Here is a 144,179-nt window from a genome sequence, read left to right on the forward strand (position 1 = left end):
CACTAAGTGAATATGTGCCATAGCGTGCACAGGGCCCCGAGATGTAGTGGTGCTATTTCCCTTTTAGTTTTCTGCACCGCTGCCTACTCTTCTACTATTCTTTGTATCTATCAAAACAACTCTTCGACTATCAATCTACCTAGAGAGTCAGTAAAGAATAACCAGATATGACTATTTTATCGAAAAGTGATTTCGAAATCTACCGTTTGGACTTACTATATCTTCTGCAGCATTCATTCGTAGTTTGAAGGAAAATTTACCTGTTTATCTTTGTAACAATATTACTTCATATCTTGACGATAGTCTTATTGCTAAACGTTCTTGGAGTGAACACAACAAAATTTTGGATTCATTATTACGTATTTTTGCAAGAGTTGGCGTCACAGTGAACTAGGAAAAATCAGAATTAGGTCATTCTCAGGTAAAATTTCTCGGTCACATTATTTCTACAGAAGGTAGTCTTCCTGATCCAGAGAAACTAGACGCTATTCGTAATTATGCTGTTCCTACCACAAAACGTGATGTTCGTAGTTTCCTTGGTGTCTGTAATTTTCTTAGACGCTTTCTTACATTGGACGATTTGGCCACACCTCGTTTATGTGAACTATCTGGAAAGAAATCTAATTGGTGTTGGGATGAGGAAGCTCAGTCAGAATTTGAACAACTTCGTGATGTTTTAGTTGCTGCTCCACTTCTTTCACATCCGGATTTATCTAAAGATTTTTGTTTGGCGACGGACTCATCATACAAAGGCCTAGGTGCACGCTTATTTCAAGAGACAGAAGATAACGGCATTGTAGTGCAGAAAACTATTGCCGACCTGTTCTTGCCAAGTGCAAATTATGTCAAAATGCTATGCCGCCAACTATTTCTCACAGAGCACCATTGTTTCCTAGTTTCCTATCATTCCAGCGAAATTAAAGGAGATGGCTGCAGTCGATTTGTTCGGTCCAGTGGTTCGTTCTACTAATGGTTTTGCGTACATTTTGGTAGCAGTGGAATTGACATCAGAATATGTGTGTTTTACACCTTTACGCAAAGCAACAGCTCGTTCAGTATCTAATGTTTTCATCAAACATTTTCTTAAAGAAGTGGGTCATGTTGATAAGGTTATATCAGATAATGGATCACAGTTTCGCTCTAAAATTTGGCTTCGTACTCTACGGCGTTGTAAGATTAAACCAATTTTCATATCACTTTTTCACCCTCAATCTAATGCTTCAGAGAGATGGATGAAGGAAATCAGTAAATTGCGTCGACTTTACTGTCATCAGAATCGTAGAACGTGGGATCAGTATCTTCATATTTTTCAAAACATTCTGAAAGAACTCCCTAATGATTCAACATCTTTACCGTCTATATTGATATTAAAAAATAAAGCACCGACAAATCGCATTTCTGAAATCGTTCCTTTTCCGCCTTCACGGAAACTGCGGCATTCTGAAGTTGTGAACCGGGCTCTGCAAAATATTGCATCTGTGGCTGCTAGAAGAGATATGTCAGCTAAACGTCCTGGTCGTTTAAAAACCTTGTCAGTTGGTCAAAAGGTATTAATTAAGTCTCACCGTTTGTCTCACAAAGGAAAAGGCTTGTGTCGCAAATTTTTTCTGCTTTATAACTGTCCATATAGAGTTCGCAAAATTATTCATGATAACACTGTCGAAGTAGAAACTCTTCAATCTCGGCGCTCTAAGGGAATACATCATATATCTAACGTTAAAATTTTTGTGGAGTGACATACTTTGAGAGACTAACAGTTACACGTAAACACGCAGAGAGTACAAGGATACCGCGCCGTATTCTGGCGGCGGCACATACTCAAAGCAACAGTCAAGTCTGCGCGCCGCGCAAGGGAGTCGTTGGCCGCAAACAATTACTTCCTACGTCACGCGCCTACAGCTGATCGAGCGCTCAGTGCGAATGCACTGACAACCGTAAACAAATACACAGTCTAATTTCTCTGATTAAATTCGGTATAAAGCTATAGTGACTTGACAAATTATGTTACTAACGTTCAGTGTTTTTCAGGATACGGTTGTATAAAATATTTAAGACCTTCAGGTAAATTCTGCGTGTGTCCGACGTTAAGAGGACTTGCAATCAAGAAAATTTGAGGAAAAATGTAAATTTGAAGAAGAAACTAATAAACTAAAAAGGTAACTATTAATTGAGTTCATTTTTCAGGTAACATATTTCCACTTAGGTACGTACTTTAGACGTAATTTGTTGCTCGCGATTACGTGATTTATACTTTGTGCTAAATTTTATGTTCTATGAATTTACTTGTGAAGCGACGTGCTTGTGCACATTTACTGATTTTGACAATGATTGATTAATGAACAGGGTTGTTACTTATGTATATTATGCATCGTTTGGCTGCACTGCTTTTTCACTGATGTCACTTTATTTTTATTATGTGTCTGCTGTGCTTATTTATTTAAATTATAATTGTCACCTGATTAGTTGTGCTGATATGGTTATGTATGTAGGTTTCACTTCGTGATTTATCTGCTTGCGACTTCATGTTTACTTATTAAGATTACATATGAACATTTATTTTCTTATGCTGATATGATGCTAATGACCTGTTAATTATGTAAGATACATATTTGCTGCTTTGCGTATGGATTGCATATTTATACATTTCTGTTTGTTGTCATAACTACTCTATAATTTGGTATATAGAAATGCTGACATACTGTGTACGAACATGGAGTTTAGGTCACACTACGGTATTACTTATAGATTGTTCGCTTGGCAGAGCCTTGTTGTAGGGATTGTGCTACATCCACTTGTTGACATTCTGTTCTCCACTGGTATATTTACTCGCTATTGCATGTTTTGCTTACGCTCACTGCTTTATATTTTAAGATAAGAAAATGAACTACTATAATGCTACGAACAACATTAGTACAAGAAACTTCACTGAAGTCACATGAGCTGGAGGTTTTATGGAAGCTGTATAATTTTATGCTAATAGGAATGAAGCTAACGACATGAATTACCAACACTAGGTTTAGACCATTGACAGCTATTACACTGCATTCTTCGTGAGCAATTGAAATAGCAAGTGACACTTGACACATAAAATACTCCACATGTTTGCTTCTGTTTTGCCATGATTCTTGAAGTGGTGTACACACTGTGAATTATTACTATCATTTATACTCCGTACTCGTGCTTACTTACTGAAAGTTCTTCAAACTAAAGGCTGTTAGAGGTCATGTATGCATTTATTTTATTTAATGATGGACAACGTAACCAAAATGGATTTTATGATTCATAATGAGTAGAAGATTTGGGTCAGATTGATTACACAGAGGCTGTGTGTGGACATTGTGTCTTTGGATTGCATGGGATGATGAAGTTTGCACTAGGATTTTATCTGTACTTGTTCGAGGAGACTGACTAGAGGAAAGAGTTGTTATGGAAGTGAAATGATATTGGTGATAAGGTTTATATGTATCAACGTATTGAAGAGGTATTATTGAGATATTGAGATTGTGTGAAGTTGATGATTATTGGAGTTTTGATGAACAAGAGGTAAGGTAAATGATATTGATGATAAGATTTACGTGTATCGACGTAAGAGGTATTATTGAAGCATTAAGATTATGTGATGCTGATGATTATTGGAGTGTTGGTGGATAAGAGGTAAAGTAAGTGAGGAGCATACTTTTTTGTTCGTTTATATGGAACAAGGAGGATGAAGATGGGAGACTAGAACACTCAACTGGAGGGAAGATTGTCTACACACACACTTTGTTAAATCACTAAGCAGTATATATATAATTTTTTTTTTTTTTGAGAGAGGAAGTATTTGCATATCTTGGCACACTGACAGATGTCCAGCAACTGTACATTTGATTTGGTTTGGCAAACATTGGTTTTGACATGATGACTATGACGTAGACTAACTATTAATGACTGTTATACATTGCTGCCACTACTACTTGATATACATGTCGAACATCAAATCTTTGACAGAATTACATTTACACTGTTAACACTATTCAATTACACAGTAGTACTTAATGTGGATGAAAGATGAGTGAGTGTGTTTTGTGTGTTTTCCTTTCCTAATCCCAAATAATTGGTACCGACCTATCTCCAAAATATTCTTCTTCTTGTTTGTTGTGGCTTGCACTGACACCCATAAATATTATAGTTTTACTGATATTTGTGTATTTGTAATATTTAATATGACAACTAATTGATATCATTTGTGTGTTTACTACAATTTGTATGTTCAGTGTAAGAGCATTGATAATAATTTTGTAAAAGCAATTGTGTGCGACTTCAAACTGTTGTTCGTGCTTGCACCTGCTCAACATTACTGGGTGCCACTGTTGGAACTGCTTCTACTGAAATGATGTCACTTGTTCCTGTCTGCACCTGCTCAACATTGCTGGGTGCCACTGTTGGAACTGCTTCTACTGAGATAATGTCACTTGTTGGTGTCTGCACCTGCTCAACATTACTGGGTGCCATGTTGGAATTGCTTCTACTGAGATAATGTCACTAGTTGGTGTCTGCACCTGCTCAACATTACTGGGTGCCACTTTTGGAACTGCTTCTACTGATATGATGTCACTTGTTGGTGTCTGCACCTGCTCAACATTACTGGGTGCCACTGATGGACTGCTTCTACTGAAATGATGTCATTTGTTGGTGTCTGCACCTGTCAACATTATTGGGTGCCACTGATGGGCTGCTTCTACTGAAATAATGTCACTTGTTGGTGTCTGCACCTGTTGAACATTACTGGGTGCCACTGATGGAACTGCTTCTAATGAAGTAATGTCACTTGTTGGTGTCTGCACCTGCTCAACATTGCTGGGTGCCACTGATGGAACTCCTCCTACTGAAATGTCACTTGTTAGTGTCTGCACTTGTTCAACATTGCTGGGTGCCACTGATGGAACTGCTTCTACTGACATAATGTCATTTGTTGGTTTCTGCACCTCTTCAACATTGCTGGGTGCCACTGATGGACTGCTTCTACTGAAATGATGTCACTTGTTGGTGTCTGCACCTGTTCAACATTACTGGGTGGCACTGATGGAACAGCTTCTAATGAAGTAATGTCACTTGTTGGAGTCTGCATCTGCTCAACATTGCTGGGTGCCACTGATGGAACTCCTTTTACTGAAATGTCACTTGTTGGTGTCTGCACCTGTTCAACATTGCTGGGTGCCACTGATGGAACTACTTCTACTGAAATGTCACTTGTTGGTGTCTGCACCTGCTCAACATTGCTGGGTGCCACTGGTGGACTGCTTCTACTGAGATAATGTCACTTGTTGGTGTCTGCACCAGCTCAACATTACTGGGTGCCATTGATTAAATAATACTTATGAAAACTATTATGTAAAATCATATGTATGAAAGTATTTGTATTCGTTACTGTATTTTATATATTAGGTTATTGAAGGGTCAGTGCAAAGCCAAAATTTATTTAGGGAAGTGATATCTACCTATTAATATTATCGTTTATTTTTGTCTGTATTTTTTTGGACGAATTTGGTGGTATTTTCACCACCAAAGCTGGCAAAAATACCATCAAATTCTAGCCCGTGGAGGAGGGGCATATGAAAGGTGGCTACACTGAGCCACAGCGCCAGAGATTGCGCCAAAAAGTATTATTCCGCCGCCTCCACTGGCAGTTCTTGTCCAGAAGTCGTGGTGGAGAGTGCTTGTTGAGATGTAGCAGTGGTGAGACGTTGTTGAGAGGTTCCCATGGAGAGTGCTTGTTCAGATGTTGTCATTTTGTTTTGATGGGCTAGACACCAGATGTTGTTGGATTAGGGATGCTGTAATGTGCTTTTAGTCAATATATATGAAGGTAAAAAAATACCTTATTTTATATTATTTCAATGTCTTGAACAATAATGCCTATTGGTTACAGGTTCAGTCAACAAATCATCTGGCTCGTGTTCTTGTATTAGACTGTATTTCTGCTTTCAATGTGCAATTATAGTATTTCTGGTTTTTTTTATTACTACAGTATAAATGATGTTTAAAATATTTGGTCTTATTGAGGAAGAACCGTGCCAGACGTGTACGTTGAATCACACGTCCACACACAGAACAGCTACACTTGTGATTTGTTGTTTCGTAGGTTTTATAGTTGTTAGGGACTTAATTAATTAATTGTGTTAACCGAAATTTCGTTTCATTCTTTAATGTTGTCCTATGCAGTCAGATTGCGTACAAATACTAATCAGGGCCAACCGTTTACGAGACTTTGTAGCCAAACAGACAGCTACTAAAAAAAATTAAAAATATTTACGTAGTAATTAATTAAGCCGCCATTCAAGTACCAATGTGATCCAAAATGTAAATACGTACGAAATCAGTGTGGCTACGCCCTGTAGCCAGTTCTTGTGTGGTGTCACCGCCAGACACCACACTGGCTAGGTGGTAGCCTCTAAATCGGCCGCCGTCCGTTAGTATACGTCGGACCCGCGTGTCGCCACTATCAGTGATTGCAGACCGAGCGCCGCCACACGGCAGGTCTAGACAGACTTCCTAGTACTGGCCCCAGTTGTACAGCCGACTTTGCTAGAGATGGTTCACTGACAAATTACGCTCTCATTTGCCGAGACGATAGTTAGCATAGCCTTCAGCTACGTCATTTGCTACGACCTAGCAAGGCGCCATTACCAGTCACTATTGATGCTGTAAAACATGTACCGTCACGAGCGATGTTGACCAATTATGAATAAAAGTTAAGTATTCCAGTAGTTACGTACGTTCTTTGCTAGTATAATTACTTTACCTGTTCCAGACCTCACGCCAGCCTGCGTGAGCTTAAACGCGTGCCTTTCGGCTTCCTCATAGTGGTTTGGCTGTCTTGCCAAGCCACAACATATTGTATTCACCCAACAGGAAGTTCGAACGTACAGTAAGTGGCATATTTTATGCTCTTAGTAAGTAGTACAACCGATTTTTGATGTAGTTCCGTTGTGGATCAATTTATGTACATCACTGTTTCTGTTGCGCTCGAGTGTCACAACCACCTCGGAAGATATAACTGCATGGTTTCGAAGAAGTTCATGTGAATTAAATGCCACCCGTAAAAAAAATTGAACAATATTAATGAAATACTTATGAAAGATCCCAAGGTTTTGCTCATGAAGATAAACGGAACTAAAATTTATGATTTAAAATTATGTTGTCGTTTACGTCTGGCTATTATATCGATCACCATGAGCACGTCAGGTCTGAATCACTTCAGGTAATAAAACCATTTACTTCTATCGAATTATTTCAAATATACGCTGCTGGGGAGGCTTCTCAGTCATCAGTCTCTTCACTCGTTCGGTTCTGTTCTCCATCAACTCCAATCATGCGTTAATCAATTCACATCTAAATTGCTACTGCACCTAACGTCTTTTACAATCTCTTATACAAATTCTGGTCTACATCTGTGGCCTCATATTTGTACACTAACTGCTGTTTGCAGTGCCAAGGAAACAATTCCTACCTACCGTAGCAGGTGACACATTAATCAGTATCTGCTTCTAGGCCGTAAATTTCATACACTACGTTCTTCAAAAGACGAGGGCTAGTAGAAATCCTTGGGTAACAGAAGAAATATTGAATTTAATTGATGAAAGGAGAAAATATAAAAATGCAGTAAGTGAAACAGGCAAAAAGGAATACAAACGTCTCAAAAATGTGATCGACAGGAAGTGCAAAATGGCTAAGCAGGGATGGCTAGAGGACAAATGTAAGGATGTAGAGGCCTATCTCACTAGGGGTAAGATAGATACCGCCTACAGGAAAATTAAAGAGACCTTTGGAGATAAGAGAACGACTTGTATGAATATCAAGAGCTCAGGTGGAAACCCAGTTCTAAGCAAAGAAGGGAAAGCAGAAAGGTGGAAGGAGTATATAGAGGGTCTATACAAGGGCGATGTACTTGAGGACAATATTATGGAAATGGAAGAGGATGTAGATGAAGATGAAATGGGAGATATGATACTGCGTGAAGAGTTTGACAGAGTACTGAAAGACCTGAGTCGAAACAAGGCCCCTGGAGTAGACAATATTCCATTGGAACTACTGACGGCAGTGGGAGAGCCAGTCCTGACAAAACTCTACCATCTGGTGAGCAAGATGTATGAAACAGGCGAAATACCCTCAGACTTCAAGAAGAATATAATAATTCCAATCCGAAAGAAAGCAGGTGTTGACAGATGTGAAAATTACCGAACTATCAGCTTAATATGTCACAGCTGCAAAATACTAACACGAATTCTTTACAGACGAATGGAAAAACTAGTAGAAGCAAACCTCGGGGAAGATCAGTTTGGATTCCGTAGAAACACTGGAACACGTGAGGCAATACTGACCTTACGACTTATCTTAGAAGAAAGATTAAGGAAAGGCAAACCTACGTTTCTAGCATTGGTAGACTTAGAGAAAGCTTTTGACAATGTTGACTGGAATACTCTCTTTCAAATTCTAAAGGTGGCAGGGATAAAATACAGGGAGCGAAAGGCTATTTACAATTTGTACAGAAACCAGATGGCAGTTATAAGAGTTGAGGGACATGAAAGGGAAGCAGTGGTTGGGAAGGGAGTAAGACAGGGTTGTAGCCTCTCCCCAATGTTGTTCAATCTGTATATTGAGCAAGCAGTAAAGGAAACAAAAGAAAAATTCGGAGTAGGTATTAAAATTCATGGAGAAGAAATAAAAACTTTGAGGTTCGCCGATGACATTGTAATTCTGTCAGAGACAGCAAAGGACTTGGAAGAGCAGTTGAATGGAATGGACAGTGTCTTGAAAGGAGGATATAAGATGAACATCAACAAAAGCAAATCAAGGATAATGGAATGTAGTAGAATTAAATCGGGTGATGTTGAGGGTATTAGATTAGGAAATGAGACACTTAAAGTAGTAAAGGAGTTTTGCTATTTGGGGAGCAAAATAACTGATGATGGTCGAAGTAGAGAGGATATAAAATGTAGGCTGGCAATGGCAAGGAAAGCGTTTCTGAAGAAGAGGAATTTGTTAACATCCAGTATTGATTTAAGTGTCAGGAAGTCATTTCTGAAAGTATTCGTATGGAGTGTAGCCATGTATGGAAGTGAAACATGGACGATAAATAGTTTGGACAAGAAGAGAATAGAAGCTTTCGAAATGTGGTGCTACAGAAGAATGCTGAAGATTAGATGGGTAGATCACATAACTAATGAGGAAGTGTTGAATAGGATTGGGGAGAAGAGAAGTTTGTGGCACAACTTGACCAGAAGAAGGGATCGGTTGGTAGGACATGTTCTGAGGCATCAAGGGATCACCAATTTAGTATTGGAGGGCAGCGTGGAGGGTAAAAGTCGTAGAGGGAGACCAAGAGATGAATACACTAAGCAGATTCAGAAGGATGTAGGTTGCAGTAGGTACTGGGAGATGAAAAAGCTTGCACAGGATAGAGTAGCATGGAGAGCTGCATCAAACCAGTCTCAGGACTGAAGACCACAACAACAACAACAACGTTCTTCAAATACTCTTTTAAGTACACTGCCTGAAATAAAAACTAAAGCTCTGAGAAGGCCAGGAGGAAAGAAAATGATACTTCACGGATTGACACAGTATGGGATGTTATTTCAGTGATTACAACACTGAGTCAGATTTACAAAGAACTTGACAGAATAAGCCTACGTATCAGTACGGTATTGCACCCACTCTGGACTGGATACACGCACTGTTTTCGGTGGGATGGATATCTTAAGGACGGTGTATCATCTCCTGAGACCAGCTGGCCTACATATTCCATAATTGTCCCTTGATACTGGCACAGGGATTGATTTGACGTCCGACATTGCCACACATATGATGAATAGACCACAGAACCGCAAATCTAGCTGGGTACCGCAGCACCTCAACATTTTGCAGACATTACATATTTATGTAAGAAATTTGTTTGCTATGAATGCTATTTTTATTTCAAGTATAGGTCTATTTCGCATTAAGAGACAGCAGATGAGCTCAAAGCAAAACTGTAAGCACAAAGTACTAAAAACGCCCCTACGTCACATGCCATGAGCGTTCATCACAGTTTTGGCTTGTTTTTACATTATCTCACGAGGACAAAGTCGGCTATCAATTTTATTTACTGAGTTTAAGGAAACAAATCATTATGATTATGTCCATAACGGTACAAACGGTTATTGAAACACCAAAAAAAAATCCTTTAGTTGGCATAGTTGCAGTTTGTCTTCTTCTCGTCCTGATTGGCTCGACTCGTTTCACAGTCGTTGCCTGTGTGCTAGTGGCAGCAGCGGCGGTCATCGATATGTAGTACTGTTTCCCTATCTTTGGGGCGAAGTCGTCGTTTTTTCCGTGTCCTGTGAGTGTGGTAGGTAGGTTGGGGACTCAGGACAAGGCAGGTCCACGCAGTGCGCGAACATGCCGGGACCGCTGGCGGCGCGCATGGACTGCCGGATGGAGGGGCTGTGGTCACGTAGGTGCCAGACCTCCTCGTAAACCAGATCCACCAGGCTTTAAGATAAGTGCATTTCAATTCGACTAGAGAAACCTCCACCATTGTGACATCTCGTTCTCCAGTGACTTGGGTTCGTGTTGCTACTCGTAGTGTCGCTGAGGCAAAGAGCAGTGAGTGTAGTGCTGCGTTCACCTTGTTACAGTTTGTTTGTATTTTTCGTGCCTAGCAGCTACTACGCCCCAGTTATCTGCCCTGGGGGGTAGTATAAGTAACGATAGTGTACGTTTCCTCTCTTTGCCGCTGCTGTCCGGTAAAGCGTGTAGTTCTGACAGCTCTCTTGATAGTAGGCCGTTTGTGATTCTTCTACTCTGGTGGTAGAGATTCCTTTCTCGTTCCGGGCACTCTAAGCACAGTATTCTGGGGGCGCAGTCCAGTCTGCCGGCTCCGGCTCTGGCTTGTTGTCCCATTCTTGCATTTGGTTTATTGAACATCAGGCGGCTTCAGCAAGATTATCATAAGTCATTCGTTTGACTGCCACTAGTCTGAATTTGCCTATTTCATCTCTCACGAGAGTGTTTGTTGCCGGACCTTCTCAGAGGTCGATTCGTGGAACATCGTCTGTGACTGGTCCTTGTTTTATTATCGTATTATTTATTACCATACCTTGTAATGCCTAAATTAAAGCTTATGTATGTCTAGTTAATAGTTCCTGTGGCCTTCTGGAATGAATCAAGCAGTCTAAGTGGTTTGTTACACAGATACCATCATCTTATTTCACCTATTTGGTGGTCAGTTTTTTGTTTCTTTTAATTAACCTTAGCTTATGTTTGCTGTTTTACAGCAGGTTTCTAATTTTTTATGTAATTGGCGTTCCTGGCGCATAAGGCCTTCAGCTGTGATCACAGTCACTTGTTTTTTTTTTATTTGTATCTGTATTTTGTGGTGATTTGCTAAATTGTAATGCACTGAAAAAACTATTATTTACACCGTTCTTTATTCGTTCATTAATAACATGTTGTATTTTTTATTTGTTGTTCAGTCTGGATTGACTGTTTTAAAAATAAATGTGTGTATCCGTAAAAGGCAATTAATAGTAACTGACTACGACCCCTTCCACAGTCGTAACCCAATCCTGCCTTCTCTTGACTACCACCAGGTTTCGTAAAGCTTGCAGTCGAAGACTGTTGGGTTCCTCGCACAACTGCAAGTTTTCAAACCCGCAGATGGTGTGTACCTGTGATATCGACATCGAACCATGTGTTTTGGGTGCTTCAATTTCTTGACAAGCATTATGTTTCGTTAATTGATACTTCTATCACCCAACTTAATTTTTAACATTCTACCAGAGCACTACATTTCAAAGGGTTCCACTTTTTTGCTTGTTTGGAACTTGGATCGTCCAACTTTCATTCCCTTTCAAATGTTGCGCTGTATAGGCGGAGTGTGACGAATTCCTACTGCAGTTCACAATCACCGTTTGGTACGAGTGGGAGTATTTACTAAGGAAAGCTTAGTTTTCTGATTTCAAATTTTTTCTGGTGGCCCACTTGCTTCGGCCACTCTCCGAAATTTTGCTTTCAAATAGCACAATTCCTTTATTAATAGATCTCTCCAATGTTTAATGGTAAGTTAACAGCTCTTAGGAGTCGACTTCGAGTATCACCTAGGTCATCGCTTTATTCGACACTAAACTGTATCCTAAATGTGCTGTTTATGACCTTCTGTGGACCTAAATGTTCTGAGTGTCCATTACAGACGGCTTGAGGTCCTCTATCGTCAGCAGACTTTTGTGTTGGAGTGTTAGAATTTTATTCCTTTTTTTTTAATTTTTATGCCATAGCCTTCAATGCATCTTAGATGTTTAGGCTGAACAACAGTGGTTGTTAACAATCATTTCTATCACGAACATGTCTGTTTCGTCTTTGTACTCCTATTTCTCTCACTTGGATTTTGTGGATGTTCTAAGTTATTCGTCTGTCTCCACACTTTCGCGGTATTTCTATACGGATGTTTTAGTTTACATTGTTGAAGGTTTTCCTTGTTGTTGATGGAATACGTATGCTAAGGATTCTTCCAATGAGTCTGAGTCTGACATCTGCCTTACTCGCGATTTGTCGTTCCACTTCCAATTACTCCCCATGCTTACTCCTAAATATTTTATGGAAGTAATTACTGCCAGTAACTGTTATCAAATCGCGTGAATGTACATTAATGGGTCTTTCTATTTTTGTATTTTCCATACATTTGTTTACGTTGAGGGTCAACTGCCATTCCCGGTACCAAATGTCGATATTCTGCAGGTGTTCCAGCAATAAATTTCTCGCATTGCAACTTCCCTGTATACAACAGCATTATTCGCGAAAAGACTAGTGGAACATGTGTCGTTATCCGCTAGATCGTTTATGTACGGGGTGATTTAGCTGCCCCTAGCCATGGGTTTCCTGCAACCCTCAATGCCTTCAAATACCACATGCTAGGTTCTCATATTGTCTTGCTCACTATGTGCATATTATTTGTCCTACAGAAAAAAAATGAACAGGACTTTTTTGTAGAATCTTTGATGTACTTACATTTTGTACTCTAGCGAAAACGTATCCCTGTACAAAATTTAAGTACGTTAAATTTACGACAAAATGAAATTGTCGATTTTCGCTGTAAGACTATTAGTTATAACGTATACAGCGAGAGAATGTTAAAATTTCTTGCGTAGTTTTTAAGGTGTTGCTGGTAGCATAAAACCCACAGGTAGGGGCAGCTGAATTACCCTGTATATTGTGTAAAATAAAGGTCCTGAAACACTCCCTTGCGGTACGCCTAAAGTTACTGTTACGTCAGAAGACTCCTCTTCATGGAGAACGACATGTTGTGTTGTGAGTCCTAAGAACTCATCAGTCCAATCACACAATTGCTGCCTGCTCACGACTGCTCCCCAATCTCGAAAGGGGCAGTATCCGTCTGCATGGTAAAATGGAAACCCGTAGGTTGCTCAAACTTGATCGAATGGAACCTGATTTTAGCGACTTACATTATCTTTTCAATCAGGCGTGCTGTAGATTCAGAGTTATCCTCCACTCCCAAATTATGAAAGACTTATTACATTGCTTAAAGTCGCGTACTAAAAAACTAATATTTCAGGCATCCATTTACAGTATCAATTTTATATCTGTTGGTTTGAGAGTCTGTATTACCTTGTAAATCAATTGCTTTCATTTGGTGACAATATATGTGTTTATTAACGAACTTCTCTCAGAATTATTTCCATCCAAACCAAGTGATATCTTTGTCAATTTCTCTGATAATGTATCAACGTTGCATGGCAATCGCCTTGTTGTGACTCGCGGATTCGATTCGCCTCTCATGTTCAATGTGACGTTACATAAGTCAGATATTGCATTTTAACTTGATATGAGTTTACCAATGGAAGCAAGGTAGGACAACGGGTACAGTTTCGAGGATCGCTAGTTGCTGAGAGAGTTGTAGAGTGATCTCGCATACGGATTGGTGGAAGCGATTTTCGTAATTTAAACTGTGGTTTTGAAGGGCTAGTTCCTATTTTGTATTTAAAGTCATTGATTACAAATGTAAGCAGACATCGGCATTGTCTCTGTTGGACGATATAATAAGAAAGCAAACAGTTACTTAATCCCTGATCACTTTGATGAATTACTATTCACTGATCGATTTTCCAGCGGTAGCTATGCCTCCCCAATTTCAGTTGCGCTATTTCATCTAAGTGTGTGTGTGTGTGTGTGTGTGTGTGTGTGTGTGTGTGTGTGTGTGTGTGTGTGTGTTCGGTTGTTTGTGCCTATCTCCATTAAACAGCACGGGACCGACAGCGTTTGACAACCCTTTTCTGTGGCGTAATATTTATACCAGATGCCTTCAGTAAGCAAACAAACCCGTTTATTTTTCACCAAATTCGGGTTGAAAAAATGCAGAATTTCTGGTGAAACAGCGTGGATTATTCTCGCTTCATCTCCTATAGTTTCATGTGGTTCAGACAGGTGGCGGCGCTACACATACTCTATGTGATCAAAAGTATCCGGACACCCCGAGAAACCTACGTTTATCATATTAAGTGCATTGTGCTGACACCTGCTGCCAGGTACTCCATATCAGCGATCTCAGTAGTCATTAGACATCGTGAGAGAGCAGAATAGGCCGCTACGCGAGACTCACAGACTTCTAACGTGGTCAGGTATTTAGGTATCATCTGTGTCATACATCTATAAGCGATATTTACACACTCCTAAACATCCCTAGTCCACTGTTTCCTATGTGATAATGAAGTGGAAACGTGAAGGGACACGTACAACACAGAAACGTACAGGCCAAACTCATCTGTTCCCTGACAGAGACTGGCGACTGTTGAAGAGGGTCGTAATGTGTAATAGGCAGACATCAGTCTAGACCACCACACACAGGAATTCCAAACTGCATCAGGATCCACGGCCGGTACTATGACTGTTAGGCGGGAGATGAGAAAACTAGGATTTAATGGGCGAGTGGCTGCTCATAAGCCACAAATCACGCCAGTACATGCCAAACGACGACTCTCTGGGTATAACAAGCGCAGACAGTGAACGATTGAACAGTGGAAATACGTTGTGTTGAGTGAAAATCACGGTACACGTTATATCGGTCCGAAGGCAGGGTGTGCGTTTGGCGAACTTCGGGTGAACGTCATCTGTCAGCGTATGTAGTGCCAACAGTAAAATTCGGAGGCGGTGGTTTTGTGGTGTGGTCGTGTTTTTCATGGAGGGGGCTTGCACCCCTTGTTCTTTTGCGTGACACTAACACAGCACACGTGTACATTGTTGTTTTAAGCACCTTCTTGCTTCGCAGTGTTGAAGGACAACTCGGCGATGGCGATTGCATCTTTCAACACGATCGAGCACCTGGTTATTATGCACGGCCTGTGACGGTGTAGTTAGACAGACTGCTGACCTGTATCCTACAGAACACTTTTGGGATGTTTTGGAACGCCGACTTCGTGCCAGGTCTCACCGACCAACATCAATACCTCTACCCAGTGCAGCTATCCGTGAAGAATAGGATGCCAATCTCCAAGAAACCATCCAGCTACTGACTGAACGTATGCCTGCGAGAACAGCCATCACCAAGGCTAGGGGTACGCCAACACCATATTGAATTCCAGCATTACTGATGGAGGGCGCCACGAAATTGTAAGTCATTTGTGACTGTATAACGAGCTATTTATGGTGATAAGATGGTATGACTGCATCATACGCGTATTAGAAAATGTCTGCGGTGCTATTGCCCACCACGCAACGCCGACGTCGTATTCTGCAGTAGCCGCCGTTATGGCTCACTTAGTAACACTACCACTTTCTTTAACACCTATTACATTGTAGGGGGGCCTCTTCAATAGCATTTTTCTGCACAAATCATTTGGAGCCAACTGACCTACCCCACAGACATTGTGTGCCTTTCTTTGAGCTTTTACTCATTTGTCTCATATTAATAAAATAAACCTCCTGCATACTTGAATAGCTGCTTATATGCCTCTAATGAGTTGGACCTATGTTCAATATCTGGTGGCAGCACCACTTTATAGTGACATGGTCATCAATGAAACGGCGTCATATGGTGTGTTTCACAAACTGTGAGCCACACGGGATTTATTATTTATCTTCTAATAACCATTGTACTAAAATATTTAGTATTATATTTGCAGTGAGGGTTACAACTAATAGCGAAGGCAAGCCTTGTGAACATACGGGACGCAGATGCAAGCTCATCCCAGTAAAATAGTGTGAAGGAACAACGCGTTTTCGAGATAACTGCGAATGTGTTGTTTCGAGGCGCTACTGACTTTAGTGTGAAATATTGTCCTGTATAGCGCAAAAGTATCTGAAATGTACACCCTTTTTATGAGGTCCCCATATAAGTGGGCTCAAATATCATTTATTGCCTACCTTATCTCGCGAAACGATGAGATATGTAGTGCACCTACATTCTGGACAGGGCACAAGCTCGACTTCATGCTGGTATAAGACGATGCATAACATGCCAAAGTGGTCGAAGACGGATGTGAAGAGGGCAGCTTGCTCCTTGAAAATTTCCCAGACTCACGAGAACTCAGCCCTCAGGCTGGGGTCATCTTAGAAGAGTGAAGTGTACAGCAATAGGAATACAGTGGGCATTCTGGATGTGATAACGGTCTGATCTCAAATCATTGTCAAATCAATGGACATCCTGTGTCAGGTTACACACTTGCACTCCTTGCTTCCCCCATTCCCTCTGCCCCAGGAATTCACGAGGAGTGGACCAGGGTCACCCAGGCTATAGTGTCACGTGAGATAAAAATGATAGGAACCCCTTTCCTTCACCTCCTTCCATTTGTCAACTTTCATAGGTATCTCAGCTGTGCGTCGACCTCTTCATTCGAGATCGAACTTTATACAGGTAGAGCTACGTAGTTTGATCATCAGCAAATAGAAGACCTATTTTTGTATTTTTTGGCATGGTAATGAGAATATGAAAACAAATGTCCTGGTACAAAACTTTTATCGGCTTCTACATATACATTTACACACAAAAAACAACTCTTTCTTTATTTTTGACTTTTGTGATTTTAACAACATCCATCTTAATTTCTATGTTATAATTTAAATCTGCATTATAATGTTTTAATTGTATCTCCAGACAATAATTTCACAGATACAAAGACATTATGTTCCCAAATTCCAAAACTTAACTACGTTTTTTTCTGTGAACTGTTTCTTTTTTGGCTATATCAATCACCTCTGCTCCTTCCAAAAGTTCTTCTAGATGAGGGCATTTGGCGATTTTAATGTTACCTCTTATATCTTGCATAACACTATTGATAGAGTGTCATGCAAGAAATAAGTGGTAACATTAAAATTTTGTACAAGAATATTTGATTTCAAACTCTCTATCCTGCCAAAAAATACGAGAAAAAAAACCGACTCCCATTTACGAAAACCTGCGTGTATTGGAGGTTGTTAGTTGAATGACCTTGAAAAGTCGTTGAAAATAGGTAGTTGAAGGCAAGGCAACCCTTGTTTCTTACCTTTATGGAGTCCAGACCTCGAATGAAGAGTCCCACACACAGCGAGTTAGTTATAAAACATGATAAGAGGAAGAAGGAAAAGGAGAGGGTGTTCCCGCCATTTTTATCTCACGTGACACAATCACCTAGTTGACCTTCATCAATTCCCAGTGGTCCCCCAGGGGTGAGGCAGCGGGGGAAGCAAGGAGCCCAAGTGTGTAACCCGACACTTATCAATAACTTTGAGATAATATTGTAATTTCAGTCAGAACGCCGACTGTGTTTCTACTTACGGCACTCCTGTTGTTACGATTATAGAACTGGAACAGCGAATTGTATGGCTTGTTGCAATTTACAGAATGATTCGGGTGTGTTGGGAAGAATGCGTAGATCGCTGCAGAAACGGGTGCAACATTGCTTCAAAATGTGAAAACAGCTCGTGGAAAACCTTGTTTATCAGTGCAGTGTAACATGAAACTTGCTGAAGTGGTATTGTCTTTCTGGTTAAGATAGGCCTTTGGTGATGATGTTGCAGTCAGCGAAGTGGCTTCTTAATAGGAAAGTTTACATTCAAATGGACTTGTATTAACTAGCACAATATATCTTGTTGAGGTCACAATTATTTTGTGAAAGGCTTCGTTTTCTGATCTATTTTTACTGGAACTTTGGCTTTTGTTATTTTATACGTTTACCAGCATCAGTTATCGCTAATAATCACTACCAATTCTATGCACATATTGTTGTGACAGCCAAACCTCTAGGAGATAGCCGAAAGGCACGCGTTTAAACTCACGCAGGCTGGCGTGAGGTCTGGAACAGTAAAGGAGTTGAGTCTAGTAAAAAAAAGTACGTAGCTTCAGGAATACTTAACTTTAATCCATAATTGGTGAACATCGGTCTGACGGTACATGCATCACAAGATAAATAGCAAACGATAATGGCGCCTTGCTAGGACGTAGCAAATTACGTAGCTGAAGGCTATGCTAACTATCGTCTCGGCAAATGAGAGCGTAATTTGTCAGTGAACCATCGCTAGCAAAGTCGGCTGTACAACTGGGGCGAGTGCTAGGACGTTTCTCTAGACCTGCCGTGTGGCGGCGCTCGGTCTGCAATCACTGATAGTGGGGACACACGAGTCCGACGTATACTAACAGACCGCGGCCGATTTAAAGGCTACCATCTAGCAAGTGTGGTGTCTGGCAGTGACACCACACATATTATGCAATTGAACACCTCTGGCACCCTATGTGGTTGGAGCACGGGTAACCTATTGAGTCTCTTCGGTTTACACTGAGGTGACAGAAGACATGCGATATCCCTTAATATCGTATTGGATGTCTTTCTTCCCAGCTTAGCGCAGCAGTTCGGCGTGGCATGGACTTAACAAATCGTTCGAAGTCCCCTGCAGAAATATTTAGCCATGTTGCCTCTAAAGCCGTCCATAACTGGGAACGTATAGCTGGAGCCCGAGTTTTTGCACGAACCGACCTCTCGATTATGTCCCATAAATGTAAATGTTCGATGGCGTTCATGTCCAGCGATATGGGTGGCGAAAGCAATCGCTCGAACTGGCCAGAATGCTCTGCAAACCAGTAACGAACAAATATAGTCCAATATCATAGTGCATTGTCATGCATAAAAATTCCATCGATGTTTGGGTACTTGAAGTCCTCGAATGGCTACAAATGAGTTCCAAATAGCCGAACATTATCATTTCCATCCAATGATTGGTTCAGTTTGCCAGAGAAATCAGAGAAACACAGACCTTAGCATCATGGCCTCTACCAACTTACACAGTGTCTTGATCACGATTTGGGTCCACGGCATTCTAAGGTCCGCGCCGCACCAGAACCCTACCATCAGCTCTTACCAACAGAAATCGGGACTCATCGCGTAAGACCACGGTTTTCTAGTCGTCTACGGTCCAACTGAGATGGTCATCAGGCCAGGGGAGGCGCTGCAGGCCATGTCCCGCTTTTAGTAAACGCACTCGTGTAGGTCGTCTGCTGCCATTGACGATTAACGCCAAATTTCGTCGCACTGTCGTAACGGATACGTACGTCAATCGTCCCACAGCGGTTTCTGTGGTTATATCACGCAGTGCTGGCTTTCTGATAGCATTGACAAAAAAATGTTCATTTGTGTGTGAAATCTTATGGGACTTAACTGCTAAGGTCATCAGTCCCTAAGCTTACACACTACTTAACCTACATTATCCTAAGGACAAACACACACAACCATGCCCAAGGGAGGACTCGAACCTCCGCCGGGACCAGCCGCACAGTCCATGACTTAGCACTGTCAACTCCACAGAAATGCCGCTCCTGTTCGTGGTTAAGTGAAGACTGTCGGCCATCTGTAACGTCCGTGATGAGTGGTAATGCCAAAAATTTCGTGTCCTAGGCATTCTCTTGACAATGAGCATCTCAAAATAATGAATTCCGTAACGATTTCTCTCAATGGAATGTCCCATGCGTCTTTATCCAACGACCAGTCCGCGTTCAAAGTCTGTTAATTCTAGTGGTGAGGACATAACCACGTCGGAAATCTTTGCACATGAATCACCTGAGTACAAATGACGGTTCCGCCAATGCTCTGCCATTTTATACCTTGCTGACGCGATACTATCGCCTTCTGTATATGTACATACCGCTGCCTCATTACATTTGTCACCTCAGTTTAATTAGGCACAAAATATCGTAATTTACCTTGTGAAACGTTTCGGAATATGTTAGGCCAACACTCGTGACGGGCCACAGGGTGGTTTCGCCGCTGATATAAGTTAGGGTCGAAGGCAGTTGGGTTGAGCAGAGGTTGTAACTTGAAAACCACCCAGGTTTAGCAGTCCTCAGCCCTTCTGATTCGTCTGTTTGGCGTCATGTAACGAGAGTGATGGTTACAGCTTTCCTGTTGGTACGACTGTAGATCTGAAACAGCCAACTGAAATAGGTTGTCAGGATTTACTAAATGAGTTTAGGGTGTTAGAAAGAGTCCGTAGTTCGCTGCAGAAGTGAGTACTACCCGAAAGCCTGAAGATATCACTTAGAACACTTCGTTTAATAGCGTATTTTATTCAAGCTCTTCACGGGTATGAAGCCGGATTTCATCTTTACGATAATATTTCGAGGGTCCATCTGTCTGCATTTTTCTCGTTAGACTGAAATTGCACAATCACACCGAAACTACGTAAACTATAGCTACGGCGGTCCTTTATACTCCACGAACAGGCTACTGCGATTGCGCGAGAAGCGAAAGGGCTGTCCTCTGCGAAGCGAAGAGTTGCAGTGCGACTGACAGTTGGAAATAACATAGGCGATGATTCGTATACTGTGTCCTTCAATGAGACAATATTCAGCGATGGCAGATTTTTTAGGTTGGAGCAAACATGTGTGACGTCGATGTTCCACAATCGGTCACGATTCGTTCGAATTGTCTGTCCTTTCCGTAATGACAGGGAATTTTACATACTGTTGGCTTGTTTAGCCCAAAATTATCCTTAACAAGTACAAGGAGAGCTCTAGTTTTCCCCAAAGGCGAAAGGATGATTTTCATATATTTTCTGAGGGTTCTTGAAATTTTATAAACTATACTCCCGGCTATGGATAAGAAAGCTACTGATTACAAGCATACATTTTCGGTTTGCTTGGTGATCCAAACTGAAAAGCACGAACTATCTGATAATCAGTATATCCATTTTGCCTGAGTACAACCTTAAAATGATCCAGTTCCGGCTTCAGATTATCAGAATTCGAAATAGCATGAGCTCTTTTGGCCAGCGTACGTAAATCTTCCATGCTTTTGTGTGATCGATAACTACAAGCATGGAGGTAGTGGTCCATATGCGTAGGTTTACAGGGCACAGTGTGATAAGGACTCCTCCAGTGGTACCTGAGTAAAAAGTGAAACAATATTAAAGCTACCGGGAAGGTCAGATGTCCCAAATCACAGAGACTTGTCGTCAGGACGATTAAATCCGTCTGCATATCCGGCCATCCAGAATCATGATTTATTACGCTCGGAGTCTGACGTTATATGCCGACGTTCTGTGATATATCTCAGAGAGAAATCTTTTGACGACGCAACCTCATCCGTGCTTGGGAAGGGTTTAAGTTTAGCACCCACACCGAAGGGTTTGTGGGTGATTGATGTTATTAGTTCCATTGAACTAGCAATTTGTAAACTACCTCCTGACGCTGCTGAGGAGGTTAGGAGGGTGCCATGCCGCCACCCAGGAGTAACGTAACAGCAGCGGAAAGGTCTGCTTTACGCTCTCTCAAAATTGATCTTGATATTGTTATTTTACCTGCGGAAAGGGCAATGCCACCGTTGTTTTAAGAAACGAGATTATGTACAAAATATACAACGTTTACTATCGGACTCAGCGTATCGCAGAATCGATGCTGACCCCACAAAAAGTGTTGAGAGAAAGACCAACAGCCTCCTGCCGAAAATTGGTTTGTCGCTGGACACTATAAAGAGTCTTAACATGTATAGTGCTGTTCCCCTAAATTATATGGCCTTCCGAAGGTAGACGAGGAAGGGGTTCCTTTCCGTCCCATCGTGTGGAATATCGGCGCTCCGACATATCGTGTAGCCAAGCATCTTCCTTCTCTGTTGAGTCCACAAGTTGGTCGATGTGAACATCATATCAGGAACTTAGCTGATTTTTTTACGTCGTTTGGAGACACTGCGGTTGAATGACTCTGATATTTTAGTAAGTTTCGATGTGGTCTCATTCTTCACTCGTGTTCCATTGTCTGATTCGTTGCGGTTAATTGAGGTTAGGTTTAGTGCTGAATTAACTAATCTCTTTCGGCATGTGTTGACATCTACGTACTTTTTATTCGGTGATGAGTATTACGAGCAGACAGATGGAATTGCAATGGGTAGTCCTTGTCTCCTGTGATCGCAAATTTGTTTGTGGAAGACTTGGAGGAGCGTGCATTGGAGTCGGTGCCTTTGAAACCACATTGTTCTTTCAGATATGTTGCTGTTTGGCCTCATGGTACGGAGAATTCTAATGCCTTTTTAGAACATCTGAACTCGATCCATAAGAACTTGAGTTTTAAGATGGTCGCCTTCCCTTCCTTGATGTTTTGGTAAGGAGTTAGGATGATGGATCATTGGGACATGCACTTTACAGGAAGAAGTACTCACACCGACTTGTATTTACACGCTAATAGTTGTCACCATCCGGCTCAGCGTGAAGGGGTACCTCGTACGTTGGTACATATCGTTTCCGACGCTGAGACTTTGCCAGCTGAGCTGTCCCATCTTGAAGTTACGTTTGGTCAAAGTGGTTATAGCGATAGACAGATTGACCGTGCGCTGCTCTATCCACCAACCGTGCATCGGGTGACTGATGATAATTCTGAGTCGACAGCTAAGTCTACTGCCTTTTTTCCTTACATAGGACGCACTTCCAAAACGACCGGTCGTATTTTATGGAAATACTATGTGAAATGTGTTTTCCGACCGCCATCTAAAATTAAAGGGTTTTTGGATTCTGTCAAGTACGATCTTGGTTGGCGTAAGGTGGGTGTATATCACATTCCTTGCAGCTGTGGCATGGCATATTTTGGTCAAACTATCAGGACTGTTGAGGAAAGATGTACTGAGCATTAACGGTACACACGATTACAGCAGTCAAGTAGATCTGCTTTTACAGAACATTGTTTGGATACTGGTACCCCATGCTAAATAACAACACCTAGATATTGGCATGCACGCCCAGGTATTGTGACAGTGTTATTAACGATGCAGTTGAGATTAAACTAGAGAGCTACCTTGTAAACAGGGGTGGAGGTTTTTGTTTAAACTCTGTTTGGGATCCTGCTCTCTCCCATGTCAAAAAGGGATAGAGTCAATGTCACCTCTCCTACTAGTTCGAAGTCTCACTATAGATCTCTGACTTTGGTCATCTTTAGCGGCACTAGTGTTCAGTGTGTGTTATCTTTCCCGCATCAGTCTGAGAACCGAGATTTTAAATTTGGCTGAAATCGCTCGTCCGTTGCAGTTTGCCTTGAAAATGGTGGGGTGTACTCCAGCCGAAATATCGGCGGTCGCTAAAAATATTACCTGTCTGAGTGCCCGTAAGTTATGTGAACAAAGCTTAAACATTATTCGTATCTTCATTGGAACGACTGATTTCTTGCTTATTAGTACTGATATAAGAAAATACTTTTGACCGATAGGATTCTCCTAGTGCCTGTGGTGGAAAATTTTGCTTTTATTAATCAATATTTATTAAAACAAAATCACTTGCTTCGCGTCGGAATGGCTGTGGCTTCCCTGTATAACTTGCACTGATGTGCCAGTCTTTCTCACGGCTAGCCACTGTGCCTCACCCCACCGTCTATTGGCAACGCCAGATGGTGCAGCGACTACTCCAGCTAAAGTCAGAACCGAAGTATTACGATCTGCTAATGCATTCTGCAGTACTGCTTGAGCGCACTGAATGCTACTGATATCTCCAGACACGACGTAAAATGTAAATTTGAAAAAAAAGGTAAATAAATTGTGGTTTGCAAATAAAGGATAACTTAGATATTCCACTCGGTAGTTTCCTTTTTAATTTAGGCTTTTATTTAATCAAAACCCATAGCTCCTTCAGTGCCTCATGGACGCCATAATGCCCTTCACTAATGGCTCTCGCGGGACACGTTAAACACTCGTTCTTAATGTGCACAGACGAGTAACTGAAAACAATTTGTCTCAAAATACTTAAAAGTGTTCTTTCTCTCTAATAATCTTACACTCGTACTCTGTTTAGTCAATTATGCAGGATATCTGGGTGTATTAGGTACACCTCGTATGTTTCTTTACTATAGATATTTTCTTGTCGTAGCTCGTATTCCGATTTTTCGGAGCCAGCAGGCTTCTCCTTAACTGGGACGGCATACCCTAACAGCAGCTACACTGCATATACCTGCTATTGCTCTGCAGTCAGGATGTTGCACTTCTACTGCGTTTGTGTGTGGTAATCTGATCCCACAAATGGCCCTTCAAACATTTCGTTATTTTCTTGTCTCAGTATCTATCCAAGATAATTTTGTATGAGCCCTGGTTATTACAGTACAGTATGTGATCAAAAGTATCCGGACACCTGGCTGAAAATGACTTACAAGTTCGTGGTGCCCTCCATCGGTAAAGCTGGAATTCAGCGTGGTGTTGGCCCACCCTTAGCGATGATGATAGCTTCCACTCTCGCAGGCATACGTTCAATCAGGTGCTGGAAGGTTTCTTGGAAATGGCAGCCCATTCTTCACGGAGTGCTGCACTTTTAAGAGGTATCGATGTCGGTCGGTCAAGCCTGGCACGAGGTCGGCGTTCCGAAACACCACAAAGGTGTGCCATAGGATTCAGGTCAGGACTCTGTGCAGGCTAGTCCATGACAGGGTTATTATTGTCGTGTAGCCCCCCCTCCCCCCCAGGGGAGGTTTACGTGCCTCAGCGATACAGATAGCCGTACCGTAGTGGCAACCACAACAGCGGGATATCTGTTGAGAGGTCAGAAAGGCGAGAGGTTCCTGATGAGAAGCAGCAGCCTTTTCGGTAGCTGCAGGTGCAACAGTCTGGATGATTGGACTGATCTGGCCATGTAACACCAACTAAAACGGCCTTTCTGTGCTGGTACTGCGAATGGCTGAACACAAGGTGAAGCTACAGCCGTAAGTTTTGCCGAGGGCATGCAGCTTTATTGTATGGCTAAAGGATGATGACGTCCTCTTGGGTAAAATATTCTGGAGGTAAAATAGTCCCCCATTCAGATCTCCGGGCGGAGACTACACGGGAGTACGTCGTTATCAGGAGAAAGAAAACTGGTATGCTACGGATCGGAGCGTGTAATGTCAGATTCATTAATCGGGCAGGTAGGTTAGGAAATTTAAAAAGGGAAGTGGATAGGTTAAAGATAGATATAGAGCTAATTAGTGAAGTTCGGTGGCCGAAGGAACAAGACTTCTCGTCAGTGAATACACGGTTATAATTACATAATAAGATAGGGATAATGCAGGAGTAGGATTAATAATGAATAAAAAAGAGGAGTGTGGGTAATCTACTAAAAACAGCGTAGTGAACGCATTATTGTGGCCAAGATAAACACAAAGCCTACGCCTACCACAGTAGTAGAAGTTTATATGTTCTTTAGCTCAACAGATGTCGAAGAGATTGATAAAATATGTGATGAGATAAAAGAAATTATTGACATAGTGAAGGGAGACGAAATATTAATAGTCATAGCTGACTGGAATTCGAGAGCACGAAAAGCAAGAGAAGGAAACGTAGTAGGCGAATATGGAATGTGGGTATGAAATGAAAGAAGAAACCGCCTTGTAGAATTTTGCTCAGAGCATAAGTTAATCATGAAAGGAGGATGTATACATAGAAGAGTCCTGGAGATACTGGAAGGTTTCAAATAGATTATATAACTGTAAGACACAAATTTAGGAACCAGGTTTTAAACTGTAAGACATTTCCAGAGGCAGATGTGGACCCTGACCACAATCTATTGGTTATCAACTGTAGATTAAAACTAAAGAAACTGCAAAAACGTTGGAATTTAAGGAGATGGGACCTATATAAACTAACAGAACCAGAGGTTGTAGAATGTTTTAGGGAGAGCATTAGGGAATGATTGAAACGTCTGGGGGAAAGGAATACAGTAGAAGAAATATAGGTAGTTTGGAGTGATGAAATAGTGAAGGCAGCAGAGGATCATGCACGTAAAAAGACAAGGGCTAGTAGAAATACTTGGGTAACGGAAGATACATTGAATATGATTGATGAAAGGCGAAAATATAAAAAGGCAATAAATGAAGCAGGCAAAAATGAATAAAAAGTCTCAAAAATGAGATCGACAGAAAGTGTACAATGGCTAAGCAGGGTTGGCTATAGGAGAAATGTAAGGATGTAGAGGCATATATCACTAAGGGTAAGATAGATACTGCCTACAGGAAAATCAGAGAGTCCTTTGGAGAAAAAAGAACCACTTGTGTGAACATGAAGAGTTAAGATGGAAGCACAGTTCTAAGCAAAGAAGGGAAAGCAGAAAGGTAGAAGGAGAATGCGGAGGGGCTAAACAAGGGTGATGTACTTGAGGACAATATTATGGAAATGGAAGAGGATGTAGATGAAGATGAAATGGGAAATTGATCCTATGTGAAGAGTTTGACAGAGCACTGTAAGACCTAGTTCGAAACAGGGCTCCGGTAGTAGACAACATTCCGTTAGAACTACTAAGAGTCTTGGGAGAGCCAGCCCTGACACAACTCAACCATCAGATGAGCAAGATGTATGAGACAGGCGAAATACCCTCTGATTTCAAGAAGAATATAATAATTCCAGTCTCCAAGAGAGCAGGTGCTGACAGATGTAGAAATTACCGAACTATCAGTTTAATAAGTCATGGCTGCAAAACACTGATTCGAATTCTTTACAGACTAATGGAAAATCTTCTAGAAGCCAACCTCGAGGAAGATAAGTTTGGATTGCGTAGAAATGTTGGAACACGTGAGGCAATACTGACCCTACGCCTCATCTTAGAAGCCTGATTAAGGAAAGGCAAACCTACGTTTTCTCATATTTGTAGACTTAGAGAAAACTTTTGGAATACTCTCTTTCAAATTATGAAGGTGGCAGGGTTAAAATACAGGGAGCGAAAGGTTATTTAGAATTTGTACAGAAACCAGATGGCAGTTATAAGAGTTGAGGGGCATGAAAAGGAAGCAGTGGTTCGGAAGAGACTGAGACAGGAATGTAGCCTATCCCCGATGTTATTCAATCTGTATATTCACCAAGCAGTAAATGAAACGAAAGAAGAATTCAGAGTAGGAATTATATCCTTTGGAGAAGAAATTAGAACTTTGAGGCTCGCCGATGACATTGTAATTCTGTCAGAGCAAGCAAAGGACGTGGAAGAGAAGCTGAACGGAATGAACAGTGTTTTGAAAGGAGGACATAAGATGAACATCAACAAAAGGAAAACGAGGATAATGGAATGTAGTTGTATTAAGTCGGGGGATGCTGAGGGAATTAGATTTGGAAATGAGAAACTTATAGTAGTACATGTGTTTTGCTATTTGGGGAGCAAAATTACTGATGATGGTCGAAGTAGAGAGGATATAAAATGTAGACTGGCAATGGCAAGGAAAGCGTTACTGTTGAAGAGAAATTTGTTAATATGGAGTGTAGATTTAAGTGTCAGGAAGTCGTTTCTGAAAGTATTTTATGGAGTGTAGCCATGTATGGAAGTGAAACATGGACGATTAATAGTTTCGGCAAGAAAAGAATAGGAGATTTCGAAATGTGGTGCTCCAGAAGAATGCTGAAGATCAGATGGTTAGATCACATAACTAATGAGGCGGTATTGAACAGAATTGAAGAGAAAATAAATTTGTCGCACAACATGACTATAAGAAGGATTGGTTGGTAGGCCATTTGCTGAGGCATCAAGGAATCACCAATTTAGTATTGGAGGGCAGCGTGGAGAGTAAAAATCGTAGAGGGAATCCAAGAGATGAATACACTAAGCAGATGCATAAGGATTTGGGTTGCAGTAGGCACTGGGAGATGAGGAAGCTTGCACGGAATAGAGTAGCCTGGAGAGCTGCATCAAACCTGTCTCTAGACTGAAGACCACAAAAACAACAACAACCACTCCGACACAGGGCGTACATTACGAGCAGGTGTTCGACCGTGTTGAAAGATGCAACCGCCAACGCCGGCTTGTTCTGCAAGAGTGGGAAGCAAGAAGCTGCTTAAAACATCAATGTAGTCGTGTGCTATGATAGTGGCACGCAAATCAACAAGGGATGCAAGCCCCCTCCATGAAAAACACGACCACACCATAACACCACCGCCTCCGAATTTTACTGTTGGCACTACACACGCTGGCAGATGACGTTCACCGGGCATTCGCCATACGCACACCCTGCCATCGGATAACTACGTTGTGTACGGTGATTCGTCACTCCACACAACATTTTTCCACTGCTCAATCGTCCAATGCTTATGCCCCTTAAACCAAACGAGACAAACGAGACATCGTTTGGCATTTACTGGCGTGATGTGTGGCTTATGAGCAGCCTCTCGACCATGGAATCCCAGTTTTCTCACGTCTCGCCTAACTGCCATAGTACTTGACGTGGACCTTGGTGCAGTTTGGAATTCCTGTGTGGCGACCTAGATTGATGTCTGCTTATTACACATTCCAACCACTTTCAACTGTCGGTGGTCTCTGTCAGTCAATAGACGATGTCGGCCTCTACGCTTTTGTGCTGTACGTGTCCCTTCACGTTCCCACTTCACTGTCACATCGGAAACAGTGGACCTAGGGATGTTTAGGAGTGTAGAAATCTCGAGTACAGACGTATGTTACAAGTGAGACCCAATCATCTGACCACTTACGAAGTCTGTGAGTTCCGTGAAGCGGCCTGTTCTGCTCTCTCATGATGTTTAATGACTACTGAGGTCGCTGATATGGATTACCTGGCAGTAGGTTGCAGCACATTGCCCCTAATATCAAAAACATTTGTTTTTGGCGGTGTCCGGATACTTTTGATCACAAGTGTAGCTCCCAATACATAGTGCTTTGGCTCCTCTCTCCTGTGATGTCACGCCTTTCGTAACTCTTCTTTCCCATCTTGATACATGATATCAATATATTTTATTTTATCTCTTATCTCATTTGCTATTTATGCTGCAACTTTTATTGTAACTATGATTCAATGTTCTTTGCAAAATATATTGCTCTGTATCAGCTTCCCATTGGAAGCACTCACATATTATTTTCAAACAGTGTTTATCCAGTGTCTTCTCTTGAGGAGTAACTGTATTACCACATTTATTGTGACTTTGAGTATAGTTTATCATCAGTGTCATGCTACCTGCCCCTAAATCCTGAACAGCCTCCTTGCCTACCAATAAATTAGCCCCTCTTAAAGCCCAGCGCAAAGGTCGGAGAGCACCGTGGAACTAACCTCCAACATTACTCCTTGTATTCTTCCTGCCAGTAATGCTAGATTCATTATTATTTCACACTTTCCACTCGATGCGTCGATAAATTTAACTGTTTACCACACTCTTCCTTTTATTTACTGTTTAGTCATAGCTTCCCTCTCCTACAACACACAATTCGCTACCGGTAGCAATAACTGCAAGTTGCATAATACTATTAATTCTTACATTTACTGTTAGATGGTATTCCTCTTTAGTTGTACCTTGTCTTCCTTAAAGAGAACTTTCCTATTATCCTCAGAATCTCCTTTTGTCAACTGTGCCTTTGCCACTGGTCTGAGTTCGTGCTTAGACCCCATACAAATGACTTTTGAAGTTTCTCTTCGTTGTCATCTCTTCTGTGACCTCTCCCTACACTGTCTCCATGATTTCCCACATTAGGTTCCTTATGTCATCTGTTACAGTAGTCATTCATAACTTTACAGTTCTAACCTCATCTTCCACGCCTGTTAGAACCATTAATGTCCCTCTCCTTGTGCCTTGTGTCTATTACAATCCCACCAGTTACATTGACTATCAGGTCACATCTCTTCAACAGTTATTGCTTATCTCATCTCCTGATAAAGCATCTAACTGGTCTAGCGCTTGTAAAATATTCTTAATCTTCTGTAACTCATCGGCAGTTTGACCAATACTACGGCAATGAAGTCTTCCTCGCCTAGTGGGTTGTCTAGACATAAATTCTTTTCACAGATACCTCCGAACTAATGTATGTAAAAATTACACCTACTGCTCAAGAAATTTCTTCCCTGAAAAAGACTATAAGACTGTTTCTTGAGTTACATTGTGTACTACTAGACCAATATTTGTTTGAGAACGTTTTAATAAAGTACCCACATGATCTGAAACTTCCTGGCAGATTAAAACTATGTGTCGGACCAGACTTGAATGCAACGGTCCCAAGTTCAATTCTTAGTTGGTCACAAAGTTATAAACAGCCGTGAATTTTCACATCAACGTACACTCCGCTGCAGACACAAAATTTCATTCTGGAATCATTCCCGAAGTTGTGTTTAAGCCATGCCATCCCAATATCCTTTCTTGCAGGAGCGCTATTTCTGCTAGTGTCGCAGAAGGGCCTTTTTGTAGTTTGGAGGGTGGGAGACGAGGTACTGGCGGAAGCAATGCTGTGAGGACGGGCCGCGAGTCGTGCTTGGATAGCTCAGTTGGTGGAGCACTTGCCCACGAAAGGCAAAGGTCCCGAATTCGAGTCACGAACCGGTACATAATTTTGATTTGTCTAGAAGTTTCATATCAGTTCACACTGTAATCTGTACCCATATGACTGACAAGATTCCACTGCTCTCATTCTCTATGAGGGAGAACTTCCTTCCATTCCACAGGTGACACGTTCTACCTTGCGCTTGTCGTACCACTTCTCTGGTAAGTAATGCATTCTGAAACTGTTTCACATACGCCTTGTTCTGTTATCACCGTCTTGCTGCAAAATAATGGAACGTACAAAACTGTAGTGGTTCTCATTGATACTGTTTCCAATACGATTATTTACTGCAATAAGGTTTCTTACTTCCGAATGTACACTACTGGCCATTAAAATTGCTACACCGCGAAGTTGACGTGCTACAGACGCGAAATTTAACCAACAGGAAGAAGCTGCTTTTCTGAGCATTCACACAAGTTTGGCACCGGTGGCGACACATACAACGTGCTGACATGAGAAAAGTTTCCAACCGATTTCTCATACACAAACAGCAGTTGACCAGCGTTGCCTGGTGAAACGTTGCTGTGATGGCTCATGTAAGGAGGAGAAATGCTTCCATCACGTTTCCGACTTTGATAAAGGTCAGATAGCAGCCTAATGCGATGGCCTGTTAGCTGAATAAGGAATCTGTGGGTTCAGAAGGGTCATACGGAATGTCGTGCTGGATCCCAACGGCCTCGTATCACTAGCAGTCCAGATGACTAATCCGCATGGCTGTAACGGATTTGCAGCAAAGTCTCGATCCATGCGTCAACAGATGGGGACGACTGCAAGACAACAACCACCTGCACAAACAGTTCGAGGACGTTTGAAGCAGCATGGACTATCAGCTCGGAGACCATGGCTGCGGTTACCCTTGACGCTGCATCACAGGCAGGAGCGCCTGCGATGGTGTACCCAACGACGAACCTGGGTGCACGAATGGCAAAACGTCATTTTTTTCGTATGAATTCAGGTTCTGTTTACAGCATCATGATAGTGGCATCCGTGTTTGCCGACATCGCGGTAAACGCACATTGGAAGCGTGTATTCGTCATCGTTATACTGGCGTATCACCTAGCGTGATGGCATGGGGTGCCATTAGTTACACGTCTCGGTCATCTATTGTTCGCATTGACGACACTTTCAACTGTGGACGTTACATTTCAGATGTGTTACGACCCACGGCTCTACCATTCATTCGATCCCAGCGAAACACTACATTTTAGCAGGATAATGCACTACTGCATGTTGCAGGTCCTATACGGGCCTCTAGATACAGAAAATCTTCGACTGCTACCCTGGTCAGCACATTCTCCAGATCACTCACCAATTGAAAACGTCTTGTCTGTGGTGGCAGAGAAACTGGCTGGTCACAACACGCTAGTCACTACTCTTGATGAACTGTGGTATCGTTTTGAGGCTGCAAAGTGACGAAGTCAAATAAGCGTGCCTACAAGAGAACAAATAAGTGTATAATGAGCCTAAATTGTTGTGTGGCCATTGTGTAAGGATGTCTGAATTTCAGCGCGCAAGTTATTTCGTTAACTAATAAATGTGCTGGGGATCTTATACAACTGTCCGAAATATTAAATATCGCGAAAACTCTCACTTACACAGAAATGCGAAGCGGAGACTAACGAAAGCTTAAACATCATTTCGTTCTTGCCCTAAAATGTACATGATTAGGAACAAACAAAATAAAAATTCCCCAATAACTATTATCTCTTTTTCCAGACAAGTTATGTATATTATTACGAGCATGAGTAAAATGAAAACCTTAATTTTTTAAATATTATTTATTGTGCAGAAATGGTACGAGGCTGTATCACTTTCCAACATAATCTCCCCTACGCTCAATGCAAGTCCTCCAGCGCTTGGAAAGTGCATAAATTCCTTTAGGAAACATTTCTTTTCGTCGTCCGCGCAACCACTCATGCACCGGGTGGCGAACCCCTTCATCAGAACTTGTTTTCTTCCCTTTCGTCTATGAGAAGTCCAAACACATGGATATCACTTGCTGATGGGGAATGGTGGCATTCCTTGCTCGCTCTCCTCGTTTCAGGTTGCTGGAAGTAAACCCCGGTTTCGTTCCCAGTAACGATTCTTGCAAGGAAGCCATAACCTTCTCGTTCAAAGCTCCGAAGAAGTTCTTCACAAGCATGAACACGTCGTTCTCTCATTTCAGGAATCAGCTTCCGTGGCACCCATCTTGCAGACACTTTGTGAAACTGGAGCACATCATGCACAATGTGGTGTGCTGACCCTCATCTAATCTGTAAACGTGCTGCAATGTCATTCATTGTCACTCGGCGGTTTTCCTTCATTATGGCTTCAACAGCTGCAATGTTCTGTGTAGTCACAAATCATCTTCAACTGAAGTCTCATCATTTGCGAACTTCCTACTACATTCGTAGAGTCGCTGCTGTGACAAGCATGCCTCACCGTACTCAACCTTCATTCGTCGATGAATTTCAGTAGGTTTCACACCTTCACTACGAAAGAAACCTAGTGACAGAACGCTGTTCTTCCCTGCTGCACTATGCTGCCACCTACAGGCCATTCTGCACGCTGTTTGTAGCACGCTTAACAACTTACAGGATAACGGCGCGAAATTTCGATTTGTTATTACAAATTTAAGGTTTTCATTTGACTGACCCTCGTACTATTATTATTACTGTTGTCATTATTATTGACAGTGGCTGTAGTTCTATAAATATGTTGTTAGCATTATTGTTATACAGCAGATGCTATTAATTTCACACTCAAATATCTATGTGAATGTAAAATTTTTTGAACACCCAAAATGTATACCCAAGAGCCGCCACTGGTTTTAATGTTGCTACCTCCATATCACAAATTTCAGTTACTTTTTTAAATTTATTCTTCACGTCTTGCTTCTTTCTCTGTCGCACTTGCTCTGGACCTGCACTTCCTATTTTTAATACAAATGTGCGAGAAATTGTTTCTTCCGCCGCAAGTTATCAAAATGGGATTCGATTTGTCCATGCAAAGGTTGCAAAATGCAAGACGTCTCGTTTTGCTAAACTTCCTGAACTGTCTCAGACTGGCTAGCGAGTCCGCAGATGGTACTATAACAGGTCTATAGTATGACAGACCTGCGTTTTCACTCGATATTTGCAGAGAGTAGGATAATCCGAGCTGTAGCTACTGCTGGCTATATTGTCTTCGTCTCTTACCATCTTATCCTTGTTTCACTCCACAGGATGATCATAGGAGTTATGTAAAGGAACTTTAATATCTGTATACTGATATTTTACATGTTTTGTTAATACCATTATAGCCTGATGACGTACCACCTCGAAACATATGGTTAAATAAATAATTTAGTTGTCAACCAATTTTGTGACTGGCCGCTGTATTTGAAAATCTTTTCATAGTTCTGAAACAGTCATGGTCTATTAATGGCTTCATAATAATTTTCATTAGGACAATCATTCTGCACTGATCGTAAGAGTAACTTGATGTTTTAATGGTGCTTATACAAATTATCTTTGCCAATGTTCTTGCAAGTAAGAATTGACGGAATTTATGTTATTAAACAGCTGAAGTGTTCGCCTGATTCTAATTGCAGTTTGCCTGTCTAATGGTTTCCACGGCAACAAAACATTAGTTTCATTACGTAATAGAATTGTTGACCAAATTTAAAAATTTAAAATGCAGTCATAATTTAGTCATTACGGGATATATACCTTTGTTTAAAGTTTAACACAATGAGTTAAGTATTAATTTTAGCAACATTGTGTGTGCCCTGAGGCTTCGTAAGTCATGGCACGCCCATTACACTGCCTATATTAATCCAGTATTTGAAACCGGGAACACTTAGCGACTTATGACAAATATCGCACATAATTTTAAAAGTTTTCGAAACGTTTCCTCGCCGGCCGGTGTGGCCGAGAGGCTCTAGGCGCTTCAGTCTGCAACGGCGCTGCTGCTACGGTCGCAGGTTGGAATCCTGCCTCGGGCATGGATATGTGTGATGTCCTTTGGTTAGTTAGGTTTAAGTAGTTCTAAGTTCTAGGGGACTGATGACCATCGATGTTAAGTCCCATAGTGCTCAGAGTCATTTTGAATCGTTTCCTAGCTGAGAACACCTAAAGAATAATGATTGAAATAATAACTCCTGGATTATACTTTCGCTGTGGATGCAGCAAAACTTCATATTCAGGCGTGATCCTCTAATTTTCAATTTCTTAACTACTAACTCCATTCGCATCACATTTTTAACACTGTATCCACATACATGCAAAGTTATATCATTTCACGATACATAGTTCAGGAGGTATGGTATAGTAAACATTGAAGTGATTAACAGCAAATATTTAACACATTGCAGTGTAATAAGACATCTGATGCTGCTTTGTAAATGTGGAGTCGATTCGTTATAGAATAGGGGTTTTAGGTGGCGCTAGTTGTGGAAACTAGGTCTGTAGCAAGCATCATGTTACAATAAGAGCAAAACCTCTGTAGAAGCAACAACCAATTTTATTTGGAATGAACCCCATTACAACGTAAGTGTTAACACCTACTTACACTGGGGTCCAAAATTAAAGCCACAGACCACGCTTCCCCGTCCTGTGTCTAATTCAAGATATAATCGTACAATCTGTCAACAGATGTCCGTACAATCGTGTTCTGCACGAAAGATATCATTTCGGTCAACGGAAAACCGCGTCAGTAATGACGTCGGGGCACGTATCAAATTCTGTAGGTATTGTTGGGTAGTCCCACATCCACAGTCGCTTTGTACACAGTCACAGACAGTGCAGTAGGGCACAGAGAAGAAGCCTACCAGACTCTATGCGGTGGAGGGCCACAGGAGTAATGGAAGCAGGACAGTCGAAAACTGATGTGGCTCGATGACTTAACGTGAGTCGTTCTCTTGTTTCTCGGATGGGTGACACTTTATAGATACCGAAACCGTATCCCGAAGACCAGGGCAGGGCCAGCCACGTGTGACATTAGAGAGAGAGACCGTTATGTGGCTGTAATGGCACGAAGGTACCGCCTTAGTCCTGCGCAGCAGTTGGCATCTGTCCTCGCAGTATCCACCGGACCTGTTAACATAGAGGCTTCAACAGAGTGGCCTTAATTATCGGAGACCTGCTGTGTGTGTGACTCTGACACGTTTCCGCAAAAGGGAACGTCTAGAGTGGAGTCGTCAACATACGACCTGGACAGTCGAACAGTGAGCCAGTGTTCTTTTCACAGATGAGTCCAGATTTGGTCTGGGTAGTCGTTTTCGCGGATTCGCATGTGAAGGGAACGTGGAACATGATTTCTAGACCGTAACATTGTGGGAAGAGACCGATACCGAGGGGGATCCCTAGTGATGTGGGCAGGGATAAGTCGATCACCTGAACATCCCTTCATGAAATTCTATGGGTGAATCGGAAAGGTTTAAGAGGTGACACGTATCGTGATGAGGTCTTGGGCCTCATGTACGGTTTTGTGAGGTGCTGTACGCTCAGACTCCGTATTGATGGGCGATAATGCTCGACCTCACACAGCACGAGTTGTTGATGTTTTGTTGTAAGCGGAAGACACCGAAAGCATGGAGTAGCCTGCTCGCTCTCCCAATTTGAATCCCATAGATCCTGTCTGGGGTGCACCATGGAGACGGGTTGCATCACGTCAGCATCCACCCATCATTCTCGATTACTTGCGAGCAGCTGAGCTGGAAGAGTAGGCGTTATTGCCTCAACATGACATTGATGACGTTATTCACAGAATACTCCGTCAATGTCAGGCTGGTAGCACCCCGTAGTGAGCTCATTAACCAGTTGTCGGAATATGTGTGCAAATCTGTTCAGTTGGAAGAAATGAAGAACATTTTCGTCTACTGTTACGCGTGTTGCAGCTGTTTACATTATGTATTCTTTATGTTGTTTATACTTTGCTAACACCTGTTTATTCTGTTTTGTGGCAAAATAAACACCACGTTGCTAAATTTCCGTCTGTTGCTTCAATTTAGGACACCAGTGTATTTACCATCTTTCGATCACTCAGGAATTCTCTCAGGCCATCGAAATGTGGGTGATGCTCTCACTGAATATATCTCAGAGAACCTTGCTGGAAAGAGCGCCTCATGTCCTTTGTTTAGATTTGTCTCTGTGCAACTAAACTCTCCAGTCACATTAATATGATGACCCGTCAAAAGCATAAATAACCACCTTTTGCAGCGTCGACTGGTGCGAGACCTGCAGGAAGAGCGTCGCCTAAGTTCTGGCAGCTACTGACAGGAATGTGGAGTCACGTCGACACCCGTATCGTGGCCAGGTGCGCTAGTTTTCTCGGTTGACGGTCCATGGTGCGAGCAGTCCGATCGAGGTGGTCCAACAGGTTCCCCGTTTCGGTTTATAGGCCCTATATGGGGAGTGTGGTGACCAGGGGAGTCCGGTAAACGTATCCTGGTGCTTTTCGAACCACGCACATACGTTGCAAGTTGTGTGACACTTTCTACCGTCCTGCTGGTAGATGCCATCGTGGCAAGGAAAAAACAAACTGCGTCTAGGGATGGACATCCTGCAAGGATGTGTGTATAGTTTTATTGATCCACTGCGCCTTCCCGATTGACAAGAGCGCTCAGGGAATGGACTAAAACGCTTCCCTGACCATAACGCTCCGCCGACCTTTGTGGCCGAGTGGTTCTAGGCACTTCAGTCCGGAACCGCGCTGCTGATACGGTTGCAGATTCGAATCCTGCCTCGGGCATGCATATGTGTGATGTCCTTTGGTTAGTTAGGATTAAGTAGTTCTTAGTCCAGGGGACTGATGACCTCAGATTTCAAGTCCCATAGTACTCAGAGATATGACGCTCCCTCCTCCGGTGTAGACCATTCCCAAGATTATGCTAGGACGTTTTCTTTCTGTCCGATGGAGCACGAGACGTGATTCATCTGGAAAGAACACCTGGCGCCACTCGGTGGACGTCCAGTTACGATATTGACGTGCAAATTCCATCCTTCGTCACCGATGAACAGTAGCCAGCATACGTGCATGAACCAGGTGGCTGCCGCGGAGTCCCGTATGCATCAACATTCGTTGAACGGTCGTTGAAGAGACACTCTTGGAAGCGCTTTTGTTCGTCTGGGCGGTTACTCGCTCAACAATTGCACGTCTATCATATCTGTTCGGCCGTATACAACTTCGCTACCGCCGTTGGCCGCTGTTAGTTACGGCGTATGGTTCCGCTCAGCTCCTCTTCGCTGGTTTTGGATAGCACCATTTTGCCATACACAGTACACTTTAGTCATGGAGCCGCGAGAGCAGTTTACAGACATATTCGTTTCAGAAATGCTTCAACCCTTGCACCGAAAGCTGATTATCATGCACTTTCAGATGTAAGATAAACCGCTCCATCTCCGCGTTACGACAGTAATTGCTCTGTTCTTAGCGTCTCCCCGACACGCTTTATATACACCCTCCGCTGCTACTCTTGCCACTGGATTCCTGTAAGTCGTTATTTCACTTTGACGTCTAACATAGGCTGTGATCACATTTGTAAGTAGGCTGTTTGGGTTGTTATGTTGGTTACGCCACGTAGAGCTCTGTATGATAATCGCTGACTGTGCTGTGTGTAGTCTGTGGCTGGTTGGACTCATTGTCGGAATATTCGCTTGTGCAGTGTTTGGCAGATGGATGTGAACATCACGTAGCGTTGGGCAGTTGGAGGTGAGCCGCCAGCAGTGGCGGATGTGGGAGAGAGATCCCTGAGTTTTGAAAAGGTTGCTGTAACCGGACGATCTGGACGTTTGTCCGCCAGTAAAATGAAATTTGTAAACACGGATGTCATGAATTGATAGATATATATATGATGACTTTTGAACACTATTAAGGTAAATACATTGTTTGTTCTCTATCATTTGCTAACTATGCCGTACTTCGACTAACGAAGATGTTTGTGAGGTAAGTGATTCATTAAAGGTATAGGTTATTGTTAGTCAGGTCCATTCTTTTGTTGGGGCTATTGAAGGTCAGATTGCGTTGAGCTAAAAAAATATCGTTTGCCAGTATAGTGATGGTCAGAATAAGTAAAGAGAGAAATGTCTGAGTACGTTCAGTTTTACTCAGCTGTTAGAAAATCAATTAACGTAAGAGGTTTTCCAGCGTTGTCATTTATAATTTTCCTAATGGGACGTCACACGTTAACCACACCTCGTCGTCTCTCAGTGGTATTAAATCATGCATTCGACACAAGTAGACGGATGGATCTGAATCTAACAATACAGGGCGAGTGAGTACAAATGGCCCCGAAAGTGTTCCGTACACCTTAAGATAAGGTACCCAAGTTACTTCATCTGTTTTTTTTTTTTTTTTTTTTTTTTTTGGGGGGGGCAACCAGTTTATACATGGTCACGGAGGCTGACTTTTTGGGGGTACCTTTCCTCGTAACACCTACAGTACTATTAGATGACCAGCACTTGCGATTATTAATATTGCGAAGGACTTTGGGAAAGGGAAAAATTTGCCTTGCATTCCTCAGTTCACGAACTTTTAACTGTCGAAGCTGGGCATGAATGGTCATAACATAAATACATGGTCAGTATATTAAATGCAGCATATTAAATGAATTCATCCACAGCATTACGAGTGAAACTTTCCGACGGAGCGAAACAGTGAGCCAGACTGGCAGTAGAAACCGGAAAAATTCATTTCGCTAGTGACTCTCTTACTAACTGATCTACTGAAGCACATCTCGCGACGTTCGCGGTTTGTGTCAGACGGTACCTGTATCCTGAATTTCACACGTGCTGTCTTTCTTACCGTACGGGACTAGCGTTCCTGAAAGTAAGGATTGTTTGAGAAATGGGCTAAGAACAGCGCACAGGATTACTTCTAAAATGTTACACACTCTACAGCAGAGTGTGCGCTGTTGTGAAACCGTGGCAGGTTACAACCGCCTACCGGACCTGATCTCGAAGCTAAGACCACACCTGTCGCTAGAAATTCAGTTAACGACTGAGCCCTCCAAACTACTGAGCTCTCCAGGGACTGCTCATGATAATCACTCTCAGACTTACTCCAAACAACTTAACTTGAAATTTGCCTGTACTCAGCTACTGTGTTAAAAACACTGCCCATAGACGAAGTGAAGCACGCAGAAGGGGAGAAGAAAGGGAAACTTTACTGGTTGAAAGCGATTGTGACGTCAATTAGGACCAAATCTACGTGGAACTTGGCAGTAAGAACCCAGTGATCAGTATGACGCTGTGATCTTGCTGGCGTGGACGTACGCAACGATTCGATTGGGTATGGCGTGATAAAGCCGCCTTTTTCTCTCCTGTGACAAGATGGTGCAGAGCTGATGGAACTGGTCCACTGTATCATGGCAACTAGCACTAGGACAGAGTTGCCATCCGAGCTTGTTCCATACTTGTTCTTTCGGGGTAATATCTGTTCTTGCTGGCTGCGGGAGAACCTCAACAAACGCAGACGTATGGTAAACATACGTGCAGTGCAAGGACGAGTGTTGTACTGTTGAAAAGTGATATCACGATACGATGGCATGAGGGGACACAGGGTGAACGTGACTTGCGTTTGTGCCTTCAGAGGTCACTGAGTCACTACCGACGATGAGGTGAAGTTATACCCGGGGTTTCCCAGGAGTAACACAGCCGTGCTGCCCAGAACATTGGAAGAATGGGATACCTCACCAGGTGGCCTCCACAAACACTAACGATGTGCATCCTGTGTAGTATAGAACCGTAACCAACCGCTGCATACAGTGAGACGCCATTCATCAGCAGTCCATGTTTCCTGGTCACAGCATCACTTCATAAGCAATCATTTGTGTCGCGGAATTAACAGCACGCTACGTGTGGGAAGGTAATTCCAGAAACCTGCGTATGCTAGTCGCCAACCAATGGCTAACGGTAACAGAGTATGATGCAGGGATTTCTCGAAAGGCAGGCGTAAATGTGAAGGGGTTACGATGCGCTTGATTCACTATAGGCGATTCTCCTCTCTGGCGATCAGACGTGGTAGACCGGCAACTTGTCGATGAGCATGTTTCTTCTCATGTTTCCATGTAGTTCCACTTTGGGCCAGTGCCACACTCGAATGCCCCATCAGTCAGGGTACTGCACGATCCGAGCAGCTGGACAAATAGAGAGCCACAAAGAGGCCCCTCGCAATTTCTGTCAGGCGCTAATAACACTGTCTCACGCGAGTACGCGGCATCTCATGTCACTCACGGTGATCAGTCAACATCTGACGCTGTTCACGCCGCCTGTGTACCCCACTAGGCCCAGTAACAACACTGCACTCGAAGAAGATAAATGCACTGAAGTGCTTCAAGTTGGGCAGTAAGGTACTCGTAGTTTGTTATACTTCAAGTCATGCACATAACAATAAGTTGCCACCTGAACACTCATTTTATATACAATCAATGTCGCTTACTGAATATTCGGTTGCCGTTAAGTATTAATAATCATGGTCCAGCTATTCTGTGCCCTGAATCCAACTTCGCTCAAACTTCTCCTCCTTACAGGTTTCAGATGAAGCTGCTGAAAATAACTTCTCGTTCTCATTCACTCCATCACATAAATAGCAAGTGATATTCAATTCCCCTTCTTATATTATCTTAAAAATTACAACACGTTACATGATAAATGAGTACAGATACCAACTCGTATACTGCGTCTGTATTAAGAACATAACAGATCTGATATTAAAATTGATAATAAGTAACTGCAATACATATACTATCTACCACATTTCGGGTTCTTAGATTTCATAGAGCTCTTTCTTCCGCACCGCCCGCTCCATGGAACCCCTTCGTCCACCTCAGCAGCTAGGGTCGCATAACTGTTACTCACTTCCGTACAGTTACTGGGTCGTCAGCTGTGGTATCTGCACCTACGACTCAAAATACTACCTAAGAGTGGGGTGCTCACCACTTATCGACTACTCTCAGGGACGAAAGAATTTAGTCTGAGATATGTGTTTAAGGACGTGATACCTCTCATTCAAGGAATGCGATGTACCACTACAGCACTTTGATGGCCGCTCTACCTTTCATACGACACTGAAATTACAATACCCACCCGCCGGTGAAGTGTAGGTGTAAGTAGTTAAAATGACAGGCGATCATGTCTGCTGGGTGCTTTAGGTTTTTCGTGAAGCAGTGTAATCATTGCAGAAACAGTCTCAAAGGCCCTGGGTGAGCTATTTCTCTGCTATATACTTACTACAGGAAGTGCTAATACCGAAAGCTCTGCAGGAGAGATTCCGCATAGTTTCGGAAGCAGAAAAGTGGGTAATGACGGATGTAAAGCTGTGAGGATGGCGGTCTTGACTTGCTAAGTTCGTGCCAGATAGCTAAGTAGGAAAAAACATTATCCGTAAGACGCGAAGTTTCGTTTCGAATCCTGCTCCGTTACTCTGATTTGATCTATCAGGAAGTTTCATAATAGGCCTCATTACGTCTCTGCGTCAGAGTTTCGTACCGGGATTTGGTTCCATCCTTTGTTCCTATATTGTATTACATTTAGTTTTTTTTTTTTCCATATCGTTTCCTCTAGTGTCTATCAATGATTGGCGGTTAGTAATCATAAAATATTTTATTACCACTCTGAAACTACAGTCTTATAAATGTTGACGGAATGTAATGCTATGGACTGTAATATAAAGAATTATTCAGCTGCCCTAGTAAAATAATAGGTCATATAGTCATATTTCCTAAATCTGACAATCTCTTAAATACGCTGTACTGTTGAGAACAGAGACCCCCTTACATGTCCTCATCTTGAGAAAGCTTGTAAACTCTTATAATGACACAAACTGAACCATATTTCACCAACACAAAACGGTACTAAATTAACTTTAAGTGAAAATACTATCTTCTTTATGGAATGAACGTGGTATGAACATTTAAAACAAAACTTGTTGCGGCGCGGGATAGCCGCGCGGTCTCAGGGTGCCTTGCCACGGTTCACCCAGCTTCCCCCGTCAGAGGTTCATGTTTCGAGTCCTCCCTCGGGCATGGGTGTGTGCGTTGTTCCTAGCGTAAGTTAGTTTAAGTCAGATTAAGTAGAGTGTAAGCCTAGGGACCGACGACCTCAGCAGTTTGGTCCCATAGAAACTTACCACCACCCCAATCCCCACCACCAAAAAACTTGTTGATCCGTTGATAAAAGCTGCCATGTCATGATCATAAATGCCGCTCGGAGTGGCCGCGCAGTTTAGGACGTCATGTCACGGATGGCGCGGCTCCTCCAGCCGTAGGTTCGAGTCCTCTCACGGGCATGGGTGTGTGTTGTTCTTAGCGAAGTTAGTTTAAGTTAGCTTAAGTAATGTGTAAGTCTAGGTACCAATGACCTCAGTAGTTTGGTCCTTTAGGAATTTACATACATTTCAACGATCTTAAGCCTATCAACCATAAATTCAATGTCAGTCACATATTCGCGTGTACAAAATGGCAATATTTTTTCATTTACCTCAGTCCAATCACCAAGAGTACACGCTCGCCTTCATTCTCTAGTGGCATTCCGCCTACAGATATGTGAAGTTCATTGTGACGCCATGATCATGATGCTTAGTAACTATCTATAGGAATAAAAATACGGTACGTTGGTTCGTTGTTATGGGAACCTGTCATTATTGTCTGGAACACTCATTACCCTCTTTAGTTAGCTATTTCCTCTCGATAATTTCTAACGTACTCTTCTGTTTTCACGGAGTGGAAGGACCCGTCTCTGAAGCGAGACTTCGGTGACCTGCGTTAATGGACCCCATAAACGCAAAGAAATACACAAAAAATTTAAAAGAACACAGAAGAAAACAACACTCAGTGCAACGATAGCGATCAAAAATTGCCCACTTCCAGACTTCATACACAACGAACTATACCAGGTTGTTGTCTTCCCCAAAGCATGCCTTAGTTGTCCACCATTGATCGATGTCCTGGAATGTATAACTCGGCTGCAGTATCGTTAGGAAATGCAATATATGTAAAGAAGTAGAGCCATGGGAAAAAAAATACATTTACATATTTATATGCAAAAATTGCGGGTACGTATAGCATAGTTCTGCCTTTATACCGTTCACAGGTTCTGACGCACTTTCATCCTCACTCTCCGGTTTTAAAACTGCGTTGACGGTGTCAGAGATATATATAGAGTTATTGTTCCAGCATGACGACGCTATTTATCCTAGATAGCTGTTTCATGTTAACAAGTTTACCATTAGAAATAAATGTTTACACTGAAAAGAGAAAGACGTTCGTGTCAGGACAGGATGCTCACCGAGGGGGCATTAGCAACAAGGGATGTCGGCATCAAATCTTTGAATGGGTGTAGAGAGGACTGAAACAGATGCTAGGAGCAGAAGCAAAAGTCAGTCTCGGATTAAGATGGTACTGTTTTTGTACTGTTGCTATATTTGATCTTAAACTTTATAAACAGTCACTAAACATACTAAACAAATTCCAACCTTTAACGTAAGGCATAAGCAAGAAATTAGGTGTAGTTCTGTGCAGCCACGTGTTAAGATGAAGTCGTAATCCCTATTAGGTGAAAAAGGGAAACACAGGGCATGGTAGACTAGAAGATATCGAGAGGCACGTGAATTTTGTGCTGATAACTGCTGGGAAAGCTACATGTCCGGTTATGGATAAAAGGTCAGTTTTTCATGCAGCGTAGTGAAATTCAACTGTCCGCGTAGAATTCAATACAGCAGCCATTAGTTTTAACTCATGGCTTTATCCTCATTGTTTTACTCTTTTGTAACAGTGGGATTGTCGTAACTGTTACTTTTTGCTGTTACGTAAATCGATTTGTGGAATGTCGAGCAAGTACTGTTAAACTATCTGATTTATTCGGTGATAGTGCCGATGTTGCACAATCTCTTTGTGTGTTATAGTCTTATGCTGCTACTTATTCATCACTTGACATCGTTTCTCATAGTGGTAGCGTTTGCACTGACTGGACTGCTGTTTTTAAGTTCGAATTGCTTAGAGCATTAAAATGTACCAAGGCATACTAGGATGAATCCCACTGTAAAACGTAGCTCTTACTTCCTCTTTGATTGTAATTTAACGAAAACACATACAATGTACTTGCACAGCAAACTGTATAACGTTAATGCAATGAGCCGTACCGATGCTTATCTGAAACTCGAAACTTTTATTCTTTACTTGCAGTGTACTATATAATACATGCTGAAAACAACAAATCATTCACGAGAGCTGTTGTGACTTGGCGAGACAGCCAAGCCACTACGAGGTAGCCGAAAGGCACGCGTTTAAGCCCACGCAGGCTGGCGTGAGGTCTGGAACAGGTAAAGTAATTGAGACTAGCAAATAAAGTACGTAGCTGCTGGAATACTTAACTTTAATCCGTAATTGGTGAGTATCGGTCTGACGGTACATGCATCACAAGATAAATGGCAAATGGTAGTGGCGCCTTGCTAGGTCGTAGCAAATGACGTAGCTGAAGGCTATGCTAACTATCGTCTCGGCAAATGAGAGCGTAATTTGTCAGTGAACCATCGCTAGCAAAGTCGGCTGTACAACTGGGGCGAGTGCTAGGACGTCTCTCTAGACCTGCCGTGTGGCGGCGCTCGGTCTGCAATCACTGATAGTGGCGACACGCGGGTCCGACGTATACTAACGGACCGCGGCCGATTTAAAGGCTACCACCTAGCAAGTGCGGTGTCTGGCGGTGACACCACAAGAGCCGTATCATTTTCCTTCACCAGAAAGGAATTTCTGCGAGCTGTCTACATTACAGCAAATATCTCCTTAACTGAAATTTATCGTCCCGTAATTGAAATGAGACTGTCGTAAAGATGTAAGGTGATAAACCTTACACAAACCGTCGGTGAGCCCTAAAAAAATCACTCAATCGACTTACATTTGTTGATCGTGAGAAAGTATTTCGTTGTTCACAGCGTATTCGACAAGTAGCAGGTAAGACTGTGTCCAGTGGTCAGCTTGCACACAATAAGCGTAAGCACTTTCCACATTTAGCACTCTGCTACGTTCAAAACTTTGAAGTGGATTACAATGTTTGTAAATGTCGTAAGAGCTGGTGTCGAAATAAAATTACTCTCTTATACTTTTTATTCTGTAAAAATGAAAGCTATCTTACTTTATGGTTTCCCAACGACAACAGAGAAACGAAAATGAATAAATAAGAAACGTGTGTGGTATGCAGAGGCAAAACATATCATTTATCTGCTTACTTAACACATTATTGGCATAAGCTCTTCACTCAGGGTGCTTGGAGGTATCAGGTATCAGACAGCTCTGCTACGAGGGAGCTGTCTGTCCTCATGCAGCGTCTGATTCTGACTCCTCGTAATGCGGCTATCCGTTACTGTAACTGTATACTAATTATTCACGTAATCAGTAGCAAGGCGACGTAAGATCGGGTGATAGGCAGATTGAGTTGAATTTGGTGGAATGTCTCTAATCAAACGATATTATTTCACCGATATACCTCACCTTAGTTGAGTATCATATAACATGATCTTCTCGATAGCGTGTGAACTGAAGGGGTTGGCGAAGAGAGTGCTAACTCGCAATTTCCAAGGACCGAATTGATCAATTTGTCTTCTAAGTTTCCGAACGCATTATCCGCTCGAAATAACTATTTTTCTTTCCACCCTTAGAAAAACTGTACACTAAATACTTCTTTTTTACATATATGTAACTGCTTTTGAATTTAACCGAACACACAGCACATACTAACAGAAAATAGGCTCTTATGTGTTGGCACTTCCTTCTTCAATTGTACACATGTCAATGTGAGATACTAGTTCAATGGATATTTCAAACACTGAACAGTAATTCATAGTTCAAAAAGTAAATATGAAAGGTAATCTCCCACACTTACCTTCGTCATCATCATAAACAGGAGCAGCCATTTGACACACATTATCAGCTAAAGAATTTCTCAAAAATAATGTGTTCATCAACAGTCTTCATATACCAGCAAATAATCTCGCCAGTAGTATATATATTGGCAAGCTGGCTCATACTTAACTTCAACTGTCTGCTAATGGTCACAAAGGGCATACAGAGGCCCATCACCTGACCCACAAACATACCGTCACAAGCCACGTGCATGGGAAGCCACGCCTATTTTCAGTGATGTTATCATGCCTCGCCACACATCCCTCCCCCTTCCCCCCCCCCCACCCCCTCCTCACCCTCTTAACTCCACTTCCCTGTCGTTAATCAAGGGCCCTACATTTCACCCATCTTTAAAACGCAACAGAATATCACATATCAGTAATCTACAAGCCATTAAAAATTAACAGCCAGTCACAATGTGGCATGAGAAAATCCATCTTGGCTGTGCTCAGAAGCACCCTCATGATTAAATTTTTGTGTCATTATCAAAAGCATTTATCCAAAAATTGCGTGAAGAGTGTAACATGCAGTATTTGCACATCTAAAATATGTCGCAAATCCACCCCCCCCCCCATTCCCCTACGCACGGACACCGGTATTTCATGTGTCTCTCTCCCTGTTTTCATATGCCGAATACAGTACACCTCACTTATGTAATACCTGACTTACATACTAATACGGGAACGTTTTTTATAAAAGCGTTATTTCGTCATATGCAGATACACATATGCACATGTAAATGCAAAGCAAATGCATTTTCACCTGAATAGTGTAAATTACCGATATTCACAACACCTGAAGCGCCGTGTTAAAAAAATTATCTATCTGAGGTTTTTTCTCCACGCTCCGAGAAAAATCTAAAAGAGATACCAAGAGAGCTATGTAGATCGACAGATAGGTAGATTGATAGCTATATAGATAGATAGATAGATAGATAGATATAGAAAGAGGCGTCATAGTGTCAGTTAGAGTATACATTTTTGCGCACATAAATGTTTTTACGATATTAAAAGTAAAGGTCAATAGTCATTTTCAAGCGGTCGTGTCCCCAGGGAACTGTATTCAGCTTCCAAATAAGTATACAACAATTATCATCCCTATCAGATAATCTTTTTTGTGTTATTAACACTAGAAACTATATGGTGCTTTGATCGAATTACCGAATTGCATCGTGTATAGCTCTTTTAACTTGCGAATCCAGCACACGTTGCCTATAACTCTCGATGTTCACCGCATTCACAGACGACTTATATGCCGTTTGCCCTGTGAATTATGAGTGCCGTGCATACAGTTTTGCTCACAGACAATTCGATATTGGATTTGCGCTTCAATTTGTCTATTATTAATACGACCTAGATTTCGAATGCTAGCGGGATACTGTATCTGTGAACTGCAGGAAACATGAAGTGTCCAATCTCATACAGACATCATCACTAATTTCTGCGAAAATATTTGAAGTGCTAATGCGGCAAATTAAGCCAACTTCGTCTGTGTAGTACACCTTTATATGATTTTCTTGGAACTTGTTAGTACCTATCGGTACATTCCAGCCCACTTACTTAACATAACAACTCTCTGGCGCCCTATGTGTACAACACTTGATTGACTGACATAATCAGACTTGTCAGTGACATCATTAGCGATGTCAGCAATCTAATCAGTGATGACATCATGCTTCTGGGAAACCGCTCATCCAGCGGAGGTTCGAGTCCTCCCTCGGGCATGGATGTGTTTGTTGTCCTTAGGATAATTTAGGTTAAGTATTGCGTAAGCTTAGGGACTGATGACCTTAGCAGTTAAGTCCCATAAGATTTCACAGACATTTTTGAAACCACTCACCATTTATGGAAAGTATGTTTTGTATTGCTTATGAAGTTTATCTGCCTTTATAGCAAGACACATGTGTTTACGCATGAAAATACCGTCCGGTATAGTTTGCAATCATATTATCGACTACAATATGACGTAAAAATCAAACATTTTTTGCATTTTTTATGAATTCTGTAGAATTGAAAAGTATGCTGTGGCATTTGAAAAGCATCATGGTCGTGGAAAATAATAAGTCTCTGTTGTGTCACATACCAAGCGTGGCCATAGCTCGACCATTTAACATTTTTACCACGGAATCCATCTGATGGTTACACCAATCACTAGGTCATAAATTTGTAGTTGACTTTGTTCCGCGTTTCTCAGTGTTTTCAGACAAGTATTTAAAGTAAAACTCATGCCTGACACTTAATGCAGCTAATTTCTGAACTACATTAGAAAGGCAAATGCTGATTGTAACTATATGTAGAGCGTATGTTACAGACTCGTTCCAGTATTTCATAGCAAGTGAAATATAGCTACTGATGAAATTTACCGATATGACTGGTGCCCTGGTCTATAAACTATTTTGAAAGTCAGTAATGGAACATAGTGGACAACATTTTCCTCGTTTCTCACAATTCTGATACTTTTTTAAGCATGAAACGTATTTTAAACGAATACTTTTAGTACAACTAAGATGGGCTATACTCTAATTGGCACTTTCATTTTAATGACACTTGAAATACTATACACTGTTTGGAGGGGGACGGAGGCAGTTGGAACATTATGCAGTGTGTGTTTATGCTCATTAACTTAAACGCCATGGAAATAATGCAACTTGGTGTCATTTTTACGGATCATTTTGTTATAGCACGCTGATGGGCTTTAAGGAAGAGTGAGATGGCACGTGGTGCGATATAAAGCACAATTGAGCTAGTTCCTCCATCTCGTATTTCCGACTGGCTATTTCATTTTTGATAGGGAGACTATGTTGCGACACAAAGCAGAACTTAACTAATTGCCTCATCTTCGAATTTTTTTGATTTGGTGGAGAAAGGGGCATGGGAGAGGGTTTTCATATTTCCCACTAACATAACTGGATTAGTTCCACAATCTTGTACCACTATGTTGTGATTGATTGGATGTAATGAGAGGAGGAAGGGCGAGGAAAGGGGCGTGGCTTGCATCTGATTACCTTATCACTGACAGAGTGATTATGTCACTAATTAGGCTGATGTCACCGCTAAGTCAATGACCTCAGTCAGGTGATGTGCACAAAGGGTATGTATGTAAGAAGTGTGGGTTGAAACCGGCGTGCAACTAGTACTTATCGTATACAGCTTCTGATGAAATTTACTGATCCTACTGATGAGCCAGTCTATAAAAGATTTTTTAACATCAGTAATGAAAACATAGTTGACAACATACGGTTCTGATACTTTTTCAGTGTGAAACGTTTTTTTTATCACAACCATGTTTGGGCTACACTCTAGTTGGTTGTTTCATTTTAATGGTAGTTAAAATATTGGGGTTTGACTGGAGGGGGATGAAGGGATGTAGTACATTATGTAGTGTGTGTTGATGCTTGTTTACCTAAAAATCACGAAAATAATGCAGCTTGGTGTCATTTTTACAGAGTATTTTATTACAATACTCTCATTGGTCGGAAAGAGGAGTAAGAGAGGGTATAGAGTGTTGTAAAGCACAATTGAGCTAGTTCTGCCATCTCGCATTTCTGATTAACTGTTTCATTTTTAATACATCACCTTGATTCTTTGTACATAGGGGAACTATGGTGGGGAATACAGCTCAACTTTACTAATTCCCCATCTCTCGATTTTTTGATCGGTTGGTAACAGGGCGAGGCATTGGTTTTCAGCTTCCCACTAACGTAATTGATGAATTCCACAAACATGAATCTTCCTTGATTGGCTGTATTGTTTTCAATATGATATTGTGATTTCTTGGAGGTAATCAGGGAAGGGAAGTGGATGAAAGGGGCATGATTTGCAACTAATAGAGATGATACCATCACTGAGAAGGGTGATTACGTCACCGACAAGACTAATAGGATCACTAGGTCACTCACCTCAGTCACATACTGTAAACAAAGTGTGTCAATCAATTTTTATGTAAAGAAAATGAGATGAATTCGCCATACCATTACTGCTCATATACATAATGCAAGTTTATGAGAAAGATTTTCGAAATAACCAAATTAGCCATTCCTACTGCAATTGGTTTAACAAAGAGCACATGAAGCCTGCTAAATTCATTTACAACTAAATTTCCGTTAAAAGTAGCATTACTTTGAAAATTTAGTTCGGCAGCTAATGCAGTCACTATACATCCGCCTGTCCAGGACGTCGTTTTTCTTACGACACACTTCTTTCACAAATTTTTCACTGTTTTTCCAAACACATTATTATTAATCAGTTAGAAATGTTTCTCAAAGTACTTTATTGCACTCATGCGTTTTTGTGCATTTAACGCAGTATATGGTTTCAGCGAGGAATTTACCTAAAAGATAAAATTCTTAAGACCCTTTTATTAAGCAAAATTGCTTCAGATTTCTGTATTGAATAGCAGCTATTCATACAAGTTCCAAATCAATTACTTTGTTATCTTACAGTGAGATGGTGGACATAATGGCAAATCTGAATGAATATCGTGAATACTGTTATGGTATTCGAGATTTACTTCTACTACAGACTCTGAGGCAAATCACAATCGAAGTCATTAATACCTTCGGGATATTCGAGACACATTTCTGAAACGTACCCTACATCCGAATCAATTTGTACCTCTCTATCTACATTATTCCGTGATATATTCAGTTTTCAAATTTATACTGACTTTTTTATCACCCAGTACTCATGTGGAAAAATTTAGTTATCATTATCTTGGGTTCATCTGCTTTCGTGTACGATGCTCGATTTGCGCATGAGTATATAGAAAAATTTAGCGGATACATATTCCACTGCTTATATTGTTGAAATACATCTGAGTTTTTAGCAAATGGTTTTTACTTCTCTGTCCTAGATTATTGATACTAGACATAGTTGTGGTGTTGGGAGGTAGAACTCTATAGGATGAAATAAAAGTATTAATGTGTATTGCATAATTTCAGTAAGAATCAATGCAACCCGTGTTTAAATTATTGGCAGTAGGCTACAGTGGAATGGAATAAATAAAATAAAATGAAATGAAGTAAAACAAAATAAGCTCTAGTCCTGAGTAGGAAGTTATTTACTTGGAGAACATCTAATTAACTATTTCGACATTCCGAATTATTTTGGCGAGCTGTGAGAAGTACTGCGTCGCAAAAAGCAATTATTGCATATCCCCACTCTACGTTAGCTGTTTTGGCATTCGTAAAACAAAAATTATTACGTGAATTTAGTTTCGTGCGTGATCTTTGTACTACTGGTATAGACACACTCGCATTTGAGGCATCTCTGTGAAATCTAATTAAGTTCCACTTTTGATTTTTTTATCTACTTACGAATGTACTACGTCTCGTTCTGAGGATACTGTGTCTCGTACAGACAGCTGCACTGGTGGTAACATCAGATAAGTTTGACAGGTGGATGAAGTGCACCTGAACTGCAAATACACATTACTGGCGGGTAGGTCAGTATCAATATGATGCCCGGAACTCCTGCAAATGTCATCTCCTATATGGAGCGTTATGTCGACAGTACCTTGTTGGTCAGGGATAGTCATTCTATACTCTATCAAAGTCGGTTGATGTATTTTTGCTGTCCTCAGTACCAACACAATTGCCAGATTAATAGTAGAATTTAATCTGACGACAATACGATATTACAAATCTTTTAGATTTATGTAGATGTATCTCACTGGAATATGAAGGAGAGTCGCTGCTAAGTACTACATGTCGCAACTGGTTCTAACACACATTCAATATCAGTTAGCTGAACTTGGTGAATTTTATAAACTCTCTCTTACCACCAGACAATCTACTTTTGTTTGGTTTAAACTGCGTGTGCAGTCAGCTCAATCTGCATTACCTTTTCTTTGGAATGAAAATAGCTCAAACAACGCGCTGATACTGCAATGTACTTAGGATAAGGAGTATTACTACTCCCTGTTAGGCGTGTACGGTTTTTGTGTAATGGAAATGGTATGTATCCGTGTTAAAATCTTCAACATCAACAGATCTAGGTATCTTTTATAGGTGGATATTGTTATATGTAGCGGTATTATTCGAAATTTTTTCTTACCCCTTTTGTCTTCCATAGAAATCCGTTCATAATCTGAATATTGCATAGCGCAGACATTTACAGAGACATCTTAGTACATTTACTTGAAAGAAATACGTGAACATATTGCATCACTGCGGGGAACGGTTTGTTAAGAAAGTTTAATTTCTTTGAATGTGACTAACATTGTGTATCATTATTTATAGTATATGAATCTGTCAGAATTCAATCAGGCGTCGTGCTTTTACTGGACATTTGTTACTGATATTTTATTTAACATCAATTTGGACTGAGTGTTGAGTATAGTCCTGCATAAAATCCTTTACTGTAATTTACATTAACACACATTGAACTGTTTATTTCAAGTCTTAGTCGGTATCTGTATCCTCAAAAGTCTCAAGTTTCTTCAACAGCTTACCAGCAACATTAGCTGACTACCAGCAATCACTAATTTTGGATGGATTTAAAATATAATTTTTTGTATTGACACAGTTTTTTTTTTTTACCTGACGTGGCCAAGAAGAAGTTGCACACTAGCAAATAATTTTATAATGTTAATTACACAGACAAACTCGAGAAAGCGGTAATATTCATTTTGGTGTGTTACCCCCTAAACATTAACTTTGGTGTAGACTTTTAACTCTACGCGCTAGGAGAACTGTTTGTTGCTTCACTTGAAGAGGTGGTAGCCAGGTCAGGTGGGTATGTGAAGGGAAGCGGGCTACCTAACGTTGCCCTTGTTTGGTGTAACCCAACCACATTCATGTTATCTGTTTAGCAGATCATCTATGCGAGGTGACTCACTAACTCCTGCCACCTACAATAACTCCAAAAGTATGATAGTATGTGAAACGTTTGTCGGGAAAATGTTACAAGGGACAACGAGAGCCGTAATATGACGTTGGTTTTTTGCTGCTAGGTGGGGTCGTGTCAGAGATATCGAGGTCAACTTTGTTTTTTCGAATGGGATGCTATAGTTCGGCACTTATTTTCTGATAGCGGCTATCGAGACGAATCCAATCATGTACAACAGTAAGGTCTTTGAAAGTCAACGAAGGTCAGAAAGGTGGCTTCAACGTCCATTTACAGAAGATGTTTGAAGTGATGACCATTGGTACCACTTGAAGATATGCGACAGAGAATTGTCAGAGCATGTGATTCGATAAGTGCTGATGTGATAAGGAATACCACTCAATCCATGATAAGAACTGATCCATGTTAAGCACTGCATTGATATCAGTGGTCATCACTTCCAACATCTTATGTAAATGGACGTTCATGCCGCCTTTGTGACCCTCGTTTACCTTCAAAGACCTTAGTGTTACACATCATTGGATTCGTCTCGATAGCCACTGTCAGAAGATATGTACCAAACTATAGCATCCCATTTAGAAAAACAAGGCTGACCATCATATCTCTGAAGCGACCCCATCTAGCAACAAAAGGCAAGGTCATATTATGGCCCGCATTGTAGCATGTAACTTTTGTCCCACAAATTTGCAGCTCCTATCATACTTTCGGAGTTATTCTTGGTGGCAGTAGTTAGTGACTCACGCTGTAGAATAGCAGCCGCAATCGAACAGAAATGATTTCCTTTAGAATTTCTTTCACAGTGAAGGCAGTCATCTATTTGTATGAGTGCTTGTTTTGCTCCTTTCTATAAGAGAGTGAGTTCAACTTGCAGATATTGGCGGCAATTTTTAAGAGTAGTCTTGTATTTAAAATTTTAACATCTTCTTCGCACGAAAATTCATAAGTACTGAACGGTTTCCCACATAAAGCTCGAGGGTTGATACTAATTCTTATTGCACGTGTCATTATAATGAATACTTTGTGTCTGTGATTGGAACAGGCCAACAACGTTATTGCATGTGACGCTACAGAACGTGCAGTGTAAATTAATTTTGGACTGCCTTCATTACTAAAATCAGCAATTATATGCAGAGAAAATAACGCCACCCTCAAGAATTTCAGAACATCCGTGATATGCTACTTCCAATTGAACTTTTCATGAGAAGATTCACTCACGAGTTTTGAACACTATGTTTTACGTACATCTGCTCCGTCATTCAGTATTGTTATTGATGAAGATATAGTCGTACCTTGCACTGTAGACAATGTAATTGAATGTGTACTGTGTAAGTTAAGTGTTAGAGGACTTACAGCAAACTAGTCGATAATAGTTTTGAATTTACAGTCATTTCTAGTTTTGTTGTAGTACATCTGTTGCACTTATGATTTTTATTTCATAAAAAATTGTGTGTTATCAGTTTAAATTCATCATTCAGGAGCAGCAAGGACAAAACTGAGGACGTAGTGTGTAGACAATGGTATGCATTAGGTTGGCTGTTGTGAGAAATTGTGCAGTGCAATTTCAATAAAATTCCACAATTTTTTTCAAATAAGTCATGGTTTTCAGATATTTCAAGAGTGAGGACGCAGTTTTGAAATCGTAAATTATGCCTCTGACTCTGAGCACTATGGGGCTTAACTGCTGTGGTCATCAGTCCCCTAGAACTTAGAACTTCTTAAACCTAACTAACCTAAGGACGTCACACACATCCAAGTCCGAGGCAGGATTCGAACCTGTGACCGTAGCGGTCGCGCGGTTTCAGACTATAGCGCCTAGAACCGCTCGGCCGCTACGGCTGGCCGTAAACTATGTCCAGAATTTTATCCTAAAAATACGTCAGTGAGGATTAGCGTTGTTTACTTGCAAAATGAATGCACATAACATCGGTTAGCAATCCCTTATCACTGTTTACTGTCAGGGCGAGTGTACGAAACATTACTGTGAAACCTGTCCAAAATATAGATTTAAAAGGTTCAAATTGTTTTAGATAATAATATTTAGAACTGCATTACAATTTTTTTCTGTAAAAGGCATAACAACCAAAAGCACAAGATATGTGCATATTACTACAATACGTAAACAGATTTCAGGGTGAGGTTTAACATACCTACCATCACATTGTCACATAAATGGACGTAGACTTTGGTAAGGAACACAACGGTTCTAGGAGCTACAGTTTGGAGCCGCGCGACCGCTACGGTCGCAGGTTCGAATGCTGCCTCGGGCATGGATGTGTGTGATGTCCTTAGGTTAGTTAGGTTTAAGAAGTTCTAAGTTCTAGGGGACTGATGACCTTAAAAGTTAAGTCCCATAGTGCTCAGAGCCATTTGAACCATTTGAACCACAACGTTGTTTACATGCTTAAATCATTAATCAAATTTGACCAAATTAGCAAACAGTTTTAAAATCGCATTAGCGTTCTGAGTCCCAACTATCCACATTATCCCCATACTCGGCAAATCATCCCTGAAAAGAATTTTCCTGGCACGAAAAGCACACAAGTCCCTACTACTGCCAGTTGCAGTTTTGGCACGTACCACTGTTAACATTCACACATCCTGGCGAAGCTGCCATTTCTCTGTTTATGTGGAAAGTACGAACTTATATGTATAAAGCGCACAGGGAAAAAATTGCAACAACAAAACTAATTAATGTATAGTGAAGAAGAGTTTGCGTGAGTACATTAGTCTAGGCACCGTATTTAAGTGATTGATATTGAGAGGTCACAGGTTAATACGCCAATACACTTGGAATTTCGTGCCTGTTGCACTTGATCGGTCAGTACAGGTACGATTAATGCTGTCTGTGGCTGACGCTGTAGTTGTAGTCCGATGTTGTCCAGTATGTAATCGATCTGGTGATCGATTAGGCCAAGAGAACATGTTAATACTCTGAATCTTCCTGGCAGATTAAAACTGTTTTCCGGAACGACATTCAAACTCGGGACCTTTGCCTATCACGAGCAAGTGCTCTACCATCTGAGCTACCCAAGCACGAATCACGCCCGGTCTTCACAGCTTTAGTTCTGCCAGTACCTCGTCTCCTACCTTCTAAACTTAAAAGGAGCTCTCCTGCAAACCTTGCAGAACTAGCACTCCAGAAACAAAGGATACTGCGGAGACATGGCTTAGCGACAGTCTTGGGGGTGTTTCCAGAATGAGATATCCACTGTGCAGCGCAGTGTGCGCTGATATGAAACTTTCTGACAGATTAAAACTGTGTGCCGGATCGAGACTCGAACTCGGGACCTATGCCTTTCGCGGGCAAGTCCTCTACCATCTGAGCTATCCAAGCACGACTCACGCCCCGTCCTCACAGCTTGGCGCTCTGTAGAGCATGTCGGGTTACAACAACTGCATATGGATACCGTTATGACTGACATACAAACTTGCGGGCAGTGTCGATGGTATAACTACAGGAGAGCTCCTGCTGTCATACAAAATCCCCCCCCCCCCCCCCCCCAAGACCATAACTCCAGGTGTTGGTCATGTCTCAGTAGTACGCATACAGGTTGGTTACAGGCACACAAGTGTCCTCCATTTCAACCAAGCAACGGCAGTCACTAGTCCCGAGGCAGAACAAGCTTCCATCAGAAGAAACAACTCACCTCCATTCTGCTCTCAAATGAGCTCCTCCTTGACACACTAAAGTCGCAAATGATGGTGGTTTGCGGTCAGTGGAATGCACAACACAGGGCGTCTGGTTCGGGGCGGCCCTTGAAGTAAACGATTTATAATAGTCTGTTCTGTCACTGTGGTACCAAATGCTGCTCAAATTACTGCTGCAGATGGAGTACGATGCATCAAGGCCGTACACTAATAATGATGGTCTTCCCTCTCATTAAGAGGTCTTCTTGCGACCGGATATTCTCTTAACCATCTTTGCCACCAATCATGTACTGTGACTACATTCCGGCCACGCAATTTACGTGCACAGATCCTGAGAAATCGGTACCCAGAACAACCACTTCTGGCCATAATAACGGCCTTGGTACGCCTGGGCATTGGGTCAAACTGATCTTGGATGGCGTGTACAGGTACAGCTGCCCATGCAGCTTCGACACGATACCACAGTTAATCAAGATTAGTGACTGGCGTATGGTGACGAGCCAGTTGCTCGTCCATCGTAGAGCAGACGTTTTCAATTGGAGAGCGATCTGGAGAATGTGATGGCCAGGACAGCAGTCGAACATTTTCTATATCCAGAAAGGCCCGTACGGGACCTGCAACATGCGATCGCGCATTTTGCTGCTAACGTGTAGATTTTCGCAGGGATCGAATGAAAGGTAGAGCCTCGGGTCGTAACACATCTGAAACGTAACGTCCACTGTTCAAAGTGCCGTCAATGCCAACAAGAGGTGAGCGAGACGTGTAACCAACGCCACCCCATATCGTCACGCCGGGTGATACGCCAGTATGACGATGACGAATACACCGATGACGAATACACGCTTCCAATGTGCGTTCAGCGAAGTGTCGCCAAACACGGATGCGACCATCATGATGCTGTAAACAGAACCTGGATTCATCCGAAAAAATGAAGTTTTCTCATTCGACCACCCAGGTTCGTCGTAAAGTACACCATCGCAGGCGCTAGTGTCTGTGATGCAACGTCAAGGGTAACAGCAGTCATGGTTTCCGAGCTGATAGTCCATGCTGCTGCAAACGTCGTCGAACTGTTCGTGCAGATGGTTGTTGTCTTGCAAACGTCCCGATCTGTTGACTCAGGGATCGAGACATGGCTGCACGATCCGTTACAGCCATGCGGATAAGATGCCTGTCATCTCTAATGCTAGTGATACGCGGCCGTTGGGATCCAGCACGGCGTGCCGTATTACCCTCCTGAACCCACCGAATCATTGGATCTCGACCAACGCGAGCAGCAATGTCGCGATACGATAAACCGCAATCACGATAGGCCACAGCCCGACCTTTATCAGAGTGGGAAACGTGGTGGTACGCATTTCTTCTCCTTACACAAGGCATCACAACAACGTTTCACCAGGCAACGCCGGTGAACTGCTGTTTGTGTATGAGAAACCGGTTGGAAATGTTTCTCACGTCAGCACGTTGTAGGTGTCGCCACCGGCTCCAACCTTGTGTGAATGCTCTGAAAAGCTAGTCATTTGCATATCACGGCATCTTCTTCCTGTCGGTTATATTTCGCGTCTGTAGCACGTTAACTTCGCGGTGTAGCAATTTTAATGGCCAGTAGTGTAATTCACCATGTCAAACCTCAAGGATAGCTGACGCCAGTCAGCTAAGGCGTGTATGTAAATCAGACATGATTAGCATTTCTACAGTGGCGATACTGCCGCCACTGTTAGGCGGCTGGTGCGGAATCTGAGCAGACAGCATCTTTCGGATATAGAAACATGCCTACGAACTTTGGTTAATGCCGCACAAGTCCTTGCTGTTAATGCATTTTTTTTTTTACCGTCACTGTATCTCGTCACTCTGATGATTCGTAGTCACAACTGGATGAACTGTCTAAAATCACCCTTAGCCAATACCCCAGTAGTGGGATATCAGATGCAGAGTTCCCCTCTCAATGGAGTCCTGGTGGCGTTTCGCCCCCGTTCTGTTACCAGCAGCCTATTGCCTTTGCTTGCGTTGCCTTGCCGTCTAGACGTCAGCCACGGTCGCGGGACTGCATCTCGGTGCGACCCTTCCGGCAGCGGACTACGAGAGCCGCCCAGAAAATGGAGCGTCTGCGGGATTTGCATCCCATCTGCATAAAATGTCAGCGGCGCCGCCCGCGCGCCTGTTTAGAACGCGGATCTGCCGCCCGCCACACAGGCGCAGCGCAGCCACTGTGCTGCGGGTCTTGGCTGCGTGCCGCGCCTCCAGCCGTGTCCTCGCGTCTTCCTCCGATTTAGATGGGATCCCGCGTGTCTCCGCTGATTTACACGGTGCTCTTTTCTGTGCCCCCAGTCTCCTGTCTCTCCAAGACACCGCTGTTCGTCGTGACTGATTGAAGGTTTGAAGTTCTCCGGTGGCCTCAAACGGAGCACAATTGTCTCCGAACCTTCAGCACTCTATAGATAAACAAAGGTTGCTAGGATTACATCTTCGTACTGAGTACACATTTACTGTTTGCCCTATAAAATATACAGTATACAACGGACACTTAAAAATTATTTAGAAAAAAAAAAAGATAACAGTGTGTCAGGTCATTTTGTACATATAGTTTTCCTGCGTCTTACAAATATTAGCTTTTCCAATTTATACAATTTCACGTGCGTTCTAACCAAAAATGGAATTTTTATCGCAATCTAGCGCTGATACCCCAAAATCGGGGTTTTGGATGAATAAAACAGTTGATTGACATGAGAAAAATGGCTAAGCATGCCTATTTTCTTTGTCATGAGAAACAAATAGATGCGAACTCTTTGTAAGTTTTTACTGATATCATAAACGACTAGCAGTAAACAAATTGTTGTACACCAGTTCCAACTTCACAGGTACACTTCCGTTTATTTTGACACATCTTGAAGTACACAAACAGTTTCTTGCTGTTTAGATTCCAGCTCATACAAATATATCTACGTCTACATCCACATCTATAGTCCGCAAGCATACCTGACGGTGTGTGGCGGAAGCTACCTTGAGTACCTCCATCGGTTCTCCCTTCTGTTATGGTCTCGTATTGTTCGTAGAAAGAAAGATCGTCGGTATGCCTCTGTGTGGGCTCTAATCTCTCTGATTTTATCCTCATGGTCTCTTCGCGAGATATACGTAGGAGGGAGCTATATACTGCTTGACTCCTCGGTGAAGGTATGTTCTCGAAACTTCAACAAAAGCCCGTAAAGAGCTACTGAGCATCTCTCTTGCAGAGTCTTCCACTGGAGTCTATCTATCCTCTCCGTAACGCTTTCGTGATTACTAAATGATCCTGTAATGAAGCGCGCTGCTCTCCGTTGGATCTTCTCTATCTCTTCTATCAATCCTATCTGGTACAGATCCCACGCCTGTGAGCAGTATTCAAGCAGTGGGCGAACAAGTGTACTGTAACTTACTTCCTTTCTTTTTGGACTGCATTTCCTTAGATTCTTCCAATGAATCTCAAACTGTCATCCGCTTTACCGACGATTAATTTCATATGATCATTCCAATACCTACTCACAGATAATTTATGGAATTAACTGCTTCCAGGTGCTGACCTGCTATATTCTAGCTAAATGATAAAGGATCTTTCTTCCTATGTAGTCGCAGCACATTACACTTGTCTACATTGAGATTCAATTGTTATTCCCTGCACCATTCGTCAATTCGATGCAGATCGTCCTGCATTTCAGTACAATTTTCCGTTGTTACAACCTCTCTATATACTATAGCATCATACGCAAAAAGCCTCAGTGAACTCCTGATGTTATCCACAAGGTAATGTATATATATTCTGAGTAGCATCGGTCCTACGACACTCGCCTGCGGCACACCTTAAAATCACTCTTACTTCAGAAGACTTCTCTTCATTGAGAATGACAATATCGGATTTGGTTCTCCTGCAACGATATGTATACCCACACTTACGGAAAAAAGTCGCAAAACTCAAAAATAATTAATGTAGAGGAATGAAATTTCGCCAATACGTTTCTCTACGTAATATGTTTAAGCGATTGACATTGCAAGATCGCAGATTAATGTAATCGCGAGATAAACCATAGCAAATATGAGATGCTGGCACACAGATAACAGGTATAGCCTTCAGATTGTTGAATGCAAACATGCAAAAGTGTATGAATTGTGTTGCATAGGTGTCGTATGTTAGTTTGTAGCATGGTGTTTGATGCCTATGGCACTTGTTCGGTCAGTATATTGACTGTTAAGGTTGTTTGTCGATGAGGCTGGAGATGTCGTGCGATGACGTCCCATATGTCCTGGATTGGGGACAGATCTGGTGGTCGAGCAGGTCAAGGCAACATGTCGACACTCTTAGAGCATGTTGAGTTGCAGAAACCGTAAGTGGGCGAGCAGTATGCTGTTAGAAAACACCTCCAGGAATGCTGTTCATGACATGTAGCACAACTGGTTGAATCACAAGATTGTCGTACAAATTTGTAGTCACTGTACGTGGGATAGCCACGAGAGATCACCTGCTGTCACACGAAATAGCACCCCTTGACAAGCCAGGTCTTGGTCCAGTGTGAATAGCATCACAACCATAGGTGGAAGCATAAGCGGCCAAAGACACTACTAGCTGGGACTTAACCATCTATGCCGAGCTAACATACACCCACAAGCGACAAAATCGGCAAGTCCCTGAAAATCAGCAACGCTGATTCGATATGCCTGCTGCTATTAAAGCCGAGCCACAGGCTACAGCGGGGAGGCCTACAAGCTCGCACACTAACGCACAAACAAACCGCCAGAACTATCCTAAACTGTGAATCCGATACACGACCTATCGGACACTAAACGAAGATGAACACAACTGTTACAGGTATGCTGATACTGCTCGAGAAGCCAGCACTGGTACCCAGGTGCAGCTGCCGAGTAACACCTCTCCATAACGTCAAAGTTATCCGTCAGCCCTGACACTAATAGCAAAGCCTACCCTTGCGTGGCCTGTCGCAGGCAGCAAGAAAACCGCTACTGCTCTTGAAACCCGACCAACTATCGCAGAGGTTTTATTTTTTCCCTTGACTCCTGCCTTGGGATTTCTCCTATGCTCTTCAGACCACTCCCTTCGATCATCTTTCGACCCCATCTATCTCCAGACGAGGGTGTATTAATGGTTAATCACAATCAGACCTACGCAAACATCGCAGTACCCACATCCTGCGAGACCTCACTTAGTGACAACTAACCAATATGCAGAGATGGAAGTAGAACTTCCGTGTTGGCCATCATGTCGTTGGGGACGTGGAGGGCCTTTACAGTATTAAAAAAAGTACGTGTGACTAGTACGCACACATGTAGGTTAGAGACCCTCAACTGGGCTCCTAAACAACACGCGGCCATGACTGGCGCAGCGGTAGAACCAGCTTACATCAGGAAACACAACAAATTCCATCCTGCCTCCACTGAGCTCTCGCCTGTTATCGCTGAAAAGGTAAAAGCTGGTGGTCTAGGATCCGTGGAGTACATAGGAGCTGTTCTTGAACTAACATATTTGTAAGAGTTCGTCGTATCGCTGTGCTGAAAATGTTTCTCAGATTGCTGCTGCAGATGCAGTACGACGCACCAAACACGATGGTCCTCCCTGGTGGTAGCATCACGTGACCGCCACGAGCATAGTGCTCTTGCGATCGTACATTCTCCTGACCACCGCCGCCAGCAATCACGTATAGCGGCAACATTCTTGCCAAGCTTTCTGCAAAGTCGCAAATTGGACACCCAGCATCTCGTTGCCCTATTACTCGACCTCGTTCGAGATCAGTGAGGTGTTGATATGTCCCGTTTGTTACCTTAAAGACACTGTTGACTAACATCAACTCACGGGTTCCAGTCTCAAAGGAAGCGAACGCGCACGGCCGTTACAGCGTCAAAACCGATTTGCACGCTCATAGTTTCCCTACTAGTGCCACTCTTACGCTGCTGGCACGAAGCAAAACATTTAATAGAGATCATGTTTCAGATCGACAAACATGTCTACCAGCTTTCGTTTATACCTTGGTGTTGCGATTGTTTTTTCGTCAGCGGAATTGTCATTTCTTCGGTCTACTCTCTCTCATCCTTTTTTTTTTTTTGGCTTAGTCAGATTGTCCGGAATCTGTAGGTGACAGATCAGTGTACAGCTCTCTTCATCATCAATATGCCTATCAAATAAATCTCTTCTGCGGATAATACGACACAAGCCTGTCTGTTTCAAACTAGGGCAAAGAAACAAATGTTTTTTTTGTTTTTAGAATAACAATAATTTTTGTTGATATTCATGAAATTCAGGACGAACAATCTCTACATACCAATCGCGAATATACTGCCTGACAAAGTAAGCGAAGTACCAAGAGGGAGAGATCAAATTAAATGAAACTACAATTGTTGGGACGTTATGTGGCATTTGCTGCAGTGATTAAAAAATCTGGTCAAAATTACAAACAACGACACAGGACACGGCAACTTACCGCTAGGACATTCAACACCCTCTGGCCTGGACGCATGCACTGATTCGGTTGTCATGGGTGTCATAAAGCCGACGCATCCTCTCTTGAGGTTTGTTGTTGCAGGACTGTTATCCTTGGTCCATGATGTGCTCCATACTGGCTCTGGGACTTCCGACATCAGAGTTAGTCCCACACAATTTGTATCGGAGAGGGATACTGGGATCTTGCTTAGCACACGAGTAGCACAACACCACGCATAGTGCTGGGTTGGGTTGTTTTTGGGGAAGGAGGCCAGACAGCGAGGTGTTCGGTCTCATCGGATTAGGGAAGGACGGGAAAGGAAGTCGGCCGTGCCCTTTCAAAGGAACCATCACGACATTTGCCTGGAGCGATTTAGGGAAATCACGGAAAACGTAAATCATTATGGCCGAACGCGCGATTGAACCGTTGTCCTCCCGAATGACGCATAGTGTTCATAGAGACACTCGTCATACGTGGTCGAACACTCTGATGTTGAAAAATGGCACCTCCATATCCTCCTATGGGAGCTAGGTGCCACGTAAAAACACTGGATATCAAATGGTTCACATGGGTCTGAGCACTATGGGACTTCACATCTGAGGTCATCAGTCCCCTTGAACTTAGAACTTTTTATGTCTGCCTGGAGTGGCGAATGTAAGTTGGAATTGGTAGCAGAACGTGACCGGGATGTGACGCAAGATCCGACGGCCGAGAAAAGATCAGTCTCAAGGCGCCAGCAATCAGGAAGATTACTTATCTTTACTCTCCACACTGAAGCAGGCACCGTCTATTGCTCTCATAAGAAGTAGCTAAGTAATTACGTTCACAATACAATTCATAAATCTACAGTGCAATCCAAATCGGAACTAAGTTCTAAGCCCAAGGTTGTAATATAAGATCTATAAAATAACACTTCGATATTAACACAGCTAGCGGGCTAGAGCGAGTGGCCGTGGCGTCATGTCTGTGCTCCCGTTACATCTTGTGACCGTAGAGGGAGCTACAGGCAAGAACTTTAGAATGGCGCAGCGTCTTCAGCCGGAGATAACGCCATGAACCTCCGGCGGGCGCGACATGAGGATAAGGCCGACCACCGCGCATGTGCGGCCGGGCTGAGCGACGGCAGGGCGCGCGTGATTCGGTTAGGTCCGCGGACATAGCAGAACTACTTAAACCTATCTAAGATAAAGAAATCACACACATCCATTCCCGAGGCAGTATCTGAACCTGCGACCGTAGCGGTCGCGCTACTGGACATCCGTGATGTACAATTACGACAGGAATAACACCTCTGTGACACTCGAAACTTTCCGACGTCGGTAATCAAGTGTAGTGAACAATGGAAATTCATAGTCTAGCACTATTCAGCACTGTCTGACAGCAGCCGATGCTTCCTCGTCACGCAGCCCTTGGTTTTGGGACGACATAGAATGTTGCAGGGAGCTTATTACTTTTTCTTGCGGCGACAGGCGCAGATGTGAAGGCGTTACAAAGTGCACAGTACTTCGTTCTTCCGTTCTTGTGGTCAGACGTGTCGACCAGGACCTTGACGACGGGTAGGCCCAACCTCACGTTGCCACACAGTCAAAAATGTTGCCCTATTCTCCCCTGAATGCCTCACAATTGTGGCCACTGCACCATTCGACCAGCAGGCACAGTGAGGCCACATTCAAAACACTGCATTACCATCTCTGTACCCTTTGCAGTAAACACTCATCATCTGAAGCAGTTCGTGCCGGCCGGGGTGGCCGAGTGGTTCTAGGCGCAGCAGTCGGGAACCGCGAGACCGCTACAGTCGCAGGTTCGAATCCTGCCTCGGACATGGATGTGTGTTATGTTTAAGTAGTTCTAAGTTATAGGGGACTGTTGACCTCAAAAGTTAAGTCCCATAGTGCTCAGAGCCATTTCAACCAGTTTGAAGCGGTTCCCGCCCTTATATACCTTACCAGGTATTGTGTACATAGTTCCGCGTAGTCAGCGCGTACACAACTTTCCCACTAGAGCGCGCCGCGCTAGGCACAACAGCGCAGGCGCAGCGATCGTCCGTCTCCACACTACGAGATGGCGCTGCCATAGAGACGGACCAAATTCTGCTTCCGCCGATCCGCGTATTAATATGTAACGCAGCCAATGAGATTGCTGCTAACGTAGAACCTTCCCTCCTCGCATATCACACTCTTGCAGTGATACATATTATGCATATTATAACGAGTGTACAGACGATTAGTCGGTCTGCATTTGTCTGCATTAGTCTGTACCAGTCTGTGCGAGTTGTGCATTTGTCTGTACCAGTCTAAAGTCAAGTTTCAGTCTGTGCCTAATAAGATTACCATACTCCTGTACATAGCCATGAACATAAATCTATACACACTTCTGTCAAGTATCAGATATATATGTGAGAATAAGATTAACGTACCAATACCAAAGGAACTTCAGATTGTCAATTGTAAGTAGCATCCATAACCAAGTTAAGTAATTTTTATGCTTGTTATTACACTCCTGGAAATGGAAAAAAGAACACATTGACACCGGTGTGTCAGACCCACCATACTTGCTCCGGACACTGCGAGAGGGCTGTAAAAGCAATGATCACACGCACGGCACAGCGGACACACCAGGAACCGCGGTGTTGGCCGTCGAATGGCGCTAGCTGCGCAGCATTTGTGCACCGCCGCCGTCAGTGTCAGCCAGTTTGCCGTGGCATACGGAGCTCCATCGCAGTCTTTAACACTGGTAGCATGCCGCGACAGCGTGGACGTGAACCGTATGTGCAGTTGACGGACTTTGGGCGAGGGCGTATAGTGGGCATGCCGGAGGCCGGGTGGACGTACCGCCGAATTGCTCAACACGTGGGGCGTGAGGTCTCCACAGTACATCGATGTTGTCGCCAGTGGTCGGCGGAAGGTGCACGTGCCCGTCGACCTGGGACCGGACCGCAGCGACGCACGGATGCACGCCAAGACCGTAGGATCCTACGCAGTGCCGTAGGGGACCGCACCGCCACTTCCCAGCAAATTAGGGACACTGTTGCTCCTGGGGTATCGGCGAGGACCATTCGCAACCGTCTCCATGAAGCTGGGCTACGGTCCCGCACACCGTTAGGCCGTCTTCCGCTCACGCCCCAACATCGTGCAGCCCGCCTCCAGTGGTGTCGCGACAGGCGTGAATGGAGGGACGAATGGAGTCGTGTCGTCTTCAGCGATGAGATTCGCTTCTGCCTTGGTGCCAATGATGGTCGTATGCGTGTTTGGCGCCGTGCAGGTGAGCGTCACAATCAGGACTGCATACGAGCGAGGCACACAGGGCCAACACCCGGCATCATGGTGTGGGGAGCGATCTCCTACACTGGCCGTACACCACTGGTGATCGTCGAGGGGACACTGAATAGTGCACGGTACATCCAAACCGTCATCGAACCCATCGTTCTACCATTCCTAGACCGGCAAGGGAACTTTCTGTTCCAACAGGACAATGCACGTCCGCATGTATCCCGTGCCACCCAACGTGCTCTAGAAGGTGTAAGTCAACTACCCTGGCCAGCAAGATCTCCGGATCTGCCCCCATTGAGCATGTTTGGGACTGGATGAAGCGTCGTCTCACGCGGTCTGCACGTCCAGCACGAACGCTAGTCCAACTGAGGCGCCAGGTGGAAATGGCATGGCAAGCCGTTCCACAGGACTACATCCAGCATCTCTACGATCGTCTCCATGGGAGAATAGCAGCCTGCATTGCTGCGAAAGGTGGATATACACTGTACTAGTGCCGACATTGTGCATGCTCTGTTGCCTGTGTCTATGTGCCTGTGGTTCTGTCAGTGTGATCATGTGATGTATCTGACCCCAGGAATGTGTCAATAAAGTTTCCTCTTCCTGGGACAATGAATTCACGGTGTTCTTATTTCAATATCCAGGAGTGTATTTTAATAAATGTGTGTGGAAATTAATCAAGTTATGTTTAAAGTTGGTCACCGTCAATCTGCTACTCTAAGCGTGCAAGGTGCATTTCTGTCGTCTGACCTAACGGCAGTAGATAAACACGCCACGATAAGACCACGAGACATATTGCTGACACTCGCCTACTTCGTTAGAGCGACAAGTCAGATAATCTGATGGTGTGTGTACCGAAGGTCTTACAGTACGCACACCACACGTGGAATGGCAGCAACACTCATTTTTGTGGCGGTGTTCGTAGCGACAAACACTTGGCTGTAGAAATGGCTTACTAAGTCAACGCCACACTTTTAATAGCGGGCCGACCGGTCCGCTGGAACAGTGAACAGGAAGATGAAAGCCCAAACACTCAGATTAAATAAAAGTCGGTACTTATCTTTATTCACGAAGATACAGAAACACAATAGTGAACTCGGTGTCTACAGAAATCTGTCTAGGTCGAGTCGAAGCGGCTAGGTCAGCGTCGGCTGACGACAAACAACAACTCTGCTGCGATGAACACACAACTGACTAGCAAGTACACAATTCGGTGGCGAGTATACAACTGAGCGGCGAATACAGAACTGTCCTAGCGGTCGCGACTCCAGCGCTTAAGAAGCCAGAAGCCAGCGGTGGCGCGCGCAGACTTGCGGCGATTTGCTGTCTCGCTGGCGCTGCTTATGCGGACGGCGTCCGGACTTCGATGCTGCCAACCTTTTGGCAGCGGGCTCGGGTGGCATTACTGGCTAGGACATAACACTCCTCCCCCCCAAATAGCCGCACCGTCGTTGAATAATGACGTGGCGAGCGTCGACGGCGGGGGAGGGGTCTGGCCGCAGGCGTAGCAGAAAAGACCGCGGCGGAGACTGTTGTCGGTGGCAGTCCCCGGTCCGCACCCCAGCATTGGCTGCGCGGGTCCTCGGGAAACACCGACTGAAAACCGAGGTCAGGGTGCACGCCTGTGACCACGGGCGCAGCTTCTGGTACTGGACGCGACGGGTCGTCCGGACCCAAGAAGAGAGGCAGCGTCTCCTGACGCTGCGTCGACGGCTGCTGAGTGGGCGCCGGACAAGGCGCTGCGGTGTAAGACTCCTTGGGGGTGCCCAAGGAAAGCGGCTGCAGGACAGGCTGCACAGCCACCGCTTGGGAAGGCGGCCCGGCTGAGGGGTCGACGTCCATCAGCTCCGAAGGCGGTGGCGACTGAAGAGGGACCGCTGGCGCCGGAGCGACCAGCTGGGGCGCTCCCGGAGGAAGCTGCGCGGGAGGCATCAACGGGACGGGCTGTCGGCGTGGTAGCGGCGACGGCTGCTGCTGCTGCCCCGGGGGCGGCAGCGAAGTCGGAAGGCGCGGCTGGAACCCGCCGCGGACCAAATCTGTGGACAAAGAACGAGCGGCAGAATCCGGGCGGCCTGCGTGGCGCAACTGGTTCTGATGCCTCCTGTGCACCCCAGTAGCACCTTGAACAGTATAAAAACCGCGACCCTGGACACTTATCACGGTACCACGTTCCCAACGACGGCGACCGTGATAAACTCTGAAAAAAACCGCGTCGCTGCGCTGAAAACGCGTGCGATGCTCAGAAGCGGCGGGTCGATCCGGGGGGTGCAACAACCGTAGTAGGGTGCGATGACGACGGCCGTGGAGAAGCTCCGCAGGCGAAGGGCCGTCGCGTGGCGTGGTCCGGTACGACGACAGGAACGTGATGAGGGCCTGCTGACGAGAGTGCGTAGCACGAAGGCGGTCCATATGATCCTTGAATGTGCGTACAAAACGTTCCGCTGCACCATTCGATTGAGGGTGGAACGGCGGAGTAAGAACATGGCGAATGCCATTGGCAGAACAAAAACGTTCAAATTCAGCAGAGGTAAATTGTGGACCATTGTCAGACACTAAAACTTCTGGAAGACCCTCAATACAAAAATTGAAGTCAACGTCTGTATAGTTTGTGCAGACGTTGTAGACTGCATGGGCACAACAAACGGAAAATTACTAAATGCATCTATCACGATGAGCCAACGAGAATTCCAATATGGACCAGCGAAATCAATATGTACTCGCTGCCAGGGACCGGCAGGGCGTGCCCACTCAAAATAGCGTTGAGGCGGAGCAGCTTGGTGTTCGGCACACTTCGAACAATCTGTAGACATCTGCATAATCTGCTTATCAATGCCGATCCATGTACAATGACGGCGGGCAAGCTGCTTGGTGCGGACCACTCCCCAATGACCTTGATGCAACAAGTCGAGGACCTTGGATTGGAGCACTTGGGGAACCACTACACGAAGCTGGTCATTCTCGGTGCGTAACAGCAAAACTCCGTGCGAAACAGACAACAGATGACGTTGCGGATAATAGCGACGAACCACAGGATCCGATATGTCCGTTGCCTTGGACGGCCAACCACGTTGAACAAAACTTAACAGTAAACTCAGATGAGGATCCGTAGCTGTCTCACGTGCCACCTGACGATAATCAATCGGAAAATCCTGGAGGAATTTATGCTCATCGGCGTCAATCTGATGGCAAGAGTCGTCAGAGGAATCGAAGACATCATCCGCAGCAATCGGCAATCTAGAAAGCGCGTCAGCGTTTGCATGCTGAGCTGTAGGGCGATACAGTATCTCATACTGGTATTGTGATAACAAAAGAGCCCAACGTTGTAGTCTCTGAGCTGTCCTCTGAGGAACTGGTTTAGACGGATGAAACAGTGACGTCAGGGGCTTGTGATCTGTTACTAAATAGAATGGTCTACCATAGAGGTAGTGATGGAATTTTGTGACACCGAACACAATAGCCAACGCTTCCTTGTCCAATTGGCTATAATTACACTGAGCTTTGTTTAGCAATTTAGATGCGAACGCAATAGGACATTCGGTGTTACCGACTCGGTGAGACAACACAGCACCGAGGCCGAAAGAAGAGGCATCGCAAGCTAACACCAGAGGCTTGTTAGGGTCGTAATGGACCAGACAACGATCATTCAATAAAGCCTCTTTAAGCTGCTGAAAGGCTGATTGGCAATCAGCTGACCACACAAACGGAACATTCTTACGGCGGAGACGATGCTACGGTGCAGCAATCTGTGATGCATTAGGTGTAAACCTAATATAATACGTCAATTTGCCAAGAACTGCTTGCAATTCATGCAGATTGCGAGGGGCGGGCAAATCACGAATAGCTGCTAAATGTGACTGGGAGGGATGAATGCCTTGAGCATTAATAACATGTCCCAGATACTCCAGCTCCGTAAGGAAAAATGAACATTTATCGATGTTGCAACGTAGGCCTGCCTGAGACAACACTTTAAACAAACACTCCAAATTACGGAAATGTTCAGCAGGCGTCCGACCGGACACAACAATATCGTCTAAATAGTTGCAACACGATGGCACATTAGCCAGAAGTTGTGACAAAAAGCGCTGAAAAACAGCTGGAGCTGACGCACAACCAAAAGGCAAACGCAGAAAACGGAACAACCCCAACGACGTGTTTATGACAAAATACTGTTGTGATTGCTCGTCGAGGGGCAATTGCAAATATGCTTCACGGAGATCAATTTTGGAAAAGAAACGAGCTTCCCCTAACTTATCCATCAGCTCGTCCGGTCTAGGCAAAGGAAAAGAATCAATGACAGTCTGAGGATTAACTGTCGACTTAAAATCAGCACACAAACGTAACTTGCCAGACGGTTTCTTTATAATAACTAAGGGAGAAGCCCACTGGCTCGCTGAAACGGGTTGAATAACACCGTTGGTTTGCCAACGACAAAGTTCATCTTCTACAGGAGCCCGGAGGGCGTGAGGCACTGGACGAGCACGACAAAATCGAGGCTGAGCATTATCTTTTAACGTAATATGAGCGGCAAAGTTCGCAGCACAACCCAGTTCGTCTTTAAAAATGTCACTGTATCGGTTACACAAATCGGTTATGCTGTCTTGAGGAACAACAACAGAATTAATTTGCAACACATTGTCTTGGATAGACAGGCCAAACAAGTCAAAACAGTCCAATCCGAAAATGTTTACACTGTCGGTAGCGCGGAGCACTGTGAATGAAACTGTTTTTGTATTGCCACGGAATGTGGCTGGCACGCTACATACACCTAACACAGGAATTTGTTCGCCACTATAAGTAGCCAAAGAATGTTTTGCCGCTGAAAGTTTAGGGTGGCCGATAGCCGCATAAGTAGCACTATTTATGAGAGTCACAGACGCACCAGTGTCTAATTGAAAATTGAAGGTCTTATCCTGGATGCTTAGCTTCACAAATAGTTTATTACACTGTCTCTGGATCGGTGCAGTGGAGGCGGGAGACACAAAATCAGCGCGTTTAGCGCGCGTTCGCTGCTTACGACAACTCGTGGGTTGGGCGGGTGGAACAACAACTCCCGCTTCACTTGCAGTCTGTACATTACTTTTTACAGCGTTTGAATTACGCTGGGGTCGCATAGCAGAGGGCTGGGTGGGTGGCTTATTGCGAACAAGTTTATTACCCACACGAACCGTGGAAGAGTCTTTAAACGCGACCTTCTGGGCGGGCTGGCTTTGAAGAACATGAATATCCATGGGCTGGGCAGCACTAGAATTGTTCTTGCGTTTACGCAAACAAACAGTCTGGATGTGTTCTCTCCTTTGACAAAAGTGACAAACCGCGTTTCTCAACGGGCAACGTTCACGAGGATGAGCAAGAACACACTTAGGGCAAGACTTAACTCTATCATTTTGCACACGCGGCTGACGAATGTGTTTAACATGACGCGGCCGGCTAGTGTTTACAGTCTGACTCTGCCGGTGGGGCCGCGGGCGTGACCTAACTTGCTTAGCACAGGCAATTTGAGAAATATATGGCTGATCTAACTCACACTCAGCATAGTCAAAAGTATCTTGGGCTTCAATGATGTTCATCACAGTCTCTAATGACGGGTCAGGCAACTTTAAGATAGCAGCACGAATACGAGAATCTGCAATGTTTTGCGTAATAGCGTCTCGTAGCATGACATCACTGTAGGAAGCTCCACACACACAATTAAATCGGCACTGACGGGTGAGGCCCCGTAAATCTGTTAACCACTGTTTATTAGATTGATGTGGCAGTTTCTTTAATCTGAAGAACTTGAATCTGGCTGCTGCCACATGAACTCGCGACTCGAAATACTCAGCAAGCTTGTTAACAACAACGTCATAGTCTAAAGCTTCTGGCTGGGATTCCGGGAACAACTTACAAAGTAGGCGATAGATTTCCACGCCTGCAGTGGAAATTAAAAAAAAGCTGCCGCTCAGTACCTGTGATTTTGTAGACTGTCATGTGCGCCTGCAACTGCGCGAGATATTCTCGCCATTCTTCTCTGGAGTCATCAAAAGCCCGGAACTGTGGTGCTGCCTGTGCTTGTTCCTTTTGTGTTGGAGGATTAGCCGCTTGTTTGGCGATTGCTTCCACCAGACTTTGTATTTGCTGACTCTGTAACAAGATCAACTGTTGTAATTCGGCAGACATAGTGAACACAAATTAAACCAGCCCCCAAAATTTTATCTCTATAATTAGTATAACAAGAACAAGTTGAACCAGCCCTGCACACGAGTTCGGAAGACCTCGTCGCCAGTTTTGTGGCGGTGTTCGTAGCGACAAACACTTGGCTGTAGAAATGGCTTACGAAGTGAACGCCACACTTTTAATAGCGGGCCGACCGGTCCGCTGAAACAGTGAACAGAAAGATGAAAGCCCAAACACTCAGATTAAATAAAAGTCGGTACTTATCTTTATTCACGAAGATACAGAAACACAATAGTGAACTCGGTGTCTACAGAAATCTGTCTAGTTCGAGTCGAAGCGGCTAGGTCAGCGTTGGCTGACGACAAACAACAACTCTGCTGCGATGAACACACAACTGACTAGCAAGTACACAATTCGGTGGCGAGTATACAACTGAGCGGCGAATACAGAACTGTCCTAGCGCTCGCGACTCCAGCGCTTAAGAAGCCAGAAGCCAGCGGTGGCGCGCGCAGACTTGCGGCGATTTGCTGTCTCGCTGGCGCTGCTTATGTGGACGACGTCCGGACTTTGATGCTGCCAATCTTTTGGCAGCGGGCTCTTTGGCAGCGGGCTCGGGTGGCATTACTGGCTAGGACATAACACTCATAACTTGAACAACACAAATACACTCTGGTGGCTGTTCGTCCTATAGCGGAGAATTGCGACTGTAATTGTGTAAAATCCAGACCTTCATGTATACATCTTACGTTGACATCTTCAGATATCGTCTGCGTGCTTCACGTTTTCCTGAGTCGGTGTACAGGGCGACAAATATTGAACTACATGAAATAAAATCGTCATAACCTCTGAACTGTTTGCTTTAGGACCTTCAAACTGTACTGTTGGTCGCGGGGCATGATGGGTATTAATATGCGTTGTATGGACTGGTTTAGCACTGAAGCCTACTTTCATTTGAATGGGTTCGTCACTAAGCAACATCGGCGCATTTGAGGCACTACGAGCCTACATTTTGGGTTCGAGAAGTCTCTTCACCCTTAACGGGATACTGCCTGTGTGGTGTGCAGTGTCCAGGCACTGAATAATCGCTGCGATATTCCTTGTTGGCACGTTGACTACCGAACGGTAAGCGATGGTTTTGAAACGTGATTTCAACCCCATTATCAAAAATGTGACACTGATTTCGACAAGATGTGGTTCATGCAAGACGAAGCTCGGCTCCATCGAAGCAGGAGAGTGTTTGATGTCTTGGAGGAGCACTTTGGAGAGCGCATTCTGACTCTGGGGTACACAGAGGCCTCTGCCATTGGCCTCGTTTTGCTGCCATATTGTCCCGATTTGAACACATGCGACTCTTTTTGCATGGCTATATTATAGACAATGTGTACAGTAATAACTCCAAAATCATTGCTGAGCTGAAAACAGCCATTGACGAGCTCTTCGACAGCATCAATGTTCCGACACTTCAGCGGGTGACGCAGAATGTCGTTATTCGTCTGCGCCACATCATCGCTAATTATTGCAGGCATAAGAGACATGTCATAAGCAAAATCCGAATATTGATAGTTACGTTAACATGTTGAATAAAGTGTGTGCACGACGTAGTTTGTAACAAAGTTTCGTTTTATTTTTTCATGTAGATCGGTAATTGTCACCCTATGTTTTCTAAAGATGACTAGTTACCAAAAGTGAGTAGAGCGATCACAGATGTTATTTCAGTTGCTTACATACCTACTAAAAATAAGACAATGAAACCTTTCACGTGCAATTTCCATATTTTTTGCAACATTCTATCTTTAAACGTTCTCTGTAAAAGAACTATCCGCCATTCTTTTAGGTGCCGTCCTTTTAAATCAGATATAAAATTTTAAACCACTGATAACGGTTCTAGGCCCTTCAGTCCGGAACCGCGGGACAGAATCCTGCCTCGGGCATGGATGTGTGTGATGTCCTTAGGTTAGTTACGTTTAAGTAGTTCTACGTTCTAGGGGACTGATGACCTAAGATGTTAAGTCCCATAGTGCTCAGAGCCATTTGAACCACTAATAACGTGACATTGCAAAACGATCCGCGATCCCCAGGTCAGATTTTTTTCAAAACAATGGCTATAAACACGCTCGAAGTGGGCAGTTCATGGGACTAGCTTGTAATAACAAATCAAACATTTATTATAAAATCACAAACAATTTGCTGAACAGATTAAAAAAATGGTAAAACTGTAATCTGTCACAAATTTGTATTGAACGGGACAGTATGTTACTAGAGAAGGGCCTGTTGGAGGTGGTAGGCCGTTGTATTTTTGAATTTACTTGCATAACTACTAAGAGGGTGACCTAAAGTTTAATAAAATTTAACGTGAACTGAAAGCCATTTTACTATTCTGCACTTTTCACTTTAACGAATGTTGATAGAAAGAAAGGAAACGACATGTGATACATAAAATACGAGGGTGAGTCAAATGAAATTCTTAAATTTGTAATAACAAGTCAAAATTTCGCGCCGTTATCCTGTAAGACGGTAAGCGTGTAACAAACAGCGTGTAGAATGGCCTGTAGGTGGCAGCATAGTGCAGATGCACACATACCGTCGCAGTATCAGAATAAAGATGGCCGCCCCACTTGCGACATGTACCAGTGACGAACAACATTCTGTTATTCGGTTTTTGCGTAGTGAAGGTGTGAAACCTATTGAAATGCATCGACGAATGAAGGTTCAGTAGGGTGATGCATGTTTGTCACAGCAGCAGGTCTACGAATGGAGTAGGAAGTTCGCAAGTGGTGTGACTTCAGTGGAAGGTGCTCCTCGTCCGGGTCAGGCACAACGAGTTGTGACTCCACAGAACATTGCAGCAGTTGAAGCCATAGTGAAGGAAAACTGCCGAGTGACACTCAATGACATTGCAGCATGTTTACAGATTAGCCATGTGTCAGCATACCACATTGTGCATGATGTGCTCCACTTTCACAAAGTGTTGCAACAATCACAGACCTGAACTTTGAGTGTCATCCTCATCCTCCATACTCACCAGACCTTGCCCCGAGTGATTTCCATACGTTTGGACCAATCAAAGACGCAGTGGGAGGAAAGAAGTTCCGTTTTCATGAAAAGTTACGCCACGCAGTGCGTGAGTGGTTGCGCGGACTACCAAAAGAATTATTTTCTAAAGGGATTTGTGCGCTTTGTAAGCGCTGGAGGACTTGCATTAAGCGTGGGGGAGATTATGTTGGAAAGTGATACAGCTTTGTACCATTTCTGCACAATAAATAATATTTAAAAAAATATTTAAAGTTTTCATTTGACTCACCCTCGTATTAGAACAGACCGTGCGTCGATCATGAGACCTCTGTATCAGTAGATAGTCACTTCAGCACTGAGCGTCGCCGCAATAATTTGGCCAGCTTTAATACATATTTAATGAATGGGACGTTCACTACACACTTCTTGAATATCGGAATGATTTGATGTTAATTTTCACACGGTCAGAAGTGCACGCCAAGCAATATACGTTGAAACGGATCTCCATCATTACATACATGATTTTAAGATATCCTCTCAGCATCCATTACCGTTGCAGGGGCCTATAATCTTACTTTTGTGGCGCCCAGGTAGCACGTCTACTGCTCACAGTTTGTGAAACTCTGGTCTAGAGGATTAGATACAAAACACACTACTGGCCATTAAAAATGCTACACCAAGAAGAAATGCAGATGATAAACGGGTATTAGTTGAAGAAATATATTATACTAGAAGTGAAATGTGGTTACATTTTCACGCAATTTGGGTTGATAGATCCTGAGAAATCAGTATCCAGAACATCAACCTGTGGCCGTAATAACGGCCTTGATACGCCTGGGCATTGGGTCAAACACAGCTTGGATGGCGTTTGAAGGTACAGCTGCCCATGCAGTTTCAACACGATACCACAGTTCATCAAGAGTAGTGACTGGCGTATTGTGACGAGCCAGTTGCTCGGTCACCATTGACCAGACGTTTTCAGTTGGTGAGAGATCTGAAGACTGTGCTGGCCAGGACAGCAGTCAAACATTTTCTATATCCGGAAAGGCCCGTACAGGACCTGCACCATGCTGTCGTGCATCATCCTGCTGAAATGTAGGTTTTCGCAGGGATCGAATGAAGGGTGGAGCCTCGGGTCGGAACACATCTGAAATGTAACGTCCACAGTTCAATGTGCCGTCAATGAGGATAAGAGGTGACCGAGACGTGTAACCAATGGCACCCCATACCATCATGCCAGGTGATACAACAGTATGGCGATGACGAATACACGCTTCCAATGTGCGTTTACCGCGATGTCACCAAACACGGATGCGACCATCATGATGCTGTAAACAGAACCTGGATTCATCCGAAAAAATGACGTTTTGCCATTCGTGCACCCAGGCTCGTCGTTGGGTCCACCATCGCAGGCGCTCCTTTCTGTGTTGCAGCCATGGTCTTCGAGCTGATAGTCCATGCTGCTGCAAACGTCGTCGAACTGTTCGTGCGGATGGTTGTTGTCTTGCAAACATCCCCATCTGTTGACTCAGGGATCGAGACGTGGCTGCGCGATCCGTTACAGCCATGTGGATAAGATGCCTGTCATCTCGACTGCTAGTGATACGAGTCCATTGGGATCCAGCACGGCGTTCCACATCACCCTCCTCAACCCACAGATTACATATTCTGCTAACAGTCATTGGATCTCGACCAACGCAAGCAGTAGCGTCGCGATACGATAAACCGCAAACGCGATAGGCTACTATCTGACCTTTATCAAAGTCGGAAACGTGATGGTACGCATTTCTCCTCCTTACACGATGCATCAAAACAACGTTTCACCAGGGAACGCTGGTCAGCTGCTGTTTGTGTATGACAAATCGGTTGGAAAATTTCCTCATATCAGCACGTTGTAGGTGTCTCCACCGGCGCCAACCTTGTGTGAATGCTCTGAAAAGCTAATCATTTGCATATCACAGCAATATCTTCCTGTCGGTTAAATTTCGCGTCTGTAGGACGTTATCTTCGTGGTGTATCAATTGTGATGGCCAGTAGTGTAGTCCACGACAAGTACGCTGATAACGAGTTTCATTTTCGTTCTGAGACTGCAAAGATTCGTTGCTTCCGCTGATCTGTAGCTCATCCTCAAGAGCAGTCGTACTATCATCCACCAATACGGTGGAACTCACTCGAGTATAGGGTGTGTCATAATTAATTGGATAAACGCATACAGTTGAAACTACACGATATTGGAAGCAAAAAGTCTCAGTAATGACAGGTAGCATATCACATACCTTAAGAACTATGAGCACCGTCTCCGTCCGCCCCTGGTAGCCCAGTGGCCAGCGCGACAGAATGTCATACCTAACGGCCCGGGTTCGAATGCCGGCTGGGTCGGAGATTTTCTCCGCTCTGGGACTGGGTGTTGTACTGTCCTTCTCATCATCATTTCATCCTCATAGGCACACAAGTTGCCGAAGTGGCGCCAACTCGAAAGACTTCCACCAGGCGAACGGTCTACCCGACGGGAGATCCTAGCCACACGGCATTTACAGTTTACTTCTTCTCCAACTCTTTGAAGCAAATTCCTTCTCTTGCTAGCTCTCTGCTTTCCGTAGGTTGGCAGATGGCATTATAGAAAAAAAGAAAGCAAGAAAAATTTGCAGTTAACAAGGGATCTAAAAATCACACCGTAGGCAGCTATGAGCACTTTTTCATCTTCGCTACTGCGAAACACATCTCTCTTACTGAGCAAGTGGTCGTAGCTCCTACGGTATGTGTTTTAGAGTCTATATGTACTGAGTAATTTTTGCTTATCGTATCGTGTCCTTTCAACTGTATGCGTTTACACAATTCGTTACCTGTATTATCTTTATCAGAGTCTTCCCCGAATTCTAACTCTTCTGTGTGTTCTTCTGTAACCTCTTCCTAGCACATCATTATACGATCAACCAGAAATTCATCTGCCATGCAGCTATGCTACTTTTATGAAGTCATTCTCAATGGTCTAAAATAAATATTCCCTAATGACACTATGTTCCCTCTGACAATAGAAATCGACCGAAATGAGTAAATAATAAATAGCCACATTCAGCTGGGTGCATAAGCCGTTTTCTTCAAGCTGCAAATTTCGCGTAGTCATTCTACTGCTGCTGAGTACGCGGAAATAAATTTCTCGTATATTGTCTCAGCGCCTAACATTTTCGAGGTAATTTGTAAAACAAAATTATCTGCGATGTTCATTATACATGAGAAACCTCTTCCTGGAGCTCCAGTGGCGATATTTGTGGACGCTACTCAGTGCGCGGTAAGAGCTGTGTTGCAGCAATGGGTGAGGCACCGTGGCATCCATTAGCATTTCTTCCCAAGAATCTCTTTCTACAACAGACCAGCTGGAACGCTTTTAACAGGGAGTTGCTAGCTATTTTGCTCTCACTGAAACATCTCCGCCATTCCAGAATGAGGTTTTCACTTTGCAGCGGAGTGTGCGCTGCTATGAAACTTCCTGGCAGATTAAATCCGTGTGTCATACCGAGACTCGAACTCGGGAACTTTGCCTTCCGCGGGCAAGTGCTCTACCAACTGAGCTACCCAAGCACGACTCACGCCCCGTCCCTACAGCTTCACTTCTGGCAGTACCACGTCTCCTGCCTTCCAAACTTAACAGAAGCTCTTCTGCAAACTTTGCAGCACTAGCACTGCTGAAACAAAGGGTATTGAGGAGACATGGCTTAACCACAGCCTGGGGGATGTTTCCAGAATGAGATCTTCACTCTGCAGAGGAGTGTACGCTGATATGAAACATCAGGGCAGATTAACACTGTGTGCCGGACCGAGACTATAACTCGGGACCTTTGCCTTCAACGGACACGGGGACGGGGCGTGAGTCGTGATTGGGTAGCTAAGTTGGTAGAGCACTTGCCCGCAATAGGCAAAGGTCCCGAGTTCGAGTCTCGGTCCGGCACATAGTCTTAATCTGCCAGGAAGTTTCACATCACTGCTCTCTCCACTGCAGAGTGAAAATCTCATTCTGGAAACATCCTCCAGGCTGTGGCTAAGCCGTGTCTCCTCAATATCCTTTCATCTAGAAGTGCTAGTTCTGGAAGGTTCGCAGGAGATCTTCTGTAAAGTTCGGAAGGTAGGAGACGAGGTACTGGCAGAAGTGAAGCTGTGAGGAATGTGCGTTAGTCGTGCTTGGATCGCTCAGTTTGTAGAGTACTTGCCCGGGAAGCAAAGGTCCCGAGTTCGAGTCTTGGTCCGGCACACAGTTTTAATTGGCCAGGAAGTTTCATCTCCGCCATTATCTAGAAGGCCTGGAGTTCAAGAGTTGTTCGGACCATAAACCTTTAACTTTGATATTCTATAGCGTCCGAGATAAAATCGCCCTGCCAAGTATGGCATGCGGAATATATTGCTCAATTGATATAGACCGTGGTGCTCCATTACAAAACGTCGTTGCTAACTAATTGTCACATAACTTGGCGGCCATCATGACAACTGATCTGGAGGCATTGGCCGCAGATTATGAAATCGAACCAATCCTTGTGAAAGGCCGCGCAGACCCTGGTCCTACTGGATACGACTTCAACGGGTGTCGAAGCTGTACGCAACTTCGGTTTTCGTATGGTGCGACATGGCAAGTTTAACGGGCGACAATTTATCTCAGTGCGTTGGCGACGGGTGGTTTTTCAACACTTTCCACGAATTGGCGCATCCTGGAATCAACGCATCTGCTAAAGTGGTTTCGGATAACGTTGTGCGGCCGGGCATCAACCAACGGTGTCGACGCTAGGCCTATTGTTGCATGCAATGCCAGAGTTGCAAAAGCAGTCGCCATACATCGGCTGCCATGGATGCGTACCACTCTCCGTCCAGTAGATCTGCACTTACGCATGTAGGCATTATGGATCCCTTTGTTTTTTTTTTTCATGTTTCGATACGTATATAATCTGTAAAATTAAAGGCAGATAGAAAATAAACGTTCCCCATATTACTTCACTGCTACAAAACCCTAGCAATTATTGTTGTGGTAAGGGAGGAAACATTCCGACACTGACCTATTACGATACATTGTAAATAATACGTTATGGAATGGACTTCTGTTGGCTGTACAGCTTGCTACAAGTCGTATATATTAATGGGAGTCTATACTGGAAAAATACTACAATGTTTTCTGCGTAACACCCACCAATATCTCATACACAAGTTACGTTTATCCAGCAGGCGTGGTGGGTAGCTTTTTGTGCCTCGCCGAAGTTAGCCGGGCACATGGCGCCCGTTCTGAGAGCGAAACACGGTTAAGCTCAAACGCCCAGTGGCGCGCTGAGCCAGTGTCCGGAATACTAACTAGGGAGTGCGATTTGTGGCGAGAACTGTTGACTCCTGTTTTGCGTGGAGCCGAATGCAATTACCGTCGGTTTGATTTCATTCCAAACCAGAAACAAACAAGCCGGCTCTGAGCACTCGAAAGGTTTTCTGAACAAAATGCTAAAGTGCAGAGAAGCGTTACGTAAAGCTCAACAGTAGAAATGTCTGACTTCAGAATAGCCACAAAATTAGAGAAAGAATTTAGCGAATGTGATTTTGTAACCCTATCCGAAAGACATAAGAAGACACTACGTAAACATTTAGTGCATTACTATGTTTGCAGTATCAATCGTAAGAAGATTTCCTCTATAGATTTCAAACTCCGTTTTGTCTCCAATAGGTGTATCACAATACAACATTATACAGAGTACGCCAGAAAAATGTATACACACTTTAAGGAACGAAGTGTATTACTCATGTTTTTAAACTAAAACTAATCTCCGAAAAGGCCTTGGAAGGCCCAACGGTACCGATCGGCCGCCGTGTCGTCCTTAACCCACAGGCGTCACTGGATGCTGATATGGAGAGGCATGTGGTCAGCACACCACTCTCTCGGCTGTATATCAGTTTACTAGACCGGAGCCGCTACTTCTCAATCAAGTAGCACCTCAGTTTGACTCACAAGGGCTGAGTGCACCCCGTTTGCCAACAGCGCTCGGCAGACCGGTCCAAGTGCTAGCCCAGCCCGACAGCGATTAACTTGGGTGATCTGACGGGAACCGGTGTTACCACTGCGGCGAGGCCGTTGGCACGCTTATGTGTTTATTTTACATTTAATAATTGATCATACATGCTGTACAACCTTCAGTTTAGCACATGGTTAAATTAAATGTTTGAAATGTTCACCTTACACGGCTATACACATAACATAACAACGAGCGGACACCGCAACTACGTAAGTCAGTGTCACAGTGGACATCGCTGCACGTGTCGCTCCAATCTCCTGGCGAAGTTCCTCCAGTGTGCGTGGCTTACGTCGATAGACGTTATCTTTCACAGTTCCCCACAAGTAAAAGTCCGTAGGTGTTATATCTGGCGACCGTGGAGGGAACTCAATCGGCCCTCTTCGTCTAATCCAATACCCCGGGAAATTGGCGTCCAGTAAAGTTCGTACAGCTAGGTGGTAGTGTGATGGCGCTCCGTCCTGTTGACAGAAGACCTCTTCGTCGGCTCCATAAAGAACACCTGTGTCTGGTAAAACTGATGTACGTAACCTTCCCAGGTATACCTCCCCAGTGACAGTAGCGTCAAAGAAAAAGGGTCCTACTAAGCTCCTACATGATAGTCCACACCATACATGAACCCCTGGTACAATGACCGCTTTATCCACATAAACATGCGGATTTTCCGGTGCTCAGTACACACTGTCTTGTCGATTCACGGCTCCATTAACTTCAAATTTTGCCTTGTCACTCCACACTAGCTTCGTCACAAATTGTTCGTCATCAGTTACCATTTGCTGATACCATTCGCAAAATTTCATTCCGCGATCATGATAATCATCATTATTCGCGTGCAGTAATCGTAAACATTCCACTTTGCAGCTTTCAGAATTCTTTATACACCTGTACCTTGTACTGGGAGCCCTGTTAGTCATAAAGGGGCTCTGCACCCCTGGACATCAAAATTAGACAACAGGTTGCGTGGTTCTGGGCTAAATAAGGGAATAACGCGAAGATAGAAGACATAATAGGCATTGTGGTCGAGGATAAGGGTGAGATAAGGCGAAGAGGCAAGCAGTTAAGGCAGGAATTGTGGGAAGCACAAGAAACAAGTTGCACAACATTTGAACTTCTTCCGGATGTACTGGAACGACTGGGTATGAAGTACTTTGAACATACCCGAGGACTGTTCCACTTCCTCACTGGTCATGGGCCCTACCCGACATATTTATGTCGGTTTGGGAAGAGGGCTACGCCCGCGTGTGAATGTGGTGTATCAGAGGGTACTCCCGATCATGTGGTCTACAAGTGCCTCTTTTCAATGATGTAGCATCTACATTACAGGACCCGACCATGACACCTACCACTTGCTTAGACGAGAAGACACTTTTCAAACTCTCAACAAATTTTCTAACGAGGTATCACGAAAAGTGTTAAAAGAATACCCGAGGGACATTGATTAACTAACTACCTGAGACATACCTGATACTAGCTGCATCCAGTGCCCAACTCCCATACCGCCTGTGCGTGGACAGGCCGACTTTCCTCCCAGTCTGGAATCCGCCGCGTACAACACTCGGGGGAGTGGGGTACAACGCCACCGATATAGGACAAGCACCGGATATGACTTAGAAGAGAATTAGTTACTAGGACTTAGAATTAGGAAATTTAGTTAGGAACTTGCAGCGAATAACATCATTGCCTTGCCCAGTGTCAGGGGAACGCTCGTCGGGATTAGCACGATGAGCAAGGCTCTATAAGTAGGTTTGTAAACTACTGACACACCTGTGTCGCTGCAGGCAGTAGAGATTAGTTATGTGTAGGTCTTATTAAGTTAATATTAATAATAAATTAGTTGCCCATTGTTAATCTAGTTATGGCTGTAGCCCACTTATTAAATTTGTAATTAGCTGCAGTTAATGTTCTATAAAATTAAGACCTACTAATTACATAAGGTAGTGGGTTAAGATTGTATAATTATTATTAAGTTGTAAATACAGAATTTTCTTTTGTACCTTGTACTGCTGACCCCCATTTCACGTGCAGACTGCGTAGCACACTTCTGTCGAGAATTAACAAATGAACCGGCCGCAGTGGCCGAGCGTTTCTAGGCACTTCAGTCCGGAACCGCGCGACTGCTACGGTCACAGGTTCGAATCCTGCCTCGGGCATGGTTTTGTGTGATGTCCTTAGGTTAGTCAGGTGTAAGTAGTTTTACGTACTAGGCGACTGATGATCTCAGATGTTAAGTCCCATAGTGCTCAGAGCCATTTGAACCATTTGAACCCTTTACAAACGTTTCCAGCAAGAGAGCTGACGAAGGAGGACCTGTAGATGTACGCTGTCTTCCCGATCTTCCTTTCTGAATATCAGAAATCGTCCCATGCAATTCAAACTTGTCAATGGTGTGTTTAATTGTTAGGCGGGTTGGCGGTTCTGTTTCAAACTGCCGCCTCCACTGACGTTGCACTTCAACGGCATTATCAAACATGGAAATCCACTTCACAATACATTTTCGTAGCTCGAACGTAAAGCGTTCTCCAGCCATCTTGTTGTCCCGTGATGCAGGAAGTGAATCAGAAGGGGTCATCTTGGTCAAAGAAGGATGTCAGCATAACCTCCGTGCACTCGTCCACTCGTGTGGATGGCCTTTGCTTTTTTTATGGTGGTGACCTTGGATGCTTCCACTGGAGATTTTGTCGTTTTGATTCTGGTTCGAAGTGAAGGCACCATGAGTCATCTCCAGCGACCACTCGTGCCAGGAACGCATTCCCTTCCCGAGAAGAGCGCTGCAGATGAGCCAGACAGTGGGCCGTTCGACGTGCTTCCTGGTGTGATTGAAGACTGTGGTGTAACAGTTCTGTCACTAAATGGAACTGGGTCTTCTCTTTTGATGCTAGTCAATTGTCAGGATGAGCATTACTGCCAAGGGCATTTAATTTTAAAGCATTATGTCGGGGTTAAAATACTAAATAAATTAATTTTTCTCTCTTAACAACATGTGGGCAGGGTGGGTTCTTCCTTGGCTCGGGTATGAGGTAGAATGAAACAGCATTTTTACATAAGATAAATTTTATTGCAAGTTTCGTACAACTGTTTCCTTACTCAATGTTCTGCCTCAGAGAACGGCTGCTGTGTCGTTTGCGAAGCCTTCTGCTGCGGCAGTAGCGGCGTCTGATTACGCGTGGCAGTGTGGATCTCGCGTCGCCGACTCTCCCAGCTGACTGGAGACATGGCCCGTTTAATTATTGCGAGCGAAGTCGTGCATCGGATGGTGATACTTTGGATGTGGCGTCCCAGTGTTTCTCTTCTCTAAGCGGCCGCGTGTGTTGTGCGTCGGCCAGAGGAGCGGCGCGGCGGGGGAAGGCCAGTGGCCCGGACTCGAACAACAGACTCCCGCTTGCCAGTCTTCGGCTGTCAAATCTTCATCCCAGCTCACAGGTGACTGCTGATGTGAGGCCGTCTCCTTCCCGTCCTCACGAGTCACCTGGGTACGTAAAAATCAGACTTCAAATACCTTTTAACTTCTGTCTTCTGGCGCCGAGGCTGCTGCTTGCTATTCCAATACAGCGGCGGACTTGGTGCGTCTGTGCATGATGTAGTCTCTTCTTGTATGACGGTCTTCAGCACCGAAACTTACTGAAAACTACTGCTACTCTTCTCTTCTTCCTTCGTCTGTTGGGCCCACTGCGTCTCACGTATTTATTCACTTCAGTTTACTGGAGGTGAACGACTTCACGGTTATTGCCTCTTCTGTCACGTTGAAAAGCTTCTCAAAGAATCTTCTTAACGTCGGTCATTGGCTCTTGGAATGTAGGCGAGGGCCTTTGCTCACATGTGACAACTGAGAAACACGTGAGCCGGTCGGGCGATGCCCTGACGGCTGAATCGACTGCGTCTGCTTATGTGGAACTTGCTGACTTCACGGTCATTGTCTCTTCTGCTCTGCTGCTCTGCCCACTGTTTGCTAGTGTGTAATTCTTCTAAACTAAACTTTTTCATTTATTTTCTAATTTCTCTAATTTATTTACTTATCTTAAGTACCACTCAACAGTGGGTCACCCACTGGGCACACACTTTGTGCGTGTGCAGTCGTTCCTTCATGGTGGTGTGAACACATGCAACGCTCAGTCCGACCACAGCGGCTATGGCTTTCACTGTCACTCGGCGGTTCTGGGTAATGAGTGCAGCTACCAGGTGGACAGTATCATCAGTAATGCAGTGTGGTGCTCCAGACCGTTCACCATCGGCTAACGACACCCGTCTTTCCCTGAAGCGCCTGTGCCACGCCTTGACCCTTGCAAGGGATATGCAGTGTTTGCCATACGCTTGTGACATTCGTCGATGAATGTCCATTCCTCCTACTCCTTGCTCTTCTGTTGACGCCTACATGTCACTGTTTTCAATGCGACTGGCAGCGTTGGACGATTGATGCATGTTGCTGCTAGCTCTGTATAGCCACGTGATGTGCACGCGTGTTATCTAGCGACGGGCTGTGAACTTCCACGCTCTGGTCGGAACAACATCTCGTGACACACGACATGATATTACCCTCCTGTCACCGGTTTGCGCGTTCCAGACTCCGGTTCGTTTCTTTCTCAACGCCCCTTATACTTTTATATGCCGAATGGTGTCACGAGACTTATTACCAAGGTATGTGGGATTAGTCAGAGGCATACGCTCGCATCTTGCATCGGCATAAATTCTATGCCTACATCTACATCTACACAGAGACTTCACAAGCCACCGTACAGTGCATGCTGGGGGGTACCCTGCTCCACTGCTTGTCACTTACTTTACTGTTCCCCTTGAAAATAGAACGACTGTCTATGTGCCTCCATATGAGCCCTAATTTCCTGTATCTTATCTTCATGGTCCTTACGCGCAGTGTATTTTGTCAGCTTCAGAATCGCTCGGCAGTCAGCTTCAACAGTCGGCTCTCTCAACTGCGTTCCTCGAAAAGAACGTCGCCTTCCCTCCAGGGATTCCCATCTGAGTTCCCGAAGAGTTTCAGTAACACGTGTTGTTTAAACCTGCCTGTAACAAACCCCTGTATTTCTTCGATGTCTTCCGTCAACCCGAGCTGGTGCGGCTCCCAAACACTCGAGCAGTACTCAGAAACAAGGCGCAATGGCGTCGTATATGCAGTCTCCTTTCCAGGTGAACCACCCTTCCGTAAAATTCTCCCAATAAACCGAAGTCGAGAATTCGCCTTCCCTACCACAGATCTCACATGCTAGTTCCATCCCATGTCGCTTTCCAGCGTTACACACAGATATTTAAACGACTTGACTGTGTCAAGCAGGACGCCAGTAATAATGTATCCGTACATTACAAGTTTGGTGTTCCTACTCATCCGCAAAAACTTACAAATTTCCACATTTAGGGCTAACTGTCATTCATCACAAATACTGGAAATTTTGTCTAAGTCCACGTGTATCTCCCTACACCTTACCGTACACCACGGCATCATTAACAAACAACTGCATATTGCTGCCCACATTGTCTGACAAATCATTTGTGTATACAGAGAACAAGAGCCGTCGTATCACAGTTGTCTGCCGCATTCCTGTCGATACCCTTGTCTCTGATGAACACTCGCCGTCGAGGACAACATACTGGGTTCCAGGCAGAAGATAAGGTGTGGCTCATGTCGGCTCCAGCGACGCCTGTCGCATGAGTTCTGAGGCGATCCCCAGTTCCTACGAGCGGCTGGCGCAGGTGGTGAAGACTGCTGGCCTCGGGCGCGGGGTGCAAGGAGAGCTCGTAATTTGCAGAGTTGACCGGGGTCCTTTGGTTTGGAGCCCAGTGGAAGGTCTCAACCAAAGGCTTCGTCGACTTTGTGACTGTCGTCGCTGCAGATCTATGGACCTGCGTTATCATTACGGTTCTGGTAGGACTGCCCTTGATGGGTCAGGTGTGCACCATACAAAGGAAACAGCTACTCAGGTAGCAGAGTGCTTGTGGGGTGCACATGAGGGTTTTTTAGGCCCGGCAGCAGGTTGAGGTGTTGTGATCAACACTCACCAGCTACCCTTATCATCTGTCACTACATCAGACTCCGGAGGACGTGGTTCCGAAAATCATATTGAAATTTATTGGTTTTCTCTGCGGCAACTGGGGAACGACACTACCTTTTTTTCTCCGTGTGTTCTTTGCCGAAGAAGCAACGTTTACGAACCACGGTAATGTGTATTACTGGCCATTAAAATTGCTACAGCAAGAAGAAATGCAGATGATAAACGGGTATTCATTGGACAAATATATTATAGTAGAACTGACATGTGATTACATTTTCACGCAATTTGGGTGCATAGGTCCTGAGAAATCAGTAGCCAGAACAACCACCTCTGGCCGTAATAACGGCCTTGATACTCCTGGGCATTGAGTCAAACAGAGCTTGGATGTCGTGTACAAGTACAGCTGCCCATGCAGCTTCAACAAGATACCACAGTTCATCAAGAGTTGCGACTGGCGTATTGTGGCGAGCCAGTTGCTCGGCCACCATTGACCAGACGTTTTCAATTGGTGAGAGATCTGGACAATGTGCTGGCCAGGGCAGCAGTCGAACATTTTCTGTATCCAAAACACGCGGTCATGCATTATCCTGCTGAAATATAGGGTTTCGCCGGGAGCGAATGAAGGGTAGAGCCACGGGTCGTAACACATCTGAAATGTAACGTCCACTGTTCAAAGTGCCGTCTATGCGATCAAGATTTGATCGAGACCTGTAACCAATGACACCCCATACCATCACGCCAGGTGATACGCCAGTATGGCGATGACGAATACACGCTTCCAACGTGCGTTCACCACGATGTCCCCAAACACGCATGCGACCCTCATGATACTGTAAACAGAACCTCGATTCATCCGAAAAAATGACGTTTTGCCATTCGTGCACCCAGGTTCGTCGTTAAGTACACCATCTCAGGCGCTCTTGTCTGTGATGCAGCATCAAGGGTAACTGCAGCCACCGTCTCCGAGATAATAGTCCATGCTGCTGCAAACGTCGTCGAACTGTTCTTGCAGATGGTTGTCGTCTTGCAAATGTCCCCATCTGTTGACTCATAGCTCGAGATGTGGCTGCACGATCCGTTACAGCCATGCGGATAAGATGCCTGTCATCTCGACTGCTAGTGATACGGGGCCGTTGGGATCCAGCACGGCGTTCTGTATTACCCTCCTGAACCCAACAATTCCATATTCTGCTAACAGTCATTGGATCTCAACCAACGCGATCAGCAATGTCGCGATACGATAAACCGCAATCGCGAGAGGCTACAATCCGACCTTTATCAAAGTCGGAAACGTGATGGTACTCATTTCTCCACCTTACACGAGGCAACACAACAACGTTTCACCAGGCAACGCCGGCCAACTGTTGTTTGTGTATGAGTAATCGGTTGGAAACATTCCTCAGCGCGTAATAAGTGTCGCCACTGGCGCCAACCTTGTGTGATTGCTCTGAAAAGCTAATCATTTGCATATCTCAGCATCTTCCTCCTGTCGGTTAAATTTCGCGTCTGTAGCACGTCATCTTCGTGGTGTCGCAATTATAATGGCCAGTAGTGTAAATCTAACATGCAATGCTGAGCGGCTGAAAATCCACTCTGTCTTCTCCAGTCACAACAACAACGATACTGAAGCGTAAAGGTAGGGTGCAGCATCATAGCAAACTTCATTGTGGGACCTCACTTCATTCCAGGTATGTAGAATGAAAATACTTAGGCAGACTTTCATACAAATATTCTATCTGTTCACGTAGAAGAGGTGCCACAGGTAACGGACAGTGTATGTGGTTTCAACATGACGACAGCCCAACTCACTGTTTCTCTTTTGCAACGCAAATACTGATATGACGGAATGGTGCAGTACAGTATCTGTGCTGATCTCTTAATTTGACTCCTCTACGTTTCATTCTATGGGGAACACTGAAAGATGCAGTCTATCTTTAAGCCCCAATTACTCCAGACGATGTTCGCTGTCCAGTCGCCACAGCATACTACGGCAAATCATCCAATGTACTTTCATCTGTTCATATAGCTCTCGGACAGGGATTTAAAATGTGCTTCATAGCCGATGGCAAACAGTTTGACCACATACTGAAGTGAAGTGCAAAACAACCCGTGCTTTTCGGTAAGAAAAGTATTTATGGTTCAAATGGCTCTGAGCATAATGGGACTCAACTTCTGAGGTCATTAGTCCCCTAGAACTTAGAACTAGTTAAACCTAACTAACTTAAGGACATCACACACATCCATGCCCGCTGCAGCATTCGAACCTGCGACCGTAGCGGTCTCGCGGTTCCAGACTGCAGCACCTAGAACCGCACGGCCACTTCGGCCGGCAAAAGTATTTATGTTGTGGATGTCATTTCGTTATTCATTTTCAATAAACTCTCTATTTAATGCGCGTCCTGTCTCATTAAAATTGCAGTAGTAATTATTGACTTATTTGTCCACAGCAGGTGGTTCAGTTTAAGAAGCATTCAGGCGTCTCCAGGCATACACAGGTCGGGTAGTTTGTTTTTCATCAAATCTAATAGAGTTCATACAGTAGTTTCGTTTTTCCTTGATTTGGACTATTTAGCATTATAAAGTGTAAATAACCGCGTTTCTGTTTCGATTTTGACTAGCAAGTGGTAACGGGAATCGTTTGGATGGAATACTGCCTCATTAAAGTATATTTGTCTCTGCAAAACCATGGAAAAGTAGGCACATTTGAAGCAGTCTTCCTACCCCACATGTAATGCACCAGAATCTAGCATACGCTGTAGCTCCAAATACAAAACCCGTATCTGAGCCTCTATCTATGCCATATTGGAAAGGAGGTTTTATGTCAGTAGAAAAGGTCTATCTTGCAACGTATAACGACGGTGCTTCGCATTAGGGCTCAGCTTTGTGGTATTTACACCGCAATGTCTGGCTTTGACCACATTGATATCGGATTTTAGTACATTTCTCGGATTATTTTCGGAAGAGTATAAAACCGCAACATAAACATAATGTCACTGTACCCTACTTTTCCGTTGCTTTCGGATGCTATTATGAAAAGTAGGCCTATGTCATTGTACTTAAAAATTCATATTTGCTTCTATAACTCGATGCATGAAAGAGCTAAAACACGCTATTACATACCTATATCCATATCCTTAGCGTACTATAATTTGCCGAAAACTTCGTTTCGATACGTGGAATGCTTCACGCTATAAAATGTGAAATAAAATGTGCTACACCTGATGAAAGAGTACAATGTCTTTTGCATACTATCGTTGGATCGATTATGCGCAGGCAACAGAGAGCAGAGTTTTAATTTTGTGGAGCGACCAAGTCTGGAGGTAGTAGCTTTCAGACAGGTTTGATGGTCGCTCACTAGCAGGAGTACTGTACGGGTAGAGCTGGTAGTCTTTCACGCATACGGCTACTCCGTAACGGCACACAATCTGTTTGAAGTGTTCTTTAACTCTGTCTGTTCATTTCAATGCCTATGTGTTTAACGAAATAAATGTTATTGTAGTATAATCTGCGAATAGCTAATTTGAACAGTATATCGCCCAGCATCAGTTACAATAGTGAGTAAAGTTGATGGCAGGAAAGCAGAATTTACAATCTAAACCAATTAATTGCACGCCACTCGTTGACAAGTGGGAGTGTACGCCGTGCGCAGACGCCGGAAGGAGCCTTGCATATGGCGACGCGTGTTCGGACTTCGATTCCAACATAACTCCAGCACAGCAGCGCTTCCAGTGGAATTCGATTCAACTTTGTGTAGGAGTGCCTAGGAAAGAACGGTAACAGTGTTAATAACATTTAAATACCTGGAAAAACCCTTTTAATTATGCGTAACACAACAAGTACCGGACTTCGCCGTGTCCCTAGTACTACCATGTGAGTCATGACACGTAGTAGGAAACCACAGTTTTAATCCTATTTTGGTGACGTTTTTAATGTCGCCATGATGACAATACGTATAACAAGACTTAAGTGAAACAAAAATGTAATTTTATCTCTGAAATGAATAGTACTCTGTTACACACACACACACACACATACACACACACACACACACACACACACACACACATATATATATATATATATATATATATATGTATATAGCCTTTTTTATTTTAAATTTTACAGAAGAGATTCTACACTCTTTTACCACCCACTGTTAAAACAAGTAAGTAAAACAATGGCTCTGAGCACTATGGGACTCAACTGCTGTCGTCATAAGTCCCCTAGAACTTAGAACTACTTAAACCTAACTAACCTAAGGACATCACACACATCCATGCCCGAGGCAGGATTCGAACCTGCGACCGCAGCGGTCGTGCGGTTCCAGACTGTAGCGCCTTTAACCGCTCGGCCACTCCAGCCGCCAAGTAAAACAATGTTACATTGATTTTCTTTATGAAAAGATTGAAACAGAGTCAAAACACCTTGTTTATATGAGTACAAATAGTATTCTTGCTTTTACAGACAAATAAGCGAAGTACCAAGTGTTTGTGGAAGATTCCAAAACGCAGTAGATGACTAAAATGCTCTGTGTGTTTTCTTGCTTATTGCAGACGAGGAACTAAAACGTAACAATAAACAACTTCAGTCTATAAATCTAAATATTTCAGACAATCGACATGAGTTTCTGATTGGCAACCTTTGCACTCATACTTGTTGCACTTGAAGCATACGTTTGATGATTTATTCCCATTTTTGTATGGATACAGCTGCTCGTCGACAGCAACGACCTCGCCTGACATACAGCACGTAGTGAAGCTGTCAGTAAGTAGATTCTATGTTCCTGAATCAAAACAAAATTTATCAGGTTCTTCACGTTCTTTAAGATGACACAGAATCAAGCCTAATGTGACTGCGTATTTCTGCAGTTCTGTTCCTTGGCACGGTGCTTTGAAAGAGAGGAGGTCTCCACTTACTTGTTCATAAGTCTCTGTATGAAATACCCATAGTGCCATATAGTACACTGGCGTTGAGTAATCCAATGAAAGCATCTAGTTCCTCCAGGCTCAGGGACCACGCATCATTAGCAACTTGCAGTAAGCCTTTTTTTCAGTGTACTTTTATATCAGTTTAACGATTGGGTCCCCGATATACAGCCGCAAGACAGTGAGTGGCGAGTCGTCTACAACATATCATCTGATGTGTCCAGTCTGCCCGGGTATCACCTGCAGCACATTCTGGGCGCTGCGTTTACCTACTGTGCGACCTGGCTTAATCCGTGTCTATTTGGTGCCATTGGAACTCTCCATTTCCACTCCAGGAAGTGGATGCCGCACGGCGTTTCCTGTTCCTCATCCTCAATGTCCTGCTTCACCACATCTGCTACCCAATGTACCACGAACATGTCCATCTCTCGCCGCTCCGTCAATTTCATCGATCGCCACGCCGTCGCGGTCTTGTAAGTCGTAGACAGCACTTGGATTATCGCCACTGTCAGCTGAAAATTGAATCGTATGTCATCATTCTTTATCACTTGTGTGAGATAAGGAATGATAGCAAAAGCCTGGCCATGGCGCAATTTGACTTACGCGTTTACATAATATGATCAGTGATATTGCGGTTGAGTTCTGAATATAGATTTGTTTATCAGTGACCATCGGGTAGCTGACCTATAACTCCTCCACCCAATCGTCCTCGTCCTCGATGAAGGCCCCGTCCTGCATTGCACACACGTTTGGGTCATCCTTGGGAGGGAGGTCAACGGCCTTGTGTAGAATCCGTAAATCCGCCACGAAATGAATAGAAGAAAGTATCATAAACAGTGAACTGCAAAGTCATTGGTTCAAAATCTTATGTAGAGTTGTTAATGCTAAAGTTGTACAAGATGGAGGTCATTGTTAGATGGATCATATTCTGCTTGTTGTTTCATGCGTCTGTATCACTCCTCCGCATTCCTCTTACTACCGAATCCATCACTCGATTGCTTCCTTGAATGTTCTCCAGATAAAAGAAAATCTCGGCCTCCGTCAGACCAAGTCCTCTTCTCATTATAGTTTCAGTGACAAGTACTCGCAGAAATGAACTGCAGGCTAACGTCGCTGTCGTCAGGACTACTTCATCCCGCTCTGCTTGACCACAGACAATGTTATAATGACACGAAACTTACTTACATAAGGGTTACGCAACCGAGATCTCCTTTCGCGTACCAGAACTATTCATAGTGCTCCAGACAGCAGGCTACGGAGAAGGGCCGGGGAAGGGTGGGGTTTTGTGACTTGGCAAGACAGCCAAGCCACTAGGAAGTTTAAGCTCACGCAGACTGGCGTGAGGTCTGGAACAGGTAAGGGAATTTATAGTAGCAAAGAACGTAAGTAACTACTGGAATACTTAACTTTAATTCGTAATTGGTGAACATCGATCTGACGGTACAGGCATCACAAGATAAATAGCAAATGATAATGGCGCCTTGCTAGGTCGTAGAAAATGACGTAGCTGAAAGCTATGCTAACTATCGTCTCGGCAAATGAGAGCATAATTTGTCAGTGAACCATCGCTAGCAAAGTCGGCTGTACAACTGGGGCGAGTGCTAGGAAGTCTCTCTAGACCTGCCGTGTGGCGGCGCTCGGTCTGCAATCACTGACAGTGGTGACACGCGGGTCCGACCCGTATACTAACGGACCGCGGCCGATTTAAAGGCTACCAGGTAGCAAGTGTGGTGTCTGGCGGTGACACCACAAGGGGTGTATATTATTTTGTTATGTGGCTTCCCAGTGTCACTTCGCGGATCTGCATGTCGCCAATCCAAAGAGGACGAAAAGCCGCGCTTATGTGAAGTATTGAGCAACATCCGAATTCATCTTATTTCACGTTATTATTGGCCCAAAGTGTTCTAATACACTCCAACAACTCGTGAATAACGTGGAGGCACGCACAGATATTATTTAGTGTCTGAAAACCGGTGTTACTGATATGAAATTCCATTAAAACGCGTAGGGGTAAAAAATTACACATGGTAAATTTTTCATATTTTTAGGTGGCCAAGGAGGATGAAATTTTAGTGACTTGAACTACCTTATGAACAATGAATGATGGAAAGTCACGGGAGCGACTGGTCCTCCTATGATTAAGAAGGGGGGGTAGGGGCCTCGCAAATCCGTCGTAGGTCAAAAATGACCCATGTGGTATTTTAATGTTAAGCAGTAACGTATGACAAACAGTTACTGTTGATAACAATGTTAACGTGACCGACACAAAGCGAAACTGAAGTGTCGTAAATGAGGAAGGAGTGATTGATGATTCAGTAAAAGAACAGAGCAATGTGCTCGAAAATGTCACGGCCGAATTAACAGGAGAGAGTGGTATTGTTAGCTTTGATCTGCCCGAGTCTAGTTCATCGCTGTTGGCTGCTCTACAAATGGGAACCACTGTTGTCAGTAATGATTTCCTGTCTCAGTTGTTAGGGAAAACAGAATTAGTAATGAATGCCAAAGTCAATTAGAATCTATTCAAGAGGGAAATAAAGAAATGCTGGAGGAAAACAAATTCAGGAGACAATCAAAATTAAATTGAAGACATTAACAGATAATTTGCAAATTGAGTTTACTAAGAAGTTTGACAAGAAACCTGATCAACTCAGAGAGGAATGTAAAGACAAATACCAAGAAATCGAAACGGAGGTCCAAGAATTACGGATTGAGGTTGACGAAAAACGCAGGCAAACAAGGAACCGAATTGGTTAGTAATACCCATGAAGAAATACGAGCGCAAAATGACGAAATCAGTAAAATCAAGAAACATGCGTTTGATGAATGAGATTTTCAGTATTGAGAACGCTTAAGACAAAGGTATATAGACTCGGATCACAATTTTGTAAGAATACACCTGCTATGAATGATATACTGAAGAATGATGAAATGCGTTTGAAGTTCTCTGAAGCTATAGGTACTGCAATAATGAATCACACAGTAGTCATTTTCGTTGAAGAGGAATGGACCCTACAAAAGGTGCAATGACAAATGTTGGGCAGACCAACAGGGAACAAGAAAGGTATCTGCGACGAATTCTTGGTGTGCAAAATGTAAGGAGGAAGGATATTAGTGCATGAAGTGTTACTGCCAAGTAGCATAGCTCGATGAATCTTGGTAAGTATATAGAAAGAAGTGCTACAAGAGAGCACAAGAGGTAACAGAGAGGCCTCGGCAATGAGACTGATATACACAACACTTTCATCCGAAGATACATATTACATTGAAGTCACCGCGAGCTATGATCGTCCAACGGACAGTACAAAAAGCGAGACATAATTCTTACCATGGGGTGTGATAGCCGCGGACCGCAACGTAGTGCCACGCTGGCCACAAGGTTGATAAGACTTCTTCTGGTAGGACGTCCCGTTCCTTCACCAATGCGTTTGACAACTGCTGCAACATGTGGAAGTACTGCAATACGTTCCCTCTCCCCCCTCCCCTCCCAACCACCCCCCCCCCCCCCCAATGCATCCAGTCATCAGACTAGTTTCATGGAGCCCGACATAACTTTCCCTTCTGCGCCAACCTTTTTATCACAGAGTAGCACTTGCATCCTACGTCCTCAATTATTTGCTAGATGTTTTCCAGTACCAGTCGTCCTCTCCAGTTTTTGTCTACTACAGCTCCCAGTACGGTGGAAGCCATTCCCTTATGTCTTAACAGATGTCCTATCATCCTGTGAGTTCTCCTTATCAGTGTTTTCCACATATTCCTTTCCTCTCCGATCCTGCGCAGAACTTCCTCATTCCTTACCTTATCAGTCCATCTAATTTTCATTCTTCTATAGCACCACATTTCCAGTCCTACGATTCTCTTCTGTTCCGGGTTTCCCACTGTCTATGTTTCACAAATATACAATGCTGTACTCCAGATGTACATTCTCAGAAATTTCTTCCTCAAATTTAGGCCTATTTTTGATACTAGTAGACTTCTCTTGGTCAGGAATGCCCTTTTTGCCTTTGCTGGTTTGCTTATGATGTCTTCCTTGCTCCGTCCATCATTGCTTATTTTACTGCGTAGCTACCAGAATTCCCTAACTTCATCTACTTCGTGACCATCAATCCTGATGTTAAGTTTCTCGCTGTTCTCATTTCTGCTACTTCTCATTACTTTCGTTTTTCTTCGATTTACTCTCAATCCATATTCTGTACTCATTAAACTTTCCATATTTTTCAGCAAATCATGTAATTCTTCTCCACTTTCACTCAGGGTAGCAATGTCATCAGCGAATCTTATCAGCGATATCCTCCCACATTAAATTTTAACTCCACTCCTGAATCTTTCTTTTATTCCCATCACTGCTTCCTCGATGTACAGATTGAACATTAGGGGTGAAAGACTGTATCGCTGTCTTACACCCATTTCAATCCGACCACATAGTTCTTGCTCGTCTACTCTTATTATTCCCTCTTGGCTCTCGTACACATTGTATATTACCCCTCTCTCCCTCTGGCTTACTCACATTTCTCTCAGAATTTCGAACACCTTGCACCATTTTACATTATAGAACACTCTTTCCAGGTCGACAAATCCTATGTACATGTCTTGATTTTTCTTTAGTCTTGTTTCCATAATCAACCGCAACGTCAGAATTGCTTCTCTAGTGCCTTGTCCTTCTCTAAAGCCTAACTGATCGTCATTTAACACATCTTCAATTTTCTTTCCCACTATTCTGTATATTATTCTTGTCAACAACTTGGATGCATAAACTGTTAAGCTGATTGTGCGATAATTCTCGCACTTGTCAGTTCTTGCAGTCTTTGAATTGCGTGGATGATATTTTTCCGAAACTCAGATGGTATGTTGCAAGACTCATACATTCTACACACCAACGTGAATAGTCGTTCCATTGCCACTCCCCCCAGTGATTTACGAAATTCTGATTGAATGTTATCTTTCCCTTCTGCATTGTTCGATCTTAAGTCCTCCAAAGCTCTTTTAAATTCTAATTCTAGTACGGGATCCAATATCTCTTCCTATTCTTCTTCTTCTTCTATCACATCAGACAAACCTGTTCCCCCCCCCCCCCCCCTCCTCCACCCCGTGGCTTCGAATGAATTATTTCCACCTATCCGTTCTCTGCCGGCCGGAGTGGCCGTGCGGTACTAGGCACTACAGTCTGGATCCGCGAGACCGCTACGGTCGCAGGTTCGAATCCTGCCTCGGGTATGGATGTGTGTGATGTTCTTAGGTTAGTTAGGTTTAAGTAGTTCTAAGTTCTAGGGGACTGATCACCTCATAAGTTGAGTCCCATAGTGCTCAGAGCCATTTGAACCATTTTTTTTATCCGTTCTCTCCTCTGCATTTAAAAGTGGAATACACGTTGCACTCTTAATCTTACCAAAACTGCTTTTGACTTCGCCAACGGCCTTGCCACTGTGGTAACACTGGTTCCCGCCAGATCACCGAAGTTAAGCACTGTCGGGCTGGGCTTGCACTTGGATGGGTGCCCATTCGGTCTGCCAATCGCTGTTGGCAAACGGGGTGCACTCACCCCTTGTGAGGCAAACTGAGGAGCTGCTGAGAAGTAGCGTCTCTGGTCTCGGAAACTGACATACGGCCGGGAGAGCGGTGTACAGACCACCTGCGCCTCCATATCAGCAGTCCAGTGACGCCTATGGGCTGAAGATGACACGGCGGCCGGTACGTTCCCATGGGCCATCATGGCCTGTTCTGGAGGAGTTTAGTTTTTAGTTACTTTTAATTTCACATAATTTTGTTCCGACTTTCTTATATGCTGAGTGAGTTCTTCCGATAATCACTTCTTTTTCGATTTCTTCACATTTTTCATGCAGCCATTTCGTCTTAGCTTCCTGAACTTGCTATTTATTTCATTCCTTAGCGACTTGTATTTCTGTATTCCTGAGTTTACCGGAACATTTTTGTACTTCCTCCTTTTGTCGATCAGCTGAAGTGTTTCATTTGTAACCCTTCGTTTCCTCGCAGTTACCTTCTTTGTACCTATGTTTTTCCTTCAAACTTCTGTGATCGACCATTTTACAGATGTCCATTCCTCTTCAACTGTACAGCCTACTGAGCTATTCCTTATTGCTTTATCGCCGGCCAGTGTGGCCGAGCGGTTCTAGGCGCTTCAGTCAGGAACCGCGCGACCGATACGGTCGCAGGTTCGAATCCTGCCTCGGGCACGGTTGCGTGTGATGTCCTTAGGTTAGTTTGGTATAAGTAGTTCTAAGTTCTAGGGGACTGATGACCTCAGATGTTAAGTCCCATAGTGCTCAGAGCCATTTGAACCTTATTGCTTTATCTATAGCATTAGAGAACTTCAAGCGTAGCTCGTCATTCTCTGGTACTTCCGTATCCAACTTCTTTGTATCTTGATTCTCCCTGACTAATCTCATAAACCTTCGCCCACTCTTCATCACTACTATATTGCTGTCTGAGTCTGTATCTGCTCTGGGTACTCCTTACAATTCAGAATTTGATTTTGGAATCTCTGTCTCACCGTGATTTAATCCAACTGAAATCTTCCCGTACCATCAGGTTTTTTCCAAGTATACCGCCTCTTCTTGTGATTCTTGAGCAGAGTATTCTCTATTACTAGCTGAAATTTGTTACAGAACTAAATTACTCTTTCGCATCTCTCATTCCATGTCCCAAGCCCATATTCTCCTGTAACATTTTCCTTCTAGTCCTTTCCATGCAACTGCATTCCAGTCCCCCATGACTATTAAATTTTCATCTCCCCTTAAGTACTGTATTACCCTTTCGACATCCTCATATACTTTCTCTGTCTCTTCATCTTCAGCTTGCAATGTCAGCATGTATACCTGAACTATCGTCGTCGGTGTTGGTTTGCTGTCGACTCTGATAAGAACAACCCTATCACTGAACCTGGTCATAGTAACACACTCTCTGCCCTACCCTGCTATTCACAACGAATCCTACTTCTGGTATACCATTTTCTGCTGCTGTTGATATTATCCTATGCTCATTTGACTAGAAATCCTTGTCTTCTTTCCATTTTTCTTCAATGATCCCTACCATTTCTAGATTGAGCCTTTACATATCCCCTTTCAGATTTTCTTGTCTCCCTTCCTCGCTGAAGCTTCTGACATTCCAATCCCCGTCTCGTAGAACGTTATCATTTCGTTGATTATTCAATCTTTCTCTCATGGTCATCTCCTCCCTAGCAGTCGCCTCCCGGAGATCCGAATAGGGGACTATTAGGGAATCTTTCGCCAATGGAGAGATCATCATGTCACTTTTTCAATTAAAGGCCACATGTCCTGTGGATGCACATTACGTGACTTTAATCCAGTAGTTTCCATTGCCTTCTGCATCCTAATGGCGTTGATCATTGCTGATTATTCCGGCTTTAGGTATAGTTTCCCACTCCTAGGAAAGAGAGTGCCTTGAACCTCTGTTCACTCCTCTGCCCTCTTTGACAATTGTGTCGACAGAATGGGAGTGACTATTTATGTCGTAAGACTTCGGCCGCCAATGCTGATCATTAATCAAAATTTAAGCAGTGACGGGATTTGAATCTTTTTCAGAATGTAGTGGTAATCTTCTGCTGTTGTTCACTGGGGTGGACCACATCTTCTTCTTCAGGCAGCAGTGCCTATGGTTTGGAACTCACTACATGTGCGTGGAACATGGCTTTCACCTGGGTTACACTCGTCACACTTTGTCCTCCTTCCAGTTTGTCGATGGATCTTCCCCGTGTGAAGTCACCCAAATGTTGGCTCCTGGTCATGTTGTTGCGAAGAGCACCACCATAGTGCATGACTTTGAGACCTCTGACAACATACTGCAGCACATTCATCATTTATTTCCCCCGAGTAATTAATATATGTTACTAACTCGTCCTTACGTTTTGCATACCAGTGTACTTCAGTTGATCAACTAATGAAGGAAATACAAATGTGGACAGGGCTACTGAGGAATATATATATATATATATATATATATATATATATATATATATATATGTATGTATGTTTGTATATTAGTAATGATAGAAATAGGGAGAGCAGGGAATCTAAGGTAAAATACCTGTAGGAAAAATGTGACATAGAAAAGTTGAAAGGAACCTCAGTAGAAGTAAGAGTAAGAGCGTCAACGTTAAGAGTGCCATGGGAATTACACTATTAACAATTTAACAACAGAGGAGAGAGAGGATTGTCGGAAAGAGTACGACGATGGACTCTTGTCCGATGTGATTGACGAAGAAACAGAGTCGATATTAAATACAAAGGGGATTTAGTAATACATTCAGTGTTTAACAGAGCTTGGGAATACTTGAGATGAAATAAGTCAGGCGGGATCGACAAAATCTCATTCGGAATTTCTGACATCTTTGGGTTGTGGTGACGGGTGGGGCGGTGCGGTGTGGGCATGGCTGGGGGGGGGGGGGGGGGGGCAACGAGGCGACTATTCGAACTGGTGTGGAGAATCTATGAGGCGTGAAACACACCATCAGACTTCATGGAAAATCACTTTTACGGCTCATGTAGCCATGCTGCTCCAAAACTGTTAGGTAGCTGAATGAAAAAGAAAATCTAGTACCTGTCAGATGATTATCATTTTTCATAACACTGTAGCGCTTCTTGTTGAATAAAACAACAAGCACCGTAAGAGATAAATTCATAAACATAACCAACCTAAGGATATCACACACATCCATGCCCGAGGCAGGATTCGGACCTGCGACCGTAGCGGTCGCGCGGTTCCAGACTCAATCGCCTAGAAACGCTGGGCCACATCGGCCGCCACACTTCTAGGAAACTGTTCGTGCTACACAACAGTCATTTAGTGCCACCAGATGCAAGGTATTACCTCCTGTAGTCACACACTACTCTTTGTTTGATAAGATATCTCGCATTATGTCTCACTAATTAATATCTTTTTAATGTAGTTTGCGTAAAGGGATCACACCCCGTATCGATACTGTATTGCACTGCTCGGTGAGCTAATGATGACGTTGAAGTAAAAATGTGGATGTAATCACCACTTTAATTTCTGATGCCTTGAATCACCATGCCTTACTCCTGCAACAACCTTTCTAGCTTCGCCGTTAGTTGAAATTTTTACGAGAAGCTTAAATAGCCGCATGTATATCTTTTGTCAGTTATAGTGTACACTGACGTGCAATGTCGTGATACGACGTTCTTCGTTAAAAGCTTGTTATCTTCTTGAATAGCGGATAGTTCACGACAGAACTATCATACTTGAAACGAGAATATCTTTTTATGAGATGATCTCGTCGATGGCACTCTCCCCAGACAGTGCACAGAAGTTTCTAGCTGCATCCACTGCATTCACAGGCGCTGCACGTCATAGGTACAAACTGCTAAGTATCATGATCACATGAGCCGGCACTTCCGCGCAGCCGATGCGTCACACTGAAATGGTTTTGTTCTGTGCAAAAAGCCAAAAGTTGTTTCTCGAAATTGTTTCTGGCAGTTTTACTACTAAGGGCGAGTTCGAGAATGAAGTAAATTGTCTTTGATGTTCCATCAGAATTGACTTTAGCAGACAGACCGTATGTAATATATATATAAAAACGGATGGGTCGTCTCTAGATGTACATTTTTTGTATTCACTGCTTGAGCAAGCAATATGCACTGCTTGGCAAGAAATATGCACTGAGGTGACTACAGTCATGAGATACCTCCTGACATCGTGTTGGATCTCCTATTGTCCAGCGTAAGCAGCAACTCGACGTGGCGTGGACTCAACACGTCGTTGGAAGTCCTTGCAGAAATATTGAGCCTGGGCGCACATATAACCGTCCATAATTGCAAAAATGTTGCCGTTACAGGAATTTGTGCACAAATTGGCCTCTCCTTTGTGTCCCACAAATGTTCGATGGTGTTCACATTGGGCGATGATGGTAGCCGTATGATTCATTCGAACCGTGCAGAATGTTCTTCAAACCAATCGTAAACAATTGTGGCCCTGTGACATGCCTCAATATCATCCTTAAAACTTTCCATCACTCTTTGGGAAAATTAAGTCCATGAATAGCTGCCAATGGACTCCAAATAGCCGAACATAATCATTCCCAGTCAGTGATCGATTCATTCCATGTCAAGACAGGCTACACCATTATTCAGCCACCATGAGTTTCACAGTGCCTTGTTGACAACTTGGGGCCATGGCTTCGTGAGGTCCGCACCACACTCGAACCCTACCGTCAGTTATTACCACCGGAAATCGGCACTCATATGAACAGACCACGGTTTTCCTGTCGTCTAGGGTCCAACCGATACGGTCACGAACCCAGGACGGGCGCTCAGATGAAGTTGTGTTGTTATTAAAGGCACTCGCGTCGATTGCTTGTAGTCATAGCCCACTAACACCAAATTTCACAGCACTGTACGAAAGGATACGTTCGTGGTACATCCCACGCTCATTTCTGCGGCTTATTTCAAGCAGTGTCGCTTGTATGTTAGCACTGACAATTGACGCTGCTGCTGTCGAGTTGTTAAGTGGAGGCTGTCGGGCACTGCGTTGTCCGTGGTGAGAAATAGTGCCTGAAATTTGGTATTCTCGGCACGCTCTTGACACTGTGAATTTCGGATTATTGAACTCCGTAATGATTTTCGAAATCGAATGACCCGTGCGTCTTGGTCGAACTGTCATTCCGCGTCCCAAGTCTGTTAATTCCCGCACTGACTGGTATCCGTCTCCAAGCGTTCCCTCTTCGGTCCGCGCCCGTTGACGTTGCTCTCCACGGTGGCAGCCGTAGCAAGGCGCTTCGTATTAGGTCCACGGCGGTCAAGCGCAATCCTATCACCAATGCGTCGCTGTAGACGTTCCTTATACTGTTCCTGACCGGGATTTTTCTCGTTACCATGGCATATGATTTCACGGAGCATACTTCGCCATGTCAACTGCATGATATAGTGTCGTACAGTAGGTAGTTCATCAGTAAACATGAAAAGTAGCAGATATTGATGTTAAAGTGCAGTAGCATGGCGCTGATCTATATGATGCTGTTCTTCCTTTTACCATGTTATTTATACAGGGGCTTTATCAGAATTATCTATCTCTAATCGTTGGAATTTGTTGATAATATCTGTTAATATTCCTCCTCATATACTATTTTCTTATACATTGTCCATCACGCTCTATTGGCCTTATGCAAAGCTTTGTATAGGCCATGCAGTACCTTTTTTGTAAAAGCTCTAGTACTATGCATGAATGAAACTCTCATCTTCTTCAAAGCGCGTGCTTCGTAATGAATCCTTTGGTTGCTATTTGCCCTGTCGGCGACAGTGGCTGCCACAAGACGTCACAGAAGCGGCCGATCATTGAACTTAAATTCTTCAGTTTCTAACAGGTTCAATGTCTTTACTTGCGCCCCGAAAGTTCTTCCGCCAACTTCACCATTACCATACGCAAACGTTTAAGAATGTCCACCACGGTTTCATTTTCTGCAAACAAGTATTGAATTACAGCACGATGGTTGTAACAACTATCTTGCGCAGATGCCATTTTCATTGTTCCCTACAGCTTTGCCATATTTTAAAATTCTTCCAAGAATCATGACAACTGAAGCACCCACATGGATGTTTTCCTGTCCATATTGTCAGTTGTAAACAAATTAGGGCATTATTTATTGAACGAAGCTTGGTCATGTATTAAACATACAGACATCTACCGCCGTTGGATAAGCAGATGAGCAGCAAGTCGTATACTCCTAGCTCACTCATTTGTTACATAGTTTAATTCTTAATTTCTTTGCGTGTTTTTGGTTCTTGCGTTGTTTAATTCATAAATTTCGGGCGTATTATAGTATTTGAGAGTTGTAGCATCGCGTTTTAGTACCTGAATAGTGTAAATTCGCGTAGTCGTTTGTCTACTGTTTTGTTTTGAACGGCCAGTGTCGGTTGGTCGCAGTCAGTGTGCTCCCTGCCGCCGTTGGATAAGCAGCTGAGCAGCAAGCCGTATACTCCTAGCTCACTCATTTGTTACATAGTTTAATTCTTAATTTCTTTGCGTGTTTTTGGTACTTGCATTGTTTAAATCATAAATTTCGAGCGTATTATAGTATTTGAGAGTTGTAGCATCGCGTTTTAGTACCTGAATAGTGTAAATTCGCGTAGTCGTCTGTCTACTGTTTTGTTTTGAACGGCCAGTGTCGGTTGGTCGCAGTCAGTGTGCTCCCTGCCGCCGTTGGATAAGCAGCTGAGCAGCAAGTCGTATACTCCTAGCTCACTCATTTGTTAGATAGTTTAATTCTTAATTTCTTTGCGTGTTTTTGGTTCTTGCATTGTTTAATTCATAAATTTCGGGCGTATTATAGTATTTGAGAGTGTAGCATCGTGTTTTAGTACCTGAATAGTGTAATTTCGCTTAGTCTCCTTCCGCCGCCGAGCAGTGTCAGCAGTGCGCAAGTAGCAGCATTACTGCATTTACTAGGCAATCTTGTATTTTAATAACCGTTTAAATTTTGTCGATTTGTTTGCGCTCTCTGTAGATTAGTTCAGACGTTCTTAGCAAAACAGTTTTTAGCATGGATAGGGACTGCAACTGCTGTGTTCGGATGCAGGCTGAGTTGGCATCCCTTCGCTCCCAGCTTCAGGCAGTGTTGGCTTCGGTCACACAGCTTGAGGCTGTTGCCAATGGGCATCACTGTGGGGGTCGGGATGGGGGTTTGTCGGGGACGGCCAGCTCGTCCCACGCATCCCCTGATCGGACTACGACTGTGGTTGCCCGGGATACTGCCCGCATTGAGGCTGATCCCTCACCTGTGGTAGAGTGGGAGGTCGTTTCAAGGTGTGGCAGGGGGCGAAAGACATTCCGGAGGGCTGAACGGAAAGCCTCTCCAGTTTGTCTGACGAACCGATTTTAGGCTCTGTCTCAGGCTGATACTGATCTTCGGCCTGACATGGCTGCTTGTCCTGTTCCAGAGGTTGCCCCTCAGTCTGCAAGATCCGGGCAGTCGCAGAGGGTGGGCTTACTGGTAGTTGGGAGCTCCAACGTCTGGCGCGTAATGGGGCCCCTTAGGGAAATGGCAGCAAGAGAGGGGAAGAAAACCAATGTGCACTCCGTGTGCATACTGGGGGGAGTCATTCCAGATGTGGAAAGGGTCCTTCCGGATGCCATGAAGGGTACAGGGTGCACCCATCTGCAGGTGGTCGCTCATGTCGGCACCAATGATGTGTGTCGCTATGGATCGGAGGAAATCCTCTCTGGCTTCCGGCGGCTATCTGATTTGGTGAAGACTGCCAGTCTCGCTAGCGGGATGAAAGCAGAGCTCACCATCTGCAGCATCGTCGACAGGACTGACTGCGGACCTTTGGTACAGAGCCGAGTGGAGGGTCTGAATCAGAGGCTGAGACGGTTCTGCGACCGTGTGGGCTGCAGATTCCTCGACTTGCGCCATAGGGTGGTGGGGTTTCGGGTTCCGCTGGATAGGTCAGGAGTCCACTACACGCAACAAGCGGCTACACGGGTAGCAGGGGTTGTGTGGCGTGGGCTGGGCGGTTTTTTAGGTTAGATGGCCTTGGGCAAGTACAGAAAGGGCAACAGCCTCAACGGGTGCGGGGCAAAGTCAGGACATGCGGGGACCAAGCAGCAATCGGTATTGTAATTGTCAACTGTCGAAGCTGCGTTGGTAAAGTACCGGAACTTCAAGCGCTGATAGAAAGCACCGAAGCTGAAATCGTTATAGGTACAGAAAGCTGGCTTAAGCCAGAGATAAATTCTGCCGAAATTTTTACAAAGGTACAGACGGTGTTTAGAAAGGATAGATTGCATGTAACCGGTGGTGGAGTGTTCATCGCTGTTAGTAGTAGTTTATCCTGTAGTGAAGTAGAAGTGGATAGTTCCTGTGAATTATTATGGGTGGAGGTTACACTAAACAACCGAACAAGGTTAATAGTTGGCTCCTTTTACCGACCTCCCGACTCAGCAGCATTAGTGGCAGAACAACTGAGAGAAAATTTGGAATACATTTCACATAAATTTTCTCAGCATGTTATAGTCTTAGGTGGAGATTTCAATTTACCAGATATAGACTGGGACACTCAGATGTTTAGGACGGGTGGTAGGGACAGAGCATCGAGTGACATTATACTGAGTGCACTATCCGAAAATTACCTCGAGCAATTAAACAGAGAACCGACTCGTGGAGATAACATATTGGACCTACTGATAACAAACAGACCCGAACTTTTCGAATCTGTATGTACAGAACAGGGAATCAGTGATCATAAGGCCGTTGCAGCATCCCTGAATATGGAAGTTAATAGGAATATAAAAAAAGGGAGGAAGGTTTATCTGTTTAGCAAGAGTAATAGAAGGCAGATTTCAGACTACCTAACAGATCAAAACGAAAATTTCTGTTCCGACACTGACAATGTTGAGTGTTTATGGAAAAAGTTCAAGGCAATCGTAAAATGCGTTTTAGACAGGTACGTGCCGAGTAAAACTGTGAGGGACGGGAAAAACCCACCGTGGTACAACAACAAAGTTAGGAAACTACTGCGAAAGCAAAGGGAGCTCCACTCCAAGTTTAAACGCAGCCAAAACCTCTCAGACAAACAGAAGCTAAACGATGTCAAAGTTAGCGTAAGGAGGGCTATGCGTGAAGCGCTCATTGAATTCGAAAGTAAAATTCTATGTACCGACTTGACAGAAAATCCTAGGAAGTTCTGGTCTTACGTTAAATCAGTAAGTGGCTCGAAACAGCATATCCAGACACTACGGGATGATGATGGCATTGAAACAGAGGATGACACGCGTAAAGCTGAAATACTAAACACCTTTTTCCAAAGCTGTTTCACAGAGGAAGACCGCACTGCAGTTCCTTCTCTAAATCCTCGCACAAACGAAAAAATGGCTGACATCGAAATAAGTGTCCAAGGAATAGAAAAGCAACTGGAATCACTCAATAGAGGAAAGTCCACTGGACCTGACGGGATACCAATTCGATTCTACACAGAGTACGCGAAAGAACTTGCCCCCCTTCTAACAGCCGTGTACCGCAAGTCTCTAGAGGAACGGAGGGTTCCAAATGATTGGAAAAGAGCACAGATAGTCCCAGTCTTCAAGAAGGGTCGTCGAGCAGATGCGCAAAACTATAGACCTATATCTCTTACGTCGATCTCTTGTAGAATTTTAGAACATGTTTTTTGCTCGCGTATCATGTCATTTCTGGAAACCCAGAATCTACTATGTAGGAATCAACATGGATTCCGGAAACAGCGATCGTGTGAGACCCAACTCGCCTTATTTGTTCATGAGACCCAGAAAATATTAGATACAGGCTCCCAAGTAGATGCTATTTTTCTTGACTTCCGGAAGGCGTTCGATACAGTTCCGCACTGTCGCCTGATAAACAAAGTAAGAACCTACGGAATATCAGACCAGCTGTGTGGCTGGATTGAAGAGTTTTTAGCAAACAGAACACAGCATGTTGTTATCAATGGAGAGACGTCTACAGACGTTAAAGTAACCTCTGGCGTGCCACAGGGGAGTGTTATGGGACCATTGCTTTTCACAATATATACAAATGACCTAGTAGATAGTGTCGGAAGTTCCATGCGGCTTTTCACGGATGATGCTGTAGTATACAGAGAAGTTGCTGCATTAGAAAATTGTAGCGAAATACAGGAAGATCTGCAGCGGATAGGCAGTTGGTGCAGGGAGTGGCAACTGACCCTTAACATAGACAAATGTAATGTATTGCGAATACATAGAAAGAAGGATCCTTTATTGTATGATTATATGACAGCGAAACAAACACTGGTAACAGTTACTTCTGTAAAATATCTGGGAGTATGCGTACGGAACGATTTGAAGTGGAATGATCATATAAAACTAATTGTTGGTAAGGCGGGTACCAGGTTGAGATTCATTGGGAGAGTGCTTAGAAAATGTAGTCCATCAACAAAGGAGGTGGCTTACAAAACACTCGTTCGACCTATACTTGAGTATTGCTCATCAGTGTGGGATCCGTACCAGGTCGGCTTGACGGAGGAGATAGAGAAGATCCAAAGAAGAGCGGCGCGTTTCGTCACTGGGTTATTTGGTAACCGTGATAGCGTTACGGAGATGTTTAATAAACTCAAGTGGCAGACTCTGCAAGAGAGGCGCTCTGCATCGCGGTGTAGCTTGCTCGCCAGGTTTCGAGAGGGTGCGTTTCTGGATGAGGTATCGAATATATTGCTTCCCCCTACTTATACTTCCCGAGGAGATCACGAATGTAAAATTAGAGAGATTAGAGCGCGCACGGAGGCTTTCAGACAGTCGTTCTTCCCGCGAACCATACGCGACTGGAACAGGAAAGGGAGGTAATGACAGTGGCACGTAAAGTGCCCTCCGCCACACACCGTTGGGTGGCTTGCGGAGTATCAATGTAGATGTAGATGTAGATGTAGATTTCAATCACATCTTTAGTTTGAAATTCATGGCACAAAAAACAAAAACTGACTCTGAGCCGTGCGTATACATTAATTTACAAAGAGTCGACAGCACCAGATCAAACAACCAGTCCTCTGTGTCGCCACAAAATCGTCTGTTTTCCATGGTATTCTTTTACAGCACTCCTGAGGAACTACAGTACGTGGCGGATCGTAGTCATCGATGCAATTTATCAAGCAAGCCCTAGCCCAAATTGTTCTACTCTTCAGTGGCTATTCTGTATAAGTCGCGCAGAGTACAGGGTAGCTATCGACGTTCAAGAACAGCTCGCTCCATCGAACACTAAAGTGGGATTTGGTTCATATCCCGGTAATGAGCAGGCAACTCCATTGAGGTGATCCTAGAATGCTGAAGTGGCGTGTTCACGAGAACAGCAAGATAAGCTTGCCAGTTATCGTCCTTCAAGTTGAAATTTTCACCAGTAAGTTGGCGATACTGCACCACTATTTGTTCCTGAATCTCGTCCGAGTAGCTGAGAGTAGTGAAATTCCCCTCAGCAAACCCGAGATATTTACGGTGGCCTGATGTAGTGCCACCAAGGAACATCACTTCCGTAACACGTAGTAGCACTTGCCGGGCACATTGTTGGAGGTATTAAAATATTACCGGGTTGCCTCCAAACACGTTGTCTGCGATCACCAGGGCGCAAACACATCCGAGTTTTGTCCGTATGCAACACTCGATGCCAACCCTGGAGCGCCCAGTCTGCATGACACCTTTTCTATCTGTAACGGAGTCCATAGTGTTCTGCTGTACAACGTGGTGCTCGCCATGATCGTCGGGAACGGCGATTCGCATCATGCAATCGTCACCTAATGGGTCGATGCTATACCTGACGTCCTGATGCCTCTTCGAACGCCGATTTCAGTACGGGAGCCCTCAGCTCACAGTTTATTTGACCAAAGAGCCGTCGACATCTATAATCCTGTGCAACTGTCGAACGTGGACACCTTGAGCGGTTTAAGTCCTCAATAACACATGTCAAGTGGAACAGATTCCTTGCTCACTCCACATCACTTTGTTTCCGATCTACGCGTCGTCCAGCTCACCTAATTGGCAGGTCTGCAGTGCGTAACGGGATCATGCGGACCCGGTTACTGGTCGAAATTGCCCTTCGTGGCGTGCTGCATGTTCGCTCTACTGTTCCACAGATGTCTCTAACGCGTCCCTAGTGATGCTTAATTTTCAACAGAAATACTGCAATCCATTCGAGACCACCGGCCAGAGTGGCCTAGTGGTTCTAGGCACTACTGTCTGGAACCGGGCGACCGTTAAGGTCGCAGGTTCGAATCCTGCCACGGGCATGGATGTGTATGATGTCCTTAAGTTAGTTAGGTTTAAGTAGTTTTAGGTTCTAGGGGACTGATGACCTCAGGCGTTAAGTTCCATAGTGCTCAGAGCCATTCGAGTGCTACGCTCTACCAGTAAGTAGACACTCATGGTAAATGTGTGTATGTTAGCAAACAACGTGATGAGTGACATACAGATCGATACAGCAACAGTCACAAAGCAACGCTCCTCCACTACGTATCTTGCTGATGCAAAACTGTCGTTGGTATGTGTAATACAGCAATCACGGATACGTGATATGCAACATTTTGAGTTATAAAGCAGGTACTTAACGATACAGTACGAATGTAATTTTACATATGTCCTCTTCTTTAAAATAATTTGTGCTCATATTATGCATTATGTCCAAGTGGTGGTGGTGGTGGTTAGTGTTTAACGTCCCGTCGACAACGAGGTCATTAGAGACGGAGCGCAAGCTCGGGTTAGGGAAGGATTGGGAAGGAAATCGGCCGTGCCCTTTCAAAGGAACCATCTCGGCATTCGCCTGAAACGATTTAGGGAAATCACGGAAAACCTAAATCAGGATGGCCGGAGACGGGATTGAACCGTCGTCCTCCCGAATGCGAGTCCAGTGTGCTAACCACTGCGCCACCTCGCTCGGTTATGTCCAAGTATACCAGACTATGATGAAAAGTAGAAACCTCTTGCTGGAAAAAAGGAATTGTGCACTGGCAGCTTTTGGCGGTGGACAGTTACGTCTTATACCGTAATCATGGAGCAAAGCTTATAGAAGATCCAGCCCAGATTACCTTGGTGTCGGTTTTAATCTGCCGCTTATTGTGGTCGACTGTGGTGGTCTTTCTGATGCAGTTAGCTAATTGGCTCACAGCTCGTTCGTTACCCAATGTGTATCGAGTGGATGTGCCGGAAACAGCGCAACCAAAGGCATATTGTGCTCACCGTTTCTACAGCGGCGCCGGCCGCTGTGGCCGTGCGGTTCTAGGCGCGTCAGCCTGGAACCGCGTGACCGCTACGGTCGCAGGTTCGAATCCTGCCTCGGGCATGGACGTGTGTGATGTCCTTAGGTTAGTTAGGTATAAGTAGTTCTAAGTTCTAGGGGATTGATGACCACAGATGTTTAGTCCCATAGTCGTCAGAGCCATCTGAACCATTTCTACAGCAGCTGGCTGATGTTGAGATTAGGGCAGTGCACTTCTCACAGATAGGGGGCGTATCAATGTCGCATTCCACGAACTGGCCCTCAAGGGAGCTTCATCCCATGGAATGCGATTTATATTTTGGGGTGGAAGTATAAGTGACAGACTACGTGCCATGCGTTCGACCAAAATTGCGTGATCTGTGTCGGTGCGTACCAGCAGCAGTGACCATTTTTACTCTAAACAAGTAGAAGCAAGGAGAGAGTTTGACTATCGCTCGCACATTTTCGTACACATATGCGTTTGTGAGGGTATCTGAAAACCTTAATCCTAAATGTAACAGCAATAATAAGAAGTATGTCGAAGTTGAATGAAGAAGCATTTAAAAGATAGAGGAGACCGAGAAAAGTTGACGAGCGGGGAAGGTGACCAGTCACACAGTGTAGAGGCTATGCTCCTGGAAAGCGTGACCTTGTAGTTACTGCTAACGCTTCACAGGATGATACACTACTAACTGGCACAGCGAAGCCTCTGCCGTCAGATCAGCGATAGTTAGATAATTGCTCTACACATTCCTTGGTGTGTTATAATATTCAGGACAGTCAAAGTAATCTCTTGTGGTATTACTGCTAAGACATTTAGGTCTTTTTTTCAACACATGACTAAGGTAGACACTACTTATTCATGACCTCCTCTTGTTAAACTTACTCGAGAACCCACTTTCAACATAGTCACTGTGACAACTTGACGACCTTGCTACATTTTTCAAAGCAGTGTTAGTTGATGTGTTCAGTGAATGTGGGATCGAAATGCATGATCGCCCTAAGTTTTATGGGTATTTTTTTACCGCTGCTAAAGCCATGGATTGTGGATTTGCTGAGGGTTACGTCAAAGCTGAAAATATTCCTGCTCCGGCAGCAGGAACTAAGGGCTAATCTACTGAAACTCGTAACTAATCTTCTGATGAACGACAAATTTGACGTGATTAACAATCAACAGCATCGGAACTGTCACTTCCATTAAGATAAAATGGTGTAGAAGTTTCGCTTTTCAACGATTTCCTAAAGAACGACCATGGAAGAAAACACGGAAAAAGCCTCGTAATGGAAAGGACAGTTGTTTTACTCAGCTCGTCTGTAGAATGGAAGAACATGTGGGTGAACAAGATCATTTAAATAACATTGGAACACACCTGAAGAAAGTATGGTGCATGTGATGAGGTCTTCATTGACCCTCCACCAGAAGACTGGACAGAATTTTGCAAATGGCACGCACAAGTTCCTTGTCGACAGCTCTAACTTTGAAGTAGGAAATTTTTTTCTGATTTTTGTTAATGAAATAGACTGATTAATAATCATTTCACTACATTATTTTCAATAAGAAATAATGAAAAACATTATATAATTAATTGAGCTGCTGTCTTACGCTTTAGAAGAACAAAATAATATTTAAATTTATTTGTGTTTTAACCTACCGCGTGGTCCATAGTCTTGCAGCCTGGTGTTACTTAGCATTAATTTTTAAAATTTTTGTTGTATTTTGTTAATATAAATCATAACAATTATTAAAATGGGTTTGAATCTTTTTAAGACATTGTGCTTTTTGCTCTCTTCTGAATGTTTAGTTAAGCTAACGTATTTGTTCTGTTTCTTTAAACTGTATATTTGTATTATTTGTATTTCCCTTAACACCCATGAACCATGGACCTTGCCGTTGGTGGGGAGGCTTGCGTGCCTCAGCGATACAGATAGCCGTACCGTAGGTGCAACCACAACGGAGGGGTATCTGTTGAGAGGCCAGACAAACGTGTGGTTCCTGAAGAGGGGCAGCAGCCTTTTCAGTAGTTGCAAGGGCAACAGTCAGGATGATTGACTGATCTGGCCTTGTAACAATAACCAAAACGGCCTTGCTGTGCTGGTACTGCGAACGGCTGAAAGCAAGAGGAAACTACAGCCGTAATTTTTCCCGAGGGCACGCAGCTTTACTGTATGATTACATGATGATGGCGTCCTCTTGGGTAAAATATTCCGGAGGTAAAATAGTCCCCCATTCAGATCTCCGGGCGGGGACTACTCAAGAGGATGTCGTTATCAGGAGAAAGAAAACTGGCGTTCTACGGATCGGAGCGTGGAATGTCAAATCCCTTAATCGGGCAGGTAGGTTAGAAAATTTAAAAAGGGAAATGGATAGGTTGAAGTTAGATATAGTGGGAATTAGTGAAGTTCGGTGGCAGGAGGAACAAGACTTCTGGTCAGGTGACTACAGGGTTATAAACACAAAATCAAATAGGGGTAATGCAGGAGTAGGTTTAATAATGAATAGGAAAATAGGAATGCGGGTAAGCTACTACAAACAGCATAGTGAACGCATTATTGTGGCCAAGATAGATACGAAGCCCACGCCAAATACAGTAGTACAAGTTTATATGTCAACTAGCTCCGCAGATGACGAAGAAATTGAAGAAATGTATGATGAAATAAAAGAAATTATTTAGAGTGTGAAGGGAGACGAAAATTTAATAGTCATGGGTGACTGGAATTCGAGTGTAGGAAAAGGGAGAGAAGGAAACATAGTAGGTGAATATGGATTGGGGGACAGAAATGAAAGAGGAAGCCGCCTGGTCGAATTTTGCACAGAGCACAACATAATCATAACTAACACTTGGTTTAAGAATCATGAAAGAAGGTTGTATACATGGAAGAACCCTGGAGATACTAAAAGGTATCAGATAGATTATATAATGGTAAGACAGAGATTTAGGTACCAGGTTTTAAATTGTAAGACATTTCCAGGGGCAGATGTGGACTCTGACCACAATCTATTGGTTATGACCTGTAGATTAAAACTGAAGAAACTGCAAAAAGGTGGGAATTTAAGGAGATGGGACCTGGATAAACTAAAAGAACCAGAGGTTTTACAGAGATTTAGGGAGAGCATAAGGGAGCAATTGACAGGAATGGGGGAAATAAATACAGTAGAAGAAGAATGGGTAGCTTTTAGGGATGAAGTAGTGAAGGCAGCAGAGGATCAAGTAGGTAAAAAGACGAGGGCTAGTAGAAATCCTTGGGTAACAGAAGAAATACTGAATTTAATTGATGAAAGGAGAAAATATAATAATGCAGTAAGTGAAACAGGCAAAAAGGAATACAAACGTCTCAAAATGAGATCGACAGGAAGTGCAAAATGGCTAAGCAGGGATGGCTGGAGGACAAATGTAAGGATGTAGAGGCCTATCTCACTAGGGGTAAGATAGATACCGCCTACAGGAAAATTAAAGAGACCTTTGGAGGTTAGAGAACGACTTGTATGAATATCAAGAGCATAGATGGAAACCCAGTTCTAAGCAAAGAAGGGAAAGCAGAAAGGTGGAAGGAGTATATAGAGGGTCTATACAAGGGCGATGTACTTGAGGACAATATTACGGAAATGGAAGTGGATGTAGATGAAGATGAAATGGGAGATATGATACTGCGTGAAGAGTTTGACAGAGCACTGAAAGACCTGAGTCGAAACAAAGCCCCCGGAGTAGACAATATTCCATTGGAACTACTGACGGCCGTGGGAGAGCCAGTCCTGACAAAACTCTACCATCTGGTGAGCAAGATGTATGAAACAGGCGAAATACCCTCAGACTTCAAGAATAATGTAATAATTCCAATCCCAAAGAAAGCAGGTGTTGACAGATGTGAAAATTACCGAACTATCAGCTTAATAAGTCACAGCTGCAAAATACTAACACGAATTCTTTACAGACGAATGGAAAAACTAGTAGAAGCCAACCTCGGGGAAGATCAGTTTGGATTCCGTAGAAACACTGGAACACGTGAGGCAATACTGACCTTACGACTTATCTTAGAGGAAAGATTAAGGAAAGGCAAACCTACGTTTCTAGCATTTGTAGACTTAGAGAAAGCTTTTGACAATGTTGACTGGAATACTCTCTTTCAAATTCTAAAGGTGGCAGGGGTAAAATACAGGGGGCGAAAGGCTATTTACAATTTGTACAGAAACCAGATGGCAGTTATAAGAGTCGAGGGGTATGAAAGGGAAGCAGTGGTTGGGAAGGGAGTAAGACAGGGTTGTAGCCTCTCCCCGATGTTGTTCAATCTGTATATTGAGCAAGCAGTAAAGGAAACAAAAGAAAAATTCGGAGTAGGTATTAAAATTCATGGAGAAGAAAAAAAAAAAAACTTTGAGGTTCTCCGATGACATTGTAATTCTGTCAGAGACAGCAAAGGACTTGGAAGAGCAGTTGAATGGAATGGACAGTGTCTTGAAAGGAGGATATAAGATGAACATCAACAAAAGCAAAACAAGGGTAATGGAATGTAGTCTAATTAAGTCGGGTGATGCTGAGGGAATTAGATTAGGAAATGAGACACTTAAAGTAATAAAGGAGTTTTGCTATTTGGGGAGCAAATTAACTGATGATGGTCGAAGTAGGGAGGATATAAAATGTAGGCTGGCAATGGCAAGGAAAGCGTTTCTGAAGAAGAGAAATTTGTTAACATCCAGTATTGATTTAAGTGTCAGGAAGTCATTTCTGAAAGTATTCGTATGGAGTGTAGCCATGTATGGAAGTGAAACATGGACGATAACCGGTTTGGACAAGAAGAGAATAGAAGCTTTCGAAATGTGGTGCTACAGAAGAATGCTGAAGATTAGATGGGTAGATCACATAACTAATGAGGAAGTAGTGAATAGGATTGGGGAGAAGAGAAATTTGTGGCACAACTTGACCAGAAGAAGGGATCGGTTGGTAGGACATGTTCTGAGGCATCAAGGGATCACCAATTTAGTATTGGAGGGCAGCGTGGAGGGTAAAAATCGTAGAGGGAGACCAAGAGATGAATACACTAAGCAGATTCAGAAGGATGTAGGTTGCAGTAGGTACTGGGAGATGAAAAAGCTTGCACAGGATAGAGTAGCATGGAGAGCTGCATCAAACCAGTCTCAGGACTGAAGACCACAACAACAACAACAACAACATTTGTATTTCAGTATGTTGTACCAGTTGCACTAGTACACTGTACCTGTAATATATACTTGTCCTTTACAAAGACGTATTGAGCTGTGCGCGGCTCGCATTTATCCCATTTATTGTGTCTCATCTTCTATTACGGTACTACCACCTCGCTTTCTTATTCCATTTACTGGCGTCACTAACTCCCTGCATTACTTGCCTATGAACAGCAGCAGCAGGGCGTATCGATAAGTGCCTTGGCGTACCATCTCTGGAGCGACCGATATTATTTGTGGGTCGTCGTGTGTCTGGAAGTCAGTTCTGGATTGACAAGCAGTGCAGTCGGGGCGCAGCAGCAGTGAAGTCGGGGGCGGAGCGCCGGTGAGGCGCAGACAGCCAGTACTCGCCGACCGCTTGCGAAACACATTAGCTGTCTGACAGAGTGAAGTTGGAATGGGACGACCGTTGGTTGGTCGTTCGGTTGGTTGTCTCATCGGCCGACGTATATTTGGTCCTCTCACCATTTCCGGGCCTGGGCAGTTGGTCGGTTGGCGTGGAGCAGCGAGGAAATTCCCGCGGTGCGTATTTGGCCGGGCCCGCTGGTGGCCTTTATGCAGAGTCGGAGTGTGGTGGTGTTCTCATTGCTACGAGGTTCGTTGCTCACCAATCCTGCACATGAAATTTGAGTTTTTACTTAATCTACCATCAAGTCACAGCTGTTCACATTGTGTCGTTTGGAGTTCGTTGTTGGCTGTTGGATATTCCCGCGAGCAACAACGTGTGTTTTCAAGTTTGCAAATTTTAGCCACCCTCCGGTGGAGTTTAACTGCACTTGGTTATTTGAACAGAAGTGCACCAGCTGAATCTTCTGTCTTGTGGCCGTTAATGTTCCGGTTACTTGACCTGGCCATTGACGTAAATTCAGGAAGTGTATTTTCCTCATCGTCTTGTCGCTGTCCAGCACGGTGTGTAGTTTGACATCTCAATTGATAATTGGTTGTGGACGCCTATACCTTCTACATTGTTCCATTGAACTCCCTGTTGTTTGCTGGTTGGGTGAAGCGGAGGTTATCTTGTCGGTGGGTCCGTTGACTGTCTGTGGGTTGGGTTGTCGCCAGATCGACAATAGCTGGGCCGACTGCCTGTCTGATCTAAGCGAGCGTTAGTGTTTGAATTCCACGCCGACCCTCAGAACTTCTGAGCAACCCTGGGTGTACTTCCTTTACATGTTTGTTCTTGTTATCTGTGCTTATATGGCTTCAAGCCGAATTTTAGATTAAGGTGGTTTAGCCCTTAAGGCGTCAGATGGTTTGGGAATTCAGCTTAATTTAAGAACTGTTTTACATAAAGCCTTTGGCGATTTTAAAATTAATGTTATAGAGTCTTAAGTGTTGGCCCTATAGCCGATTTTGAATTTAATTTGTTTTGCTCTTTAAGTGTCTGATTCTTTGCTCCTTGAGCCTATTTTGAATTAAAGTAGTTCTGCTTTTATGCTGTCAGATGATTTGAGCCTTCAGCCTAATTAAGGAACTGTTTTATGAAAAGGCTTTGTTTTTTAAATTTATGACTTTGGTTGAGTCTTAAGTTATTGACTTTCATTCATTTTTAAATTAAAGTGGTCTTGCCCTTAAGGCATGAGATTGTATGGCGCGTTCAGCCGCTAATTAAGTTCCAAAACTAAAGCTGTGGTTTTTTTTTAAATTTTTCTTGGGCCTTGTAATGTTTGATCAAATAAAAAGCTGTGAGTTCCAGTATAACTGACAGCTGCTTATTTTCGCCCCTTTCCACAACTTAAACTACATATTCCGTCCTGCGGGTTTAGCAGGACGCCTCACGTATACCTCGTTATTCATAAAGGAAGAACACATTCCAGTTGTTTATTGCAAAGTATAAAAGGCAAATACACATTCCTCATGACGCTGGATAGAGAAGGGTTCTAAGTTGTGAAACTGCTCCGCTGTTAATTGTAGCAGGATGACGACTACTCCACAAGAGAAATCACTTTATTTGTTAGCATTTGCGTCAAGTTAATCCATTGCCCAAGTACAGCGTGCATCCCGCCGTCGATTCAGCCAGAAGCCGCCTCAGCACAAGCAGATTTATGACTGGCATACAAAATTCTTCATAGTTGGTTGCACATACAAGGAAGGAGCAGTCATCGGTCAGCCAGGAACATATGTTGAAAATGTAGGACGTATCCGAGACGCGTTCACACGAAGCTCTCGGCAGTCCACAAGACGAGCAGGGCACGAACTTAAAACTTCCGCAAACAACGGTCTGTCGTTTTCTGGAACGATGCCTGCATTTGAAGCCTTACAAGTTGGTGTTACTGCAGCAATTGTGACCCGACGACTACAATAGAGGGTACGAATTTTGCATATCACATTTCCAGGATGTGCCAGAGGACTCTTTTACCGAAGGACTCATCTTTTCGGACGTATCGACCTTTCGTCTACCGGGCAAAGTAAATCGCGATAAAGTAAAAATTTTGTTGACGCAATATCAAGGGGTCGTCGTCGAAAATGAAAAAGGCTCCCCGAATCTGAATGCGATTTCTGCCGTCTCTGTTCGCATAGTTTATGTGCTTTTTTGTGTGAAGGAAATTGTGACAGCATTGTCATACCTGGACATGCCGTAAATCCTCAGTATCACGGAGATTCCAATGATTTCATTTTTATTCATGACTGCGCCCTGCCTCACATTCACCTTCAGATACGGCGTAATTTTAACAACATCATCCTTCAACGATGGATTGGAAGAGATGGACAAAACGATCTTGTTCATTGCTTTTGGCCTCCGAGGTCAGGATTGCACAACTTTCGTTTTTTTTCCGTGGGGGTCCATAAAAGACGATTTTCTGTCCCACATATGGCAGTTACTCATCAAGAGATGAGAAATCGAATTGTTGAAGGTGTTGATTCCGTAAAGAGGGACCTGTTAATTCGTATGTGGAATGAAATGGACTACCGTTTCGATGTTCCTCCAGCAACCCATGGTGTTCACGTTGGGTGTACAGTACAGTGCCTCTAAGAAGATAAAACTCTGAGTCTTTCTATATCTAGTGACACGCGAAATGTGTCTCTATCTTTCATAGTTTCTCTGTAATAAAGAAATGACACTAGTTCTTAATTTTACAACTATCAAGTTTACACTCATTTAAACCTGCTGTGGTAGTGATTTTTATGACCTAAAGCTACGATTTTTGGGAATCATTAGTTAAATGAATGATAGAGTGTACAACAGTTTCGGTAATCATCTGTCATGCTCCGAAGAAATATCACAACTCTTATTGAGAGCTATGATTTTATTTTGACAATGTGTCGATGCAGCACATTGGCGCTACTTGCTCTCATGTTGCAGAACTGCAAGTTTCACACTTACTTGCATTAAATTTATTAATGAATTAACAAGTTTATATGCATGTGTTTGTAGTAAATTACAAAAAATGGGATTCGTTATTACGAGAATAAAGTAACAAGAAAATCTGAGTCTCTCCTCCGGAACGCGCAGTGAAAAGAGACGAGAGTCGAGGCTTACTAATGCTTTTGCATTTCCCCCACGGCGTAACTGCGTCACTAATTTCCATTAAAGACATCCTTTGCATCTCTCAGAAGCCCTTATATTAATTTATGTCGCCGAGAATGGAGCAGCCTCGCAACAGGGATTGCAGAATATCGCCTGGTGGCAGCTGCATAGAGTCTGCAGCAACAGTTTTTTGTTTTGCTCTACGCGCCTTCGTTATGTTATCTCGAGAACAGGAGCAGTTATAATATGTCGTTAAAACATAAGGTGCCACCGTTTCAGAGTATATGCAGCGTCATCAGCACTGAAGTATTGCTTCTTTTTGCCGACAACACAGAACTGCGAAGCGGAAAATTAAAGTAATTCTTTTCTGAGAGATAGTTACGCCAGTGCATGTACATCAAAAGCGACTGCAGTTATTAAAGATAATTGATACACACAGCAAAGACATCATTTTATACTGTTGTATGGGACGCTCGATTATCAGAAACTAACAAAATCTTTTTTGAAAAAGATATTTCATTGCGTATCAATCGTGTGTCTCATAAGTTTGCACATGTCCCATGTTTCCACGCTCACAGTTCTGTTCAATCTTTTTCGACAAAGATGAGAATTAGTTTTCTATGTATCTTTGTCCATTCAGTTCAGATGCATCGACCATTAAACTGTATACTTTTGTGCTTTTGCGTGGCCATTCAGATTCACCAGTAAGATCAAGTATGTATCCAATGTATTCCACAGTTGTGCATAGAACTATATACAGGATGATTATAATTAAAGTTAACCTATCAGAACGCTGTAGAAATACCACCACTGGTCAGAGATTCGGAGGTGGTGGTGTTATGGTGTGGTCGTGTTTTTCATGGAGGGGTATTGCAACCCTTGTTTTTTTGCGTGGCACTATCACAGCACAAGCCCACATTGATGTTTTAAGCACCTTCTTGCTTCCACTGTTGAAAAACAATTCGGGGTTGGCGATAGCATCTTTCTACACGATCGAGCACCTGTTCATAAAGCACGGCCTGTGGCGGAGCAGTTACACGAAGACAACAACCCTGTAATGGCCTGGCCTGCACAGAGTCCTGACATGAATCCTGTAGAACCCCCTTGGGATGTTTCGGAACGCCGACTTAATGCCAGGCCTCACCGACCGACATCGATACCCCTTCTCAGTGCAGTACTCCGTGAAGAATGGCCTGCCATTCCCCAAGAAACCTTTCAGCACCTAATTGAACGTATGCCTGCGAGAGTGGAAGCGGTCATCAAGGCTAAGGGTGGGCCAACACCATACTGAATTCCAGCAATACCGATGGAGGGGGCCACGAACTAGTAAGTCAATTTCAGCCAGGTGTCCGGATTCTTTTCATTACATAGTGTATATACCTCAACGACTGAGCACATGAGGTCACTTTTAAGACGAATCATCCAAGAGCTTGTCCAAATAAAGCGTCCCTGCACCGGACTCCTCCGTTTGTGCTGTTATGGCAATAAGCCCCAATCATTCAAAATGTTATTTACTTCCGTCCAGTGACGTGAAACTACAATATTAAATAATTTTCCACCACGGAGTATATCAAGTCTGGGGTGAATTACTGCACACTCTCCTCTCAAAGTTGTAGTAAATCTCGTCAGACGTCAAGAGGCGATTGGTGAATTTTCAATAAGTTAAGTGAACGCGACAGGAGCTAGGTCAGGTGCCGTTTACAAAGCAGTATGAGTGAACTCTTCAAGAATAGTGAGTTATCTCCAGATTTTATCAGGTGAGGGCCACCTCTAGGAATCAAACCCCCTAAACAGACATCGGACAGGACTGCACGCCACAACACCGGCTGTCCCGTCCTTCTATGAGTGGTATGAAAGTCCGCAAACCTCACTGGAATGGTTCTACCACCCTTGTAAACAAGGGACTTAATCCTCTGAGGGGAGCAGGGTGTCCCGTTACTCCCAGCGATGTGTGCATCTGTTTCACAACTCTTTGGCCATCGAACTGCATTTTCCCTTTACACTTTTATCAAATAAAATTCCCATAATCCAGTTACTAAATGAACCTGTCACGAAACTCGCTGCTCCTCTTACAATCTTCTGTGTCATATATAAACCTATCTTGTACAGATGCCATACTAACGAACAATATTCAGGAACTGGTCGAACGAGCGCTTCGCACGCTACTTGCTTTGTGGATGGACTAGACGTCCCGAAGATTCTTCCAATGATCCTCCGTCTGGCGCCAGCCTTATCTACGATAAGTTTCATGTGGCCGTCCCACTGTAGATCGCTCCTTACACATATTCCTAAATACGTTACGGATGTGATTGCTTCCAGTGATTTTCCTGCCGTCGTGGAATTACATAATAATCGATCTTTCTGTCTATTTATGCTCAATACGATACATTTGTTTAGGTTTAGCCTCAGCTTCCTATCCCTGCACCAATCGTCGGTCCTCTGCAGGTCATCCTACATTTCGCTACAATTTTCTATCGTTACCGGCTTTTCTGTGTCAACAGCGTCACCCGCTAGAAGCCTCGTGTTACTTACAACCTTATCCACCAGGCCATTAATGCGTATTGTGCAAAGTAATAGTCCCACAACGCTCTCTTTGAGTACACCCGAAGTTCCCTTTACGTCTGATGTTTTGTCTCTGTTGAGAATGATATGCTGTGTCCTTTTCGCTTGAAACTCTTCAGCCGTATCACACAAGTGAGCTAGACGTACATTCTCATAAATTTATTCCTCACATTAATGCCAATGTTTAATACCAGTAAACTTCTTCTAGCGTGGAATGTCGTCTTTGCGTATGCTAGCGCACTTCTGATAATCTTCTTCCTTAGTCCGTCATGCTTTATTGTGAAACCAAGGTGCTACGCGTCGTCCAATTTTTAAATTAATTTTATCGCTAATCTCATTTCAATTACTCATCACTTCGTCTTTCTTTAGTTTACTTGCAGTTCATAACATACACTCTTTATAGTGTTCGTTGTATTCAGCAGGACCCTTAGTTAATCCTAGCTTTAACAGATGATAGTAATGCCACCAGTGAATGCTGTAACTGAAGTACTTCCATCCTGAATTTTATCTGGAATCTTTCTTTTCTTTTCGTTATTGTACAGGATGAAGTACTAGAGAGTGTGACAGAATTCTTACCTCACAATGTTTTCAATCGGAACACTTTCCTCTTCGTCTTCCATTATTATAGTTTCCGATTGGTTGCAGTACTTGCTGTATATCAGCATACAGTTTACTCCTATTTTTCTGAGTAGATGACCACAAGCAGTCCCCGCCCTCCCCCAGCCCCCACCCCCGCCCCGATAGCTCCGTCAGAGATCTCAACATACTCTTTATACCTATTATCATTCTCTTATGATTTTAAGAGTGCTATTGCTACATCTCTCTTGATACTGACGAACATACATTTAATTTCATCCAACTGTTTTTCGGCTGTTCTGTATGATGAATGTGTCTTTCCGATGACCATTTCTTTTTGGCTATATTATATATCACATTTGTAAGCATCGAGCTTTACAATTATAATATGTGTAAATTTAACACAAAAGTAGCTTATCATTTAACGTCCCGTGGAGGACATGGTCATTACAGACAGACTCGTATGTTCAAGAGTGATGAAAAGCTATTACCATAATTCAAAGTGGAACTGACAGAATTTCAAAGAAAATATGCTTATAACGAGGGCCAAGCACAGCTAATATTCATTTTATAAATGAATTTTTAAAGTTATTCCATAGCTGGTGATTTACTGATACAAGCTTTGGTGCGTAAACATTACCTGCAAAATAGCTCTTAACAGGCCAAGGAACCTATTTTTGGGATTTGCATACTAGGAATAAAAGGAACATAATGGTATTAAAGTACAGAATTTAATGCTCATCGGTAGTATGAGCGATATTTTGGCGAACTAAGTGCAGCATAACTGCTTAATATTTATAAACACAGTATCACAAATTCTGAGAATAAAAATAAAATTATTTCATGCCACAACATATGTTCAATTACCGAATAAATAGACTGATATAACGTTGTATCTTGGCCAAATTCTAATGTGGGAAATTAAACAGATTTTTACTACATTTTTACAAAACAAATACATCCGCTCTCTGTTTTAGTTTTAAACGTGGCAGCCAATCCCCACTTTATCGGCGAATGTTTGCAACGGCCAGTTTTGTTAATGGCACTCGTGATGGGACTTATGTAATCACAGGACGCAGATCCGAGAGAAGGCCGATTCCTGATTTAACATGTGAGATCGCCCCATGGTGTTCTGCAAGAGGAACTTGTCCCAGTTGTAGTTATCCTCTCGATTTTGCACCATGTTACTTACAATAAAACTCTGAAACTTCCGACAGCAAGCCCGTCATCGTCACCCGTATCAACAAAAACTGACGGGACGATGTTCCGCTTAAATAAGCGCGCCAACAGCGTCTGAAATCTTCCAGAGAGGGCAACAGTGACGCATCGGCGGTATCAGGTTATTGTCAGTTCATAGCAGCTCCGTCCCTAGGTATTATCGAGTGACGTTAGGTGGTGCGATGGACAGAACCCACATTCGAAACTGCCGTTCTGGCCGTCCTACAAGTGTCAATGAGTCGGCAGTATGCAGAGCCTGACCCCATGCCCTACTAGTTATGTACCCCTGCACTCGGTTGAAACTGTCGTGATCAGCAATAGAAATCAGGACATGGGAGCGGATACTTTTCTTGAATGAAAGCAACGAGGACTGCTAGGCGCTTGTAAGAAAGCAGGGGTGGCAGATTCAAACGTGGCGCCGATCAATCCTACCACATGACGTCATTCGGTAAAACGGCTGGCCGGAGCTGCTATCAGCTGCCCAAATCGCATTCACGCCCTTCTGTCACTGCAGCCCTCTCTGGTAAGTTACAGAAGATGCTATCGAGCTTATTTAAGCGAAACGTTGTGCCAGCCCTGGTAATCAGTGGTTTTATTTCTCCTAATGAGGCTGGCGGAGACTCATGTCGAATGCATATATATACACAGACCGAAGACCAGAAGAATCTGGTACACCGCACTAATATTGTGTAGGGCCCCTTCGAGCACATAGAAGTGCCGCAACAGAACGTCACATTCGCATGGACTCAACTAATGTCTTAAGTAGTGCTGGAGGGAACAAGCACCATGAATCCTGCGGTGCTGCCCATAAATCCGTAATAATTCGATGGGGTGGGGATCTCTTCTGAACAGCACGTTGCGAAGTATCCAAGATATGCTCAGTAATGTTCACGTCTGTAGAGTTTAGTAACCACTGGAAGTGCTCAAACTCAGAAGAGTGTTCCTGAATTCAATCTGTAGCAAATTTTGGACATGTGGGGTGTCGAATTGTCCCGATGGAATTGCAGAAGTCCGTCGGAATGCACATTGGACATGAATGGACATAGGTGATCAGGCAGGATGCCTAAGTACATGTCACCTGTTAGGGTGATATCTAGTCGTATCAGGCGTCCCGTATCACTCCGACTGCACCCGCCTCTCACGATTACAGAGCCTCCACCAGTGTGAACAGTTCCCTGCTGACATGCAGGATCCATGGATTCATAAAGTTGTCTCCATACCCGTACAGTCCATCCGCTCTATACGATTTGAAATGAGACTCGTTCGACCAGCAACATGTTTCCAGTCACCAGCAGTCCAATGTCGGTGTTGACCGGCCCAGGCGAGGGGTAAAGCTTTGTTTCGTGCAGTTATCAAAGGTACACGAGTGGATCTTCTGCTTCCGAAAACCCATATTGATGATGTTTCGATGAATGTTTCGCCGGCTGACAATTGTTGATGACTAAGCATTTAAATCTGCAGCAATTTGTGGAAGGGTTGCACCTCTGTCATGCTGAACGATTCTCGTCAGTCGTCGCTGGTCCCGTTCTTGTAGGATATTGTTCCGGCCGCAGCGATGTTGGAGATTTAACGTGTTACCTTATTCCTGATATTCACGGTACATTTATGAAATGGTCGAACGGGATAACCCCACTTTATCTCTACTATGGAGATGCCGTGTCCCACGGCTCGTGCACCGACTGGGACATCACGTTCAAGCGCATTTAAATCTTGCTAACCTGCAATCGTAGCAGCAGTAACCGATCTGACAACTGCGCCAGACACTTGTCGTCTCATATAGGCATTGTTGACTGCAGCTACGTATTCTACCTGTTTACACATCCCTACATTTGAATAGGCATACCAATACTAGTTTCTTTCTTCGAAGTGACCATGTTTGAAGGACAGTTTTGTTCCGACATGCCCCGCGAAAGATTCCGAGAGTAGTGATCTGCATTAACTTACAATATGTGATTCAACTTTATCTATGTTTTTTACGAATAGTAAATTAATTCTTTATTGACGTCTCACGTGAACTGCAGATTGGTGATTTGCGAATGGATTTGAGCCTCGTGTGCGTGTGGACGAGGATACCCAATCAATCGTTCATCAGTCGTTCCCATAGCTCTCTCTCAGCCGGTAAAAAAGGCACTTAATTACTGTGGATGCTACGGCGCATTACCTTCGACTGTAAAAATTTTTGTTCTTGGATGTCTCTACTCTTCAGTGGAACTGAAGGCTACAGATATAGACAGTGGGTACAGTTATTTCCTGGTCCCTTGCTGTTTCATGAATTACGTACGTTGTCAAAAAAAACTATACTCTCATATTTTCTCGTCTATTATTTGTTTTAACAAAGTAATCTCTCCCCAGGTCTGCCCGATACGACATTTTTTTATTATAAAATGTTATCTGCATATAGAGAATCTAAAATAAATCTTTTCCAGGTCTGATATGACACACTTGCAGTGTAAAATGTGCCAAGCTCAAACAGACCTCGACCGGCTGTGAGTGATGTTGCTGAGGTTTACTTCCGTCTTTCTCACTGATATCCTGTCGAAGGCCTGGGCAGGACTGTAACTGGCGATGTTACGCATACACTCATTTTTAACTCCATGCTGCTCTCGTTATTTCTTGAACTAGTAGCGGTGTAGCTAATTATTTTGAATACCTGTAACTTACCGTGACACACATTAAGTCTGCGAGCAGTGCATCCAAGACCAGTAAAATCAAATATCTTGTCAACAAATGCTGAATTATTATGCTTATGTCAGTTTGTCAGAAGCATAACACCTTTTTTGTTTTCTTTTCGAAACGTTCATATACAGGGAATAACGGGTACAAGCGCAGATATTCTTGTATGTTGTACGTTAATACGTAGACACACAAATGTGTTGGTTGCTCTTTCTCAAAGTCGTATAGTCTTCCCACAGCCAAGTAACAAACCTTATGACATAATATTTTCTAAGAGAACGTACCTGGACCGCATAAGTAGACTGCACCTGTGAGTATAGATTAACCGTTTTGCATCCAAGTGTCCACCCTTCAGTACTTGCCCCGCCGCCCAGAGGAATGGAAGCTCAATAGCTTGCCGCAGGTTTCTGGGGGCACTAGCCAACGCAGAAACATACTACTCAAAATAGCTGTAATTATTACTGTGCAACTGTAGTAAATAGTGATGTAAAATATTTAGTAAATTGACCTCAGTCACAAATAGAAATCTTTGCAAAAAAATGGCTCTGAGCTCTAGGGGACTTAACTGCTGTGGTCATCAGTCCCCTAGAACTTAGAACAATTTAAACCTAGGCGTAGCGTCTTTGATTCATAATCAAAACGTCTTCGGTCCCGGGTTCGATCCCCGCCACTGCCTAAATTTTGATAAATAATCAGCATTGGCGGCCGAAGACTTCCGGCATAAGAAGTCAGCCTCATTCTGCCAACGGCCTTGTCAAAGAGGGCGGAGGAGCGGATAGAGGTTCAGGGTACTCTCTTGTCCTAGAGGTGGGAAACTGCCCCTAAAGGCGGAAGAATCAGCAATGATCAACGACAGGAGGATGCAGAAGGCAATGGAAACCACAGCATTAAAGACACGCAACGAGTATCCACACGACATGTGGCCTGTAATTGATGAAGTTTCATGATGATCTCTCCATTGGCAAAAGATTCCGGAATAGTCCTACATTCGGATCTCCGGGAGGGGACTGCCAAGGGAGAGTCTACCATGAGAAAAAGATTGAATAACCAACGAAAGGATAACGTTCTACGAGTCGGGGCGTGGAATGTCAGAAGCTTGAACGTGGTAGGGAAACTAGAAAATCTGAAAAGGGAAATGCAAAGGCTCAATCTAGATATAGTAGGGGTCAGTGAAGTGAAGTGGAAGGAAGACAAGGATTTCTGGTGAGATGAGTATCGGGTAATATTAACAGCAGCAGAAAATGGTATAACAGGTGTAAGATTCGTTATGAATAGGAAGGTAGGGCAGAGGGTGTGTTACTGTGAACAGTTCAGTGACCGGGTTGTTCTAATCAGAATCGACAGCAGACCAACACCGACAACGACAGTTCAGGTATACATGCCGACGTCGCAAGCTGAAGATGAACAGATAGAAAAAGTGTATGAGGATATTGAAAGGGTAATGCAGTATGTAAAGGGGGACGAAAATCTAATAGTCATGGGCGACAGGATTGCGGTTGTAGGGGAAGGAGTAGAAGAAAAGGTTACTGGAGAATATGGACTTGGGACAAGGAATGAAAGAAGAGAAAGACTAATTGAGTTCTGTAACAAGTTTCAGCTAGTAATAGCGAATACCCTGTTCTAGAATCACAAGAGGAGGAGGTATACTTGGAAAAGGCCGGGAGATACGGGGAGGTTTCAATTAGATTGCATCATGGTCAGACAGAGATTCCGAAATCAGATACTGGATTGTAAGGCGTACCCAGGAGCAGATATAGACTCAGATCATAATATAGTAATGATGAAGAGTAGGCTGAAGTTCAAGATATTAGTCAGGAAGAATCAATACGCAAAGAAGTGGGATACGGAAGTACTAAGGAATGACGAGATACGTTTGAAGTTCTCTAACGCTATAGATACAGCAATAAGGAATAGCGCTGTAGGCAGTACAGTTGAAGAGGAATGGACATCTCTAAATAGGGCCATCACAGAAGTTGGGAAGGAAAACATAGGTACAAAGAAGGTAGCTGCGAAGAAACCATGGGTAGCAGAAGAAATACTTCAGTTGATTGATGAAAGGAGGAAGTACAAACATGATCCGGGAAAAACAGGAATACAGAAATACAAGTCGCTGAGGAATGAAATAAATAGGAAGTGCAGGGAAGCTAAGACAAAATGGCTGCAGGAAAAATGTGAAGACATCGAAAAGATATGATTGTCGGAAGGACAGACTCAGCATACAGGAAAGTCAAAACAACATTTGGTGACATTAAAAGCAACGGTGGTAACACTAAGAGTGCAACGGGAGTTCCATTGTTAAATGCAGAGGAGGGAGTATATAGGTGGAAAGAATACATTGAAAGCCTCTATGAGGGTGAAGATTTGTCTGATGTGATAGAAGAAGAAACAGGAGTCGATTTAGAAGAGATGGGGGATCCAGTATTAGAATCGGAATTTAAAAGAGCTTTGGAGGACTTCCGGTCAAATAAGGCAGAAGGGATAGATAACATTCCATCAGAATTTCTAAAATCATTTGGTGACGTGGCAACAAAACGACTATTCACGTTGGTGTGTAGAATATATGAGTCTGGCGATATACCATCTGACTTTCGGAAAAGCATCATCCCCACAATTCCGAAGACGGGAAGAGCTGACAAGTGGGAGAATTATCGCACAATCAGCTTAACAGCTGATGCATCGAAGCTGCTTACAAGAATAATATACAGAAGAATGGAAAAGAAAATTGAGAATGCGCTAGGTGACGATCAGTTTGGCTTTAGGAAAAGTAAAGGGACGAGAGAGGCAATTCTGACAATACGGCTAATAATGGACGCAAGGCTAAAGAAAAATCAAGACACTCTCATAGGATCTGTGGACCTGGAAAAAGAAAGGTTCAGGAGTGGAATTAAAATACAAGGTGACAGGATATCAATGATACGATTCGCTGATGACATTGCTATCCTGAGTGAAAGTGAAGAAGAATTAAATGATCTGCTGAACGGAATGAACAGTCTAATGAGTACACAGTATGGTTTGAGAGTAAATCGGAGAAAGACGAAAGTAATGAGAAGTAGTAGAAATGAGAACAGCGAGAAATTTAACATCAGGATTGATGGTCACGAAGTCAATGAAGTTAAGGAATTCTGCTACCTAGGCAGTAAAATAACCAATGACGGACGGAGCGAGGAGGACATCAAAAGCAGACTCGCTGTGGCAAAAATGGCATTTCTGGCCAAGAGAAGTCTACTAATATCAAATACCGGCCTTAATTTGAGGAAGAAATTTCTGAGGATGTACGTCTGGAGTACAGCATTGTATGGTAGTGAAACATGGACTGTGGGGAAACCGGAACAGAAGAGAACCGAAGCATTTGAGATGTGGTGCTATAGACGAATGTTGAAAATTAGGTGGACTGATAAGGTAAGGAATGACGAGGTTCTACGCAGAATCGGGGAGAAAAGGAATATGTGGAAAATACTGATAAGGAGAAGGGACAGGATGATAGGACATCTGCTAAGACATGAGGGCTAAAAATGGTTCAAATGGCTCTGAGCACTATGGGACTTAACAGCTTAGGTCATCAGTCCCCTAGAACTTAGAACTACTTAAACCTAACTAACCTAAGGACATCACACAACACCCAGCCATCACGAGGCAGAGAAAATCCCTGACCCCGCCGGGAATCGAACCCGGGATCCCGGGCGTGGGAAGCGAGAACGCTACCGCATGGCCACGAGATGCGGTAAGACATGAGGGAATGACTTCCATGGTACTAGAAGGAGCTGTAGAGGGCAAAAACTGTAGAGGAAGACAGAGATTGGAATACGTCAAGCAAATAATTGAGGACGTAGGTTGCAAGTGCTACTCCGAAATTCGTGGCGGGCCACATCAAACCACTCAGTAGACTGATGACAAAAAAAAACCCTAAGGACATCACACACATCCATGCCCGAGGCAGGATTCGAACCTGCGACCGTAGCGGTCGCGCAGTTCCAGACTGTAGCGCCCACAACCGCTCGACCACTCTGGCCGGCTAAATCTTTGCACTTACACCTGTTACACCCTATATTTTTCGACATTATAAGATGGCAAACACACGTGTATTGCACGTATGACTCTCACAGGTAAGAACCAGTTACAATAGAGGGAGGTCACAGTTTTTCTGTTAAACATGTTCAGGAATTAACCATCCGTAGATGTATGTGACACAGGTTCACTTGTCGTGCGACATAAGATGAGGTACTTTCACAAGAGGGTATTCAGTTGTTATTCTCCTTGCGAAAGGTAGTTATCAATAGTGAAGTAGAGTCAGATGTGTAGTACGAGAGATTCAGCCTGCCTTGAAGGTCTTTCCGGTAACAAGTAGCAAAAAATTGTAGCCAAGGACACAAAAAAGCCCTCAAAATTTACTTCTTGAACGGTCACAATACTTTTCCCAACATATGGGATGATATAAGTGACGACCAAGGTGAGCGCTTTCATCAAGACATGAGTAGACGGTGTGAAAGCATTTGGAATACGAAGAGACTTATCTCTATCACTTCAACTACAACACGCAAATTAAATGGAGAAAAAGCTATACCATATGTTTTAAGAAGAAGACAGAAATAAAATACTAGCCAATGAACACAAAACGTCTACGAAATAATGTAGTTTCCTTAACATTTATACCGCGCTATAACCTTAGCTCATACTCAGAAATTAAATTACTTTTCAATATTAAGTTTCCCGACGTCCAACAGAATTACTTTTCAATATTGAGTTTCCCGGCGTCCAACAGAATTTTCCGCATGAGGCTGAACACCTGGAATCTTCCTTTTAATCAGTGACGCTAAAAAAATTAGAGGGCTCAAGTTATTTTCCATTCCAGTTACATGTGTTTGGCAAATTTCCTAGTTTGAAAGAAGACTTTGTTTCAATATGTATTTAGTGCCCAAAAAATAGCAAAAATTTTATTACCTAAAAAGCAGTTAAAATAGTTTTCCGTTATTCTATGAAATGTTCACCCAGTAATAGGAGCAGAAATTCCATACAGGAGCCGAAAACGTCCACCAATCGAAAGTAGAAAACACCGTTTATGAAGGCAAGAGGTTAACAGAATCAATTATTTAACTGTTTCCACGACTTCAGTGTTTTCCCTAGAACCATGTAGTATATAGAACATAAATTCTCTGGTAAAACTGCTAAACTCCGTGTATGTGACGAAATATTACATGACCTGTTCAATGGAGTGAACAGTGTAGCTAGTACGGAAAATACTGTTTGAGAGTAAACCGAAGAAAGACGAATGTAATGGGGACTAGCAGAAGTCAGATTAGCGAATAAGTTAATACGAAACCTGATGACCTCGAAGTAGAGCAATTCTGTCAACATGATAGCAAAATAAAAAAGGAGGGACACGGCAAGGAGGGCATAAAAAGCATAGTAGGGCAGGGATATAGGACATTCCTGGCAAAAATAAGTCCACTAGCATCAAGAGTAGAATATATTTTAGAGCATAGCGTTGTATGGTAGTAAATCATGGATTGTGGGAAAACAGGAAAAAATGAGAGAATCTGTAGGTTTGAGATATGGTGGTAAAGAAGGATTTTAAAAATTTAATGGACTGATGAGATAACTAATGACCAGTTTCTCCACAGAGCAGGCGAAAAGAAGAACGTATGGAAAACACCGAATAGAAGAGGATCCACGGTGACAAGATATTGGTTGACACACCAGTTAATAACTTCTCGGAACTAGAGGCATCTATAGAAGGTAAAAACTGTAGCGAAAGACAGAATTTGGAATATATCCAACTCAAAATTGAAGATATAGAGTGTAAGTGACATTCTGAGATGACGTAGGCACAAGAAAGTAATCCGTCGCGGAGCGCATCAAACTAGTCAGTAGGCTGACGACAGAAAAAAGCGTAACAAACGGAGTGCCATTTTTCTTCGTAATTAGCAGTGCCTAACCATCGTTTAATCTGTGAACTAAACACTAACTTGTTTTCAAGAACTGGCTCCTATTATCTGCTGGCCAAACGTGTCCATTATTGAGTTTGACTAAACGTTGATCGGACAAATATTCTTATAATCTCATGACTGCCATCCCGTTCAACTAACAGCTCTGGGCCGCAAGAACTGGAAGTGACGTCATTAATCACAGTCCAGCCAGACAGCCGATAATCCTGTTGGAGTGAATTTGTACGAGATTTAACAAAATTGATTACATTGAGTATGCTGTGACAGTTATGACAAGCCGACATTAGATGACGTGCTCTGCGAATCTCTGTTCATCAAATAGACAAGCTGAGATTAACCACATTTGATCATTAGAAAACGCTACTGACGAATATTAATTGTTAATTATCAAATACCACTTCCCACATTATTCACTTGTAGCCAGAACCTCCGTGTTTCTCTAGACGACCTAGCGTGGACATACTTGTGTGTGTACTGCTGTGTTATTTTAACAAAACCTAGCTAACTGTTCCAAATATCGCAGAAATCTACAACTATCAGCAGATAACAGATACACATATTCAGTGTAAAGAAAATCACCCCATGTTGCTTGTCGCTGGAGAGTTGTAATGTCACACACAAAATGGAGTGGAGCAGTTTTCGATATAAATACGTAGTTAAAAGTCAAACGCACTTTGTTAAACTAAAATGAAACACTTCTTACACTAAAATTTCCGTAACGATTTTTGGTGAGTTTCCTGTGCAAAGAAGAGGGAAAATGATTAAATAGATAATATGAATTGTTGGGTAAAAAGCGTCTTTGCATGATGCCAGTTTCAATGTAATTCCTCTCAAATTACTTTCTGCTAGATGGCAATAAGTGTCAAACATGAGCCGACCGTTGTGACCTAGCGGTTCTAGGCGTTTCAGTCCGGAACCGCGCTGCTACGGTCACAGGTTCGAATCCTGCCTCGGGAATCGATGTGTGTGGTGTCCTTAGGTTAGTTAGGTTTCAGTAGTTCTAAGTCTAGGGGACTGATGACCTCGGATGTTAAGTCCCATAGTGCTTAGAGCCATTTGAAACATTTTTGTTAAACATGTTCGTTTGTATGAAGGACGTTATTTCTGCTGGGAGATAGTTGGCACGATTGACGCGCCACGAAATAGCAACCTAACAGGGCTACAGAATACTTTCGAAAGTATCTCGCACAAGTGACTATTTTGTTGCGAGGCCCGTTTCAGTTGGCAGCATAAAATACATAAACCATGATATTTCACGTCACCGCTGACATAGTGATAGTCTTACGTACTGCGCCCTACCATCGCAAACTAGGAGAGACAGTGTTAAAATGGCTTCGCGACACTCTAAACGACTTTCTGTGAACTCTGGACTCACGCACTTGCACAGAAACACCAAGCGAACACGGTTTCTAGTTGCACATGTGATGTATGAAATTACTGCTGCCCTTAATACCCGTTCATACGTTCGATTACGAGTGTTCAATTTGTTACTACCTTAAGCACAGCCCATCCGTACCACGTCATTGAGACGTCGGATTTCATGCGACTGTTCTTGATCCATCGGTCTAGAAGGGCATAGTGATAAAAAGTTTATCGAAGTTCCCAGTCGCAATTGAAAATTCTTTTAAATTTCAGTTTACTTGACACGTGAACTGAAGGATCTATATATTTTTTTAAATGAAATGCATACCACTTGAGATTCATTGCTAACTATAAACATGGTTCAGATGTACGGAAATGAACTAAATATGGCGTAGAAGCGCCGCGCGGGATCAGCCGAGCAGTCTAAGGCGCTGGTGTCATGGACTGTCCCGCTGGTCGCGGCGGAGGTTCGAATCCTCCCTCGGGCATGGGTGTGTGTGTTTGTCCTTAGGATAATTTAGGTTAAGTAGTGTGTAAGATTAGGGACTGATGACCTTAACAGTTAATTTCCGTAAGATTTCACACACATTTGAACATTTGCGTAGAAGTCTTACGTTTTCAACCAATTTAACAGTTTTATTTCTGTTCGCATTCCACTTTTTAGTATTTTCAAGAGGCTATTTATATTTACAAAAGCCGATTTTTGTTCTAGAACCAACCAATGCCACTTTCTTGTCATAAATTCTTGCGTAAAACTGAAAACTCCGCTTCAGAATTAAATGATTCTCTCTTAGCTATTGTTGACTGCTGACAATTATCAACAGGTCCTCGTCTGCGCTGTTTCGTGATATTGTTCACAGTACGCAACCACACACTTCGGCAACCCTTACCCACACCGTTACGTGTCAAAGAAAAAAATTCTTTTCTTCCTCTTCTGCTTCCCAACAAGGATTAGAACTTAGTGACCTCATCCGGCTTCATGAGACTTATTTCCATCTTTTCTTTGGTTATCACGCTTCTTCTTGCGACTAGCTTGTGTCTAATTGCTGCTTTTCGTAGCACAATTTCACTTACATATGGTCTTTCAGTTTCTTTTTATGTTGTTGTATTTTATCGTTTAGGTTATATGTTTGAAACTCTAATCATTTCATTTTTAAATCGATCTCGCTGAGAACATCCTTTTGAAAGACGTTAAAAATTTCATTTCCACCCTTTGTACGTGGATTTTATATCTCTCTGTCACTAACCATATATAAAAAAAGGTTAGAATCGTATAATATTCTACGACATCACCTGTAAATTATTCCTGTTACATCAGAAAATATACGGAAGGAAGCAAAAAAGACAGAAAGAAGATTACACAGGGTCCAGGTATGTAAGGTCGTAGTGTGACCTGTCAGACAGAATGCTATTTTCAAACTGCTTAAACGTCTTCAAATTGGATGTTGCAGGCTCACTCTGACCCCCGTTTGTCGCTGTTCTGGAGAAGTATCGGCTGTTCGGAATCCACCTCGATAGGCACATGGATAGTCACCATGTTGGTGACAGACTAGAACAGCTAGTTAATCCACACAGAAGCCTCGTTAAGACCAAGAGCGAAGTAAAAAGTTCGTGAAACGTAAATTACATAAAGGACGAACAAACGGCCAGTACAGTGCAGCTTAAAGTTGACATTATTGCCCCTTACATTTACATCTATATCGTCATTTGTACCCTACATGTACAACTACACTGAACACTCACAACCTTAATACCACTGCTCACTCCGACGCCTGGTGGCGTTTCGGGCACATGACGCGGTAACAAAAGCACTTAAGAGGAGCAGAAACGGACGGGGGATCACCCTAGCGAAGGTGTAGGCCACACATGGGAACATGCATTGAGATACATGCCTTTTACGAAAGACAGATTATCAATATGTAGAGCCTCTGAATGACAATCTAGAAAACGGCGAAGCTCGTCGAATGTTCGCGTGTTACTGTCGTGAGAATCTACGGACAAAGGTTACAAAGAGATACTACAACTTGGCGCTAGGTGGTTGGACTTCCACGACTATTTACAGGAGATAGGGTTAGGAAGCTTGTCTTCTCTGTAAAGTAGGATAGATAGCGATCTGTGCCATTTCTGACAAAAGAGCACAGTGCAGGTGCACCCACAAGTGTTTAGGAGCACACTATTCCTTATGATTTGGCGCTGTTAATTCTTTTTTTAAAGTAGACGCAAATTTTTTTTAACAGAGTACCAGGTTGTGGTCATACGTAACTCCATGAGCTTTGTACGTTAAAGACTTCGTAATAATTTGCGTCTGAGATGGAAACTACATTCATTCAGCTAAAGACGTGTGTATCGACAACAGGAAGCAGAGAAGGGAACAGAGGAAGAGGTAGGCCAATAAGCAAATCACTTACACAAATACTTGGATGACCAAGGAAATAGTAAATTTAAATTCTTCCATTGTGTGACCATGATGTTCCTACTTGATTTGCAATCACTTGAGGTGTTTTTAATCGGTCTATACTACTAAAAAAACTATGTTTTTACTGTGCATTATTAGTTTCGATAAAAGCAACTCAATTCATCCAGTAGTGCGCACGAAATAACTTTCCTTTGCTGTTAAATTTTGTAATTAATTTTTACGTATGTCGATTGTGTACAGAAAATCTTTATGCATGTCGAGCTGCTCTGTAACCTTTATTACTGCTGCCTTTCCTTCACAGCTTATTTTATGGTCCTGTGGCCATGTATATTTCAGAACAACGAGAAGAAACTGCTGTTGAAATTGCCCGTGATATTTTATAAAGATTTAGTCTTCAGTTACTTATCCTAAAGTTTATCTGTGTTAATAGTAGCTGTAAAAGTAACTTATTAGTGGATTTTCATTGGTCTCAGCATTTCTTCCCGTGTTATTGACTCGAGCGGTCTGATATTCGTGAGTGTGCTTACGTCCTTCGTCCAAGACTCACGCCTCAGTAGTCTGTTTACATTTTGCGGCGTGCAGTTGCAGCTGCAGTGACAAAGTTATTTGTTGCGCTGTTATACAGTTATTAAATTTAATAGTTTTCGGCGGTGTTTCGTGCTGTCTGTGGCGAAATAACGATTTCATAAACTTTTTGAAACGTTCGCTCGCTGTGTTTTTCAGTATTTTCTGTGTGTTGAAGTTGTTTAGTAAATTTCGTGCTTTAGTTTCAGCTGATATTTCTTATTGTTCCTGGTGAAATCTTTCAGTAAAATTTTCATTCAGTGTTTTAACTTCGTTGAATGTTCTAGTGGCCGCTTGCATTTTTGGTTTTAGCTAATATCTTTGTGAAGTTTTGTTGGTATTGATATTAGTTATGGTGTAGTACTATTAGTTGCTTTCTTAGTAGACAGGGAATTTCGAGACAGCTATTTTTAGTTCTATAAATAGTTCTACTGGTGTAACTAAACTTAGGTAACGTAGACGTATAATTTTTTATCAGTAACGTTAAAACTTTACTTTGAGTGAGAAGTGTGAGCTCTGTCATAGGTTTGTGAGTGGTGGGTTACGGTGTAGGATCTGTTCAAAGTATTTTCCTTGGGGGGGAATGCAGTGGGGAAGCCAATGGGCATTCTTGCAACATACTCTCCTATGAATGCAGAATGTGTAGTAGAAATAAATTGATAAAGGAGCAGAAGCGGAAGATTTGGCCCTTAATATGCAGTTACAACGCGCAAAAGAGGAACTAGATAGGTTAAGGAGGGTGAAGGGTGGTGGGGAATGGGAACTGGCAGCTGGTAAGAATACAGCCAGGAGGAGGAGGTATTCAGACAGTTATACTTTGCGTAGATGCAATAGATTTGACCAAGTGGCAGAGTTGAGAGGAGAGAAGCATTTTGTAGATGTAGATGTAGATGTAGGGAACATGCTGCAGTCCTCAGCGGTTAGGAAGCCTAGGTCAGCTGCAAAGTGTAACAGAAAGAAGAAGGTTCTGCTGTTACGTAGTTCGCACGGTAGAGGTGTAGACCAACAGTTGCAGGAAGTGTTGGGAAGTGAGCACCAGGACACCAGCATTGTGAAGCCTAGTGCAGGGTTGGCTCAGGTAACTGACGGTATAGGAGAGTTATGTAGGAATTTTACGAAGGAGGATCAGGTAGTGATAGTGGGTGGAGCAGGGCGAAGGAGGATCAGGTAGGGATAGTGGGTGGAGCAGGGAACAGTTTTGATAGGGACGGGGAACATGATGTAGATGTTGACCTGGTAAAGACAACTACTAAAACTGGTGGTACTAATGTGCATTTAACTTTGTAGAAAGCACCAGAAATTAATTATATGTGGTGACTTTAGTATGGTTCAAATGGCTCTGAGCACTATGGGACTTAACATCTTAGGTCATAAGTCCCCTACAACTGAGAACTACTTAAACCTAACTAACCTAAGGACATCACATACACCCATGCCCGAGGCAGGATTCGAACCTGCGACCGTAGCAATCCCGCGGATCCGGACTGCAGCGCCAGAACCGCACGGCCACCGCGGCCGGCGACTTTAGTATGAATTTTGTATATGATTGTACAAGAAAAAGAATGTAGGTAGACGGTGTTTCTGCCAAGTAAGGTGCACGGGAATACTAGCACTGCTATAGACAATATTTTTTGTTTACTCTTCATCACTACTAGTTCTCTTAGTAAAAGGGTGAATGGCCTTTCAGGCCTTCCTGCACAAAGTTTAACACTAAAAGGCTTTTGTACTCAAACGAATGTCACATGTAATTACAAACTATGTAGAATAGTTAATCAAACAGCTATAGAGAATTTTTAAAACCTTGACGACGAACAAGAGTGGCAGGATGTTACATAGATGATAAATATGCTTTCCTTAACACATTTTTCATGCTATTTTTGACAGTTGCTTCCAATTAGAACGTTCTAAATAGGGTATTAGCAGTAACAGGCAGCTCAGGTAGATAACTAGTGGGATAAGGATAGCATGTAGAACAATTAGCAATAGGTGTACGTCTGGAGCGACCCTTGTTGGTTTCTTCAGCGCCCTATGGCTGGTTTTCGCGAGGCCCTATGGAGGCTGAGCCAGCTACTGCGGAAACCTGAACACAGGGCTCGATCTGATGATAACTCGCTATGAACAGGTTGACGGCGTCGAAGGCTAAGCCGCGAGCCGCGCCAGAGAGTGCACTTCAGTAGTCGCAGACACATTATTGGTATTAATAAACATTTATACGACAGCTACGGATACCACATACTCGCCAGTAAACGTTTTGAGGCATTTTCCATAGTGTTTACCCCGTCTAGTGCGGCAGTTTCGTTTTATGTACAGTAGCAGCCAGATGTCCTCTCTGTTCCTGCAGTCCTCAAGGTAAACTGAGGGAGGAAAATACTGTGCGTCACTTGCCTGGGGCTTCTGATTGTTATCGTTCTTCACTTGTTTGTGTATAATATTTTCTGAAACAGGTCCTGGGAAACAGCGCAACATTTGACTAAACAAGCATGGGAAACCGCCATATGTGCCACTCAAGTTGACTGTTGCAGCAGCTATGGTCGTAAATTCGTCGTGTCGTTTTTGGCCCACACTCCTTTCTCCCTAGGTAGCATGCTGTGCGGTACGCTATGCGAACAGGTATAGAATTCGACGCAAATTATTCTTGAAATATCTTTGTACTGCAACCGAGATATGATTTAATATTTCTATGTCACTCCAACCTCATTCAGCGGAGTAGAAGGGAACACACGTAAATTTATATGTGTGTTTTATATGTGACAGATGTTGCCAAACTTTCTACTGCATTCAGGATTCACTCGATCGAAATATGTTCTCTTGACATACACTTTCAAGTACGTTTGCCATATACTTTGCCACATATACATTTAGTCAGAGACCCGTGAACAAAGGTGTGTGAGTTGTTGTGGATTTCAGTTCAAAGACGGATTTGAACCAGCTCCCCACACACTAGTCTATTCTGTGCAAGCCTCTATATCTCTGTACAATTACACTCAAACCTGAGTCCCCATCTGCAGTCCCCGCCTTCCAGCATTACCACCTACTACTGAAGTAACTGCTCCATAGTGCTTCAAGACATGCCCTATAGCGATCTGTTAAATCAAACTGTGCCATAAGTTTCTTTTCCTCCAAAAAGGACAAAATTATAATTTTTACATTTACCCATCTAACCTTCGGCATTCGTTTGTAGCACAGTTTTAAAATCCTGTGTTCTCTTCTTCTCCCTCCATATTTAACTTCTTTAAAAGGCAGCACTCCATAAAGATAGCGTCAGAAAAGGCTCCTTAACACATAAATTTATATTAGTTGAGTAACTCTGTGTGCCCAGGTATGTATTTATTCTAATCTTCTACTAGTCCATCTCCTTCTAACACCACTCTCTGTCCGTCTCCTTCTTCACCACCTCCTTGCAGATGTACTCTTCCAACTACTGTGTCCACGTCCTGCACCCCCGCACTCTCTTACAGTCTCCTCCTGTCCCTCTTTCTGTCATCTCCTCCACCCTGTATCACAGCCTGCATCTGGCTCCACCTATCAATCTGGTGTTTGCTCCCACTCCCTGGCCATCTCCTCCTCTCCCTCTCTCTGTCTATCTCCCCCTACCCTCAATCGTTCCCAATCTGCTCCTACCCCCATCTGTCCGTCTCTCTGTCTATCTCCCCCTACCCTCAATCGTACCCAATCTGCTCCTACCCCCATCTGTCCGTCTGCTCCTTCCTCTCTCCCCATCTCTTCCTCCCCCAGTCTCTTTCATTCTAATCCTCTTTCCTTTCTCTGTCCATATCCTCGACTCCCTTCCCGTCGTACATTTCTCGTAGAGATCGTGTAAGTTTTGAAGAACACCAGAATGAAAATAACATGAAGAAGCATGAAAAAGGAACAAGTATGATGGAATATAATATTCTCTAGGACTGAGACTGATTGAAAGTGTAACACGCCACAGAAACGGTTAGGCCAGAACAGCGAACTCGTAGGACGCCGTCCTGTACCTTATGATAAATTCACTGATACAGCAAAGAAATTATGACATCTGCCCATCGCGACGTTCGTTATTTCCTGGTTTCACTGCGGGCATGTGACGCGGAAACAAAAGTATGTAAAGGGAGGAGAAACTTACGGCAGATCACTTGGGCCAAGATATGGAATGACTGCTGTGGGAACGGGACCATAGGGATTTGACTGTCGATCAGAGAAAACGTGTAGTCTCTACAGGTGAATCACATTTTTACTACACTGGGTCACCCCTAAGGTAACTTAATCTTATGATCTTAAACTATGGATCAAAACCACAAACATAAATCAGTGCTATAATAACGAAGAGTTAATCCATTCTTCATGTCAAACATCATCATTAAACACAGAAAGACAAACAAAAAACTTTATAAAAGTCACCAGAAACGACGTCATGTGGGTGGACGGCTGCTTTAAATGTGCAGTGCTCCACTAACACAGGCTCACGGGAGCAGTGTTGTGCTATGGGAGACAATCTCCTACGCTTGTATGGGACCTGTGGTAGGAATCGAAGACACACTGACAGCTGCGAACCCCTGGCATCCCTTTACGCTTGATGTCTTCCCCGACGGCGATGTATCTTTCCATTGGATAACTGTGCGTGTAACGGAGCCAGAATGCTGCTGGAGTCGTTTGAGAAGCGTTATAATGAACTCACGTTGATGCCTGGGTGACTAAATTCTCCTGATGCAAATTCAATGGAACCCATCTGGCTCGCTTCGGGCACCATCACCGCATACGCAAATCAGCAGCTTGTTATTCCCACGTGACCTGTGCGTACACTCCTATAGCCACATACCTCCAGAAACCTAACAACCAAATGTCGGTTGCCTGATACGCAGAACCAGTGGTGTATTTCGTTCGCAAGACGGACAAACTAGCTATTAAGCAGGTGGTCACAACGTTTTGGCTCGTCAATGTATATGTCCCACATTAACAGGGTGGCAGCGTTCCTCTGCGTCGCAGTGAGCAGTGATAATCCGCTGTGACACGTGGCGACACATTGCGTCATTGCTGCGCCTGCCTGGAAGAAGGACCCCGAGGTGCGGCCGGAAGCGCTGGCCGTAATTAGCCAGTGGCCCGCGGGAGCTACCGCGCATGCGCGGGCTGAAACTCGCACAGCACAGGAAGCGCGCTAAATGCAGGCTCGCGAATAATGCACGCGGTCAGCGGAAACGAGGGCGAGCGCTGTCGGAAAGCAGCTAGAGCTCATGATGAGCGCATCTCAGAGCTCTTAGGCACACAATCATCACCAGCGTCTCGTCGCTGCTATCACACAATCTATCTGTCCCGCAGCCCACTTTTTGGTAATTTTTGCACTTCGTTGCCGACAACGATTTTCCATTCTGCCCAGTTCACAATCGTTTGCCTTCTCTAAGGTTATATTTTCAGCTTCTCTATCTACTTCCTGTCTGTCTTTCACAGCCATAGAAGAGCACACTTCAGAAGAACGTTTGACAACGTTTCTCTGTCGCGCCCGCTTCCACCTGTGATTACGGAACGTAAATATCGAAATGTATAAACTTTGGAAGAGCAATTGAACGGAATGGACAGTGTCTTGAGGATATAAGATGAACAAAAGCAACACGAGGATAATGGAATGTACTCGAATTAAGTCGGGTGATGCTGAGGGCCTTAGATTAGGAAATGAGACACTTAAAGTAGTAAATAAGTTTGCTATTTTGGGAGAAAAATAACTGATGATGGTCGAAGTAGAGAGGATATAAAATGTAGACTGGTAATGACAAGGAAAGCATTTCTGAAGAAGAGAAATTTCTTAATATCGTGTATAGATGTAAGTGTCAGGAAGTCTTTTCTGAAAGTATTTGTATGGAGTGTAGCCACGTATGGAACTGAAACGTGGACAATAAATACTTTGGACAAGAAGAAAATAGAATAATTCGAAATGTGGTGCTACAGAGGAATGCTGAAGAATAGATGCGTAGATCACAAAACTAATGAGGAGGTATTGAATAGAATTGGGAAGAAGAGGAGTTGTGGTACAACTTGAAGAAGGGACCGATTGGTAGGACAGGTTCTGAGGCATCGAGGGATCACAAATTTAGCATTGGAGGGCAGCGTGGAGGGTAAAAATCGTAGAGGGAGACCAAGAGATGAATACACTAAGCAGATTCAGAAGGATGTAGGAAGCATTAAGTGCTGGGATATGATGAAGCTAGCACAGGACAGGGTAGCATGGAGAGCTGCATCAAACCAGTCTCAGTAATGAAGGCCACAACAACAGCAACAACTTTTAATCTTCCATTTCTTCCTGTTATAATCTTCGATTGTTGGAAGATCTGTAATTTCCGTAATTGCTGGAAGTTCGCAATCTGTACTATGCATATATTTTACACTATCAACTATTAGTTCATATCGTCTCGAAATTCCATTCGCAAATCGCAATTCCATTCACTTTACTTTAAAATGGCACACAAACAATCACGACCGCAAAAACAGATATTTTGATGGTGACCAGTTTCGGTCAGTCTTAACCATCCTCATACCCTAACACAAAGATGATAGGCGATGGTGGTGAATGAGTCGGGAGTTGTTACTCCATGAG

This window comes from Schistocerca piceifrons, chromosome 1 (genome assembly GCF_021461385.2).
Source record: "Schistocerca piceifrons isolate TAMUIC-IGC-003096 chromosome 1, iqSchPice1.1, whole genome shotgun sequence".
Taxonomy (NCBI): domain Eukaryota; kingdom Metazoa; phylum Arthropoda; class Insecta; order Orthoptera; family Acrididae; genus Schistocerca; species Schistocerca piceifrons.